This window comes from Gymnoscopelus microlampas (genome assembly GCF_963454915.1).
Source record: "Gymnoscopelus microlampas genome assembly, chromosome: 7".
Taxonomy (NCBI): domain Eukaryota; kingdom Metazoa; phylum Chordata; class Actinopteri; order Myctophiformes; family Myctophidae; genus Gymnoscopelus; species Gymnoscopelus microlampas.
In genome coordinates this window covers 48,530,035-48,674,213 of record NC_139944.1, presented here as the reverse complement: position 1 = coordinate 48,674,213, position 144,179 = coordinate 48,530,035, and the positions used below count along the sequence as shown (strand labels likewise).

The following is a 144,179-nucleotide window of genomic DNA, read 5'->3' as shown; positions in this document are numbered from 1 at the left end:
GCTATTGGTGGATCGTGATGAGTACGTCATCGTCAGATGATGATGAGGATGGTAGATGATGAAGATGATGATGATGGTGTGAGTTTATCTTTGAACAAACAGCGTCGACATGTCTCGAACAACACGTTAGCCTCGGCTCTGACCTGTCTGGTCAGAGGTAACTTCGTGACACTGCGAGAAGGGTTATGCATTTGGAGCAGAACACCGAGATATGGTGTTCTTAAAACAATAGATAACCACAGAAAGGCCTGTAACTAATTTGACCTTGCATAGACAGAGACAGGAGAAATAGGGAGAATAGAGTACATGACAGAATTTAGGCCAAAATGACAGCATTATATTAATTTGACATTTAAAGCAGGTTTAAGACATTAGACAAATTATGATTAATCAAAATATATCTATCACACACACACACACACACACACACACACACACACACACACACACACACACACACACACACACACACACACCACACACAACAGCTAGTCGCAAGTCACATCACCTCTGTAATTTAATTCATGAATCCAGGACCATTATCCATTCTGTTTTGGACTGCTTCACATCTGACAGTAGCCTATGGCTATGCCAAACCTACAGACTGCAGTACTTAACACACACAATGGAGCATTGATATGCACGAGTGGGCAGCTTGTGTAGCTTGGTAAAAGGTGCGAAGGGGGCAGTCAATGTATCTATTGTTGTCGGAGGAGCAGATTTTCTTTTTCTCGCCTCCGTCTTTCAGCAGCTAGCCTGGGCAAGAGCTCCATTGACTGGGCCAAGGCCCGAGTGTTCCAACGGACACTACGCTTCTGCTGTCAGCACAATGACCCAGGCAATGGCGGGCAAGCTGATAACGTGGCACTTCGCTTGTACATAAGCCTCTGTGCACACAGATGTTAGTAGTAGCACTAGTAGTAGTAGTTTTGTTGAGACTCTAATGCTCATCACATTACCTTTATTTTGTTCTCAGGGAGGATGCTGCTAGGTAGGGATTCTCTGATCGTGACATAGCCCTGTCCATCGCTTTGCCAGTACGGCTGGTGACTAAAATCAATCCAAGTGGAGACATAAAATGAGGGAAGCAAGGCTAAGGCAATCACTTGTCATTGATTTTATTTATGTTACAAACCTACACAAATTCTATCAACGATGACCTTACCTTTCATAGCTTTCTGTAATAGGGTCATTGATGTAGATGTTGTTGACATTTCCCATTGGACCATTCACACAAATCACACACTTTGGCTGAAAAGAAAGAAAAGAGGAAAAAAAACTGAATAGTGTATGTCAGTCCACTCTCTCCACATCTGTGTCAAATAAGCACAAAACGGTCACGTCTGTATACACACACTGCGGTATTTCTGTCAGGAAACACATCATTAGTGTATTGCCTATTGTTATTGCAAATTAAGCTACTGGCCTAAAGAGAGGGCTATTATTATTGAGCCGTTCGCAGCTTTACTGTGTAGAAAGTGCAGAAAAGGGAGGTGACGCAGCAAATAACAGCTACAGGAGAGGAGATGGAGGGCAAACCAGAGCATACTGTAACAATGTTAAGAATGTATGGGAGGGAGGGGCTGAGGAAAAACAACTGGCCTCAAGAAGTGAAGCACTGTGGTGGAAGGCTCAAAGGAACGACTATTATAGATGAGTTGAACCTTTTCTTCAACAGGCTTGACTCACTGCCTCCAGCGGGCTTTCCATAAAACGGTTTATAAATAGAGATTGAACCCATCACTTACACTGACACCAATCTGAGTGGCAATTCGCAGAGCTATGTATCCCCCAAAGGAGAGACCGATGACTCCAATCCTGTCCCCACAGACCTGAGGATGATCTTGGAGTAGCTGGAACGCTGACTGTTGATGTAGAACAAATGGAGCTTTTGAGGACATGAAAACATGATGTTACAAGAAAGAAAAAGACGTATACTGCAAGACTGTTGATGTTGACTGGACACTTTTACCCTGAAGTAACTATCGCCCACACTGACACGGTTGAGTGGACCAGGACGTATTTCTTTGTGGTTGAAGTAGACCACGGCAAGACTAGCGAAGCCTCTGGATGCAAACAGGGCAGAACGATACTCATTCAGTCCTCCACCCATACCCCACAGGTCTAACATGGCTGGGAATGGCCCTGGGCCTAGAGGGAATCACTCGATTAGATGCCATTTACGAACAATTATTTCTCTCTCTAGCATGTTTCATTAAATTAATATTCGGCTGATAAAATGATGCCACATTTAAAGATTTCTTTTAAAATCATGTGCTCACCAGGTGGTAAGAACAATGTCCCCACAATGCCATCCTGGCGAATCTCTATTCTTCTTACACCCGGTGCCGTGTACCAGCGTTCAACAGTTACTGAAGCCAGCTGCTCTGAGCTCTGTCCCTCTTCACTCAAACTCTCACTAGGTGACACGTGGCCTTCAAATAAGGACAACTGTACCAAGAGTGGAGTCTCTACATTTATCTTTCTCAGCCTGTGGACAGAGCACAAAACAACACTTTGTGTAAAGTGTCAGGAGGACCACTGTGAAGGCTTCCTGTGATCAGTGGTGATCAGATGTTTTACTTAAGTAAAAGTATCAATACTGCAATGTAGAAGTACTCTGTTACAAGTGTAGCACTGGCCCTTTAAGGAAAGTGCATAAAGAGGGGTGGCCAGGTTTGTGGCCTCCTGTCTAGCCAGAAGCCTGGCTTGAGTGTTTGTGAGAGAGACCTGGAGGCATGAGGGGTACAGACTAATTCTCGGTAAGACAATCTGAAACAAATGACAAGGTTTTTATAACTCATTGTAGCAATAGTATATATATAAGAGTTTAGATAGGTTGACAATATTAGGCCTGTTGGTAATTATACTAATATATATCTGTTTCCAGAAGCCTCCAGGTCCTTTGAGTACCCTGTGGCTGTGCAGGCCTATATCAATGGGAGCCATGAGCATATATTGACTCATTGGGTATGTTTGTTATTTTACTGTATTTTGTCATCTTGCTATAGGGGCCTAATGTCTGGGATGAATTGTTGGAGGGTTGGTCTAATGCTTTATTTGATTTTTTGTAGGAGCTGGACTAACCATCACTGTTTTTCCCACCGTGCCATATGTACTATTTAGACGGGTTTTTGCTATTGGACTGTGTGCAATAGGGTTGACCTGAGGACAGAGCTATACTGGGCCATTAAGTAGCATTGCATGATTTTGATTTTGCGTATTTGTATTTTGTTTTTATTTGCTTATTTACTTTATTTGCTTTTGGTTTTGCATTATTTGGATTTGATTTGTTTAATCTCGGTATATTTACTTTAGAGGCCCCGAAGCCCTTACCCTTATTGCCCCTTTGTCTTTTGGGTTTAGTCCCTTTACAGAACTCCCAGTAATACTAACCGCTTTCTTCCTTTCTGTATTTTAACCGGACTACTTTTTAAACCAACTGTTTGAATAAACTTGAAACATTTGATACATCAGCCTCTGGTTCTGTTCATTCCGAACCCGTACCCTTCTGGGGAACCTTACCTTGTTCAGTCCTATATATCTATATATACAGTATATGGTTAATGTGTTTAAAGGATCCCTCACTCCTATATGTGTGGGTGGCGTAGTCATTGCTTTACATAGCCCTGCTACACAAGTATAAGTCTGGAATTAAAAATGGACCTTGAGTAAAGGTACAAAAGTATTGCTATCAAAATATACTTAAAGTACCAAAAGTAAAAGTACTAAAAAGTTGGAAAATAGCAGATCTCCAAGCTCACAACGCCTCGAGCTTGTAGATCGGCTATTTTCAAATAGCCTTTTTATAAAATAGGACTAAAGTGGTTAATGTATGTCTTATAATGACTGCACTTTGTTATTACAAAAAACTGAAGCGTCATCATCTCATGAGTTAAGCTTGAAGCCGTAAACGGAGCATTTAATTACCGCGTGGTGTTCTTTTCTGTAACAACCAGAATGAATCACTTACCGCACATACTGTCTTTCCCCGGGTGCAGGACGCAATCCCCAAAACAGACCCATCGGTTCATATCCTAGGTATGAGCCCCCAACTGAAGGGTGTCTGGTTACTGTTGTCAGGAGAGAGAATGAGTGGATTTACCGACAACACAAAAAACTGATTCCCTGATATGATCAACTATAGTGATCCATTTTGTGATCCATTTGTATGGGTGGGCTTGAAGGTAGGAGCTGCTTGATATGTTAGATGGGGGTGTGGGGGTGTGGGGTGTGTGAGCGTATATGTGGAGGGGAATGGGGCAGGGTGTGTGTGGGTGGGCTTGGGTATGGGGGGCTTTCAGGTAGGAATCGTTTGGTATGGGAGGGGGGTATGGAGTGGTAGGGTGTGTATATATGTGTGTGTGTGGGGCGGGGGTATTTGCCTGTCACTGCCTTCAAACATGTGAAGGCGGGAAGGCGGGGCCTATTTCTTAAAACATATCATGAACGCAATATCCAATCAAATATCTAAATTGTTATAGCATTTGAAGGTCCTCTATAGAGCACATCTCCAAAACCGATTTCACTTTTGTCCATAGAGGGCATCAAACATTAATAGTTGTATCGTCTGTCGTACAAAGTCTACCCACCTCCAATTGCTGCACCACACGGCTGACACAGCCCTGGGTAGGCAACCAGGCCTGGCCGGAGATCCACTTTTCTAGTTTTCAATCAAAATCCTAAACCATTACAAACCATTCATGGACCATTGGTTGATGTGTACTCACAGTTAACGGTGCCCTTCCCATCTGTGCTGTAGTGGGACAGTGCTTCCCACAGGTCACCATCCTCACTGTGCATTTGTGCGCGCACTGTGACAGGCCAGTGGGGGGGCAAGAAAGAACCTTCAATGATGATCGGTTCATCTATGAGAGCACGAGAAGGTGTGGCTTTTAAAAGCGGAGCTGGCTTCTTGCCGATAATACTCCATGGTACTGTCCCTAAGGTTAGATGGAAAAATAGACACGTTGGGCACTTAACAGAGCAGTCGGATTTAGATTTAAATGTCCAAAGGGTTGATATTAAAGTATCAGAATGCGGTAAATTACTGACATTACTGAGATGTAGGGTATTATTCCACACAAGATCATTTTCTATATGAAAAGCTCCAGGTGTTCCTTGCCATTGCTGACCAGGCTGTTTTTTGTCCATATTGGCATAAATTACATTAGCAGCAGAAGCTGCGTGGTGTAATTCTTCCTATGCAGTTAAGGAAATTGTTTTCCAATAGACAAGTTACAGATTGACAGATTGTGGTAATAAACATCACATTATAATGCTGTTGAGTGTGTACTGCCAGTAGGCTACTACAGACCTGAAAAATCAGAAGGCCCACCATTGTTACAATAACACATGGCAAGGCATTTCTGGTTCATGGAGGTAATTATGTACAGTAGAGGTGTTGCCATGCATTTGTGACTGGATGTGTCACCCTACAACATCCATGTTTTGGTTTGGGTCACTCACTGATAGGAGCATCAGACAGCAGGAAGGTTTATTTCCTGCTGTCGGTGTACTAGTGTACGTAGAGATGGTGTGCATAAGCCTATTCTAGAGCTCTTCTGAACTTGTATGAGTAATTACACTTACGGTAATTGGCCGAGTGGAGGCCTACTTGGAAAAACAAGATGGAAAATACAGTTCCATCCTTACCCAATTTACGGTGCAAACATGTCAACTTCCAGCCCCTCTGCATCACACTTATGTCTGTGAGCTGCCACAACGCTTTTACATGTCCTTTAAGCATTATATGGTCTTTCAGTCAACCCTAAAAAGGAAATTATAAATAAATCAGTTGTCAGCTCTATTTATAGGAATAATGCTGTTTTACCATCTGGAATTACTCACTGCAATGTTGATCAAGGGTGAAATGCACTCTGTTGTTACTGTCTGCAGAGAGCTCTCTGCTCTGCTACAGATTAACCTCTTCCACATGTACTGTATGACAAGTCAGCCACTGTAGTTTGAGCTCAGTTAGACATTAACCCTTGACGTCATATATCCTGCATGTGCACCAGATAGACTTCACAGTTGCCAGTTAGTTCAGGTTGGCATCCAGCCCTTTTGGTGCATTACTGCCACCTTCTGAGCTCCGATGTGTGGATCGGATAAAAGACTATCAAAGTCCCTCACTAGATGATATCCTATTTAACACTTGTGTATCCCTTAATACATCTAACAGTAATCTAACCTTTGTAATCTTTAGTAGCTCAGTAATATCTTCAGTGTACATTCCTGGAACCCTAATTCCCTCAAAAGATTCCTCATCGTCCAGAGAATGGACGGACAGACGTATGCCTTTAAGTTTGTATGGACGACCTGAAAACACAATGAGTTTTCTTCTCACAATAGCCTATCTAATGTTTGTGAGGAAAAAAAGCTGGAATTAGGACAGGAAAATAACTTCACAAGTCAGGAATTTTAAATTTTATTCATTTGGGGGAATGTGTTTCCATACACACCACCGCATCACCCTCTTAAATTGCATTCCATAAATTTCAGGGTTTTCTTCCATGAATCTTCCTGGGCAGCAGCATGGGACGCAGGGTGTCCTCCCCAGACCGTGAGAACTACAATTAAGACAATATTTTACATGCTATTTAGTATAAATGTAAATATTAAATATTATTCCGATATGAATTCAATACTCTGGTAAAAGGTTACAATTGTGAAGATGATAAATTCACAACAACATCAGACAAAGTACAAATACTGCTGTGTGAGGGGGGAAAAAAACATACTCTTTTTAGGTTTGTTGGCCCATGTGGATATCCTTGTGTTTGGGGTATAAGGAGGCTCAATGAGGTGACCAGCACCGGGGTATGACAAGCAGGTGAACAGGTGGGCTCTGCCAGCAGCCCTCAGGGTCTCCTCCATCTGAAGACAAACAAAACAAGCTATTAGTATAACAACTATACACTGTAACTCAGAGTAAAGTTGTGTAACAACCCTGTGCTTCAACTTTTAAGTGTCTCATCTCTTGCATAGTCAAGAATGTGCTTCCATGAATAGCCAAAGTGTATCTATAGTGCAGAATAAAAACAATTTACGGCATTACTCTGTAGGAGGCTACTAGTAAATAAGGGGGCCTATCTGTCTTTGTGTGTGTATCCAGAGCTTGTCAAACTGCCGGAAAGATCTGCACCACATTTCTTGTTCACTCTGCCAGTAAGCCAAAGTCCAACACTTTTGTTTACTTCATATGTTTTATATCTTTTGAAATATTTAACTTATTTTTCCCAAAAAAAAATTAGGCTGGTTGTGGCACTTAAGGTAAGACAGATGAGAAGAAAATGCTAATATACTGTACCTCAGTTGCATTCTCTTTACTTGCAGTGTTCTGGTCATCTTCACCCACGATGCAGAGTAAAGGGCAAGCCAAGTTTTCTAACTGCAAAGACACACACACACTTTGTCTCAGGTCAGAGTTTGCTTTAGTGATATAAAACACAATTATTAGGAAATGTTTTAATTAGCTGTGCACACAAATGAGTTATTCATATTAGCAGTATTGCTGTTGAGACTCTACATGTTGAGACTAATGCATTGCTCATCACATTACCTTTATTTTCTTCTCAGGGAAGACGGTACTAGGTGAGGAGGCTTTTCTGTAACTGACATAATCCTGTCCATCACTTTGCCAGTATGTCTCGGGACTGTAAATACAACACAGTTTAAACGGTTAAACAATGAAGAACTTAACTTGTTTCGCACCCCAATGAATCCCACGATTTGTTTTCACTTGTTATCATGCATAGCATTTTGAATTTACCAAATTGTTGTTTAGACGGACCACTTCACATGGCTAAAACTCCAATTGTTGTGTATTTATTATTGTATTATTGTAAAAAGTGGAAACAAACAACAACAAAAAGAGAGAGAAGCAGCATCCAGGCAATAATTCATCAGAGGTTTTATTTACCTACACAGAATTTCATACCGATCACCTTACTTTTCATAGCTTTCAGTGCTGCGGTCACAAATGTAAAAGTTGTTGACATTTCCCATTGGACCATTTACACCAATCAAACACTTCGGCTGAAAAGAAAAGAAAAAATCAATAGTGAATGTAGAAGTACAGGACTGTCACCAACAAGGCATTTCATACTGTACTACAGTATATGTAAGTCCTTCACGCCAGGCATACAGTGAATTTGTCGTATGTCTTCATTCTGCTTAAAACATTAATCATCTAGGACATGAAGTATGCAGTACACAAAGTGCTGCTTAGGCCTGCATGCATGGTGCTTGTGGGCCCATGAAATGGATCCAATGGATCTAGTAGAGATAAAGGAATAGAAGAGTTTGCACACTGTAGCTCCCTGACATTATTCTGGCATCCACCGAAGAGCAGTATGCTCGAAACGTCACTTATGTGGATGCCACAAAAAAGTAATTGAAGGGAGCTACAGTGTGCGAACACTTCCATTGAGTTGATCTGTGTCTCCTTTGAATTCAGCACCTGCACCTGCCTTTAAAGGGTGTATGGATGTGTGCGTGACCTCCTTTGTTTCTAGTAGATTGTTGTTTCTAGATTAAAAACAATCACTTACACTGCAATCAATCTGAGTGGCCATTCGCAGAGCTAGGTATACGCCAAAGGAGAAACCCATGACTCCAATCCTGTCCCCACAGACCTGAGGATGATCTTGGAGTAGCTGGAATGCTGACTGTTGATAATAGAACAAATGGAGCTTTTGAGGACATGAAAACCTGATTCAGTAAAATGTCACAATAAAGAGAAAGAAAAATGCAAGAATGTTGAATGGTCACTTTTACCCGAAAGTAGCTATCGCCCACCACGACACAGTTGGGTGGACCAGGCATTTCTTTGTGCTTGAAATAGACCAGGGCAAGACTAGCGAAGCCTCTGGACGCAAACAGGGCAGAACGATACTCATTCAGTCCTCCACCCATACCCCACATGTCTATCATGGCTGGGAATGGCCCTGGGCCTAGAGGGAATGACTTGATTAGATGCCATTTATGAACACTTATCTATCTCGCACGTTTCATCGTGAATATTCTTCCGATAAAATGAAAACAGTTTTGCCCTTCTCTGTCCTTTGTCCAGAGTTGACTGCAGGTGCGGTGGTCTCAAATCAAATTAAGTGAAAGTGCAGCACCTGCACTTCATGATTAGAGCACTTTATGAGCATATAAAAATGTAATAAAAATATGTTTTCTTACTTTCTGTCTAAGGAGTTTTCTTTACGGTTTTTGTGGAGCGCGAGTCTTTTTCTGATCAAATGATGCCACATTTAAAGATTTATTTTTGATCATATGCTCACCAGGTGGTAAGAACAATGTCCCCACAATGCCATCCTGGCGAATCTCTATTCTTCTTACGCCTGGTGCCATGTACCATCGTTCAACAGTTACAGAAGCCAGCTGCTCTGAATTCTGTCCCTCTTCACTCAAACTCTCACTGGGTGACACGTGGCCTTCAAATAAGGACAACTGTACCAAGTATGGAGTCTCTACATTTATCTTCCTCAACCTGGGGACAAAATACAAAGCAGTAATTTGCGTTGAAACAAGCTTGATGCCGTAAAATGATGATTTAATTACTTGTTGTGTTCGTTTCTATAACTATAACTGTATTACCTACCGCACATACTGTCTTCCCCCAGGCGCAGGGTGCAATCCCCAGAACAGACCCATCGGTTCACAGCCTAGATATGAGCCCCCAACTGAAGGGTCTCTGGCTACTGTTTAGAGGAGACAAAGAGAAATAAGTGGATTAACCAACAACACAAAAGGATGACTGCATTACCTGATTTAAACTATAATCAGTGAGCGATCCATGTTTTAGTCTGATGTCAATTAATTCCAATTTACAGACAGTAAGTTGAGTGCTATTATTGCCATCTGCAACCAAGTATAAAGAGTAAAACATATTTTCTCACTTGTAAATCATTTTGGCAACTGCAGATAAAATCATGAAATATGATAAAGTACACATGTGCATATGACTGCTCTATTTTTGAGATTCTCACACTGTTTCCTAGTGGTTCAAACTCTGAACTGTACTCTCACAGGAACATATGTTAAACTCCTTGACAACATGCAAACTATTACATGTCAAAAGAGGAGAAGAGGGTAGACAACACGAACGAAGCATTTTGCACAGGATATTTATATTTACAAAATTAATCTAATTAATGAATTGTTATTTTTGTAATCCAAAAACGAACCCCTATTTTTTTGCTCAGCATCTGTAATCTAATTACTGTATTTTCTTAACATTTTACAGCAATCAAATTCCTGAACCATAACAAACCATTCATGGACCATTGGTTGATATGTACTCACAGTTAACGGTGCCCTTCCCATCTGTGCTGTAGTGGGACAGTGCTTCCCACAGGTCACCATCCTCACTGTGCATTTGTGCGCGCACTGTGACAGGCCAGTGGGGGGGCAAGAAAGCACCTTCAATGATGATTGGTTCATCTATGAGCGCACGAGAAGGTGTGGCTTTCAAAAGAGGAGCTGGCTTGCCGGTGCTCCTCAATGGTACTGTCCCTAAGGTTAGATGAAAAAAATAAAATACATAAAGACAAGTTGGGCACTTAACAGAGACACATTTCACTCAAGAGTTCGTATTGGCACATAGTGCTGTGGATTTGTAGCCACAAACAACCAGTCCACAGTACTGAAGGAATCAGTGATTTGTGGTTCCCCTCTTGTGAATTTGTAAGTGCAATTTCGGGCAGGGGTCTTCAACGTTTTTCAGGCCAATGACCCCCTAGCTGAGAGAGAGAAGAAGGAGGGACCACCACTACATATTGTATAAAATTTGTGTTGCAGATTAAACTTTTCCATAGATTTCATAGATAGCTTCATACACTTGTTTGACAGCACTGTCATCAGTGTATGTTGGATTCATGTTAATGTGTATTTTCAGACCTTTAACCATGCACTTAAACCCTCAATACTTAGTAAACTTAACATTTAACTGTGTACTTGGTCTGCTCTTTTTTCCCCTCTACACCAAAGCTCTTTGCCGAAAATAGCCGATCGGCTATTTTTGGCTAAGAATATTTCTTCTCAGAATAGGGATGCTAGCGTTCAAGTGGTTAATGTAAAAAGAATATCCTATCACACAAATATTTGGTGGCCCCCCTCCTGTAGTAACTCTGAGGACCCCCTAGGGGTCCGGACCCCCTGTTGAAAACCCATGATTTAGGGCAATATAGGGTCATTTGGCTGTCATGGAGCGGCAGTGGCTCATGTAGAGCAGCCACCTTGGAATCTGAAGGTTCCCGGTTCCATCACTGGCTCCTTCTGGCTGCGTGTCGAAGTGTCCTTGAGCAAGACACTGAACCCTTAACCCTTCGGTTGTTGCGGGTGCCTTGCAAGGTTTGCTCTGCCATCAGAGTGTGACGTGTGAATGGGAGATTTGAGATGCATTGTAAAGTGCTTTGAAGAAAGACGCTGTATAATAAATGCAATGCAGTCCATCCATTTAGCATTTTCCTTGTAAGACTGTATACTTGAAAACACAATTTCCCTTACCCAATTTACGATGCAAACATGTCAACTTCCATCTTCTCCGTATCACACTCAATTCCGTGAGCTGCCACAACGCTGTCACAGTTGCATGTCCTTTAAGCATCATATGGTCTTTGAGTCAACCCTAAAGAGAAATTAAGTAAAAACAAAAATAAAAATAAATGTCATATGCATTATGCTGTGCAGCACCCAGCTGACAGACAGGGCAACACTCAAAACCGCCATAAAAGAGCACCTGTCTGCAAATGGTAACTGTCTGGTCCTATTAAAGTCTAAGCTTAACACCAGAAATGACCCCCCTCAACTGTTTACTGTACATATGCTTTTTCTTTTTATTACTACTAGTACAGATGATGTTTTGCATATTATTGTATATTATTGTTTGTCTTTAAAATAAAACAGGCTACTCACTACAAAGTTGATCAAGGGTGAAATGCACTCTGTTGTTACTGTCTGGTCAGGGCCCTCTGCTACAGATTAACCTTCGGCCACATACTGTATGACAAGTCAAGTCACAAGCAGACACTAATATGCATAGAGTTAGCCCTGATACATGACTGTCATATATTACATGACAGTCATGGATGATCTTCAAAATAGCGTTTGCATTGTCTCCCTTTTTAGCCCGTGCATCTACATAAACGTTCAAACTTCAAATATAAAGTGCATACCCCATGGCCACGGATGTTACAATTATGTACGGGCCCTCAGAAGTACCCGTATCTTCCGTATTGTTCAATTAAAAGCCTTTTAATCCGATCGGTGGCCATTTTCTAATAGACTTATCATGTATTAGAGTGCAATACGCCTCCCAACTATAGGAGGAAATACGGAGAAAATGGCCACCAATCGGATTAAAATGCTTTTTATTGAAGAATACGGAAGATACAGGTACTTCTGAGGGCCTGCACACAATTGTAACATCCGTGGCCATGGGGTAAGCACTTTATATTTGAAATCTGAACGTTTATGTAGATGTACAGGCCAAAAAGGGAGAAAGTACAAACACAACCTTCAAGTTCAACCATGACTGTAATGATATGACAGTCATGCCACGTCCCATCAATTTGACATGCATGTTCACTATGTTGTAGAAATAATTCCTACTACATACGCGACGTAACCCGGATACTTCATGTGTTTAATTTGATCTTTTTGGTCAAAAAGAATCGTTGTGATATTTGAAGTTCATTATAATAACACTTCTGCACCCCTGTTGTTTACACTAAGAAGTCCACACTGTTGGGGAAGTTCTCTATGAAATGGACACAGTCTCCAACGTGTGGACGTATATAAAATATGCAATAAAACATCATATATTTCGTCTCAGCAGCCGACAGTTAAACAGTAAAATTGTTACTCATAGAAACATAATAATGTAAAAAGTATGACTATAATCTCTGATACTAGCGACACGAGGAAGCTCACCAGAAACACCTTCAGAATAAGATAACTTTATATATTTTATGACATACATGTATATTAAAAAAACATTTATGAAATATTGTTTATGTTGAACCTTTTTATTTTGAATGGAAATTGCTACAATCACACACAAGTGCAATTCGTTAAAAGGAAAACACACAGAACAGTCAAACCCATGGAAACAAATAGACATTTTTAGCCTTAAATGTTTCTTTGAAAAAAAAAATGTTAAAATATGTTTTGTTTAAATATGTTTGTATCACATTATATAAAGTATTATAGTATTAATAATCAAACATTGTTATTGTATAATAATTATACACAATTATACATAATTATTATAGAAATTATATATATATTGTAGAACAGGGGTTTTCAACGATTTCAGGCCAAGGACCCCCTAGCCGAGAGAGAGATGAAGCAGGGACCCCCCTCATATTGTAGAAAATTGTGTTTCAGATTCAACTTTTTTTGTTTACTTGGTCTGCTCCTGTTTCCCTCTACACCATTGGCTAAAGTTTTCTTCAGAAAAGGGATGCTATCATGCTAGGGTTCAAGTGGTAAAGGTAAAAAAAAAAATCATATCACAAAGATTTGGCGGACCCCCTGTAGTAACTCTGAGGACCCCCTAGGGGTCCCGGACCCCCTGTTGAAGACCCCTGCGTATTTTATTTTGAAAACAGACACGGAGTGATCAGATCCGGGTCAAACGTTGACGTTGGGAAAGTAAACGCTGGCAGAGGGACAGTTTATTGAGCTAACAGAGCTAGCTCCGCACAACTTCTGCTTTATTTACATTTTAAATGTTTTTTAAGATTGTACGACAAACAGAGAAGAGGTGTATCAGTCTGTCATCGTTACGGTGAGATCATCATCTTGTTGTCCAGGAGGAACCCACAATAGATGTACTGACGTGACCTCCGTGTGAATGTAAACATCTGGTTAAATGTTTACCATGTCAATGTTGTTCCACGTTGTTTATAATGGGATTTAGCTTTTAGCTACCGTGGCTAAGCTAAGCTAATTTAAGCTATATAAGCACAGTGAAGTGGTTAAAGAGGTGACATTTAGGAGTCTGATGAATAATGTAATTTATAGACCACACAACTAGCGGTTAGCTCGTTAACGTGTGTCGGCCTGTGTTGGTTGTAATGATAGCTTGATTGCTTATAGCTTCATCCCCATGGATAACGGCAGTTATTTATTACTCATATCATACAGGGCTAATAATATGTTTCCCTGTGTACCGTTACACCCCTATAAACACTCACTTGCGCTTTAAGCTTGTTATTCTGTTCAGGTTCTTGTAATTCCCTTCTTATACTGTATGAGGGCAAATACACTGTATAGTTTAAATACAAAATGAACCCTGACATCCCTATTTTGGACTTGCCATTATAGATGAAGATCTTCAAAATGTTTAACATCTTTTCCCCAAAGAAATGGCAGAACAGATCATCATCTTCATTATTTGTCCTAATGTGCAAGCTCCATTACCTTAAAGCCAACAGACAGTACAAAATCTATCTTTTTCCATTACTCATTATGTTGCGAACGTTCAGGGCATACTTGCCAGCACTGGCCTATATATGGAGATCCCCATAAATGTATACTATCGACCTACAAAGTCGTCATAGAGACCCAAGACGTGTCATAGATACGTAGTCTGACATCAGTGAACCCTTCCCAGAAACTCCATATATGGAGATAACCGTCACGTCCAGGACTGACGTCCTGGTCCCATATTTGGGCATAACTGACATAGGCAGCTCCATATGAGGAGATGTCTGACACTATCTGACATCACCGCACCGCAGTGATGTCAGGGGCTACCCACAGCAGGATAAAACATGCTGGATGTCATGGTTGAAACCACTCTCCTCATCGTCACTAGACTCAGTCCTAACCCTTCCAGAGTAGCCAGCATCGATCCAAGCAGGATTAGCTCACCTGACAACCCAGTGTCCTCAGCGACGCTCAAAGATCATCTTAACTCTCTCTAGACTAGAGTACCAGGACGACTAGCTGGCCGTACAACCCAGCTAGGCCTCACAGTGGCTCTTGAGTCCGGTTCTAAACAAACAACCAGCCGATTATCAGTTTAACACATTACTAACTAACTAGTGCTGCTGTTTTGTGTTTCAGGCTCTGAAATCATACATACTCTACACTGCAGGGGCGCGACTTTCAAGCTATTAACATCTCTCTGGACTTGCACCCCCCCTGGGTGTAACCTAAACGTCTGCCACCATGATGGCCAGTCATTTCCGCAGCTACATCTGGGACCCCGTGCTCATCGTGTCCCAGATCGTGCTGATGCAGTGCATCTACTACAGTTTCCTGGGTCTGTGGTTGGCCGGCGTGGACAGCCTCGTGCAAACTCACCGCTCACTGGACCAGATCTTCAGCTATGAGGTCAGTTAACACCTGGGGCCGATTCTGATAAATCCCACCATTTTTTGAAAAACCTATGTTTCTGTGGGCCTGTCAGTGGTTCTCAAACTTTTCCATGGCAAGGACCCTCAAAACTATGTGTTTATGGCTGCCGACCCCCGTCTTAAAATAGTTTTTTTCCAGGTACCCCCAGAAGCAAAGATTTGAGTTAAAAATGTATATATTCAAAGCACAAATTTTCACGATTTTCAAAAATAGCAGATCTACAAGCTCACAGCGCGGCACAAAGTGACACGCTGTGAGCTTGTATATCTGCTATTTCTGAATAGCCAATGCTAAAATCTAAAATGACACGAATGTTTTAATGGGTTAAGACCTGATAATATGCCTATATTGATGATGTCTCAAGTTTGTATTATGCCTCTTAAAGATATTTAAAACCTCTTTCCTTGTCAGGTCCTTGGAATCGCTACAATGCACGGCCGACTCTCAATGATGGCATTCATCTTGAACTCGCTTACCTGGTAATTCGTTTTTTTTCCTAAGAATTATATATCCCTAAAGTAGCTTTACCTTTACCAAAAGAAATGAACCACTTTCAACCTGTTTTTTCAACCCTATTTTGGCCTTTTTTTTCCAAAAAGAAAAAATGTCATATATACAAGCTAACAATGTGTCGCACCCGTACTGCGTTGTGAGCTTATCGGTTGGCTATTTTCGCTATTTGTATTTGTCATACTAAAGTGATTAAAGGGATAGTTCACCCAAAATAAATCTCCCATGGAGACTTGAATTCATGGATATGTTTTAGTTTTTGTCGGTAGGCAGCGGTTTCGGTAGGAGATACAAAGACACTCTTTGTGTCTCCTATCGGAACCGCTGCCGGTCATCAAATTATTGGCTAGGAATGGGACCAAAACAAAGAAATAAATCCATACATACCTGTTCGATTAATGCACGGCATTGTTTAATACAATTCAAAATATTACACAGGTTGCATTACTCAAAAGTAAAATTACACAAAATATTCCCAGACATCTCCCCCCAGTGTGATAAGTGTAAATCAACAGATGCAACTCTACTGCTCAGTTATGCCCTGTGTCCCAACCTACAGAATTTTTGGATAGAGATATTCAGACTATTTTCCAATATACTAGAGGTAGAGATAGATCCAGACCCAGTGTTAGTCATCCTGGGAGTATCAGAAGGGATGAAGAAATTACAACTATCTCAACAGCGCCTTCTCTCATACGGCCTTATCGCTGCAAAAAAAATTGATACTCTTATTTTGGAAGAAGAAAGAGGCCCCCACAATCAAACTCTGGCTCAACGAGATGACAGAATCCTTACATTTAGAAAGAATCAGATTTATACTCAAAGACAAAGTGAAAGATTTGGAAGCCTTTAGTCTCCTTTCTTAAAGGTTGATAGGCTAATCCATGTGGATGACCCGTGTCGCACGTAATCTGGGGCAGCACTTCTGGGGAGGGGGAAGGGAGGCGGGAGGGTCCCTTTGTTTTTTGCTTAAGTTTGAGTGTATTCTTTTCATGTTACCCGTCTATTTTGTGTATATGTCTGTTGGTTTTTGTTTTTTTTTAAAAGGAAGCAATCCATATGTATGAACAGAAATGTATAATATTACCCTGTGCTTCACAATAAAAAAGATTTGAAACAAAACAAAGAAATATCCATGAATTCAAGTCTCAATGGGGTGACTAATCGATAGGAAAAAAGTCATTTTGGGGGTGAACTATCCCTTAAAAATGCTATTTCTCCGATATCAAAGACAGATTGTAGAAATATTATCTTTGTATCAATGTCTGTGTCGTCTCAGTGAAAGCACAGTCACTGACGTATCCACTTGTGCGTTTCTCTCGTCAGTGCCATTGGCCTGTGGCTCTTCATTCGTCGAGGGAAGCAGTGCCTGGACTTCACCGTCACCGTGCATTTCTTCCACATGATTGGCTGCTGGATATACAACTCCCATCTTCCAGCCTTGTCCTGGTGGCTGGTGAACGTGGCATGCATGGCCCTGATGGCCGTGACCGGAGAGTACCTGTGTATGCGGACTGAGCTCAGGGCTATCCCGGTCAACAGTGGACCCAAGTCTAATCTTTGACCCTCTCATTGACCCTATACTGACTATAATGCTCATGTGAAGATCTATATAAGGACACATAAAGGAGTTTACTCAGAGGAGTAAATTAACTGCTGAAAAAGGAAAGACAAATGCAAGCTGCATTAATGCAGATGCTGGAATGACAGAGACGCCCCCACCCCAGAGTTGAACTGTAACATTTCACCTCTTCAAGGGATACAACTACAACATGACCCATGTGATTTGATTTGCTCTAGGTCTGTTTATATAGTAATTTAATTAAGGAACTACCCATCTAACAGTGGGAAAAAACATTATAACTACATTGCTTACAGGACAGTGGTTACATGGTGTCCAGGGACCAGCAGGAGTCCTTGAGGGAGTTCCAGGGTTCCCCAACCACAACTAAATGATCGATAGTTGGGAACTAAATGGACCCTTACTGGTCTGTAACTCGGAGAGTGTACGCAAATGGAACCAAATGGACCCTTACAGATGGGCCCGTGGCTCCACTTTGTACACTCTCGAGTTACACAGGAATTTAGAGTGTAAATTGGTGTCCCAGAGATAAAGATCTTATCAAATGGGGGTCCGTGTAGGGTGACCAGACCGGCTAGTTTGGCCCGGGATTGTCCCGGTTTCAAGCTGCGTTTCCCGAGTCCCGACAAATATCTCTAAAATGTCCCGTTTTTCAACATTCACTACAAAATTGTCCCGGTTTTCGCCAGAATTAAAATAATAATAGTTGTTTTCAGTGGTTGCATTGACGTGTATATCAATCATATTCTGTTCATAAACACGCTGACCTAACAAATCAGAAAACATGAACAAATGCACTGCGTGTCTGAATTCAGCACTGATGTTTGTCAAATCAGTCGTTGCCTGTATGCAGCTCCTATGGTGCGTATACATGTGCGTGTGCATGAACGTTCGTGAATGGGCATGCACGGCGAACGTGCACATTGATTTAAGGGTCCCGGTTAGGGCTGTCACGATTACAAATGTAAGTTGGCAATTAATTGGCACTCCTATAATTGCGATTAACGATTTCATTGTGTGTTTGGCATTGGAACATATGAAGCCTTTTAGGCTTCGTAATCCCAAATTGCACAGGGCAGATATGACGAATAACTGAAATATACAAAGAAATTATTGACATTTAATAACTTCATACATGTAAAATGTTTCAACATGGAAACGATTATATTAAAAATAATTGCGATTATCTCAAATAATTACGATTAGATGATTATGTAATAATTGTGACAGCCTTAGGTTTGAGGAGCTGAGGTCACCGTAGGGTCCGTGGCCTAATGCAAATTGGGGGTCCTGAGAATCACTACTGTCGGACACAGTGATTTTGTTGGATTTGAAAGAAGATTTTTGCCCTACTCGGCTTAATTTTTCTTTCACGATGTTGCATCTGTGAGTTCAATGTTGAGCAACTAGTCACGGTGTACACATTGGCTAGTGAATCCATTGTGTGTAAATCTTGACCTTGGACAGGACACAGGAATCTGTACTCTCTACACGATAGGTCAGGATCTTAACAACCAAGAACAATTTTTACTTTGTGGATAGCATCGGAACATTGCAGCCTGACGTGCATTCTGACAGGCCAGGCGGCCCAGGCTGGCCGTAATCTGGTAGTTTTTTTTAATGCTGCTGCAGTGTGCTACTGTCTTTGTGTCCTTGTTACATCTCAATATATCATGCAGACATGCAGGTGGCTGCTCCGGGGGTGTGTTGTCAGCCACCAGCTGTGTCCTGACAAGAAACTGTCATCGCAGTTCTGAGAGTTGCTGTGCGGCTGTTCGTTGAGACGTGAGGCTACTTTTTAGAATCATGTCGAGCAGTAATGGCTTTTGGAATGATTTAACATATCCCATGTTTTATGGGATAAAGAACACGCCTGCCTCCCATTTTGTATTATATATTCTCATTATTCCACGTTTCATTCTGGTAATAATTGTGTGAAATCAGGAAATGGGTGGCGTTGCTTACAAAAGTATGTGGACTATGCAGTGTTATGTTTTGAAATCTGTTCTCTGAACCTTTCACAGTGCTCTTCATTTCATTGGGTGGGTTGGATATTTACAGGTTATGATGAACTCAACGTTTTTGAGCCAGTGTGACTGTCTCGCGTTTGCTTCTTGCAGATGCTTCTCCAACAGTTAAAACCAACAGCCGTTGTACTCTGTAATATAATTTGAAATCATAATACCTATATTTGGCATTTCTTTTTTAAATGATATATTTAATAAATACTGTGAACTCTAATGGAATGCATTGATTCCCCCCCCCCCCTACAAGCAATATGTAGAAACAAGTAAAAGTCATGTATGCAACATTTTAGTAAAGTATTGGCATCACAATATCCAGGGCCCCCACAAGGGTACTTGTAGTCAAGAGGCGAGTGCTCTACCGGCTGAGCTACCCGGACACTTCAATTGGTAATGCATTAATGTGTTCATCACTTTAATGTCACAGATGGTAAAGGCGTGGATTATTTTAATTACTTCATGTACTGCAGCGTAGCGTAACCTTATTTTGTTCTAGAGTCGGAGTAGAAGTATAAAGTATTGAGAATAAATGCTCAAGTAAAGTAAAAGTTCCTCAAAATTGTACTTATGGACAGTACTTAAATGAATGTACTTAGTTACTTTCCATCACTGGCTGTATATAAAGGCACTTAAACAAAACATCTGTGATAATTTACCATCAAATGGTAGATTAGCCATGGCTTTCTACCACATTTACCCACACCAACACCTGTGCTTGACATCTAAAGAGGGGAGAAATAGTTAGGAATATGCTCTGACCCATTTTAGTATACAGACGTTCAGGGCATGCAGATCTTACTTATGATGTGCAGCCTCAGTTTTGGTTTTTGTAAAGCCAAGTTTTAGAAGGTCAAGCCATTTGTGATAACATGAGTGGGTGTACCACGTGTCTCACGATGAAACACTTTCTCTTCATCTCCATGAATACAATCTCATGTTCGGGAAACTGGCTAATGAACAACTAGCTATCACGCTTAAGATGTCAAAGTCAAAGATAGCTATTGTACACACCGTAAATCTTTAGGGTTAATTCAACTCTGAGGATTGTACAAATGAACCCTTGTGGGACCATTTTGGTTCCAACACTGAGGATTTTACCGTGTAATGAAGTACACAAACGTTCTCACGGGGGTCATCCCCCTGGGCCCGGATCCATCATGTTCTCCTATCTCCTACATTCTCTGGGTGGAAGTGCCCAGGTGGAACAGAACAGATGGGCTTTGCACTAACGAGCTGCTGATATGCAGCTGGGTTGATAAATGCTAAATGTAGCACTCATTATTTAAGTTGTGTTTTTGTGCCTTATTTCAGATAGGCCTGTGTAGAGAGACAGGAAACCAAGGGCAGAGAGAGAGAGAGAGGGGACAGACAGACATGCGAGACAACACAGGGGTCGGATTTGAACCCGGTTGCTCACAAGGAGCATATGGTCTGTGCACTAACTGGCTGAGTCACCCACCAGGCATCCCTACAGGGAAAATTAAACAAGAAACCGCATGTTGTAAAGGTGCTGTGAGGACTTACTGGTATTATGTGAAACACTACTGACCTCTGTTTGAATAATCTAACGCGCTACGCTGCACAGTAATAAACTACTCTACTCTATGGAGACATATTTTTAAACCACTTAATAAGACATATTTCAGTTGCATTACAAATAGCAACAATATCTGATCTACAAGCTTGTAGATCTGCTAGTTTTAGTTTTTTTTTACTCAAAATAGGGGCACCAGAGTTAATGTAGTTTAGGTCTTTCCAATCAAACACAAACTGAGGGATGCATCAAGTACACAGTATACAGAACATTCATATTTATCTTGGTGTAGGTTTTGCATAGCTCTATAAATAAATGATATTTACACAGGATATTTATCATTTTATTGCTTTATTATTACAAACATAACTTTGCAATGCAATACAGACCTATGTAAATAGTGCACATTGTCCTTGGTTGTACAGACAGACAACGATGGTAATAATATATTCTATTTGTACATTCAGTAGTTTTCTCTGATTCTGCGCTAGTTCCTTCAAAAATCATAATGTCATTGGAACGGACTATAATAATGTGGTCAATGTTCATGCTTTTTTTTCAGTTGCATAAGGAAGGGAAAAGGTCCTCTTAGAATTAACCATACATATTGCTCATGCTTTGAGGACAGTACAAGTCATTTTATTCCATTACTTGCCACCAGACACACAAACTGGGTGACACGATTCTATCACTTATGAATCACAAAAAAAAAATTATTAACGACCAGTAGGAGCATGCCGATAGGGAGTAGAATGACTGCGGATAAGAAACTATACTACTGCTACTGTATGTCAAAAATCTAACCTAGCATGCGTACAACAATATTGTGGCAAAATGTACAAAACAACAAAACCTAATGTCCATCTGAAATATTGTTTCGGTGAAAATGATCATGCGTTTCTGCTGAATTCATTTAATGCCAATAACTAGGCTAGTCCACAGCATTCATCCACGTTTTAAGAGTGCCTCGTTAGACTATTGATAAAAAGAGAATAATACAATGTTCAATAACTTGGGTAACAATTTGGAATGTGTTTTTAGAATACCTAGTTAACGTAAAATGCTTATAAACATGTAATAATATAGCTGCAAAGCAGCCGTAAAACAGCCATTACATAGCTACATATAAAAAATAGCTGTTGTATAATTTTGACTTAATCAGATAACAGTTATGCATGTTGATATAAATTATATTATATTTGTCTGAGATAGTGTGTATGAGTATGCACAGGTAAAATCATTAGTGTTAATCCATTTATATCTCTGAGAGTGTATACAAAGGTAACCAAATGGACTCTTCAGAGTTAAATGTACTAAGAATTTTACTCTGTTAGTAGTACTGTATGTCTAACAGGTCATTGCTTTGTAATACTTTTGTTGCATACGCTGGATGCGGATGTGTCAGTGAAGCAGTGTCATCTACCCCTATGTACTGTACTGTAGTCTATCCACATAAGGAATACATTGTGCTATAGAGATATCTAATGTGCTTGGAGAGTTATAAATAGCAGGCAAACACTTTCACACAACACTTTCTCACTCCATGCAATGTGTTTGGGACGCCCATAACAAACCACCCGGCTGGTCATAGCATGGTGCTGATTATTGTGCTGATTATTGTGTGTGTGTGTGTGTGTGTGTGTGTGTGTGTGTGTGTGTGTGTGTGTGTGTGTGTGTGTGTGTGTGTGTGTGTGTGTGTGTGTGTGTGTGTGTGTGTGTGTGTGTGTGTGTGTGTGTGTGTGTGTGTGTGTGTGTGTGTGTGTGTGTGTGCTGTATGCCTTTTTGGTGTTTTCATAGCAGCCACATGGCGGCTGAGATATTAGGGATAGAATGTCAAGTTTCGCACAACTGTCTTGATTGTCACTTTAACACAAAATCCTAGAGCTTGAAGTAGCCTAAAAGAAAAAGCAAGTTGTTTGCCAACAATACCTCTGGAACACTTCTTAATCCTTACCTTAGGTGTAAACAACCCCAAATCAATATCGTTCTGCTTTATAAATAGGCAGAAATATGAGAGTAGCCTTTGCTTAGCTTTTAGAGAACAATTGGAGGAGGATCCCTCACTCACACTATGGGTCATAATATCATAATGCATCTATTATCATATATAATATATTATCTTATTCAGCTACTATGTAACTTATATGAGATGCATAATAAATATCGGTTCTCTTATCGCTTGTAAATAATGTGATAATTACTCAGATAATTGCTTGGGTTACTTTATATAAAACAATCTGTGCTTTACATCTATGGCTCTGCGTCTGGGCTAACAGACACTATATGCCTTGAATTATCATTGCCATACCATAATACACATGGTATGTTGCTAACTCAGAGACAGCTATCTGACTATAAACTTTGCACTGGTTAGATTAAGATTGTATTTGACATCCATAGAGTACGTGGGTTGTTTGGTCAAGCCTAGTCATGAGTATAGCCAGACGATCAGAGGTCGTCTCCTAGACAGAGATCATAGGTGCCTATGATGCGTCTGGTGACCTCTGACATCTGCAATGTAGGGGCAAGAACTGGGAGGAAACAACTTAGACATGTAAAAACAAACTGCAGCGTTTAGGGTGGTCCTTCGTATTTGGGATGGTACTGTACCGGGATTGATTTTCAGAGCAGTGGGCGTAGGTTTTATTAGTGGAGGTTTTCTCAGTAGTAGTAGAAGTAGTTTTATTTTGGTTACTAAAAGCAATTCAAGGCAATGGCTTCATTTGATATCAGTGAAACATAGACCAAAAAGGTGTAGGCTGAAGCCTAAGCTTATTGTGCCTACGCTTTTAACATTTGAAGAACTATCAGAGGTAAAAGAAAACACTACTCAGCTGTTCTAGCAGCTACATTGAATTTAGATTGCCCCAGATGATCGGTAGGCGGAGATCTCCGATCGTCTGGCGACATAATACTAGGTCAATCCTATCTGGACTGATAGTCTAAAGTAGGTAGAAGTTTAGTTTGGTCAACTACTACAGTGGTTCACGTACACACAAGGAAAGCTCGAGCTGAAGTATTGCAAAGGATTTCAAGCAACTATTCAGCCCAGTGAAAAAGTGAAAACGAACTTGGAGGTGCCAAAGACATCTATGGCTCTGTGTTAACCACTTAAGCCCTATTTTCAAAGGATGTTTTGAAAATGTTCGCCTATAATGATGACATGCCCCAAAATAGGGACGACAGGGTTAAAGTGGTTAACATTAATACCGATACAATAGGCCTACTCTGCCTACTGAAATCCTTGGCTATAGGAGGGCATCACCCCGAGGAATGTGCAAGTGCTCTGGGAACGTGGTGGAGGTGGTCTCTCCACGATCTATGTTGAAGACCAGACGGACCCGGTTATTACAAGCATGCTGAGCAAGGGTAGGGGAAGGGCAGCCAGGTGTGACCGTAGGCTGGGAGCAGAGCTTGGGCTGCACAGGTCAAACAGGCTTCCCTGGAAGCGGATCTTCCTGGAGTCCTCCCTCAAGGTCTCCCAGATGGGCCCCACTTCTTCTTGGCAGTCAGATAGCGCTGTAAGGGCACATGTGTGGAACGCCTCCCAGTGGCTGTGCGGCAAAGAAAAAGTCAAGGTATCAAGATGGGGCTCCACAATTTGAAATATCTCCATGTTCACAATGTAAACAACTACGCGATTTCCCCTCTAAAGTTATTCCTTGGGCTCTAAAACAGCTGTTCTTATAATTATTGAGGCATTTGCAAAAAGATTGCACATACAGTATACATCAAATTTGTCTTGTAAATGTACCCATCCTAAGGAGCAGTGAGCAGTTAGGCCAGCAGTGAGCAGTTAGGGGTTCATTGTCTTGCTCAGGGATGTGTCGTGCACACACTTTTTAGACAGGTGCCTAATAATGTACCCTCCCACCCTACCCACCCCCCAGCCAAATGCACATGCATTAAAAACAAACAAACACACACAATGTAACTTACAAACTTAACAGAATTTAAAAGAAGAGAATTGCACAGCCTATATTCATTACCAGATGAGAGCAAACGTAGGAACCAGAAAAGCTAAACAACCTCAACTGAAATATTCATGGTAATGATTAATTGACAACCCCTCAGACTTGTGAAATAAACCTGCTAAAATCTTAACAACTCAACCTAGCAAGTTCACACTTTTGGGGCGTGACGTACACTGATGAAAGCCAAGGGCTGTTTCCTTCTGCTGCTTATTAAAAGGGTTACTTACTAATTTGCGAGTGCTGACAACTTCATCTGCTATTTTTGTGCCTTTTGAGTTCTGAGGTTTGAGTTGAGCATGCCAGTTCCCTTGTTTCTTGTTAAAACCAGAAACATAACAGAGAGCTACTGTGGTTCCGCAAGAGAGATATAAATGGCAGAAATGATGTAGGAATAAAGAGGGCTCTTTCTCCTATAAAAAGGCAATCGGGTGCTCAGTGACTGGTCTATATGTGGGCATGTGCCTGCCTGCTGTAGACTGTCTGTACCACACATAGCCTGTCTTCGTCCTTGCTCGGTTTAGCTCCTTCTTAGCAGCTTTTGTTTTGCCATTGTCAGCCAAGGTGGGATAGAATAACTTTGTGAGTTGCCAACTCACAAACTTTCTCTGCTATTATGCTAAAATACAGGGCCGGATTTATAGGAGTTGAGGCCCCTGGGCTAGAGTAAATTTTGAGGCCCCCCCTCGCTTTTTAGCAGGTTTTTTCTCCTTTCTCCTGGGTTTTGGGGTTTTTGTTACTTTAATTCGGTTAATTCGGTAGGTTTACTTGACAATTTGATCATTATTTTTTTTAGGCCCCCCCAGTTGGGGTCCCTGGGCTGCAGCCCACCCTAGCCCAACGGTAAGGCCCTGCTAATATATCTCCTGTACGCTAGCTTCTGTGGGCTCTCCACTGTGGCGAAGATAGAGGTCTATCCACCTAGGCCCCATCTTGGTTATGCTGGTTAGTCCCTGTCACTGCTAACCCCAACAGTTGGCCATGTGGGAGGGTGTGTAGACAACCACGTGTCTCCTCATGAAGTTGCCAGCCGCTTCTTTTCACCTGACAGTGAGGAGCTGCACTGGCTGGACATAACGCATGAGGAGGAACACGCTATTCCTCTCAGTTCTGCACCCCCGCTAAACAGGCACTCTGTCCAACCTGTAGGAGTCGCTAGTGCAGTGACAGAGATCGCCCTCCCCACCCGGCTTCCAACCCACGAATAAAGCTACACGTGTTCGTTATGTAGCTCCACCCCCCCCCACCCCCGCCAAGCCGGATGCACCGCAGAGGATTCAAGTCTCCATGGTGACGGGCAAGAGCTTTACCCCTGTTGTGCGGTGCCACCCGTTTGCCGTTTCATTTTCAAAACAGCAGAAAGAACATGAATGTTTTAGCGCAGTTTATCGCAGGTTGGGTGCAAGGAAACACTGCAGCATTGTTGACAGGGATATATAGATTTATATCAACTTTAATATTCTGTACTGCGGGTGTAGAGTGCACACGCACTAACAATGACAAAAAATCTCTTCTGAATTTCATTACTGCTGCAGCAAGGTCATAAATTATTTAGAAGAGTGGCTCAGTGTTTCAGCCCCCATTCACTTGTGTTTTCTCCCTCAGAGATGATAGCATCTGTTCTCTCTCTCCTCCAGTGTTCTGTCACGTGATGAATACCTTTATGTCAACCTGTCATTTCAGTCAGTCACACATTAAACGACGGTATGTACGTACTGTGTGCACAATGTCATATCGCAAGGGCCGAGACAGCAACTTGGTGTCCATCCATTGAATACACAGAATGCTACATGTCAGTCTGTCTCTCACTTGCACTCATGTACTGTATGTGTTAACAGTGGTGGAAAGTAAGTCTATGTACTCAAGTACTGTACTTAAGTATAATCTTTAGGTAATTTTACTTTACTGGAGTATGTCCAATTTTCTATACTTTTACTTCTACTCCACTACATATCAGAGGCAAATATTGTACTTTTTACTCCACTACAATTATTTGAAAACTTTAGTTACTATCTAGTTACTTTGTAGATTTTGATTATTGTTACACATAACACATGAATTACCCACTTCAGCCCTATTTAAACTTTGGCTGTTTGAAAATAAACACAATACGTCGCATCGTGATGTGTTGTGAGCTTGTAGATCGGCTATTTTCAGAAGATTTGAATACATTTTAATAATATGATACCCTGCGAAACGGGACATAATAAGTACTTTTACTTTTGGTACTTTTAAGTTAAATGATGCCAATACCTTTGCACGTAAATCTTTTATACTTGACCTTTACACAGTGTTTCTACGTTGCCGTATTGATACTTTTACTTAAGTAGAAATATGAGTACTTCTTCTACCACTTCCAGTCTGTCTCTCACTTGCACTCATGTATTTGTTACAGTGTTTTACTGTACCTGCACACGGCTGCCACTCCTATCTGACTGGTGACATTCTCCTGGTAGTTGTCCATGCTGTCTCCCAGCTCCAGGACACAGTCAGAGAAGTCCTTGTAGATGCTCTCACACTTTACATTGGGCGAGTCTCCTGCATCCACAAGGATGGCCGGGAACACTGAAAATAACATACAGGTGACACACATTATTCTACCAGTCAGTGAGTAACCATGGAATGTTAGAGTTTTGTTAGCCACTTAACCCTAAGTACATTATTTATCAGATTTATCAGATCACAGCGTGCTGCATCATGATGTGTTGTGAGCTTGCAGATCTGATATTTTCACTATTTTTGAAAATGTTGAGAAAAGATAAGAATATTTTTGCAATTGTATTTCATCTATAATGATATAGGCCTATGTACCTGATGCCAACAAAATGTTTAAAGACTAATAAGCAGCATGTCCCAGGAAGAAGCCAACAATGAGGCCACCATATCCTTTGTTGTTGTTCCTGGGGATGAAACCGTGACAAAGGGGATCCAACCCCGTTTCTGGTGTCTGTCAGAATATTTCAGGATGTTTGGTACTTGTCTTAGCTAGTCATACCAAGGGATGGTTCTCAATTCATCCAAAAGCTGTGTAGTGGATTTCTGTGGCTTGGTCTTCTTTTCCGTACAATGACCTGTACATCTTAGACTTAAGTCCTAGTCTTAAGACATTATGCGAGCTAGCAGTTATTCAGTACGATCTGGAGAAGTCAGAACTCCCACATAACATCAAGAGGGAACTGGCAGCCATGACTGATGGAGAATTGGAGGACTCAGCATAAAATACATATTTTTTATGTATTTGTTTTATTCTATGGGAGAAGATCTCTTCAACAGGGGTCCTCAGAGTTACTACATTTACCTTCTTTTTTTTTTAAAGTTTGAAAATAGGCATTAACTCATTGACTGCCAGAGTTAAAACATCGTCTATCGTCCCCTTGCCAGCAAAAACAGCGATTTTACTGTACCTTTGAAAAATCATGTAATATTTTCCATGAGATCAGCTCATGAGATGCGTGTCATGAGATCAGCTCATGAGATGCGTGTCATGAGATCAGCTCATGAGATGCGTGTCATGAGATCAGCTCATGACACGCACAGTTTTATTTTTTTATTGATTGAATATTTTACTAGGCAGAAATGTAAAAACAGCACAAGTAGGCCTACAGTCAAACACTTTGTCTAAAAGGTACGTCCAAAAAAGTCCTTGCGGCCTTGTTTCCATTGGGGTCCTTGGTATTCCTAGACCATTACTGCCAGTAATAGTCTTTTTTCATTTAATTTCATTTTAGGTATTTAAAACTTAAATTCACTTTACTGTCATCTGAGGATTAAAAATCATGTGGGGAATCAATAATCATGTGGGGACTCCCCTGGGGGTCCCGACCCACCACAGGTTGAGAGAACCATATCGCTGGTGTGGGACTCCAAACTTTCTACCCCTCTTCCAAGACAGAAAGAAACCCTACTTGGCCTGGGGAGATACTGTGCATAATGATCTGCAGGCAGTACAGATTCTCTACCAGTAGGTGTCCTACCCGACACCAGGGTCTATATTTCTCAATAGAAGAGTATAGGGAAACCACCCACCACAACCACTGCAGATTGTATTAGCATACTGTAGCTTGCCTTGTACTACCATACAGATTGGTGCAAATAACGATTGATTGAATACTCTATTTAGAAGTTTGCAGAAAAAAAACACATGGAAGTACAGTTCAAATACAAGGTCAACTAAATACGATAAAAGAAAAACCCCAAGAAAGCCACTGGATTTACTTGGGCAGACAGTGAAGTAGCCTAGTTTTTGTAAAATATCACCATAATAACTTCACTTGTTGTTATTCCACCCTATTTGATATATATGCTGTTTATCACACTGCATGTAGATGTTTATCCTGTTTGTTAATAATTATGATTATGATGGTGGTGATGATGATGCTGATGATGATTATTATTATTATTATTTAATGTCAATCTGTAAATTAGAATATTTGTTTCAGTTTTTATTCTATTCAAGGATCTGCTACTAAATATTGTAGGATATTACTTATAGGCTTTTAATTGGGCTATTTGATGCTAGTAAAGAGCACCTACATTCTGGGGGATTCATTCAGAATAATCTTTTGACAGAATGTCTGCCTTCATTTTAATGTTGTGCTCTCCTAAAAGGAAAATCTACACCCAAACCTACACAGTACACCATCCTGAAAGTGTACTTGCAGGATGGTGTACTGTACTGTGCAGCTTTATAGGAAAACACAATATTCAAATGAAGACCAGCAGCACCTACTATATAGTAGGTAGGTACTATTTTTAGACATGCAATATCTAACACTGAGGGGTGTGTTGCTGCTGCTGGCGATGGATGGCAATGCCTGACATAACATGCAAAATGTCATCACTATATGCATTAAACAAAACATGATATAGGATACATATATAGTAGTATATATACATGAGATTGCATGCTGTCATCCTGGTAAGAATGTTATTCTTAACAGCCGGATAAAATGTAGGCTATATAGCATACGTATCCGAAATAAATAAATAGCCTACACACACCCTCCTCCTCTACACTATAGACAAAGAACCAGCCTACAATAAACGAGCATTTTGTAAATATGAAAATGCTTTAAATGTCTTACCTATGATGGCAAACGCAAAAACTCTTAGTATTTTCGTCGACATAAATCCCATTATATCCCATTTCAAGCCAAGCGTGGGGTCCTGGTGCCACGAGCCATCTATCTACGTATGGGATTCAATAAAGTCCTTCATGAATCTATACATCAGCGCTCAGGAATAAATAATAATAATAATATCTACTACTAGGCTACTAATAATAATAAAGCCAAAAGCAGGTCAACGTTAGAACATTGGCCACAATGTGTCAGTCTTTAAACCCACGAATTAAACACTTCTTCTTGTTCTTGAATGTAACGGTTTTTCTTGAATGTAACGGCTTGCTGTTGGTTGGACTGGTACCTGCCGCCAGCGTTGCCAGGTTCTGCGAGAGAGACAAGCAGCCAGGTCTATGAAAACAAGCCCAAAAGAAACGACTTACATGAGCACTTTAAACCTATACAGCAGTGGGCAGTGGCTATTTGAAAATAGCCGATCTACAAGTTCACAGCGCGTCGCGAATTGTGAGCTTGTAGATCGGCTATTTTTTAGCAATAAAATGTGGAATATTTGGAATATTTTTTGAAACATTCCAACAACACAAATGCTTCCTGGCACAGAACATATTCATGAAAATATTTGAGAACCACTGGTTTAAACATATTTTTTGGGGGAAAAAGCCTAAATAAGCAAGTACACTTGCTTATTAAGCAAGTAGACTTGCAAGTACACTTGCTTATTTAGTGGCCAAAAATATCATGCCCAAAAAAAACGCAACCCGCAACTTTACAGAAAAAGAAGCCCAAAGGTCGCTTATAATAAGCCGACATGGCAACACTATCCCCAGTGCGTCTGTGTTCCCGTCCCCTCCCTTCAGACCGGACGGTTCTCACCTCCCTGCTGCTGCGGTGCCATCCTATAACTCTATCTATGGTGCCATCCTATAACTCTATCTATGGTGCCATCCTATAACTCTATCTATGGTGCCATCCCATGTTTATTATAGGACATTGTAATAGGCCAGTACATGGTTCTCAAGCTTTTTCCATGTCATGGACCCCCAAAATTGATATGCATTTGGCCGCGGACAACCATCTGAAGTGGTTTTGTGCCAAGGACCCCCAGAAGTGAAGATTTATTTATTTATTATTTTAAATGCGAGATTATTTGAAATTATCGATATTTTTTCGAAAATCTTCAAAAATAGCAGATGTACAAGCTCGCAGCGCGGCACGAAGTGGCGCGCTGTGAGCTTGTAGATCTGCTATTTTTTAATAGCCAACGTATACATGGATAAAGTGATTAAAATGAGTGTGTTGCTGTATTAACTACTTTTGCTGGGGACCCTCTGGAACCCCCTCAAGGACCCCTGGGGGTCCCCGGGACCCCACTTTGAGAACCACTGTTATAAAGCTACCATACTCCTTGCCATCCCTGCTCGTTGGAGGATGACGAAATAATATCAGCCTCTCTCATCATGACTAACTGAAAAAATGAGTCACAATTAAGAAACCTTATATAGTGGTAACATTTAGACTCTAATCAACGCTATTTTTTATTATTTTTAGTTTTGGTGTTTATTGTCGTCAAAGACAACTAATTAAGTCTAATTTAAAAATGTGTCACTATTGCTTGAGTTTTTTTCTAAAGCCCTTTTTTAAGCCCGGCCACTGTGTGCAGTCATATGTAACTGTTATATTCACAAAGGCTTTTCATGCCAGGCTGTAACAACGCTTCAAAACCCAAGACAGATTGTAAGGTCAAAATGTGCATGTCTAACATAGCTCCTAATGACCAGACAGCTGTCAAGATGCCACGGATCAGGGTCTCCAAGGCACAACTAATTGGACATGTCTCCCTTTCTGCAGCCTTTTATTCTTTTTGAAAAAAAAGAGAAAAAAAAAACATTTTTCTATCAAGATTATGGCATGTGATTTGACAGTATATGTGGCATTTAGCCATACTTTAATAATCTTGCACCATGTGTACAAAACAGTTTAAAAAGGCACCACCAATGGCCAGGGGAACTAAAGTATAGTTGGTCATTAGCATCCTGCAGAAACCCGGCATTCTCCATGTCTTTTTGTTGTTGTTGTGATGAGCTGCCGACATCATTCTCTTCATGTAGAAGGTGCTACATGATGACACTAGAAATGGGTCAAGCTGGAAAATACTTTGAATGTTGGAAATGTATGAGCAAGCATCAGTGCAAAGAAAATACTACCCCCTATCCCTCTAACGTTCCGAATGGTTTACTCTTTATGGGTACGCATTTTTTTCACAGGACACTGATGACATAAGCCTACATAGTTGTGCGCCATGTCGCGCACCGGAAAATAGCCGATCTACAAGTTCACAATGCTTGGCAATTGGCTATTTTGGGGTGTGAGATACTGGCACACAGCCGATTTTAAGTCAGGCAATTACTGATGACGAGGCACAAAGGTGTCTATACACAAAGACAAAAGAGAGGCGATCCACATCAGTTGAGAAGATGAGCTTTACCATGTTTTTTAAGTCAGAATTCCTTTCGGTCCATTTGTTGTCACACAGTAAGGCACATAGAACAGAACCAAATAAAAAAACAAGAAAGAAAAAACTCAATAAAAGCTATGATTCAACATTATTGCATTCACAGCACTCCTACGGGCAAAAAAGGAGTCGTGGCTGAACAACTGTTCCAGCTTTTCTTTGGAGGTCTAATATTTCCCATGTTTCGCCCCACGTTGGTTCACGGAGGCAATAAAGTAAAATACTCAAGTCTTCTGTGAAGTTTCACACTTGGCACAAGCACTTAAAAAATGCATGAAAAGTCTAATAATCCTGTCAAGTGTCCAGCTAGAATAGTGTCCGAAAGGCCAACGTTCTGACCATAACCATCAGTGTCCCCCAGGACCACAATGTAAACCCATGGGACCACAATGGAAACGAGCCCCTAGGGCTTTTTTTTGTGTTATCCTTTTAACAATCATTGTAAAAATCGTACCACTGTACTGTTTACAAAATGTTAAAGTACCCTATTCAATCAATCAATCAAAAAATGTCCTGAGACTCAATGGTTTTACAGACCAACAACTGCATGAGGCGTAGGAGGCCAGAGTATTGCCTCAAAGCGAATACTGGACATGAAGCCCGGAGCTGGAATGGGTTCCAGGCCTGTTGGTAATGGGGGTCCGATTACTTGCTGTAGTGGATGAAGATGTAAGACTTTAAAAGTCCTGACAGACAGACAGTATGATGATGGCTTTGTACAGACTAATTTATTGATCCGTTCCAGCCGCCCTGTTGGTGCTTCTTTTCCGTGGGGATGTTTTAGGCGATGCCTTGCCTGTAAAGACAGGAAGCACAATGCGTAATGTTACTTTTTAATGGAGAACAAATGAAAAAGTCACATCTCACAAAAAGAACACTCAAGCAACTTGAGCGGAACAAGGACTTTGAAGAGAACACAGAATCTTTAACCCATTCAATCCGGGAACGCATCTGTGTCATTTTAAGATTTCTTTGGCTATTCAAAAATAGCAGATCTACAAGCTCATAGCGCGGCACCGAGTGCCGCGCTATGAGCTTGTTCCAGGGACCCCCAGAAGAAACACAGTCGGAGTTAAAAATGTTCGCAAAAACATATATTCAAAGATTTGCACACATTTTCCATGATTTTTCAAAAAATAGCAGATCTACAAGCTCATAGTGCGGCACTCGGTGTGCTGTGCTATGAGCTTGTAGATCTGCTATTTTTGAATAGCCAATGAAATCTTAAAATGACACAGATGCGTTCCCGGTCTTAATGGGTTAAGCAGCGAGAAACAGCTGAGAAGGAGGTTAATTCTACTGCGTTTTGGTTGCAACTGCATGGGAAAAGACAAACGTACTCAGATTCATCACATTGAGGGTCTCCTGGGGGATCCAGCTGATATCCACATCGCTCATTCCACCACCGGTGCCCTTCTCAACCACCACTGTGAGTCTCTTTCTCTGAAAAGATTTGAAATGAAATGAAAGTCAGCAATAATCACAATTTTGAATCCACCCCCCAACTTTCAACTTGCACATCCCTATTTTGTGCATGTCATAACAGGCGAACATTTCACAAAAATAGGCGAAATGTGCAGAAATAGGCTAACATTCTGCAAAAAATAGCAGTTCTAAAAGCCCACAACGTGACCCACTGTGGGTTTTTATGTCGTCTATTTTTGCTATTTGACACACAGGGAAGTCTAAGAGTGCTAAAGTGGTTAGGATTATTATCTTGATTCAATGGCCTCTCAGTCTGGTCTTGATCCCCTCTACCACCCCACCCGTTTTTGCTGTAGAATGTATTAATCACAATTGAGGGGTGCAAAGCCTTTACCTCCACTGCCAAGACCCACTGTCCACTCGCAACTATATGCATAGTAACATTTTATGTCAGGACAAAATGTGTGGAGATATTTATGTCAAACAAGAGCAGATTAATCAAAGACAATACATACCGTCCTCGTTTCCACAACCTGGTATACGCCGAAGAGGAACAGGGTCACCAGTCCAGTCATGAAGATGTACAAGAACATTCTGTAGGGTGTAGGCATTACAACATGAATCATTTGACTATGGAAGGAAGGCAAGGGTGGCAGATGTCAGAAATGTTTCTATAAATCTATCTATGCTTCTATAAATGTGATGCCTATTACATGTCTGCTCCCTCACGTATAATACAGATTCCCAAAGTTTGTTAGCCTCTATTGTTCTTTTGATGCTCTAAATAATTGAATTAAATTCCAGAACAAGATTTTCAGAAATGTAAAAAAAATAAAAAATAGCAGATCTACAAGCTCACAAAGCGTCGTAATGCAATGTGTTGAACCCTACTCTTCCATGACCTTTCCTCTAATACCTCCTTCAGTGACTTATATATGGCCCCCATTCTGTCACTGATGATCATAATTTAAAATGTTCCATTTATCTTTCCAATTTAGCCCCACTAGTGAGAGTGAGTGAGGGCTCTAAGGTTGGCGATGTCAGTTGGTTTCAAACGATGGTACAGCACAAAAATGGTAAATGGTGCATTTATAGAGTGCCTTTATCCAAAGCACTCTCTGGGGGCCGCTATCAGGGCTTTTAGAGTTAGCCTTGCTTCCCTGAATAGCCAAACATGATGTAAGACTCGTGACCAGCTGAAACAAATCTACGTTCCGTTCCCTCAGGTCCAGTGATCCCGGGGGACCTCCAGGAGGTCCCCAAGACCAGGGTCCGAACCTGGGGCTGTCCCCTCGCTCTGGAATGCACTCCCCAAACATTATCAGAGATGCCCCCTCCATCACTACCTTGCACTAAACTGCCCTGAAAATCCACCTGTTCAGAGTTGCCTTTCCGAGTTGATTTCAACTCTTGTTTTTAGTGTTTTATTGCTTTTAATTCTAATCGTATTTGCTGATTAGTATTTTTTTTCCTAATAACGTTTTTTTTCCCCCCTCTCCCCCTGGCCCCCACACACACACACATGCAAAATAAAGTCTTACGTTTCTCCATCCAGTCCCTCTTCTAGTTCAACGATGGTGACAGTCTGGTTGTAAATGGCAGTCTGGAATGTGTTGCCCTGGGGAACATTCAACCCGGTTAGAAAAAGCCTTAAATCAACACATTCTCCACAGTTTGAGTCAGTACATGTAGACTTGACTAGAAAAAGAATCACATTATCAACCACTCCATCCAGTGTTTTTTTTGTTTTACCACAGAATTATTTTTTTATTATAGACAATCGTGGACACCGGTCTTACCTCGCTGTCGAGATAGTTGAGAAGGATGACGAGGCCAAAAGGACGACCAGCCATTTGCAGAGCTGGGATGAAGGAGTACTCGAAGGAGGCCTGTTTCTGGGGCGGCACCAGCGTGTTCAGGGGCAACGCTGTGAACTGCACAACACATAAAAGTCATTTAGACCTGGAAAGCCTGTACGCTGTTTTCAACCTTTCAATCCGGGAAAGCATCTGCGTCATTTTAGTTATTACTATATATCGTCACTGTTGGGCAGAAACCTTGTATCTCCAAGTTTCAAATGTGTATGTTGAGTGTCGCACAAAAGTAGTGAAAATAGCCGATCTACAAGCGCACAACGCCTCACGTTGCGAGGCGTTGTGTGCTTGTAGATCGGCTATCTTCATTATTTTAAATCGCTTAAGTAAATCGCTTTCAGAAAACTTAGGTTAGGATTTAGGCAGTATTTTTAGTCAGCCTCAGGTCTTAATGGGTTAAGACCTGAGTCATTCCACATGCTTGGTCTTACATGAAGAAAACATACAAACGAGTTGCTCAGCTACATAAAATGATGTTTATGAGACTGTATTGGTAATATTGCTGTACATCTTTCTAGATGACAGAAGACAACAGAAACAAATATTTTAAAATGCAGTTGTTCTGGACAATGTACTTATTTTAATCAAAGTGATTTATTTTATTCAGGTGAGAGTATAAAATATAAAAGTGTACAACCCTTGTTTCATTTGGGCTAGCTAAATGATAATAGCAAAAATAACAGCACATTCCTTCAGCAGTTTGTATGACGGTTACGGTTGTGCAGACTAAACAGAATAGATTATTTTTGGTCATGTTGTCTGCATAACAGCATGATCAATTATAATGTTACACAACACAACAATGTGCAATGAAACTCCATGGGAATGCGTAAATAGCTTTGGCAGGAGTGTTCTGAAGCCCACTTACATTCTGGATGTAGAACTGGAAGTCTTGCGGGTAACGGAAGGAGGCCTCCAGGGACTGCACAGCGAAATCCTGGCTTCCCTTATTGGTGAAACCCACCAGGAACTTCACAATCTCATTGGCAGGAAACTCTGAAATAAATGTGAAGACATAACTCATTATTTCTGAATATAGTATCAGCTCAATACTGGACACAGTCAGAAAGGCTCGTCATATGTCATTATTTGAAAACAACAACATAATATGTTGTCTGTTCATATTATGAGCAAAAGAGCAGTTTTACTGTGTATGCACAGCCCCACAATCACAATCTGATCTACCATACAGATACTGTAGTTAAAAAACAGAATAACGCTTTATTCATTAAAATAAGTCCTGGGTTTCAGCTCTGAGATCAAGTACTTGTTATAACTATATTAATAAACATGGTATAAGGGCACCACCACCAGTGGTGGCGGCCAGCCAGTGACTATAAAAGAGGAGGTAACCAACCTTCACCGGTTACAAAGAGGATAGTCGTGTCGGCTTCAGGGTGAGAGGTCACATCCACAGCTAGGGCATCCTCGTCTACATCAGCATCCGTGTCCTGAGCAGCATGATGAACACATCATTACATTGTAAACACCAGAATCCGCATGGTCACAAAATCTGAAGATGGAACAACTCTCTGATCCTGCTGCTAAATGCAAGAACGCTCGCCCCAAAACACGCTCGCCCCGGGTGAGCTAATCCAGGTATTCCTAAAGGTAACCTCAGTAAAACTATGCCTAAACCTAACCTTATTCCTAAACGTAACCTCAGTAAAACTATGCCTAAACCTAGCCTTATTCCTAAACGTAACCTCAGTAAAACTATGCCTAAACCTAACCTTTATTCCTAAACGTAACCTCAGTAAAACTATGCCTAAACCTAACCTTTATTCCTAAAACGTAAACTCAGTAAAACTATGCCTAAACCTAGCCTTATTCCTAAACGTAACCTCAGTAAAACTATGCCTAAACCTAACCTTTATTCCTAAACGTAACCTCAGTAAAACTATGTCTAAACCTAATCTTATTCCTAAACATAACCTCAGTAAAATGCCTAAACCTAATCTTATTCCTAAACATAACCTCAGTAAAACTATGCCTAAACCTAACCTTATTCCTAAATGTACAGTAACCTCAGTAAAACTATGCCTAAACCTAACCTTATTCCTAAACGTACAGTAACCTCAGTAAAACTATGCCTAAACCTAACCTTATTCCTAAACGTAACCTCAGTAAAACTATGCCTAAACCTAACCTTATTCCTAAATGTAACCTCAGTAAAACTATGCCTAAACCTAACCTTATTCCTAAATGTAACCTCAGTAAAACTATGCATAAACCTAACCTTATTCCTAAACGTAACCTCAGTAAAACTATGCCCTGCTGCACACTGCTCTTTGTAAGTCACTCACCGAGCCTGGCACCGGGTCTTCGTCAACAAGGACCTCCTCTTCATCGTCCTCTTCCTCCTCATCAATGGCAGCATCTGGAGCAGTGTCCTCCGCTTCTTCAGACTCTGAATCTGCAGAAACGTGGCCTGGGGGATCAACAAAAACAGATTGATCAGTTGAAACCTTTCTCAACAAAAAAAGAAAGAAAAAAGGATTGCTTATGGAGAGAGAAACTTCAAGCACAAATTCTGCAGGACATTAAAACTGTCCCAGACCACAAGATGTGACATTCATTTCTGTGACACAATTCTTGTAGTCCATGTGAAGTGTTAAACTAGACGATTCAATACTTTATTAGAAACAAAATTGCATTCGTTTTTAACTGGTGTTTCAGCCTTGACTTGCAGTTTAAATGAGTATAGAACTTTTATAATGACCAGGACCTGCAACTAGCCTTATACAGTAACTACAGTAGAATGGCTTATTTGTGATAGTAATGACCATAATCATAAAATGAGGTTTCATTCGTTTTAGCTGAAGTTACACGTTATATTACAACCTGGCCACAGTGGCCAGATGTTTGGGGTGTTTGGAAGTGTTACACTGACTGAGGGAAAGTGTGCCTTTGTTTTTGAAGAAATAGCCTTAATACTTCATCTTCTTTTCAATGAGTCACACTGGAAAGTGGAAAAACATAACTTTTTTAACAAAATAGTTATAGTTAGATGTATTTAGTCAAAGAACCAAGGAAAGAATTGATCATTATTATCATTTTAGTTTTTCTTCAGTCTAGGCCAGATCCAGGTTTTTAAATGCAACATTCTTTACCTAAATGTTCAACAGGTTGAGAGAGTGAATGAATGGCCTATTCAATTCAATGAATCTATGAAATCTATGAAAACGTTTAATCTACAACATCTGAAAAACTGAAAAAGACCCCTGGCCTAATCTTTGGGCTTCTAACGTGAGGCTCTGTTATGGTGACGTGTCCCAGCCGAGGAGTCCCGTTAACTCGCATCCTATGTTGGCTCAATGAAGCCCCACGGAAACAGCTGGACCTCTGTATTACTACTGCTAATTACTAATTACTTACTGCTAATGTAATTTCATTACATTTGTATTGTGGAATTAGTGACATCAAATGGGTCAACTTTTCTTTTCTCCCCCCCTCCCTTTTTTTCTTTTACCATTTTGCACGACACGTTCAAAGACGACAACAACATAACATTCATTGTTTTCAAACGTTCTTCTGCTGTAAATGTAATATAAACTCACATCCACGGAGAATCGATCACACTAAATGAACGCACGCAGGTCGTTGATAGAATAAACAACAGTGTTGGGATAGTTTTAATGCCACGTCAATGTTATGTGGGCTGATAACGTTTAGGTCATTCCAGGCTAAAACAAAGTTGAAAGGAAACTTTATGTTACTGCCTAAAAAGGTTGTACACAGTATAGACAAAGTACTTACCGATGGATATTAATCCACATGGAAAGGCCAGGAGGAAAACCAGGAGTAATTTAGACCCAAAAGTGAACATTTTTGCAGAGTCTTCAAGACTGACGTTTGTAACACATCAGCAGTCGGGAGAGAAAAGGTAGTTTCAGCGAGAGAGGGGCGGGATCAGAAAAATATAGTCACGCCTAGTAGGTGCAGTTGGCTAGGCACTAGCCCTGATACATGACTATCAGTCATGGATGAACTTCAACATAGTGTTTGCACTTTTTGTCTTTTTAGCCCGTACATCTACATAAAGGTTTATATTTCAAATATAAAGTACTTAACCCATGGCAACAAATGTAAAAAGTAAGTTCGGGCTCTCAAAAATACCCGTATGTTCTGTATTGCTCAATAAAATGCATTTTAATCCAATCGGCGGCCATTTTCTCATAGAGTTATAATGTATCAGAGTGCAATACACCTCCTAACCAATAGGGTCATGTGGAGAAAATTTGGAGAAAATGGCCACCAATCGGATTAAAATACTTTTTATTGAACAATACGGAATATACGGGTACTTATAAACACCCGTACATAATTGTAACATCTGTGGTCATAAGGTAAGCACTTTATATTTGAAATTTGAACGTTTATGTAGATATACGGGCCAAAAGGGGATATAAGTGTAAATACTATGTTGAAGTTAATCCATTACGGTCTTGTGATCCATGGCTAGCTATGCACTAGATAGACTGGGATCCATTTTCTTAGCAAGTTAAAGATCCGGCCTTGAACGGATACGGAAACGATACGTGTAAGTGGATGAATGTGTGAGTGTAGATTACCGTATAAAGTAGGCGGCCTTTAGACCGGATTAGTGCACTGAGCAGTACATAGAAACCGGGCTTTCCACAGGTACTGGCGATGCGAGGTTTAGGCACTAGATGGCCACCGTAGAAATGACGGAAGTCCTACTGACGTCAAAGCCACGCCCCCTGGGTCACAAAGAAATGTTCCCATTTAAAAAAGGGAGAAAAAATCAAAGCCCTTCACTTTTTAACTTTGAATTATTATTATTGGACTTTGGGAGTATAGGCCTAAATTCTAAGTAAGTTTCGTACAACACATCATTAGTTTTCAGGAAAGGGGAGAGGAATAGAGATGTATTTAGAGTATAATTGCACAATATACACAACAATATCATATTTGCGTTCTATGCTATACATATTATTCATCTATTTATTGCTGTTGTTGTTGTTGTTGTTGTTGTTGTTGTTGTTGTTGTTGTTATTGTTATTATACTGTTATTATTGCACTACTTATGCTACTATATTATTATACTATTCAGTACTCACTATTTTGTTTACTATTTTATATTATTTGCTATATTATACTACTATTTATACTACATACTATTATTAATATATTATTATTATTATTATTATTATTATTACTACTACTAGTACTAGTAGTAGTAGTAGTAGTAGTATAATAGTACAATAATAATAATATTATAATTTAATTATTAATATTAGATGCTCATACTAATTGTACCCTAAGGCCTGAGACTCACTGTCAGTGGCAGTGTCACTGGGGTTCCCTGCTGGTTCCAAGGCAGACTATAAGCGATTAAAGAGAATACATCGCATCACGATTACTGACCTCGACTGCTCCTCGTACACGGCAAAGAAAGGAAGGTAATCACTATTGGCAGTAGAGATGGAGTGCAGGAAGGTCGGCTTCAAGTTCAATGCCAAGAAAAGAAAAGTAATAGTATTTAACAGAGAAGACAAAATCATTGCTTTACTGCCAACAGCCAGGATGGTGGATCAAGATATATCGAGGATTTCAAATATTTTGGGGCCTGGGCTGCCTCAACAGAACAGGATCTGAAGGTCCGGAGGGAGCTTAACTGGAATGCCTTGTATGGGATGAGGAGATGTGGAAATGTGAGATCATGGGAGATGACCTCAAGATAAGTGGCTGCTGCTACGGTCAGTACTTCTGGACGAGGTTGAGACATGGACGCTCACATCACAGCAGGAAAAGGCCCTGGATGGATGGCGTCTACACCAGGATGCTACGAATGGCACTTGATGTCACATGGGTGAACCACATCAGAGACGTGAACCACCACAGAGGCCTCTCATCAGTGTCAGGCACCCGGAACCGGTGGTGAGCGTACTCACACGGTGGGAGCCAACCCAAGGCACAGCTAGGAGGGGAAAGAGGCGCACCACCTACGTGTGAACAGGGCCGAAATTGTATCACATTTGACTTGCAATTTGTTTGTACTATTGCACTCTTCTCCTTTAATAAATAATCCAGAATAAAACTCACAACAATAAAATATAAATGCACAATAAAGTGCTGGGTGCGTAATTACTGTGAGTCCTATCTGAACTAATTGTTTGTCGACTACGCCACTTTTGTTATAGAGGGAAGTCCCCTTTGAATACACTTTAACTTCTTCTTCAGGCTTTCACAGGTTCGAGGTTAACTGGTAAGTTTCAATACTTTTGGTTTTGAGAATACAACACTGGCATGAGAATATCCCTTTAAGAAACTGGACACGAATACAGTGTATCAAAAAAAGGTAAGTCATATTTATTGGGTCCCTAATACATTGGCTTCTGTGCCTTAAAAACAATCAAATAAACACTATACTAATAAAACCTATATAAACATACAAAACACAATTAATCTACACAACAACTATAAAATAAATTATAAAGTTGTGCAAATTACGCGGGGCTTAATCACAAGGGTTCCTTAGCATGGGGGGTTTCTGTGCAACAAATACTTTTCAAGTAAAGTGCTGTGCCAATAAAGTGCTTCAAGATACTCAACACGGTTTGTTCAGGGGTAATGCTGCATGTCCATATATGGGGGTAAGATGGGAAAGGGTTTGAGGCCAGTCGTCTTCGTCTTCTCTCTTCTTTCTCTCCGCCTGCAATTATAGAGATCTAGACCAGTTCACTGTGCATTTACACGATACATTTGCGTTGTCTCAGGCAGTGGTTATACAGGGATTCAACGTTGCTTGTTCGAATACTCACTCGCCAGCCAGGTTTTTACACCTGGCGCTGAGTTGGTTGCGTATGCAACGTTATCGCCACTTTCCAGTCTCAGCGCTCCTTATATGGTCTGGTCTCACTCGTCTCTCATATGGTCTGGTCTCACTCGCCTCTTCCTCCCCTTCGGTTCGATCGCTTTCTCCTCTTGGTTTCTCCTTTGAATGTAGGCACACCTCGGCTTCCAAACTCCTAGGTGGCTGGTATGTCTACTTCATCTATGCACTCCTCTACTCCGTGTCTCGGCACAACCTTCCCCTCTGCTGTCCTTCTCCTCACTGACGCCTCTGTCACTTGGGTGCTCTGTTCTCTCTTTCAAACGGTCCCGCCTCCGCTTTTGTACCTGCCAAACCACACCTCCCTCTTCTTTCATTTGTCCGTGGTGACAGTCTGTCTGGGGACATTGGCCATGACCGTGGCCTTGGGCGTGACCGCGTGACTGCCGCTCTGCCACTCAATGTCTCTCAATACATGTGACCAGGGGATCATGGGGAAAACAATTATAAACAATACAGTGCGTAATAATAATTGGTACAAAAATAATAAGATGGTGGGGTTAAATGAGGCAATTATACACATTAAGCACCAATAAAAACAAATTACAAAAGTTTTAAGAACCCCTCATTTCACCCTTGTCACATACGTACGTGGACACACTGCAGGGCAATGATCCAGAAATCCCTTAGTTGGTGTTGGCTACTCCACATACTGTATACTCACAACGCATTACATTGCATTATTGATAATAATATGCTATACTGCTACTATACTACAACTACATCTAACTTTATACTATATTATACATATTATCTATACTAGACACACACACACACACACACACACACACACACACACACACACACACACACACACACACACACACACACACACACACACACACACACACACACACACACACACACACACACACACACACACACACACACACACACACACATGTCATGTCAATAATTTGTTATATTGCTGTAGTACCTTCCTTTTGCCTCTGGGGGTCAATAAAGGCATATCCTATTTTATTGTCACTGCTATCACATTTAAATCAGACTGACTGCCAGTGTCTCACTCTTTGATTTGAATTTGTCAATTAATTTCCAATGATGGCCAATTATTCAGTTAAAGATGCACTATTTTCTAAATGTTATTTACTATGTCTATACCTAAACCTCAGGTTTTGGTATAGACATAGGTTTAGGTATAGTCAAGTTAATAAATCAAGCCCATGCCTAAACGTAGCTAAATTGTATGTCATGCCTAAACACAACATGCCTTTGTAGGGCGGCCATCTAGTTACAATTGTTACAGGAGACAGGTAAAGTCTGATTCTTGTAGTAGATCTTGTCTCCACCTGCAGAAACCATGGTAGAAGCCCACTCAGCCTCTGTTCTTCACAAGTTCAGTTCCTATCAGGAAGGATACGAAGTCGCTTTACCTTTTGGCCTTTAACTCTTGAACCGTAGGTCGTACAATAAAAACATTTGGATCATGACACAACTCCCCATATAGGCCCGCCAATTTGTGCCAGACTGGATTTTTTGCCATTTAGCCTTTTCTACAAAACACATATTTTGCTACTACTACAGACTTTGTCTTTTACCTCACACAAATCGGTACATGTTATCTCTGGGGTCATGTGATCAAGATGAATCATTCAGATTTTATATTCCATTCCGATTGGCTATGATTGATCACATTTTGTGGGCCCAGGGTAACAAACCTGGGCCTGGCGGAGATCTGCGCTCCATGGAAAGTGCACTATTCTAGTTCAAATTCATTGTGGTCCTCTCTGCCATCCTCATTATGGATGGTCATGGGAGACAGAGGAAGAAGAAACATTTGGGTAGAAGAAGTTGTGGCTCATTCGGACCACTCTCAGACTCTCATGAGGAACCAGGATTTCCCCCCAGGTCTCTCTTCCCGATATGTGTGACTTGCAGCATAGGAATGGAGCACCTGTTAGTACCGTGATATAGGACACTAATGACTTTCCAACAACTACAGCCACATAAAATGTGTAACAGAAACATAAAAGTCACACAGTCTTTTGATTGCTCATCATGAATATCAAACAAGTGAAAACATCTGTTACACAGAAAACTGATACCTATACAGAGCTATATTGTAAGGTGGAATTCATTGCCAGGTTATATTATTCAAGCCAATACAAAAGAAGGATTCCAAATTATGGTAAAACAGTATCTTCCAATATTTCATGAACTTGACTGATTTGTGTTTAACCATAATTATATAATTTCATTGACTTTTTATTTTGATTTGAGTTAATTTGATATTGGTAGGTTGACGGAGGAAAAAAGAAAGACATGATTTGTTGTAAAACTGTAAGATGTATGGGTAACCCTTTTCTCATTGTATCATAAATGTACAATGTTGTAAAATTGAAAATGTCTGAAAAGTATTTCTTAACTTTTGTAGGTTTTGTAGTTTCTTATTGTCAGAAAATGTATACCTATTTTATTTCCACCTTCTGCTATACTCTCTCAGCCCAGGTGATATCACAAGCATCTCGCAGAAGTGGGACAGAGATCATTGGCAGTAGGCCATTAGATTCTGCCTTTACATAGAGTGAGAAAGTAATTAATGCCAAACTTATGATCACTTCCTCTGCCACAAAGGGTAATAGTTTACAGAAGTGTGGTTTCCTCTGCTTTCATACGCACGCACGCACGCACGCACGCACGCACGCACACACGCACACACTACCAGTTAAATCCAGAACATGATTTAGAACCCAGAAAAGCTTTGAGTGTGGTTCCCTCAATCCTATTTTTAGTAAAATAGACTTTTTCTTCTTTGGACAGTTTTTATGTAATGTTGATATGAGAGTCTCGTACAGACAGGCTGAGAGTAGAGGAGGAATGACATGCGACACAGGTCTCTGTCTGGAATCGAACCTGACATGGTTGCAGCTACAGTAGCCTACATTGTGGTTGATGATGGAATCCAATCTGAGATGTTGCAGCTATGTGGTTGATGCACTAGTATCCGGTGTTCTACTAGTACACCCCTGTTTGATATATATTTGATGTGTATTCTGCATATAAAATTTGATCAGTAGCGTGCATGTTGTTGTTGTTGTTGTTGTTGTTGTTGTTGTTGTTGTAGTTGTAGTATGTTACTGTGTTTATCTTTGTACTAACTGCTAAAAAATATATATATATATATTATATAGACCCCACTCCTTGGGGTGTTTTATTTGCACATACGTGAAATTTGTCCTCTACATCTACCCATCCTATGACTAGGAGCAGTGAGTGAGCAGTCATTGTGCAGCGTTCAGGGAGCATTTTAGGAGTTAAGAGTCTTGCACAGGGACACATCGATTTTTTTCTGGCCTGGCCTGGAATCGAACTTGCGACAACCAGGGTCTCTGGTTGCCCAGGCAGGCTTACTAATCACTCAGCCTCTAGTCGGATTTAAAAGGTTTGAAGGTTTGTGAAGCGGAGCAAAAAGTATTTTCAAAAGTCTGATTGATCAAAAACACATCTAATAGTCAAGGTCACTCTGCTTGTGCTCATAGGCTGTAATTAATATATATAGAGTCAAAATAATCAAGTCAAAATAAAAGTCAGTTTACTGTCAGTTCGTACAAGGAATCATTCATCAATGCAAGACTATCGCTGGGTAATAATACACTCACCTGTGTTCAACATTGCAGTGCATACAGTACACATCTTATATCATTCATCATTCTACAGTAAGTTTCACAAAGACATTGAGGCCGTGTGGTAAAATGAGATTATAGGTTGATGTACAGTAAATAAGACGCCGGCATCATGTACTATTAGTAGATAAGAGTGCAAATGAACAAGTGTGCAGATGTGTGGATTAAAACATAATAATTAAAAAATAGTATATTTTAATAATAAACATGTCTTGGTATCCTTCAAACAAAATTTGACAAATCCTAAATCACTTCTTCTGAATTTGTTCTTATTCATCCTTGCATAGATCATAGTGGATTGATTGATCTAATATGGATTTACTCCATATGCTACAGTATTCAATTAATCACAGGCTCTTTGCTAATTTAATTTTCTGTTTCTACAGAGTAAATATATCCCCAAAACACATTTTTGGCTATTTCTAATTTAGCTGAATCTTAATCTAACCCTGTTTTAGAGAGGTATAAATCAACACAGAACACACAACACACACACACACACACACACACACACACACACACACACACACACACACACACACACACACACACACACACACACACACACACACACACACACACACACACACACACACACACACACACACACACACACACATTTATAGTTATTATTAGGCTATTTTAAATTTTACATTTATTTTGATACGAAAGGAATGGAATTAAGGGCAGATATGCCTAGTCTTTATTTTGTTTTATTTTATTCTTTCCTGGGAAATGGGGAGGAGGATCCATAGCATATGATGACAAAAAAGGAACATATTGTTTGAAGGAAAACATATTGACTTTTATTGAAATTTAATGTCAATGTTTTGTAATGTCTTAATGTCATATTTGTTATGTTATTTGTGGACCCCAGGAAGATTAGCTGTTGTTATGCATCATATCCTAATGAACTCAATAAACAAAACAAAACAAAACTGACTTTCTTTTTGAATATTTGAATTGTTAGTCCTCATCTAAGGCCCTGCATTAACCGTCTATTAACTGTCTCCACATTTCCTCTATGCATTTGAAAGAGGTTTACATGATTATTACCTGCATGTCTTGATGCTATTCTGCAGTTTAAAAGGAGTTGCATTCCTGTCAGGGTTTGTGGTTTTGTGCAAAAAGCAAACTTCCTGTATGTTATGACTCCCCCGTGAAAAGCATTTCTCTGGTAAAATGGCACCGTGCCTTAGGAGCGTGCATCATTACAAAAGACCACACCCTCTCTTTTAAGGGTATGAGGAGGACAGAGGTTAATCAATAGAGCTCTGTTTTGTTTCAAACTCATCACCATGGTGGCAAGCTGCTGTAATGGAACGACGGGTAAGTTCTTTCATTAACTGAAGCCGATTCTACAAATGCTTTCTAAATCCTGAAAAAACGTATCTTGCTATGCTATGTCAGTGGTGCTCAAACCTTTTCATGTCAAGGACCCCCAATTATATGTATATATATTTGGCCGCCGACCCCATCTCAAAATATTTTGTTCCAGGGACCTCCAGAAGCAAAGATTTGAGTTCAAAAATGTTCGCAAAGATTTCCTCAAATTTCTTCATCCTCAAGATTTTTCAAAAATAGTAGATCTACAAGCTCGTAGCGTGGCACGAAGTGATGCGCTATGAGCTTGTATATCTGCTATTTTTGAATAGTATTTTTGAAGTATAAAATAATGCTTTTTTAGCTAAAATCTCAAATGACACAGATGCTATCCCGGTTTGAATGGGTTAAAAACACTTACAATGTCATTCTAGATCACTGGTTCTTAAAGTGGGGCCCTTCTCTTATGTGGGTCCCTGGCACAAATGTTTTTCTTAGGACTTGTCCACAGCCAAATGCATATCAATGTTGGGGTCGCTTGAGAATCACCAATCTGGGAACCCATTGGCAAAACAAAATGCTTTTTTTCTCCTTCTGAATCTGTTCTTGAGAGATTAGAGAACCACCGATCTAGATATGAGGCACTATACGTGTTATAAAGATTCTCTCAATTTCAGCCACTAAATATCTTTGTTCCTTCATCCAAAGTGTTGTACTAGTCAGGGTAAAATGGATGGTGAAGTATTACTAGTTAATTGTTGTTTGTTTGTTTTGTGTGGTTGTTGCTGTTGTTTTATTTTCTCGTCTCTGGGTAGTGATCAAACTGGGTTGTTTCTGTGGATCACTGGAGCTGTGGATGTTACTAATGGTTGTCAGTGTCATCCTGGTCGTCTCACTCGGCTGGAATATTATTTGTTGTATAACAAAACAATGCTCAGGTGAAGCTTTTCAAAACCACTCATACAAACAGATAGACTATATGTATTTGATGGTGACTGACTATACCATTACTTTCTTTCTTTTTTAAACAGAAAAAGGTCAGATGTTTCCTCCAAGTTGCAACAGAAGGTACTGTATAGGCATATGGCCATTGATCAAATAAAATGCAAATAATTTAGTCATTTCTTGCCTGCTACATAATTTGCCACTTAAAACACGTATCTCCTCTACCAATTTAAGTCAGGGGCAAATAGACATGGAAGACAACCCTATTTATGGAAACATAAACTTCATACAAACAAGTAAGTACATTTCACATGATGGAGACAGCAAGAATGTGTGATTTTCCTATTATTCCAAAAGGCCTGTGTGTCTGCATTGTATGATTTGCTCTCTACCGGGTCTCTACTTTATTTACTTACAGGAGCTGACCCTCCATCTTCTTCACTTTTGAGAGATGACCAAAGACACAAACAGGTACAATATTTGAGACACTTTGTATCAATTCTCATGAATACAAGAACGCTCGCCCCAAATCATGCTCGTCCCGGGTCAAATCTGACGACCTCGGAACGGTCGTCAGATTTGCCACCATGGTATTCCGTAACCTCAGTAAAACTGTGCCTAAACCTAACCTTATTCCTAATCTTAACCTCAGTAAAACTATGCCTAAACTTAACCTTATTCCTAAACGTAACCTCAGTAAAACTATGCGTAAACTTAACCTTATTCCTAAACGTAACCTCAGTAAAACTATGCCTAAACCTAACCTTATTCCTAATCTTAACCTCAGTAAAAATATGCCTAACCCTAACCTTATTCCTAACCTTAACCTAAGTGAAAATAAAATACAAGAAAGAATACAAGAACCACTGGGGGCGACCGGTCCACGAAAAAAATGGGGGTCGAGTGTGTTTGGGGCGAGCCTTCCGGTTACCATTCTTATCAACCACTTAAAGGAACACTTATCCTTCTCTTCATATAATTGGTCTTCACTAGGTCTTTTACGCATAGGGACAAATAAACAAACAGAAAATGTGTCAGTGAACACTGCATCAAACTATTCATATAGTTGATGCCTCATTCACACAGATTGACACGTGCGTGCTGTAATATCGACCTTGCTTCGGGAAAAGAATTATGTCACGAAATATTTGCATTCTGTGTGCAGCTATAGTCATGACACAATAGTTCAAATAACGCTCCTGTTGAGCAAGATCTTAATGTTCATTATAAGATAGTGCCGTTTTTGCCAACTCACTCTGTAAGTCTCAGAGGTGGGTGGTGGTGGACAGTTCAGAAACTTGCAATGACATTATCATCGGTGCCATTGGAAACTACAGTCGCTCTCTTCCTGGAAAGTTAGCATGCTGAAATAGAAGACGTACGTGCCAATCATAAAATGTTTAAGTTTTAAATCTTGTTTGAAAGTGTCCACGGTCCACCTATGAATCTGAGACATAGACTGTTGAAAGAAATGGTTCTATTAGTGAGAGTGAGTATTAGCGAGGTGGAGCTCAGTGCTCTATACCAGGCAGCGACTTTTGTGCTTTCGCCCTACATTAAATTACTAATTTACTGGGTTGAAAATAGCAGATTGACAAGCTCACGATGCGATGCATTGTTGTGAGTTTGTCCATCTGCTATTTTCTGTGAACGTTTTCACATAATAGGATGCTGGGGTTTAAGTGGTTAAATGTTCCTTTAAGCTCTATAATAGCTAATTTCCAACCACTAACTTCCTCAAAACCCCCAAGACCAACCTACGTACCATGGGCGACCGGGCCTTCTGCTCGGCCGCCCCCGAACTGTGGAACGTACGCCCTCCCTGCCCACCTGAGAGCACCACAGTGGGTTGCCTCTTTAACTTCTTTAAACAAAGAATTGTTTTAGCTACTCTGGTCTTACCTCTAGGCTTTATTCCCTCATGTTTGAAATGTTTTGTTCAGTATCTTCGATGCTTTTAGTGGTTTGATGTGTTGTTTATGGTGGTATTTATGTGTTGCAATACGAATAGCAAAAATATCCGATCTACAAGCTCACAACTTTTTACTATTTTTTTTACTATTACATTTTTTTTTTTTTGATAGTCTTTAGTCTTTTTTGAAAATGTTCGCCAACAATGACATTTGCATGTACAATGACAAGAGTTATGTCAGTACCATTAATTGGTTATGATTGCTATGCTATATCTTTATGGACATATGCCATATATGGTTCTCAAATGCTTTCATGTCAAGGACCCCTAAATGAATATGTTTTTGGCCGCGGACCCCCATCTGAAAATATTTTGTGCCAGGGCCCCATTCAAGATTTGTGTTAGCAGATCTACAAGCTCACACCGTGAGGCATCGCAACACGGTGTGAGCTTTTAGATCGGCTGTTTTTAAACAGTTGATGTATAAAATAGGGTTAAAGTAGCTACACTGATTTTGATATCAGTAGCCTAGCTATTAACCAATTTTGCTGGACACCCCAGCTGGGACCCCCGCAAGGACCCCTGGCATTAGGACCCCTGGCAAGGACCTAATGGGTCTAAAAACTGCCTTTTTACATCTTTTTCGGCTCATTCATATGACTGAACACTCAGGATGGACTGAGGAACAGTGCATGTGTAAAAAAAAAAAGAAGAAAAAAAGAAGAAAATATGTCAATTTTATGGTTATTCTTTTTTCCCTAGCCACGTACGAATGGTCAGGACTGCTATGCCAACCTGACCCTGAAGCCTCCCAAATCGATGACTGCAGGCCGTTCCTCCCCAAAGATCCAGTACTCTGATGTAGTCACACTGCAGCTACAGGAGCCACTGAACACACAGGATGAGACCTCAGGGAACATTGATGACACAGTCTCCACAGTCTCTGATCTGTATGCTTCAGTGCAGACTGAGCGCAGTAAAGTGCTGCACAATGCGGACGGTGCTGGGAATGGCTATGCCAACCATATCTGAGCAGTGGTGGACAGTAACTAAGTACATTTACTCAATTACTGTACTTAAGTACAATTGTGAGGTATTTTTTTTTTACTTTACTGGAGTACTTCCAATTTTAAAAAAATGTACTTGGACTTCACTTAATCTCAAAGAAAAATATATGTTTTAATGATTTGGAAACTTTAGTTACAAGTTACTTTGTAGATTTTGATTATTATTGTAAAACATACATTAGCCACTTCCTATATATATTTCTGCCAATGTAGAAAGAGTTTTATACATCTGAAGATTTGTGAAATGCATGGGGCATTCTGCATAATGAGTACTTTCTACTTTTGGTACTTTATGTACATTTTTATACCAATGCTTTTGTACTTTTACTCAAGTAAATGTTTAATTCCGGACTTTTACTTGTAACAGAGTATTTCTAAATTGCAGTATTGACTTTTACTTTTTACACCACTGTATCTGAGAGATGCTTCTGCTATGCTGTTTACCTTTCTGCAGCTTGACTTGTTACCACAGGGAGGCACTGTTTGTCAACGTGTGGAAAGTGGCTGCCTTTAAAGCAGCAATTCAATAAATCTCCACACATTGGGCTCTGCTCTTCTTCCACAGTCATTTTTCAAACCCACGAAATGAAATATGGTACCTTATCATTTCATGAAAACTATCTCACTGATTTATGGCCGTGCCTTTTCTTTTTCTTTCTTTCTTTTTTGGGTTTTTTTGTGAAGGAAGTTTGCCTTTTAGGTAGGGTCTACAGGCTATTGCAAACAAAGGAACAATTTTGAGGTACTTTTACTTCTACTCCACCACTATCATCTCAGAGTCAAATATTGTACTTTTTATTCCACCGCAATTATTAGAAAACTACTAGTTAATTTGTAGATTTGGATTATTATTACAAAACATACATTAACTACTTCAGCCCTATTTAAACTTTGGCTATTTGAAAACACACACGCACGCACGCACGCACGCACGCACACACACTGGGGGCCATGACAATGTGTCAATTGTGACGTCACGAACTCTATTGACGTCACCATCAGCAAGGAAATCCCAGCCGAGACTCCAGAGTGTGTTCCCGCTGCCAGTAGGGTTCTCCCTCCCCAACGACGTGCTGGACACAGCTGCAGTGGACCGTGTCCGTGACTTCTATGGACGTCACCAGCAAAGAGATCCCAGCCGAAACTCCAGTCACAGTGAGTGACTCTGCTGCCACCAATGCCACCGTTGCCAATAATATGAAGGGCAATCCCCTCTGGTCCAAAGTTTGGACCTGTCCTTGCATCCTCCCTTAGTTAAATAGAGAGTTTGGGCTCCAAACTCTCTATTTATAAGGGAGGATGCAAGGACATGTCTCCAGAGATTGTTATTATTGGGGATTCTATTATAGAGGGTATGCGTGTGACATCATCATTAAACCCGGAAGTTATGCAGGAATGCCGAGTGTCAAAAAAATACTTTCTGGCCTTGACAGCCCATGCATCCAAACAGAAAAGTCATATCTGATTGTAAACAACATTAAACAATGTTAAACTCACTTTGCATGTTGCTTTGCCACTCGCTTTGCCACTCGATGTGCCATTCACTTTAAGCATGCGCATACCCTCTATTAGAGCAGTTGTGATCCCATGGTGCCATCAGCTATTGTCTCCCTGGTGGCAAAGTCAATAATCTTATTGAATTGGTCCCCTATCATCATCCCACAGCACATAGGCTACACTGTTTTTTCATGTTGGCTCGAATAATATTTTGAACAGACTTTCTGTTAAACTCAGGGAAGCTCTTGAATCAATTGCCACCACTGTACAGAGCCTGGGCAAAACATGGTTCTGGTCCCATCCAAGCCCCCTCAAAGAGTCCTGAACATTTTGCTCGCATGAATGGCAACAAGCCTTCTGTATTATCTATCCACACACCTGCCAAAATTGGCGCTTTTACCACAAAATAAATGATTTTGCTAATTACTCATGGCTTCTTGTATGTGTAAAACATTAGTAAAACTGCACAAACTATACTGTCTTGAAAGCACTTTTGTAAAATGAACTATAATGATCTTGCTTTTCGGAAATGTCATAAAAACATAATATGCATTCTACATACATGTGATTATATTTTTAATTGGTTATAGAAAATGGAGGGGGGTCCTCCTCCACATTTATGAAGAAGTTACTGTATGGCCATTCACACTCTTTAGAAGTTGCTTAAATTGACCACTTCCACAACATTCACACAGAGAGTATATACTGTATATTCCTGAAAACCTTTGGGAGTAGGCCTATGTTTTGAGAAGTAGGTCATTTTATGTCATTCTAAACTGACATAAAAACAGTTATGCATTCTATTTCAATTTGGTGAGGATTATCATTTTGTCATGGGGGTGGGGGTCTTCCACATTCATGAAGACGTACAGTAGCACTACTGTATATGGTCATTCACAATGTTTTATTTACTGTATATTCATGAACACCATTTTATTATAGTAGGTCATTCTGACTTTATATTGAAACACCACAATATACATCATTGCCCCTCAAAGGAGTAGTTCACCCCAAAAATTACTTATTTTCAATCAATTACACACCCCATGAAGCCTTGAATTCATGGAGATTTTTTTGTTTTTGTCGCATTCCTGAGACAATAATTTGATGACCGGCGGAGTCTCCGGTAGGACTCGGAGACTGAAAGACAACTGACCCGGTCATCAAATTATTGGCTTAGGAATGCGGGGTGAAAAAATCTCCATGAATTCAAGGCCTCATGGGGTGTGTAATTGATTGAAAATAACTCATTATTTGGGAGAACTACTCCTTTAAGCTCTATTTGGCATTTTTCGAAAATAGCCAATCTACAAGCTCACAATGTGTCGCATTGCGAAATGTTGTGAGCTTGCAGTTCCGCAGAATCAGTTTTAACACTTTTTCCTATAATGGCATGCCCAAAATAAGGACACACAGGTTGGAATTGGTTCACCACTTGAACCCCACCATCCATGTTCTACAGGGAACATTAGCCAAAAATAGCCGATCTACAAACTTGGTTGTACAGAATGACCATTTTTAATGTTTTTCATAACCGTTAAATCGAAACTTGTTAATGGTTAAGCAACCATTAACCGATAAGAATAAAATGTAGGCTACTGTTTAGAATGGAGGAATGTTTGTGACTCACTCAGGGTCTGGGGTAACTAGATTAGGCAGTGGGACACTCTTATAAAATGACTTCAAGTTTGTGACCACAAGACTGTGACAAAAAAGAACAAAATGTTCATACAGTAGTGAACCATTTAACCAGAAACCGTTTTTAACCAGAATTAGCTAGTTTTGAGTGGCATCCACTACATAGGTTCACTAGATTTTATACAGTATGTTTCATCCATCATCAATAGCGTCCTGGCTGAATAATGGTCTAACTCTCAACTCGGTTCTTGAAACACATCATAACCCTAACCCATGTGCCCTTATCGGCCAGATGCTCAAAAACATAAAAATAAGAAAAGAAAAGAAAAAACCTTTCCTTCATACGAACATGTAAACACTTTCACCTTGCCAGCCTGAGCTGAATAATGATCTAACACTCAACTCATGGTTCCTGAAACACATGATAAGACCTTGTGCTCTTATCAGCCGGATGCTCAAAAACCTTTCCTTCATACAAACATGTCAACACTTTCACCTTGCCAGCCTTCCTCCACTAGCCTAACCCCCCCCCCCCCCCCCTTCCGGAAATCTCATTTGCATTTGATTTCAGGAAATTAAAATGCAAATGAGATTTCCGGAGGGAGGGTTTACCAGGCTATGTCTCCACTACTCTTCTCTCAAGGACGCTTCCATGCCAGGGACCTGTGCATGCACAGAACACACTGAAATATCTAATCAGAGCCTGTGCATTACAAAGGACTGGCACAGAAATTATCCTTTCAAACATCAATAGGCATAAATGCAGTATATGAAGCAGGCCCTAATACGTTACCATAATCAACATATGTCCACTGTTGTCAAACGGTTAACCACGAACACGGTCTTGTGGCCCCCGACTTCAAGTCATTTGACAATTGTGGCCCATAATCTAGTTGAATACCCCTGGCATAGAGACAGTGTAGTGCCTCAGTAATCTAGGATCATATACAGTAGGTAACCATGAAGAAGCAGAAATCAGTCTAAACATTATCATATCAAAATATAATATGTACATTGAAACCATACAAACTATAGGATGCCAGGTCAACAAATGAACCTGGCTTCTGTCTAAATAACATGCTGTCTAAATTACATTTTAACCTTTGCATAAGACTGCATGGTCGTCAAGGCTGGGGAAAATTGTGAAGAGATTTGTTGTAGATGGAAAAGAACGGTCCGGGTACAGTTGCAACTTACAGTAGGTCTGTTTTACTAAGACTAGAGGGTTTAAAAGGTTAAATGGCTACATGGTCAGTGAGCAGTTTTATGAACATTATAACATTCCTTTCCACTCACAGCAGTGCACTATAGGGTCTGACATCTCAGGCTTGCACGTTGCACTGTACTTTGTATTGTCCAGCATCTTATCTTGTTGGGAAGTGGAGATAACCTTTTATATTCTTTAATGGATGATTATTCAGTTCATAATGGTTACCCTTTAACACATGATAAGAAGGCACTGTCCTTCGTGTGGAAGGCATTGTGACTAAAATAAGTAAATCACAAAATCAATGATGTGGCATTATGGTTTGGCACCTTGACAATGGAGTCCTATGCTCTGTTTTTGGTCTCTGCCCCAGTAAAGTCCTGAGTGTTCATTTAAAAATGAGAGCATAAAATGGACCATTTAATGGTCCATTTTTACATTTTCATAGTTAAATTAACACTCAGGTAATTTTCCAAAGGCTTTGAACACTCCTTTTAAAAAGTGTGGACTTCTCTAAATCTACCACTAGCACTAAGTAAAGTAAGTGAACAAGTTGTCTTCCAACAACCATGAAACTTTTTAATCTTTAAAAAAAGGATAACTTTGATAACTTCTGATTTGGATTTCATCCCATCACATCACTGAGACTGTTCTTATTAAGGCTCATCTAACTGATTCAGAAAAAATGCTCATGCACTCAACACTGTAGACAGTACAACACTGCTAGACAAACTTGGAAAACTGGGTTGAATTTGGGCCTGAATTGGTACAAATCTTACCTTCAAGACAGGGACAACTGTACGCATCCAAGTGACAACATTTCACATGGAGTTCCCCAAGGTTAAATCCTTGGGCCTTGATTGAACGTGTTTGCGTCAAGTTCATAAAGTCAAAACTGAGAGTATTTAGTGCCGAAGGAAAAAAGGGTCAAAGTAGTATTTCAAGTCAATAACCCTACTACATTATCATAATATTATATACAGTGTGTGTGTGTGTATATATATGCATATACTGTATATACTTTAGTCAGATCTGGCTCGGGAATTCAACCTGCGACTTGCTGTCAGGCTGCAGTAGAGCCTATACACGTGGTATTCGCCTTAACCGCTAGGCCATCGGTGCCCCACCTTTGACCCTTTTGACCCAAAAGTAATCATCTCTTCGGGGCAGCCAAAGAGGTGTGTGTGTGTGTGTGTGTGTGTGTGTGTGTGTGTGTGTGTGTGTGTGTGTGTGTGTGTGTCACACGTGCATGCACATACGTGCATGTTAGAGTGTCTTTTTATGCCTGAGGTACGAGGCATGTAGATCTGCAATTTATTTTTGAAAAATCGTGAACATTTGTGCAAATCTTTGAATATATATTTTTTTAAAGCGAACATTTGTAACTCAAATTTTTGCTCCTGATTCAGAAAACAGTTTTAGAATCGGCCTCAGGTCTTAATGGGTTGAAAGAGTAGCTCACCCAGAAAAGGGGGAATTCAAGGCTTCATGTGATATGTAATTGATAGAAAATAAGTCATTTTTTGGGGTGAACTACTCCTTTAAGGGATTTCCAAAGCCTTTATAAAATGATCGTGTTAATTTGACTATGATGAGAATGTAAAAAATGATTTCAGGGTTCATTTTTTACTAAAATGTTAAAACAAACAACACATGGATTTTACTGTTTGGGAGCAGAGAGCAACAGCATACCGTTGTCCGAACCACAATGTCCACATCATTGATTTTTTTCTGCAATTTAGGCACAATGCCTTCCACTTGAAGAACAGTCCAACTCCTTATCATATCTTAAAGAGTGACCATGAATTGAGCGTGTAGGTCGGCAACATACCACACATACTGTACGGCACTGGTTTAGGAAAAACAAGAAACATTGAACATTGAACTAATGACTTGATATAACATGTAAACAGGATTGTGAAAATCCATCCATACCTACAGTACGTGATATTTCTGAGAATTTAATATCTGCTCTCAATCATAATACATTGATAATGCATGATAATAAACAGTGGAAAAAAGTTAACACCCTTTGATCTTCAAAATCGCACTGCTGGCGTTATTGCACTATTATATTGATGCTGTAATGTATTACACAATTTATGAAGTGTTGTCAAGACAATAAACTTGGTACCAATCGATATTAGCGATAACTGGTCATAAATATCTACTGTACCTCCTCACAGCGCACGTCCGTAGAAAACACACTGTTTCTGTATGCTGTAGGGAATATTTAAATCCAAAAACTGTGGACTTTATGAATGTGGGCAAGTTTTCTAATTCAATACACAATGTAAATTAAATTATTAAGGTTATCATTGGTGCATAACTAATAATTGTTGCCATTGATTCATTCTTAAAGGGGTCCTTGACTACAATAAATGAAGGCAAGAGAGAGAATACACAAGAGAGAATATACATAAATAGACAGAGCACGGAGAGATCATTTTTATCATTTAGCTCTGGAAATTTCACTCGGAAAGAGCAACCAGGTTCTTGAATTCCAAACCTTTAAGCAGGTTATTCAACGAAAGCGATGTTGAAGTTTGGTAGACATCTGGGTTGTTGAGCAAGTCAAAACATTGGACATTTTCAATGTTTAATATTGTCAATCACCTTTATCCATTGTTTCTGTGATCACTTAACCAGAAGTAGTGTTTCTATTCACTCTTATTGGTGAACAGGCCTTATCAGGCGCAATTTTCACACATAAATCAATGCAAACAAAGCAGATTCTGCCAATACAGTATAAACCAAACCAGTCCTGGTACATCATTTGGGGGAAATGAAATGGCTGTGTTCATGTTACACCCTTGACAGAAGTTCTCTAACACAACAAAAATCAATAGTTCACCCAATAGGCTATAATAATAATAATAAGATGAAAACAACGACCTACTGATATTGCTTTTATATGATATCAGACTTATGAGTTTCCGAACAGGAAAGTCAAGGCAATCGGGATCCTGGATGCAACACAAAGTGACATAAGCACAACTCAGCCAATCACAATTGCTTTCAGAGATGGCGACGTTTAATAATGATCAATTGATCATATATGTCTCCTGTCATCTTCATGTAGACAGGTACTGTATACTGAATAGAGATGAGCAGCCACACGTATGGCAGAAGATAATCAATCACCTCCATCTTTCTTTCAATTTTCCGACCATATTTTTTCTGTCATAAAATGCTGTTCACCAGTAATATTAGAGGCCAAATGTCATGGTGGCAAAGATGCCTCAGTGGTGTGTCGTTGCTGAAGATAACAATGTACTGTACTGATGGATTGATTCCGCCCATGTTTTTTACATCATAAAATGCTCTTCACCAGTAATATTAGAGGCCAAATGTCATGTTGGCAAAGATGCCTCAGTGGTGTGAAGTTGCTGAAGATAACATTGTACTGTACCTTACCTATGCAAAGATAGCCACAACAATAATGAAATCAACTGGAATCTGATTAGAAATGTTATCAGATGTTCTATCTGACTATATAGACTTTGGCTGGTACAGTTATGACAGACTAAATGTAATAAGAAAAGATAACCTCATCTATCACTTTATTGTCCAGCCTTTCATAGAAATAGCTAACCTTGATCAGTCCATTCATGACCCATCTCAAAACACCCTTCACTGTCAAAAGTCCTTGAGAAAGTGATTTAGAATCAAAATGTTACATTTCATGACCTCTAATTATCTATTTTCGGGCCGGGACACAGAAACTGCTTTATTCCATGTGTATGTTGCTGATGCTGTCTCGCTAGACTGCAGTGCTGTATTTTACTTCATACTTCATTTACATGTCGATATAAATGGTTTAGATGTTATCTTTTTGACATGTATTCCTCTATTGGAATTGCTACTATTCTTTCATACTCTGTCAACTACATAGATGAGGTGCACCACATTGCTAAATTCTGAGTCCCATTCTATTTTCAGCATACATCCCAATCAGTACATCATCTGCAGTTGGTTCAAAATGCAGCTCTTAAGTGGAACTAAGAGAAGGGACCACATTACCCCCCGTTTTAACATCCTTCCAATCTAATTTATAATTTAGAATGTATTGATCTCATACAAGGCATTAAGTGGACTAGCTAGCCCCAGGCTATATTTCTGAACTTTTAATATCAGGGTGTAATCTATAGTCATCAGATAAAGCAAACTGGACAGTTTATGACCAACGTAAACGTCTTTTAATGACCTACCATTCATCTACGTGATCGATTGAATACTTTATTAGCAGTTTGCAAAATAAAGCACAGGACAGTACAGTTCAATGCATGGTTTGCTAAGAGGATTTTAAACCCAAGAAAGCCTATGGCATTGGGGTACTCAATTCATCGAAACATTTAATGACAGACAAAATATACACTACAATGCAAAAACATCATATAAACAGTTTGAAATGTACAGTATGTATCTTCTTTTCATACTTCAGCTGTATCTTCTTTTAAATATCAGCAGATAAAATATATTTGGAAACTTGCATTTAATTGTTTAAAAAATAAGGGCATTGCAGTCACAAGTATGATTTATTATGACATTATTTTTATATTATATATTAACATTTCAGATATAATAATTTTACATCACAATAGCACAGCATCATGAACATACCGGTACACATATTTCAATCACTGCATTTAGAAGTGCATATTCCCCACGAAACAATATTTTTACAAAACAGTGTACACAGTTCTTAGCCACAAAAAATGTCTAAATTATTTCGAAAATAGACGATTTACTCACAACGCTTCACACCGCGATGCAAACAAAAGTTTCATTTGAGTTTTTCTCCTACAATGACATGCCCCAAATTGGGACACCAGGGTTAAGGTGGATTAATTCATTACCAGCCCAAGCCTCTGACTCTGGAACCTACAGTAGGTATAACCAGGTATAATGAAGTATATGGCAAACACCAATAAGCCTGTAACTCATTTCTTGACCAATAATTTAAGAGCTCAGACCTCAATGTCCTATTATGCCCAGTCTTAGACTTTGGTTATGTCATTGTCATTGGGGAAGCTCTTTTCCCCATTGCTGCTGGGAGGTATCAACATTGCAATGCTTTCAAAGTCAGACGGCGTGTCAAAGAAAAGTTCATCATCGAAACACATCTCGTCAGAGGGAGAAGCCAGGTTGGGCAACTTCATAACAAAACCAGTCAGAACCCCGCCAACAAACGACGCCGCAATAGTGGTGAAGATAGCCGCCACCTGGTAGAGGGCTTGCTCCTTGGCGGAACGGCCCAGGCCAGCCTTCAGTCCGGGAATAAGCAGCCGTAGCTCTTCCAGTCTGGGGTCTCCTTCAACTGGGGCGCGGTGGGTGAAGATCTCCCACATACTGGGCCCATAGGTTTCTTCAGTAGCTAGGAGGATGGCACAGATGCCTGCCGTGGACGATATGAGGCCAGTAAGCCCATGGAGATTGTGAATTCCGCACTGGTCCTGGATTCTGAGACGGCGGGCCAGGAACGGGGTCAGGTATCTGTAGCCGAAGAAGCAGGCGGTGCAGCCCATGACACCCAGGGCGTACGCAGCTGCAGGGGAAATCATCATGTCCACGGAGGCGCCGACAGTCACGCCACCGGCCAGAGTCACGTTCTGAATGTCAGCCATGGTGAGCTTGCCTCTCTTGTTGAACACCGCTGAGAGTGCAAAGGCAGTCATGGTGGAAGAACTCAGGCCTATGAACGTGTGGAGTATAGCTCTGTGCTGGTCGTCGCCTTTGATGGTCAGAGCAGAGTTGAACGAGGGCCAGAACACCCAGAGGAACAGAGTTCCCATCACAGAGAGGATGTCCGAGCTATAACCTGTGATCTCTTTTGGGTGCCCCTTGTTCAAACTCGGCCGGTACAGCATGAATGTTGCCCCCAGACCAAAGTAGCAGGCAAACAGGTGAATAAGAATAGACCCTCCAGCGTCATTGATCCTTAGGTACTTCAACACCGCCCACTCTGTTACACAAAAGATAGGGACCTCCAGAAGAGCCATGACCAAAAGTTGCACAGGGCTGGTCTTTCCTATCACTGCCCCGAAAGAGATGAGCACCACGGCGCACGCAAACTCTGCATAGATCAGGTTGACCACCCCGAGATGGATTTTGCCATCATCGTGGTAAAACTGGAAGTAGCCTTGCACCACAATCGCCCACTGGACTGCAAAGGTGGCAGTGAGGAAATTGAAGACCATTCCACTGAAGCCGTACATACGCATGAAGGCCAGAAGGCAGCCGAATCCGATGAAGATCATCACCTGCACGTCAGCAAAGAAGGGATAGTCACGATACACAGAGTTGTCCATGGGTTTGGTCTCATTGTTCTGCATCTTGGCATTGGCATCGTCATCGTAGGTGACAAAGCCCGCGTACAGACCCAGGAGAATGACCTCTAGCACCAGCACCAGCACTGGGAGACGCACCCTCAGACTGGTGTTCCTTTTCATCATTATACAGTAGTGTGCAGCCGATTGTTTGGAATGATTAGCTACTCCAACAGGCAACAGCACTACTCTCTTTTATACTGCCTCTCTGTTAGATAAGAGAAGCTACCAGCAGATTCAGTACATGACAGGACAGTCAGGACAGTGGTGATGTACTTTGGCCGGTCAATTTACTTCACTCACAGTTGCTTTTTGGCAAGATATCTCCGCTTAAGGATTTCGTAACCTCTAGTCTCCACAGACACAGCTGCCAAAACATTTATTTTATTTTATTTTATTTTACTCTTCTGTACATTCTGTTCATTTTGAAAGAAAATAAAAAAAATACCTCATGATCTCTAAAATAGGAAGTATTAACTTAAGTTACCTGTAGTGCAAAACACTGACAGTGTTTCATTTTGGAACAAATGTTACTCAAATAAACACAGTAGTGAGTGTGTGAGTGTGAGTGTGAGTGTGAGTATGAGTGTCAGTATGAATATGTGTGTGTGTGTGTGTGTGTGTGTGTGTGTGTGTGTGTGTGTGTGTGTGTGTGTGTGTGTGTGTGTGTGTGTGTGTGTGTGTGTGTGTGTGTGTGTGTGTGTGTGTGTGTGTGTGTGTGTGTGTGTGTGTGTGTGTGTGTGTGTGTGTGTGTGTGTGCATTTGCACATCATGTGCATATGAGTCTGTGTGTTTGTGCGTGTGTTTGTGTTTTTGAATGTGTTTTAAATGTGCATTGCTGAGACTTCTGAGAATTCTGTTACTCTTTTGAGAGAATTTTCTTCAATCTTTGTATCACTTCAGTTTAAACTGACTGCACTAATAAACAGAACAATATTTATTAAGCGAAAAGCAATATCAATCCTTGTATAAAGCTACTGCTGACATACCCCCCCCCCCCTGCTATTTTAGAAGATTTTTGAAAATGCTGAAAACATGCCCACATTATGGGATGTCAGGTTGCTTTTCATATAGCTTAAAAGGGAGAATCTTTAGTAATGTGTGAAGCAGTCATCTACAATCATCATTTGGTCACTGTGCACAGGTCTGTAGGGGTACAACAGTTAATAAATACAAAATAATACATTAGAATTTGCGTTGATTTGTTCATTCATACACTATCAAAGGTTGTGGGGTAGCCTCACTCAATCTACACCTCTATGCCAAACTTGACCATGGATGGATGGGCAGCTTATTGAACACATCTAGTTCTCTAAAGTAAAGACATACTGGCTATATTAACAAACAGGTTAACAAACAGGTTAATAACTGATTTATAAACTAATCAGGTCGGTTATTACAGTGTATCATTTCCTTTTCAAGTAACTAGGAATATGAGTCATCATGACATAATGTTTCCCCATGCCAATAAAGCCCCCTTTGAGTTGAACATTGAGAGTTGAAATGCAGTGATGTACTCAGATATTTTACTTATTAGTAAAAGTAACAATACCACCAATATAAAAAACACTGTAGTAAAAGGCCTGTGTTCAAAATGTTACTTGAGTAAAAGGACAAAAGTATTGGCATCAAAATATATTTAAAGTACCAAAAGTAAAAGTGATAAAATAAAAGTGCTAAAATGTTTGAAAATACTATATCTTTAGATTGGCTATTTTCAAATAGCCTATGTATAAAATAGGACTAAAGTGGTTAATGTATGTTTTATATCTGCAAAGAAACTAGTAACTGAAGTTGTCAAATAAGTTTCGTGGAGTAAAAGTACAATATTTACCTCAAAGATGTAGTGAAGTTGAAGGAAATTGGAAATACTCCAGTAAAGAAGAAGTACCTAAAAATTGTACTTGTAAGTACAGTAGGCCTACTTGAGTAAATGAAATGTACTCAGTTACTTTTCCAGCAATGCCCCAGAATGCATTGCTGTGCCAACGTAGGCAAACAGAAACATGGCCGCCGGTGTTTAATATCAGCAACAACTATTCATTTATATATCTGTCTTCTGTCACTTCACTGGAGTTTTATTTATAGGATTTTAACAACCGCCGTCCATTCCACGGACTGTAAGGACATCTTATCTCTGTGACTAGAGAGATTAGATCTCCAAACACCCTGCGTTGTCCGGCAAAGAGGCAAGAAAAGGTAAATAGCCTGTTAGCTTTCCTCGGCTAACACTGAGCTAACTGACTGTACATGTTGTCCAGTTATTTACTGTGTATAGTGGATATAATAATGTGACGCAAAAAGGCTGCTATCCTTTTAAATCTGATTTGTTTTCATGCCATTAACCATAATTCATTCATGATCAACAATAACAGGTAAGCATGTTGTTGCCCAGGCTACTACTAGTGGCGAAAATAGCCGATCTACAAGCTCACACAGTGCTTTTGTTTGAATTGCTGCCTTTTTAGGTTAATTTTTGAAACACTATTAAATGGTATCAGAACCAGCTCTGTTGTGATCCACACACTCAGGGAGAGGGTTGTGGTCTTGGAGGTTGGTTATGTGCTATCATCATCAGGGTGATGATGACTCAAAGGGCATTTTTTTTGGACTGCCAGCATGGCACTACCTACCATTGAATTGAAGGTTTGGAATGATAGTTTCAGCAGTGGTTCTCAACCTTTTCAGGCCGTGAGTGACCCCCCAAAATGATGATATTTGAACTGGGGACCCCTCCAAAATAATCATATTTTGAACAGGGGACCCCCCCACCCTGACAAGCACTTAGAATTGTATGAGTTGAGCCATTACATTATTTTAGTTTGACTCAGTTCCCACAGATAAATATTGTGAAAATAGCTGATCTGCAAGCTCACACAACGCCTCGCAAGCTTGTAGATCGGCTGTTTTCACAATGGTTGCCTCTCTTATATTATTTGACAATTTGGCCAATGTTTGACCATTTTTTATAGTATAGTTTGTTGATGACTTTTGATGCGGTAGTGGTCTATCTTTTTTATTTTTATTTTTATTTTTTGAATTAAATTGTCACTTCACTGTCATTTGGGTGGGAACCCCCAAATGTGGGGACCCCCCTGGGGGTTCTGACCCACAGGTTGAGAACCACTGAGTTACAGAACACAAACAACAAATGACATGGCACTTTTTGTAATATACTCATTTCTGTAATAATCACACGGCTTACTAAACAATTGTTGTAATCTCTAATGTGATTACAAAAATAAAAAAAAGAAAATGCTCTGCATTTATAGTTGGTCAAATCAAATGACCTAAAACATTCTGGCATAAATGTTTACAGATGTACTGTATTCATCTATCTTGTTCAAGTCTTTGTTCAAGTCTTTGTTGCTGATGTTTTTAATCAAAGGCCGCAGTGCAGGGAGAGATTCGCTATTGTAGTCTGCGATTGTATCTCTTGGAGGTGAAGAGATGTTGCCAACATGACTGTAGACTTGTTCAACAGGTGCCCTCAAGGTTACGATGGTGTTGGATTTAAGGAAGCCTTTTCACCCTTGGAAAGTCATCAAGGCACTGGCAGACAGTACAGACTCTTACTTGTCCCCTCTAGATGCTTCTGACTACTTCGTCAGCAACACTACCTTTTTGTAATAGGAGTTTCTAGGTCCAAAACTGAAGTGATTAGGGAGAGAGCTGCAACACACGTAAACTCTGATGTCATTGGCACCATTATGGCAATAATAGACATTAGACCAGGGGTCTTCAACAGGGGGTCCGGGACCTCTAGGGGGTCCTCAGAGTTACTACAGGGGGTCCGCCAAATCTTTGTGTGATATGTTTTTTTGTACAATAACCACTTGAACCCTAACATCCCTTTTCTGAGGAGAACTTTAGCCAAAAATAGCATATCTACAAGCTCACAACGAGGCGTTGTGAGCTTGTAGATCGGCTATTTTTGGCAACGGGGTATAGGTGTAGAGGGAAAAAAGAACAGACCAAGTAAACAAAAGTTGAATCTGAGACACAATATAGTGGGGGTCCCTGCTTCATCTCTCTCTCAGCTAGGGGGCCCTTGGCCTGAAAACGTTGAAGACCCCTGCTCTAGATACTTCTGACTACTTCGTCAGCAACACTACCTTTTGTCATTGGAGTTTCTAGGTCCAAAACTTAAGTGATTAGGGAGAGAGCTGCAACACACGTAAACTCTGATGTCATTGGCACCATTCTGGCAATAATAGACATTAGACACACCCATTGCACAGTTTGTCAACATTCAGGATCCAAATATTGCAACAGCATCATTCTTGACAGTTCCGTTTCTGTGCTGGCTGGTAGCCTGGTGTACGCCGAAAGAGAGGAAATGTGTGTAATCTTGCGTGTCAGAGGCCAGCCGCCTGGATAATCAGCTGATGATGCTGTGTCCAATCAATGTCAGCAGCATGTCAAAAGATGGATTCTTCAGTGAATAACAGGCTACCAGTACCAGCCACCACAGAAACGGAACTGTCACAGAGATGCTGTTGCAATATTTGCATCCCGAATGTTGACAAACTGTGCAAAGCTTGTGTCTTATGTTGTTATTGTCAGAATGGTGCCAATGACATCAGATAATATGTGTGTTGCACAAATTTCTTCAGAGTAAATGGTGTGGGGATCAGTTATTCCAATCCAAAGAAGCATCTATTTTTCTCCTTGCAGAAGGTGAAGAGAGTGATGGCAAGTGGCATCAAGAGCTCACAAACTTCCCCCAGTTTTGCGTCACTTAAAGACATTTAGAGACATTTTGCACTGTATGGTATTCTGAGTTCCAGCGAGTGACACATGGAACAATGAGCCTCATATGTTCCCTGTCTTCCACAGTGTGTGAAGCCCTCTCCTCTAAATTGTTATTAGAATGAGCTATTTCTTCCTGTCTGATGAATAGCCTCACAAATCACAATACAAAGTGGGGTGGGAGAGCCTGACCTGCCATTTGTCTGACCATAGAAGGCAGGTTGAGTTTGTGTTTTTTGCCCCTGTCCGTTTGTGTGTCCGTGTAAAGCTAATCTCAGTGGGCCCTCAGTGGCCCCTGCATTCTACCAAATGAGGTGATCACCCTATCACCTTTTTAGGTGATAAGGTTATCACCCTCTAATTAACTATGAGCGCCTAGTATCAAAATCACCGTTCAGGTGATCAGCCTATCACCTTTGGAGATAGGGTGATCTCCCCTCATTTGGTAGCATGCAGGGGCCTTTAGGGCCCACTCAGGTCAATCGGTGACACCAGGTAAGGTAATTGCCCTCGACCGATTCCTTTCACCTTTACCCCCTTCTCTATTGCTCTTTATTATACACCTCTTTACATTCTTCATTGTCTCCGCCAGGCCGAAAGGCATGGCCGAGACTTATGTTTTGCACCCTGTCTGTCCGTCCGTCCGTCCGTCATTCTGTCTGTGAATAGCTAATCTCCCGCACCGTTGGCTTGATGGCAGCGAAACTGTGCACACACACTGCCTGGATGCCAGAGCAGAGCCTCTGTCCCAAACCTTTCACATGGGCCTGTTATAGCACCACCAGAAGGGCGATTTATTTCTAAACAATTTTTTTGACCATACTCCTACAGATGTTGTCCAAAAATCACGCAAATCGGTACACAGTATCTCTATAGTCATTAAACGAAACAGGTCCTTCAGATTTTTCATATTCCATCCTGATTGGCTTGGAGATTGGCTTCCAAAGTTTGCAGGAGTGCTCCAGTCTGCCCGTCTGTCCGTCATTCTGTTTGTGGACAGTTAATCTCCAGCAACGTTGGCTTGATGCCAGCGAAATTGTGCACACACACACTCCCTGGATGCCAGAGCAGAACCTCTGCCTCAATTATTTTGGGTTTCATGTCAGGTGTTGTCATATAGATAAGAGTTGTCTTTTTGAGGCCCCCTTTGTTAACCTCGAGACCCCCCTCTGTTAACTTTTGAGTCCAGGTTTAGAGGTGAGGGTCCGGTCTACACAGGGATGGTCCTGGGTCATTCAACTCCTTCTTGATGCTACCCGTCTTTCATGTTAGTTTGATGTTGGCCAGGCCTCCTGGGCAGCTAGGATCGGCTTGAATTCTCCTGTTAATCCCTGCCCAAAAGGGTGCGCCACAAATTTAAACAGTTCCACCATATGTCGTACATACTCTAATTTCCCCCCGTAAGCTTCCTCGTGTCCTGACAGCTGCATTCCACGATTGGCACAGCCCTGGGTAGGCAACGTAGCCTGTTGGAGATCGCACTTTCCTAGTTTTCCTATGCAGTTTGTTTCTTCTTCTGAAAGGTCTTGTTAATGTTTATGTAATGCTTTTACAGTGTTAGAAGAATCCCCATTCAATCTTCTAGTGTGTATATTGTGAAGACTACTGAGTAGTGAGTACATACAAAACCAGTAATATTTGATTGGTGATTATGTCTTTCAGTTTGGGACAAAATGGCAAGTCCAAGGACCAGAAGAGTTCTGAAGGAAGTGAGAACAAATGACGAAAACAATGTAAGCTACTACACTGAGAGAAACCTTGGAGTGGCCAGGTTTTTTCACATGGCTTTTCAAGTATTGGCTGTATTGATAATTGTTAAATGCAGAATCATACTGCTTCTGGATCTACTGTACCGAAGCAATCAGGAAAAAAGTAACAAAACAACAAAAATCCCGCACACTGTTCTTGCTCAGCAGCATCAGCTTTTATTCAAATTGACAGACGTTTCAATCCCTCTGGACCTTGTCACCAAGAGTGTCTTAGTGTAAGACACTCTCGATGAAGGTCCAGAGGGACCGAAACGCTGAACAAAGTGGATGTGCGAGTATTTCCTTTGCATAGGATATACTGTACCAAAAGAAAATATAGCCCGTTTTTAAAATCTACTGTAACTAATCATTTGGAATGACACATTATTTTTTTCAGCTTTGCTTTGAGTGTGGAGCCTTCAACCCTCAGTGGGTCAGTGTGACATATGGCATCTGGATCTGTCTGGAGTGCTCTGGCAGACATAGGGGCTTGGGAGTACATCTCAGGTACGTATTCTAATCCATTCAAACCGGGAAGTCAACGCATCTGTGTAACCACTTTATCCATATTTTATACTTTGGCTATTCAAAAATAGCAGATATACAAGCTCATAGCGCAGCGAGCTTGTAAATCTGCAATGTTTTTAAAATATTTACCAAATTTTGAATATATATATAGATGGGGGTCAGCGGCCAAATACAAATAATTTTGGGAGGTCCTTGACATGAAAAAGAGAACCATTGATATTATAGCAAAATATGTTTTTCAGAAAACTGTTAGGATTTAGAAGACATTTGTAGAATCCCCAGAAGCAAAGATTTGAGTTACAAATGTTTGCCTTAACAACAATATATATATATTCAAAGATTTGCACACATTTTCACGATTTTTCACAAATAGCAGATCTACAAGCTGAAAAGAAAATACACTAGTATTGAGCCCTAAGGGACTCCGGTTACCCATATAAGGTTTAAGTGGTTAAGTTAGGCTAGAGATGACTACATTTATGTCAATTAAGTTATAATATGGAGAATACATTCTTGACCTCATATCTTCTCACATTTTAGTTTTGTTCGCTCTGTTACCATGGACAAGTGGAAGGACCTGGAGCTAGAGAAGATGAAAGCCGGGGGGAACGGAAAGTTCCGCCTGTTCCTTGAACTCCAAGACGACTACGATCCCACATGGAGCCTACAGGAGAAATACAACAGCAAACCCGCTGCGCTGTTCCGGGACAAGGTGAGAAACGGCAGAAACTTTCCTTACATTTCTATTTCCTTGTGATTCAAGACTGCAGAGCAAACGACTCATACCGTTTTAATCTAAATAATGAATCTACTTTCTCTGTTCTTCACGACAGGTTGCAACAGAGGCTGAGGGTAACGAGTGGTCCATCGAGACGTCTTCTGCCCAAAACTGGACATCCCCGCAGCCCAGGACTAGCTTGTCGTCCTCCCATCGGTAAAGCTGCAGGCACATTTTTAACAAACTAACTCATTGTACAATAAGCCTTTGCATTATCTAGTTAAGTAAGCCTTGCCGAGCCATGTGGCTCACAGGGCAGGAGCCTATGTCCTGTTTCTGTGAGGCAGATTGATTTTACAAGTACGTCCCCCTGGACATGACGCTAGTATGTCGCAGGGACTTACCCCCCCATCCAACCCTTGATGCGTAACCCATTAACAGGGGTGCACATAACTGGTGCGCAGGTGCGCATGCGCACCCAAAATAAATAATGTGCACCACATCAGACGACAAAAGGCGTTTTTGCGTACCAACAGCTGGGACAGGAATTTCCAAGCTTTTATTTTTTAGCAAAAATAAAAAATAAAAGCCTGGAGATCGAGGCTAGGAATTTACTTCCTGAAGCCACACTCACACAATCACTCTAAAGCATGCGTCTGCCCCATGTACAGCCATTAGGCGCAGGGCGAGGAGACGCATGCTGCACGTGATTGTGTGAGTCTCGCTTCGCATCGCCTCGCATTGCCTCGCTGCGTGCACGCAGCCAGCAGCGGCTGGTAGAGGCACTGATGAACACATCCTAGTGGTGCCAAATATGCCGTGAACGTCCAAATCTGGCGGATAAAAGCAGCGCAGCACAGGGCACCAACCGTGGGGGGCTTTTGAGGAAAAAAAACGGCGAAAATCGGCGGAATTTGGAAGAAGACCGTCCTTTTCTTCTCGCGCAACAAGCTCGTAGTGCCGCGCTACGAGCTTGTAGATCTGCTATTTTTGAAAAATCGTGAAAATGTGTGCAAATCTTTGAATATATATTTTTTAAAAGCGAACATTTTTAACTCAAATCTTTGCTTCTGGGGGTCCCTGGAACAAAATATTTTGATGGGGGTCCGTGGCCAAATACATATAATTTTGGGGGTCCTTGACATGAAAAAGATTGAGCACCACTGATATAGAAACATATGTTTTTTGAGAATACTGTTGAGATGAGATTTAGGAGACATGTAGAATCGGCTTCAGGTCTCAATGGGTTAATGCCAAGCAGGGAGGCATTGGTCCCATTTTAGAGTCTTTGGTTTGACCCAGCCAGGGTGGACACAAGCCGGCCACTGAGCTGGTTGCATTATCTAGTAGTGTTCAATATCAAACACAGAAGAACAGTGAATGAAGCAAATTGATTTCTCTTTTAGCTCCGGAGGTTCTGGTCAGAACTCCTCCAAACCTACAGATAAGGCCTTTGAAGACTGGCTGAGTGATGACGTGAACTCTTATCAGAGGTGAGAGCCTTGTGTACACTTTTCTTCACACGCTATATAGGACGTAGCAGTGGCGGACATTTTTGTGGTGCCACACTTAGAAAACCAATTCATTTCCCCCATAGAGATTTCCGAAAATATTTATATAAATGATTTTAAGCCTGGAACCAAGCCATCCAGGGTCCTGGTTAATCATGACCATAAAACATTTGATTCTGTGTCAAGAAATATTTTAATATTTAATTATAGTATATACTATATTTAATAAATACCCCTTTTTTTTGTGGTTTTCAAGTATTCTTTGACACAGAATCAAATGTATGTCAGGCTGAAGCATGTTTAAATTGTCCTCAATTGTCCTCACTGCGTTATTTTGTTTGTACATCTCTGCAGTGGCGGGGGTTACAGTGGGAATCAGGACAACCGGTATGTTGGTTTTGGCAACACGGTGACGCCAGAGAAGAAAGAGGATGATTTCCTGAACAATGCCATGACCTCCATTTATTCAGTATGTCACACTCTCACTGTCACACATCTGTGATCCCAGGTCAATTTGGGGTCAGTCTGCGGAACATCATGCATCGTTTTGTTTGCTTTTACAGGGTTGGAGCAGTTTCACAGTCGGTGCCAGCAAGTTTGCTAATGTCGCAAAAGACAATGTAAGTGTTTTTCATAGAATAAACGTTTAAAATAGTAAAAAAAAAAAAAAAGTTAAAAATAGTTAGTTATTCCATTCAATGTCTGAAATGTTTACATTATTCTCACTTTTTTCTAATTTAAGAAAATTAAAAAAAAAATCATATTGCTAATTGCACAGAGCAGCAGCCAGATTTATGTTGTTCAGTATATCTGACTGCTTGTATAGACTGATGAAAAAGTTGGCATGTTGTGCAAAGTGTGATGCATCACGATGCATCGTCGAATCGAATCGAATTATTACAAGGGTAATCTGGTAACTGGTGAATCGTAATCGAATTGCATCGTGAGGGCAGTGCCAATGCACACCTTGTGCACACCTAATTGTTTTACAACATCAAATCCATTCCAGAGGTCTTTGTTAGTGATGACATTAATTGCTTCCATATCCCTTATTAATTAAATAAATGTATAATTTTGTTCCCCTTTAAAACAGACTGCTAAACTGGCAAACCAAGCGACCTTGAAGGTATGAACCACTTTTATTAAAAGTTTAAACCGTTCTCTTTCAGTTTTGTGCCTGATATGAAGTGGCTTACCTTACCTACAGTATATATTACTTTACTATGTTAAAGTGTTTTTACATGATTTCCTATTTTGCCTTTTAAATCTCTGTAATTGTATGTTAAACTTGACATTTTAAGACTTAAAGGAATAGTTCACGCAAAAATGACAACTACTCATCCTCATGCTAGTTGAAACAGGGTGAAGTTTCAACATTGTCTCCAAAACGGTTCAAATCCAAAGGTGACCAGTTATTTAGAAGGTAAATGTTTGTGCAGCATAATCCAAGTCTTCTAAAGCCAAATCTGTTCCACTGTGAGTGGAAAAGACCTATATGTATGTACACCATTATTCAGCGCAAATGTTCACTACATCTTGTTTTGTAGTGTGATATAAATAATGGACACAGAGTGCTTATATATAAAGGCATAAAAAGGTAACATTTTAGATTAAAGAAAGAATAGTAGTGTAAAGATAGGTATTTTCCTCTCACAGTGTGATTGTTTGACTTCTGAATACTTCAACCCTGTGTGTTATGTGCACAAAGAAACTTCACCCAGGTTTCAACGGGAACTATTCCTTTATATGTGCACAGCTTTCTGTGAATTTTGCAGTGGAATGAACTCTGTTACTTTTCTAACTTCTCTCTGCCTTCACTGGATCTAGTTAAAGGGGTATAAAGCACCCCCAGAACCGGTAAAGCAAATACAAGCTTGCATGGCCCATGTTCAGCATAATTCTTTATTTACTTATTTATTTTGTTCATGCCCTTTTTTTTTGTTTAACATAATGAATACTCATTCTAACATTGTTCACTAGTTGTCCGGTTTTTGCTTGTATTACAGTAACACAGGACTTTGCTTAAAGGGGAAATCCACCCATTTTCAATATTTAACTATGTCATTAATATAGTATAAAGGAGTTGTGTGGAAATAAGAAAAAAGTTCCCCCCTTTCTGTGTTGCCTTGAAATGGAGGATTGATTGTGGGTTTAACATTGCAAATTACAACATGATGAGTCATCATGTTGTAATTTGCAATGTTAAACCCACAATCAATCCTCCATTTCAAGGCAACACAGAAAGGGGGGAACTTTTTTCTTATTTCCACACAACTTCTTTATGCTATATTAATGACATAGTTAAATATTGAAAATGGGTGGATTTCCCCTTTAATCTGGCACCTGCACCTTAGGTTGATGGATAATCTCTTAAGACAATGGTGTTGAATCCCATTTCCCTATGTAGAAATGAATGAAGTGAGAATAGATGGACAGGGGAGTTTCCTAGGCTGGACAAGAACTACAGTTGTAGTTGTCTAACCGAAAGTACAGGGCTACAGGAAGTTCCAGTTGGCTGGGCAACATCTACTTCCTTTTCTTCCAGTTGTTAGACACTTCCGGCTGTCTTTATTTTCCAGACTTTTATCTCTGTGTAAAATGGAGATAAAACTGGGAATGAGGTTAGGATTCCCCTAATCAGCCTTTAGGAACAAAGAAGCAGATCTCACACTGTGACGAGCTCGCAGTATCTTAAAAAAAGTTCTAGTTTATTCCTAAACCGGTTCTTTCTGACACACCAGCTCCTTTTTCTATAGTCTGTAGAAGTATTCTATTGTACTAGAATGACATTTTAGGCTGATAATAAATAGTGACCATCACTCATATCCATTTGTCATGGATTATCCATTCACGCATGACCATTCTTTGTTCTGTATGTTTGCTTCTGACGGCGCTTTATTGAGGTGTAATGGTACATGACGAGAGAAATAATTCCACCACGGTCTAATATGTACCTATTCTAAACTAACTTACTGGGCAGAATTTAAGTTGTACATTCTTTTCCACTACTAGATAACTGGGTTATTACTCCACATTTAAGGGGGTACATTTCAAAGTATAGACTATCTTTTGAACATCCTAAATGACAAACACATTTACAATGTCCCTATTGTTATGAACGTTTCCATAACCCATTTAATAGCCCAAAGAAATCTAAAAATGACACAGATTCTTTCCCGGTCTAAATGGGTTAGTACTTTTATCAAATAAATAAAAACATGTGTGCAGAACAACACCGTGACCCACAAAAACGGAACACATGATCGATGAACCATTACACCCCTAGCATTTTGTTCAGTCTATCGTTGTGAATAGAATGATCACATGCACGCCTCATGCGGCCCTAACCGGAGTGGCTCAGCACCATTGCATTGTTGTGAATGTTAAATGCCTGTTTTTTTTTATTCAAGCATATTCTCCCCTCACTCTCTCATCTCCAACTATAGGCCACAGAGTTAGGACAGACTTTAAATGAGAATGTTATCAAACCCACCCATGAGAAGGTAACATTGATGTTTGAAGTTGTTGTTTTGGTGGTGGTGGTGGTGGGTTGGCAGTGCTTTGTAGAAACGGCTTCAGATGTGAATGTGCATTTTCAACATCCATCCATTGTCTGTCGGACACACTGCCTGCTTTTATGTTGGTCCTACACTAAATGACAAAAGCTGTGTTTTATTTTTTACGGTGTTTGTCTCAAAACATACAGCTATGACTGCTGTTTGTAATATCTATTGCTAAAGGGGAAGTGGTGGAAATTTAACCACTTTCAGCCAAGTGTCTCTATTTTGAGCATGTCAAAAATGTTAAAGGTAGGGTAAGTGATTTGCTTTGGTTAAAATAAGTGTTAAATATCTCTATATTCTGATAGTACTCATTGCTATAGAGTGTTTGTTTAGTAACAGGAGTCTCCTTGTCTCTCCACAGCTTTATTAAACAGGAAATGCATTTTCGTTTCAGTTTCATTTCCAATTTTATCCAACCAGGACAGAGAACTCAATCAGGATACAGATTAAACAAGTGAAATTGGAAGTGATGACACTAAGAAATGAGCAGACAAAATTGGAACTGGAACACTATACAAATGAAGCTTAAAAATGGGTACTTTCTCCTGATTGGCTGAGATTTTGACACCTACCGGAAAATGTATTTTCTGTTTATTAAAGAGCTGGAGAGACAGGGAGACTCCTGTTACTGAACAAACACTCTATAGCAATGATTACTATCAGAATATAGTGTTTTAACCTTTTAACAAAATACTTTTTGTTTTAAACAAAACATATCACTTACCCTACCTTTAACTTAAAAAAAATATATATAATATTTTTTTGAAAATAGCCAATCTACTTATTTGATCTTTTTTCGCTATTTCCACATGGCACTGTCGTACGGCGATGTCTAAAATAGGGCATAAGTGGTTAAAAGTCCATTCCACTCATTAATCAATATATAGTATAGTTGCTTTTGTCCCTTTAGTGTACAGTTGGCATTAGCGAATGAAAGTATGTGCTGTATGTGTCTTATGTGGCTTAGAATCCACAGACTCTTAGATGCATTAATCAATGTAGCAAATCAATCAGTGATTGATTCATCTCACATTAATAATTCATGATTCATTCCTTGTGGAAAAATATCTTTTTTTCCACATTTTTCTCACAATCAAAGAAAGTAGCTGAATTTGACTGATAATTTATCGCAACAGTATTGAATCAAAAATAGTTTCAGTTATTAATGGTGCTTTGACTGATCCAGGTGAAGGATGGAAAGTTGCTAGATGAGATGGCAATCGGCATCAGTGGGCTGGCATATAAGGTAGGCTGTTTTGAGGCAGGCCTCTGCCTTACTGAACGCACCAAAAACCAGTCTTCATGAGGAACCCATGTGAGCCATTAGACCTTACTGGAGCTCTGAGCTCACACGAGACCCATTCTTTAAAGGAACACTTGACCAATTTCCAACCATATTTTCATATAATTAGCCAGCTCTGAGAGTTTAAAAATTAATCTGTAAGAGTTCAAATGCAGATATGTGAAGAAGTGGAAGTTGTTGCCCTTGAGAAAAGGAAAAAGGTTCCTAAAACAAGACTGGTTTTGGTGTGTTGATGTTCATTTGAAGAAAATTAATGTCATGTATTCTCCCTCCTTTCTTGCTGCCATTTGTACTCTGGTGGTGAGTATTGTGTAGACTTCTCACATGGATTAGAAATATATTAGTTTGTTATGCGTTATATATTCTGTCTATATACTGTCATTTGTTATATTTAATTATATTTTCCACACCGGTTGGCAAATCTACACAAAACCCAACATACTTTGGGGTTTTTGTGTAGCAAATCATGATTTTATGAAGAAGAAAAAAAGAGATTGGTTACTCTGTATATGCAAATTTAGATACAAAATGTGTCGGAAAAGAAGCAAACAGATTGAACAGAAAGAAAATCCAGGGGAAAAAAATTAATGAGGAAATAACTAAAAAGCCTTTATTCTAATGGCCAAATGAGGAAAAAAAGGGCCAACATGTTTTGATCTCTGTTGGTCTTCGTCGGGGCTTTTATAAAAACAGAACTCAAGACATAATTACTTTTCCCACAAGCCCCAAAATATACAAGCATAATTAGGAGAAAAGCAGGAACCCCAATCTTTTGCAGACAGTACATTTCAATTGAGAATTGGCAGGGCATTGAGTTCACTCTGTCTGGATGGTAGTTGACTCAAGCAAACAGCCCCGCCTGGTGGTCATGTGCATACATTACAAACTTTCTACATCCACAGTGACATGGAAATGAGACCTGATATCAATACATGTGTTGATCCTATTCAAAACATCAGCGGTGTCCTCAATAAAGCATGGATGTTTTCTTACCAAAGGTTTAATAAAGGAATCTATATATTTGGATGCTGGTTCTGTAAACGTACCTGATGTAATGGGACAACCAGGAGAATCAGAATCAGGGTCTTAAGCATGACTTATGCTTACATGACTTAGACTTATACTTCATCATACGGTGGTGTCAGGCACTGAAAATGGCAGATCAACAAGCTCACAACATGGCATCTGACTGCGACACATGAGCTTGTAGTTCAGCTATTTTCGGCACGCAACACCATCATATGACAGAATAAATTAGGCATTTAGGCTTAAAACAATGCTATTCAAAAGGGTCTTTAACCACATGAACGCCAGCATCCCTATTCTGGGGGCGAATATTCGACAAAAATAGATCTACAAGCTCACAATGCTGTGAGCTTGTGGATCGGCTATGTTTGGCTAAGAGATTTGGGGGGAAACCAAATTCATTATATATACATCCCTTCAGTAGAGTGTCAAGCATTCTTTTCCCCTCCAAGTCCAGTTAAGGATCGCTGTAAAGTCTTTCATAAAGTTGGCAATGAGCCTCTTTGATATATTGTCCTTGTATAACACAGCTCCATCCTTGTTTGCTGCATAAATAATGATATCCTGATTATTAGAAAGTTCATTCAAGGCTAAGCGCTCTTTGTTAGACAGATTGGACTATTTAATAACATATTAACCTCAAAGTCCACTTTCATATTAAACAAAATGAGCAGTGGGTTGGATACTTTTAACTGGGATTTAGGTTTAAAATTGGCAGACAAATCAGTATTGTCAGGGATGACCACATAAGAATACTTTTGTGTGGTCAGCATTGTGGACACTTTTTGAGGTGGAGGTTGTGGCAAAAACTGAATTTATCCACTCTAGAATTGAAAGCACTGGTGAAAGTGGCAAAAGACTCAACATCAGATAGATTAATTACAATTTATTTTTGTTTAAACCAGTTGACCGTAGATATCATTTATACTTTTGTCAGCCCAAAATGGAATTCAAATCCATCCATTTAATTAAGACAGAAAAAAGCTAGAGATTTAATTAGAACCTTAACTGACATGCATACGTATTAACATTTTATATTTGATGTTCATTGTTCAATATTAAACTCTTATGGAGCATTAATGTGGGCCAGCAAACTGAAACCAGTCAAATCTTCTTTCCACCCTTAATCAGAGCCGAGACCCATGGAGTGTGGGGAGTCAGTCCGCCGCGGTTAAACAGCAGATGCATGCTTCATGTAATACAACACTTATGCACAAATATTACTCAATATTCTGGCTACAACAAGAGCTGCTTTCCATACGGTTACTGTACTTGCACGATGCACAGTTAATATGAAACTAATTCGTACCCAATACTTATGTAAATGACTTCCGTATGTGCTGCAACGCCAAAATCGTCACAACTTCTTGGACAACAGATCTACAAGCGCGCAGACGCGTTGTTCCCTTAAAGATCTGCTATTTTATCACACAACTGCACGACAGAGAGGGAGGGAGGGAGGGAGAGAAATAGAGAGACAGACACACACACGCAAACCCCCCCCCCCCCCCCTTAATTACAGCAGCAGCAGCAACAACAGGTAATTCTTTAATTTCGCCACCTTGTTTCCTTTACTTCCTAAGATTACTTCAACCTGTCGCGCCTGTGTGTGTGTGTGTGTGTGTGTGTGTGTGTATTTGAGTTCGCGCGACGGCCATTTCTCCACCTTATTTCCTTTACTTCCTAACACATTACTTCAACCACGCCCCCGTGTGTGTGTGTGTGTGTGTGCTGGTGACGGGGGACGCCTCTTGGAACTGTTTATGCGCAGGTATTTGTGTGTGTACTCTGTGGCTCCACGACGCGGTGACGGGATGCCCGCGTGTGTGTGTGTTCTAGTTTTTTTTGGGTGATCTCCGATTAAGTTATTTCTATGATAAGATATCTTTTTTATCTTTTCACTGTTATTGAATGGAATACAGTGAGGGTAAAAAAATATTTTTCAAGTCACTGTCTAATTAAAAGAACAGTGTAAAAGTGCAAGAAAATGTGATACTTTGTGTAACAACTAAACTATTTAGTTTTGTTAACTCAAGTCTTCCTTTTGTTAGGTTCAGGGAGCTGGTGCGAAGTTGACTAATCTCTTCACTGGAAAGCCTGAAGACGGGTAAGAGTAACAGCCTTATTCATTTAGGCCATGTATTGTTCAGACTGGCAGCCCAAATCAGATTTTTCACCTATCCAGATTGAAATCAGGTCTGAACAGCAAAGAAAAAAAACACATGGAAATTGATCCATATTCTTAGATGGCTTTAAATGCCATTCGAATCTGATTTCTAAAGATACGGCTCAGTCAGGACACTGAAGCTTGATTTACTATACTTTGTTATATGACGCTGTCCCGATGCATTGTGTGCTTATAGATCAGCTATTTTCAGCGATGTCGGAATACGCAAATCTTGTCTGATCACTTGAAAATAACAGCGTGGACAGGCAGTCCTAAAGATCGTACTGTATTCAAGAAACAAATCGGATTTGTCTACAGTCTGAACAAAAAATATCACGTCTATACTCTGATCGAATGTCATTCAGTGTGATCAATATGAGATATTTCTTAAATAATCTGATTTGTGTGTTGTTCAGATCTGGTGGAGACAGCTACCAGAACATGGACGCCACTGAGGGCTACCAGGGCGGCTCCGGCCAAGCGCCGGCCAAGGACTTCTGGGAAACCTTTGGCAGCAGCACCTCCTTAGCGAAGGAGAAACAACCCCCCAAGAAATCTCCCAGTAGCGACGACTGGACCGTCGCGGACGGACCAGACAATTCCGCCAAGAAGAGCTCCGACAGCTGGGACATTTGGGGCTCGGAGACGGCGTCCGACAAAGACAAAAACAAACACAGCACGGGAGACAGCTGGGAGGCGTGGGACAACAACTGGGAGAACGCGGAAGACGGGAAGGGGAAGAAGAGCCCCTCCTCCAAACCCGCTGAGGAGACCTGGGATAATGCTGACTGGTAGAGTGGCCTCACACTCATGCACCTTCTCGCCCCGCCCTCCCCTACCTGGGCTGTTCTCTCTCTCTCCTCCCCCCCTCTCACTGTCACTTTCAGGGAAAGCGCTGCTCCAGCTCACTTCCTGTCAAGCCATTCAGTATATATTTATTCTAGCCCTGGATACAAATGAAATAAAGCTAAAGTTAGACTTTTAACCCAAAAAAAAGGTTATTCCTGAATATATATATACACAACATGTGTCGGGTTGCGATTTTGTTTATAAAGTGAAAATTATTCTCATCAAGGAGCCAGGAACTGAATAGTGTAAATATTGACATTATTTCCATACTATATTAACTCTTGAGCTATGGTGGAAATAGGTTTTAGTCCTATACATCCTACAGTTTGCAGCAGTTGCCTTTTCTATTATGGGTGAGATACATGATGTCTACTATGAAATGAATATCATCTAAAGGGATTTGGACATTGGAAACCTAAATACTACAGTGAATGCACCGTTGCCAGGCAAAACCAATCAGATTCAATAATGAATGCATGTGCTTGATATTGGTAAAAGTCTCACCTCTTGAGTTTTTAAAAATGAGATATAAATGGCTTCTTACCGACAGTTGCTTAAGATTATTTACTCCAGCCCCGACTGATGTATAAATTCAAAATACTAACTAAAACGAAACACTTTGTTGTATAATACAGCATACCTTAAAGTTGAGACAAAATCATTGTAAGTGGAATGCGACAGTGACACCAGGTTGAACGTGTTAAAGGAGTTCATATTCTTCTGAACAACTGGAGGTTTTGCCACATTGTATAATTGGTCCCTACACAGACAGACGGGTGCAATTCTGCCAGCGCCAGGTACCAAGATAATTTAAATGTTAATTATTTTGGAAACCTATCCAATCATTTATGTGATACTCTTGGAACAGTTCACACTGATTGAGCCAGTTGCTGGAATTTCAGCAATAAATGGTTTGGTGGCCGTTTCTAGTATTTTAAATGATGCTAAAGTGGTCTGATCATAGAGAGGAGAATAATGTTGAGGAGGAGTCATGAACATCCGTCCTCTGTACAGTAATTTTTAATTTCATTCGGTTGTAAAACTTGTTGCAGGTTTATAGTGTGTAAATGTGCGCATGCATCCTCTTAAACTGTAAATTATGGTTTTGATAACTGGACACAATTAGGGACTGTAGACTGGATTATGGTTCATTGCATGTTAAAACTGCCAACGCTGTGGGACTTCCACAGTAAACCTATTGTGGCCTCAGTCGAACTCATAGTGTACTGTAATTTTAATGGTTGTAAGTGAAGTAACAATTTCTTTGTGAACCGATCTCCATATCTGTGTCAGCTGTTGCATCTGGGTTATAAGAAATTTAAGAGCATCTAGTAGCAAGGATTTGTTGAATCCTACACATTCAAAAGGGTGTGCATTGATATCTGAATGATGCTAACAAGGCTCACTACAGTATAGGCTGGGTGGGAACAAAGCATCCTAGGTCTATTTGGACACTGTTTGGAATTAATTGATTGATTGGCTTTAAAAAATCCACTATTCATCACACTAATCTGACTGTGACTGTTTGTTTCTAGAGGATACTTTTGTCAAAGCAATCCATTAAAGCTCTTTCATTCATTTGAAGAAACAATGTCAGCTCCACTTCAAGCATTTCTCCATTGAAGCAAATACAAATTCAACAGTTAAAAGTTAGTTCATGACTAAAACATTAGTTAATTTGGGTCAGCTATTTAGTGCTATAACAGTAATGTAAAAGTATAAAAATGTCATATGGCCAGTTATAGAAGACACAAACTATTCTAATTGAATTATGCATAATGTAAATTTAGTTAGCTGTTCAGTTAATTGACCGGATGAGCATAAAGAGAACCTGTGGTCTGTAAGCCTGGACTAACAGTGGTAATTATGAATGTATAATATAGCTAATGGAAAGTAGAATGGCAGAAATAAAAATGACTATGAATAAGTCTTTTATAAAGTCGTAAGTGGTTTCAAAATGAATAGTTGTGAGTTGCCTTAAACTTTAAGAAACACAAAACTTTTAAGAAAAACGTCATAAATCTGCTGCAGAATTGATAGGTTGAATAGCTTTTGTAGTTTAAATTATGTTAGCACATTTTTATTTTAGCTGTGCGATGTGCGTATGCATGATTGCGAACGCGGAAGGAGGCGCGGCGAAGCCCATGCCCATGTGGAGCATACTATGAAACTCTGCTCGGCTTGTGTGTGTGTGTCTCTGTGTGCAATACTGTGCGTGCACTGCCTGTGTGCAGCCACAGAGTGCGCCAGAGTGCAGCTACAGTCAAAACACACACACGTCCTTAAATACACAATATTTTGGAGCTGCGTTCGCTTCCAGCATTCGCGCGTCTTACTTGTTAAAATAGTTCCCTTTGAAATTTGCACGCCAATCCATCTCAGAGCAAACCCTCTCACGCAAGGTGGAAGTGCTTGGTGTTCTCAAATGAAGTGAGCTATACAAATAAATCCTTCTCGAAATCCATTCCAAACAACATTAGCATCAGATTCTTTGAGGTAGTGCACCTATAATGTGTGGTAAGGCCAGTCATTATGTATTGATTGCTCGTGGAATAGCTGGCCCATATCTTAATAGCCCGTACATTTCCCTTGTTGATTAGAACATGGCATAATACCTGTACATTTTAGTCACTCCAGCTTTTTTCTATGTCCCTTTCCTACCTCATGTGCAAGTGATAAAAAAGTTCACTGCAGCTCATTGATTGACACAGTGAAAATGTATTATTTGACCCTTTCTGCATTATTTTTGGATTATCGCTGCAGAGCCGACATGGCGAGGCATGCAATATCCTGTTGAAAGATGTGTTTCTGTAAACATGAGAAATCAAGAACACGTGTGTTCTACACCATCTGATCATGTATAATATACATTATTGCTAATTATTATTAGCAAGAAGAATTGAGAGCTACTCATGGAACATGTTTGTGTAGATCATCCTCCAAAGTTGTTTTCTTCTGTACTTTGATATCGTACAACACGCCTTAAAAAAAAAGCTGTGTTTGTCTTTCTGTTGAACCCCTTATGTATACTTAGTTGACTGGGGTCCCCCGTGGTTCTATACTAGGCCCCCCCCCCCCTAGTATTTCCCTCTACACCAAATCTCATGACCCTAGAGGGTTTAAGTGGTTATGGTCGTTTGCTTGTGAGTGTACTAACAATGAATTGTGCGCACAAGTGTTGTTACAAGGCAATGATGTACTGTCGCTCTCAACTTTCCCCTGTTTCAAATGTTCCACGATAAAAATGTATTTGTTTATTAATTTGTACATTTTTACATGTCATTTTATGCTGGTGAAATAAATTAAAAGCAAAATGAAAGTGCTGTCAAATCACATTGACGTTGGAATTAAGATTTGAGACCGTTACTTGTTTGTCTTCTGTGAATGAGCTGCAGTTATGATGGAGTTATCTCATTTTTGGTGAATGTTACCAAGTCTATTATGCTTGATTCATGGATGACTTGCAAGATTTGGTGTTGCCTAAGTACGTAGATATTTTTTTATATAATGTAAACAGGTTATTTTTGTTTCAAATATTAATATTATTTTTTGTTTTAGCCATTTATCCATAACTTTACATTTCCAGGACTCCTGGATCAAAGTCTATACCTGACAAATTTGAGTAGTTTTGTCGACTATAGACTATACCTGTCATTGTCAGAAACACTATTTTTGATGTTGAGCATGAATTGTACTTAAAAGATATAGCCCATTTAATTCAGAGATTTCTAATTTTCAAAAATGATTTATTCAGTAAATTTCAGTACAGCCGTGAATTTATTTTCCTCTGAGTTCCAGCAACCATTCCATGAGATGCATATGTGTTTCTCATTTTGGGTTTTGTGCATATTTTTTCTGTACACTCGTCTGTTGAATAAAGGTTCTATTGTGCAGTGTACTGTAGGTGGCGTTTGGGTTATTGTATGTGCTTGTTTGCCTTGAGCATTCAACCATTAAAGGTGACAATATCTTTTGGATAAAACAAAACTTTTTTTTGTTTGTTTTGTTACAATGTTAAAGCTCTATCTGTATGCTGATATTAATCATTGGTAGAGCGCTTGTTCAGTAACAGCTGGGGTCTCCCTGTCTCTCCCAGCTCCTTTAACATACGTTTTGCAGGTGGGTCATCACCCAATATCATCCAGGAGAATGAACCCATTTATCAGCTCCAATTTTGTCTGCCCACTTCCAATTTCACTTGTTTATCCTGTGTGTTTATCCTGTCCTCTCTCCTGATTGCATGAAATTGGCCTGAACATCTAGGCCAGGGGTCTTCAACAGGGGGTCCGGGACCCCTAGGGCGTCCTCAGAGTTACTACAGGGGGTCCGCCAAATCTTTGTGTTAAGATTTTTTTTGTTTACCTTAACCACTTGAACCCTAATATCCCTTTTCTGAGGAGAACTTGAGCCAAAAATAGCAGATCTACAAGCTCAGCGCGAGGCGTTGTGAGCTTGTAGATCGGCTATTTTTGGCAAAGAGGCGTAGAGGGAAAAAAGAGCAGACCAAGTGAACAAAAAAAGTTTAATCTGAAACACAATTTTATGCAATATAGAGGGGGGTCCCTGCTTCATCTCTCTCTCAGCTAGGGGGTCCTTGGCCTGAAAACGTTGAAGACCCCTGAGCCTATTTTCTGTCTTAAGAGCTGGAGAGATGGGGAGGGAGACCCTGTAACTGAACAAACTATAACAATGATTACTATGGGAGCAATTTAACAATTATGTTAACAAACACACATCTGCTATTTAAAATTAAAACAATAGAAAAATGTAGAAAATCTGTATCAGGGCCAGGCCCCTTCCTCACTGATATAGTAAAGTGAGTGTGGGCATGAATTAAAAGTGTAATAACAGTGTAATTATTGATGGACGGTAAACATAAAATGAGTGGGCATGAATGAATTAAAAGTGACGGTTATTGCAACATTATCAGACGGTGACATGTACCTCAAGTCTCCGCCTACAAGGCGTGGTATTGTGTCCAGTGTTGCCATGTCTGCTGATTATAAGCGACTTTAGGCTTGTTTTTCTGTAAAGTTGCTTGTAAATATTGATTGTGGGTTGTGTTTTTTGGGGGGGCTTGTTTCTAAAGTGTATTGCTTATTTGGGCTTGCTTCCTATTGTTGTTTAAACCAGTGGTTCTTAAACATTTTCATGTCATGGACCCCCAAATTAATATGTATTCATCTGCAGACCCCCATCTGAAAACATTCTATGCCAGGGAGCAGGGGGGGGGGACCCCCCCCCCCCCCCCCCCACAGGATTTGTGTTGTTAAAATGTTAAAACATTTACCATTTTCTACTCTTTTTTGTTGTTGTTGAAAATTGCCGATCTACAAGCTCACAACGCGAGATTCGCGAGGCGTTGTGAGCTTTCAAATAGCCGTGGCCAGGCTCTGGCCGTAGTATAGTCACTTTTTTGGGGCTTGTTCTCATAGACCTGTTTGCTTATTTCTCTCTCAGAACCTGGCAACACTGATTGTATCCCATTTCTACAAAACTATTTCATTGGAAGGAAGGAATACTTAGAGAGCAGCATCGAATGATCGATGGCCCCTCCGCCACAGGGTAAGAGATCCAGGAATTATTATTATTGACTATCCATAATATCGATCAGCTATTAAACTGTTCCAATTGAGATTTTATTTAGGCGAGGCAATATGGATTTCAATGTGCGTCGGTATGGGCTAATAACGTTGTAATGGCATTAAATCTGGAGTGATCCACTGAAGAAATACAGTAGATCAATGCTGCGGCTCAGATTTGAATAATCGCTGCAGGCATCTGTTGTGTGTGACACGCTTCTGTGATTTTATGAAGGGATCCGATGTTAGAACAAAATATGTGATGCTTTACATATGCTATTAACGTGTGTATATATACATTATATACACGACTGGAGTCTGTCTCGATGAATTGAATACACAGACAGGAGGACCTTAATGGAAACAAGCCCTGATGGCTTATCTGGGTTATTGTCCGGCTTTTAGCATTTCTTTCCTATAAATCTGTGCCACCGTACCCCTTTTTTTGGGGGGCAAACTGTTTAAGTATTCAATCAATCAAAAAAAGAGACTGTGTTCCCTGGCTGGAATAATCACAAAGACATGTTGTTAGCGTTGGTTAGCCAGTGATGCTACCAAGCAGTTATATTAACCTGACGAGCTGTTATTTAATTGACGAAAAATGCAGATGCCGTTCAGCTGCAGCGAGGTATTCTAGTCCAAAATGTAACGGATCTCATCCCACAATGTGTCCTATTATTTACTTGGAAGTGAATACAATGTGTCTTGGTGATGGCAACAAGCAGAATGGCGCGGACAGTCTCACACCAAGACATCCTTTTTTTTTACACTATAGAGGTCTGTCTGGTGTCATCATCACATCAAAGACATCCTTTTCTTATAGAATAGAATATACTTTATTTTCCATTTGCACGAATGCATGGGACATCTTGGAGCTCAGCTCCCACGGGCTCAGCATTTTCTTTTTAAAGACAGAAAATACAGACATGACAGGAAAAAAAACATACATCCTACTATCCTACCATACTCTCTTATGTATAGATTTTAAGCACAATCAATCACACTTTGATGTATAGATTTATATTGCTGTTGCCTTATGTCTGCACCAGTCAGTCAGTCACTTTCACCTCCCATCAGGTCAGGTCCTACTGCCTGCATGGTGCATGCATGATGGTTGCTGGCTGCTTGGTTGTTGTGGTGGTGTGTGTGGGTGAAGTAAGTGGCCTCAACCATGGTAATTCACTGGGGCACACTGGGGCCACTTCAAACCTCGTCAAGCATGATTTATGCTTATGGTTGCGCGCTGGCTGGCATTGCATTGCATTGCCGTAAATAGATCTACAAGCTCACAACGCGTCACGAATGTGACGCGTTGTGAGCTTGTAGATCTGCTATTTACTAAGCACAACACACCAGCACGCAACTATGAGTATAAATCATCAGGCTTCAGTGGGAAAGTTTGGGAATAATAAGCATGAGGGGGATGGAGCTAAGGTCTGGTCCAGGGGTCATCACCATGGCAGCTCGTGATGGACATTTTCATTAATATTTAATGTTTGCCACGGACATGGAAAATAATAATTTTACCAAAAACACATTGGCCTAGCCCTCAATGTGTCCCAATGTGCTGCACATTTAAAACAATAGTATGTCTGCATTAACTACTGAGCCACTGACTTTACCACCCTAAAAAGATCCTAATGATTTTGCATAATAATAAATCAAATAATAATTGAGTCTAGTCAGTACAGACTGTGGCCACTTAGCTGCAATGCAAAGGAGAGTGGGTGCGTATATATGGCTATTATAGAGATTGCTGGCTTTTCAAAAGACAGTGTTACTTGAGGACAGAAAGAGATCAAATCAAGTTTTACCAGCTAAACCATTGGTTTGGTTTGGAAAGGTACGGTAGCTAGTTGTGGATTCCATTTAGGTGATCAGGTATTCTGCTGCTTGATGAGAAAGTCCAAGGCATGCAAATGTAACAGTGGAAAGAAGACACATACACTAAAAGCTACACTTGATTTGATTTATTAGACGCAATAATTACATGTTAAATGTTTCGCACGGAAACGTCAATGATGAAATGCCAATGGAACACTGGAACAAGGAAACTTGAGAGACAAAAAAGAGATGTAGGCCAACACGATAAGTGATTAACGAAGGGCATGCCAGGATTTTAATTGAATGCAGTGTCACAATAGTTTAATGTGAAGGCACCTGACTTTGATCAGAGGTGAGATAACTTTTAGGTTGGAGAAGGACCCAGGCTGTGTATGGATGGTTTCCATAGATTATGATTGTTGAGTGTTATTATAGTTCTTATTGTCATTAGTGGACACTTTGAAACACTGTCTCTCAACTAACGACAACCAGCTTTCAGGTAAAATGGTGTCAGAACCATAGAACCAAGAATGATTTTATCTGTGTGTGGGATTTGGGCAGACTGTCACTACTTGGCAATTGTTGCTATGCTACCATTGAAACACCAAAGAGTCGAGAGGCACTGGCAGGCGCATTGAATTTCAAAACACCACACGTTTTGTCACCGCAAGGCTTTGGTGTGTGTGTCTGTGTGTGTGTGTGTGTGTGCGCGCGTGTGTGTGTCTTCATCCAGCTGCAACCAACCATGGAGCTTTGCTTTGGTTTGTCACTTCAATCTAGTTGAGCAGTCTTTCATTCATCCCCCAATGTAGGCTATACTGAATGCACAACACATACACACAGTAGCAGTGTGTGTGTCTGTCTGTCTTCTTGTTTGTGTGGAAACTCTGCCACCACCACCGATGTGGTCTTTGTCACAAACAGCTGCACACAGTTGACTGTTCAGAGGCAGCCAGGGGATCCTTTCAAGTGCAAGAATGTGTCATGATGTGTTCCTCATCTTGTTTCTATAATGTCAGGAGAATTGTCGTTGATAAAGGACATTAGTGAATAGGCTAAGCAACTGGTACAGTTCTTTGTGACTCACAATTGTCACATTGAAAATATGAACATGATGGGATTTGTTGACTCAACGTAAATTCTGTGAGTTAAATTTGGTGAGGGACGGGTCAAGACTGTCATTTCAGCAAAAGCACTACAAAAAAGCACAACGCAGCTACTGAAAAATGGAATTTAATTCAATTAATTTATAATAATAATAAATCAAAGTCTAACTAGAAAAAGTGCTCCTCGGAGCACAGGTCTCCGCCAGGTCAGCTACGTTATTCTGGCCTCCTGGTGGCGCTATAATAGGCCAATGTGAAAAGGGTGGCATTTCTTCCTCGGCCTAGTGGGAATGTGCGTTTGAAATTTCACGGAAATCGCAAGCTGCGTGCATAGTTTGAGGCTTTTTGTTCAAAACGGAGCAATCCTGCAAACTTTGGAAGCCAACCATAGGCAATGAGGATGGAATATGGGAAATCGGACAGATCAGTGTTGATCACATGACTATAGAGATACTGTATACTGATTTGCATGACGTTTGGATAAAATCTGTAGGAGTAATGTAAAAAAATGTGTTTTGCACAAATCGGCCACCTGGTGGCCCATGTGAAAAAATTAGGGCAGAGGTTCTGAATTGGCATCCAGGGAGTGTGTGTGCACAGTTTCGGAGCGAACGGGCCAACGGTGTCAGAGATTAGCTGGTAACACACAGACAGGAGGGACACACACGGACGGACGGACACACGGACGGACGGAGGGTAAAACATACTCTCTCGCCATGCCTTCGGCCTGGCGGAGACAATTACTGAGCAATCTGAGTAGGCTGGTGGGTGGCTAGAACTACCCATGATGCATAATATTGGCAGGGCTTTTTTAATGTCATATGTTGTTTATTTTCATCAATCTCTTTGCTGACAGATTAGTTCGCGAAAGAAAAAGGCAGAAGAGGAGAGAACACACACAAGACTGAAGAAAGAAGGGGAATGAAGAATGTTCACCACCATTCGTCTAAACATCATTGCGTAAGTCTAAAGATGCTGCAGTTTAAATGAAGGGATAGTGATTTAACTTTACATTTATTAGCTTTAGAAGTCACTTCATAGATATTTTCTTTAGAGGTATTTTTTAAATTAAAGTATGACATTGTCATGCAAGTTTGAACTAAGACATGTACTGTATGATGTGCTATGATTAAAGTTCTCAGTCACCGGAACTGATTTCAGTCATTTAGATTCCAATGAAGTCAGCATGTCCTCTATGGAAGCATGTCATGCACCGGAAATAGGCTCTACTATAAGCTCACAACGCGTCACAAGCCTATTTCCAGTTATTTGTTCTGTTAAGATTAAAGAGCAGTTGAAGTGGTCAAACTAGCAATAGATATGTACATGTTCAATCTTCCCGAAGATCGTAATGATCTCAGGTCTTTCATGAAAGCAAAGGTTTGAGCCTCAATCTGCAATTTCTTTAACTGGCGACTGGCGAGGCATATCACATCTTCTACATCACTGGTTTTCAACCTTTTTCATGCCAAGGACCCATAAATCAATATACATTTGGCCACGGACCCCCATCTGAAAATGTTTTGTGCCAGGGACCCCCAGAAGCAAAGATATGAGTTACATGTTTTTGCGTTAAAATATATATATATTCAAAGATATGCACACATTTAAAAAAATAGCAGATCTACAGCACCGAGTGCCGCGCTATGAGCTTGTAGATCTGCTATTTTTGAATAGCCAAAGCTAAGTGGTTAAAATGATTGTGATGCTATGTTAATTATTTTAGCTGGGGATCCCCTGGTGGTCCCCGGACCACTGGTTGAGAACCACTGTTCTACATGTTGCACATTGTAGGAGAAGGGGAAACAGGAAAGAAAAGATTACAGAGACAGGGCAGGACAGTCACACCAAGACACTGGACAGTGATTCAGTTGGACATTTTGAACAGGCACACTATTGACAGTGCAACCATTCAAATGTACTTGTACGGCCTAGCCTCTTAATAAATGTATGTCCATAATAAAATCTAAACGGCCATTAAAAAAAACGGAGTGTACCCTGGTTTCAGCTTTCCATCTAAATAGTGAGTCAGTGCCAATGTAAATCAGTACTTGAAGGCATAATTACTTTAGTGGTTTAACATTTTACCAGTGACTAGGCTTAGATGTTTTTTACAGGGGCCAGTTCCGAATTGCAGCCACCTGTAACTGTAAGTGCTCTTTTAGAGCGGTTTTGAAGGAGAGTAAGGATTCACATGTTTTTATGACTGTTGGTATACCAGGGCAGTCCACATTTTTGTGGCATAGCAGTAGAACACATTTAAGCTCCCTCTGGTGTTGTGATTGTGGACGTTATTGACGTTTTTGAAGTATTTTGACAGGTACATACATGGGTGTCTTTGTGGTGTAGTGTGTCTTGTAGACCAGGCCCATTACATACACAAGTTGCTGTACTCTGTCCTCTACCCTGAGCCATCCGACCATAGGAAAGTGAGCATAGTCAAAGGGACATTGGACGAGTGCTCCTGTTAGAATCCTCAATGTATTCTTACTGACCAGAGAGGAGATCCTGTACAAAAATCTTGTTCTTTGGTTGACTTTTTTGTATTACTCTGACTGATAGTGTAGGCTACAAATGTAACCAAATGGACCCGGACCATTAAATTAATTCAATTAACGGAGGATTTTACTGTGTATTATATGGAATGCTCACTGACACTGAGTCTATGTATTGCTATATGTTTCCTGCAATTGGCCCATATGGCTTGTGTGTTGCGTGCTTGATAGATAAAGAAGAGCAATATTGTAACAGATGGTAGTCACATGGCCGTTGGCATGCACTTTGCGTCCAGCAGCACACTACGCTCACTTGGACTACGCTATCACACTAATTGAATATGCACTCTGTCATATTCTGCCATCGGGAACGGGTCCAATTCAAGTGTCCAGCAGGCATATTATTTCAATTGAGTTACATCAAGGTGGGATACTAGAGCATGTGAAACCAAACAGCTTTCACATTCAGAACACTGTGGTCAAATGGATCTAAGCCTGCTTTCTCCATATGGCACATGTACATTTGTACGCTTGCGCACATTTTGTTCCAGGGAGCAAATATTTGAGTTACAAATGTTAGCTTAAACATTTTTTTAATAAAGAATTGTAGATCTACAAGCTCGTAGTGTGGCACACGGTGCTGCGCTATGAGCTTGTATATCTGCTATTTTTGAAATAATAAAATACCTTTTTTTCTATAACTGTATACTGTAAAAAAAAAAAAAAGTGTTGAAATTAGAATGGATTCTATTCTGCCACCTTGTGTCAGGTTGCAACAACCGTCTGTGATTCCCACCCACGGACTGTCCACCATTCACCCACAAGGCAATCTTTTTTTCTTCTTCTTGCAGCTACTTTACCACTGCGCCACCCGAGAGCCTTCCCACAAGGCAATTTTAACATAAGATAAAACTTATTTTTTTGTTGTACAAAATATCGCTCAGAACATCGGTAAACGGTGGTCCAGGGCTTTCGCAAATCGGCATCGGCAAACAACCTTTACAGGTTTTGCACTGATGGTGTGTGTGTGTGTGTGTGTGTGTGTGTTCACAGGGGAGCTGACACGGTGGTTTCTACGGCAACGCTGTGAGAGTGATTGACCGCACTCAGCACTTTTCCACCAGGTGGTAGATTTCATTCACCTGTGTGATGCCCATAGCTGCACGTTCCTCCAAACACGCCTGATTGTAATTACAGGGCCACTCCATACCACTTACACTACCTTTAATGCATAAAGGATAAAGTACCCATTCATCAGTTTACATTTTATAGTGTTCCAGTTCCAATTTTGTCTTGTATGAGTTCTCTCTCTTGATTGGATACAATTGGTATCCTGACCTGAAAATACATTTCCTGTTTACTAAAGAGCTGGAAAGATGGGGAGACTCCTGTTACTAAACAAACACACTATAGCGACAATGACTACTATCAGACTGTAGAGCTATTTAAACACGCATTTTAACGTAAAAAACAGTTTTCTAAAAAATGTATGTTTATATATCAGTGGTGCTCAATCTTTTTCATGTCAAGGACCCCCAAAATTTGGCCGCGGAACCCCATCAAAATATTTTGTTCCAAAATATTTTGTTAGTTAAAAATGTTCGCTTTAAAATATATATATATTCAGAAGATTTGCACACATTTTCACGATTTTTGAATAGCCAAAGTGTAAAATAATGCTTTTTAGCTCAAATCAAAAAATGACGCAGTTCCAGGTCTTAATGCATTAAGAATTTAAAACGGTATATTCAGGGCTTGGCTTTCAAATAGCTTATTACTGAAGTAATGTAGTAACAGATTTACCTGTTAGACAAGTGCTGCTGTGGCATTTTACTCCAAATCTAGGTCAGAGTAAGTAGTGGACAATGTGTGTGCTTGCTTATTTTGGATACAATATGCTTGATGCTAATGTTTTTTTCCCCCTCTTCCATAGGGTGTTACAATAGAACATCAGTCATGCCACCGCCTTCTGACATTGTGAAGGTAGCTATCGAATGGCCCGGTGCCAACGCTCAGCTCATTGAGATTGACCAGGTCAGTATACTCTTATACAAACATCGTCAGTCGTTGCTGTCGGAGCAGAAACCTTGTATCTCCATATTTTTTTTGTTTTGTTCTTTATTTACCCTAGTAGCTGAGCACACATGCTCACATGCGCACACGCCCTGCACATAGACACACACAGACAGACACACACACCTTAAAACCTTGGAGCTGACCAATACAACCACAGTCTTAAGTCACTTTCAGACATGCACTGTATTATGGAAGTTTTCCAGAGTTCAAGGGCTGTATGTATGAACGCAACATACACACTCAGTATGATCGGACATGCAACAGATTTTATGTGGACAGGACTCTTGGCTTAAGTCCGGGTAATTGCCGATTTGGCTGAAATCGGTCTGAGTGTGAATGGACGCGGTGACTGTCCGCTGAATTCACATTCAGCTTGTGGACGTGTTGATGACGCTCCTAGCGAAAGTGAAATTGAAAGTGGTTAAGCGTGTCTGTGTTTTTTTTTTATATAGATATTCAACCAATGAAAAGTATGAACAAGAGCTTGTGACTAAATCATAACTACGTTGGATTAATTGGAACACTGGTTCTTTTTTTTCTCTTTTTTTTAATTCCTGAAAAGTTATTTTGGATATATGAGGTCTAATAATCGCTCTAATAACCACATTCATGTTTTTCCAATTTGTAGAAATCCTTGTTTACCAGGTTACGGTTTGGAGACTGTATTCAATAACTCACCTTTTAGCTGTTGAAATTCTTAACAAAAAATATAGTATATGGTACTGATTTTATTTTGTAATTTTCCTGTACACGTGTCATGCTTCGTTAAACATCCTTGAAATAAACAGGGATAACATCGAATGACATTGAAGAACAACCAGCTATTAACCCATTAAGACCTGAAGCTGATTCTACATGTCTCCTAAATCCCAACAATATTCTGAAAAACCTATGTTTCTATATAAGTGGTGCTCCATCTTTTTCATGACAAGGACCTCCAAAATTATATGTATTTGGCCGCGGACCCCCATCTGAAAATATTTTGTTCCAGGGACCCCCAGAAGCAAAGATTTGAGTTTAAAATGTTCGCTTTAGAAATATATATATTCAAAGATTTGCACACATTTTCACGATTTTTCAAAAATAGCAGATCTACAAGCTCGTAGCGCGGCACTCGGTGCCGCGCTATGAGCTTGTATATCTGCTATTTTTGAATAGCCCAAAGTGTAAAATAATGCTTTTTAGCTCAAATCTAAAAATGACACAGTTCCAGGTCTTAATTGGTTAAACATCCTTGAAATAAACAGGGATAACATCGAATGACATTGAAGAACAACCAGCTATTAAAATAATCTGGCATAACAACTTGCTTGAAAAGTTCAAGAAATGTTGTATTATTGTTTAAGAACACAAACCCCCAATAACCCTATTCTGGGGGCAGAAAAGGTTGGGAACCCTATGACCCTGTGGTTTTTATAACAGCGTCATTAACTGTTTTATTTTATTTTTTTATTTCCTGTTTGCAGAAAAAGCCTTTGTCATCCATAATACGAGAAGTATGTGACGGGTAAGCATCGTCTCACATATAGAAAACAAATCATTTCCCGTTTCCTGTGTAATGTCTGTGTTTATCTTTCTCATATCCATACAGTTATGTCCGTCCATTTATCTAGTTAACTCACGGGAATTCATCAGATCCAGATGTAGAGAGTGGGTGTAGTAAGATCACATTTGATGATCAGGGATTTGCATGAATCATCAACATAACAAACAAAAGTAGAACTGTAGTTTCATCATAGGAGTATTATAGCGGCATGCTGATTCTGTGCTGAAACAAAAATGGAAACAGCCCAGTTACTTTATTATGTAAAATGTTATGCACTCCAGTGATTTGATTCTGTTTGGTGCATATTTCTTTGCATAATGCATAACGACATGCCTTCATTTCTGTAGTAGAACATGTTAATGTGAAATGTTAATGAAAATGTTCATTAACGTCTTAATGTTTCATGGTTAATTTGCAGTTTGTTTGGAGGTGTGGTGTGCTCTATTCGCACCAAATGTCATCATGCTACAGCTAGCGATATGGTGTTTTATTCTAGGATGACATGCAGAGTAGAGAGTTGATCTTGAAAATCCCATAGCGCTCTCCAGCCCTTTGGGTCTCATGGCTCGGCAAGGCACGGCTTGCTTACTTTACTTTACTTTACATACATACAATAGTTATAGAAAAAAATCAACAATGGTCAAGAGCTGTCATATAAGACTCTGGGAATATCCACAGTTGCTGCGGCTGTGGTCATATGTGTTTGGCAAACACTGCTTCCCCTTACTTTGGGAAACACAACACTTGTTGAACACACTCCTGGTATAGACAGAAGTTATGGCATTAAAGGCCCTATTCTGGGCGCCGTCTTACCCATTATCCCTAAACTTCTTTGCCATTTTTTACTATTTTGAAAAACATTTTCAAATAGTTGAAATAGCAAATCTACAAGCTCACAATGTGTCGATGTAGATTGACTATTTCAACTATTTGAAAATGTTTTTCAAAATATTAAAAAAGGCAAAGAAATGTAGGGATAATGGGTAAGACGGCGCCCAGAATAGGGCCGTTAGTTTCCCTCTGCCTGTATCTGGCTCTACTGTTTTGTCTCCTTTTTAGTTTTTTTTTGGCTTATATAACTTGTTGTTATTACCCTTTCTATCACTGTATCACTTGTTTAATTTCCCCCGATAATTATGCTCTGTCCATGAAGAGCACTTCTACTTTTTGTTTTTTTCTCTGCACCGTTTATCTCTTTTTGCCCTTTCCTCCCACTGCCTTCCACACTCATTTGAAACTGTTAGATTAATTTGGTTGCACTTCGGTCCTAACGCCCACTGAATATTCCCACCCCTCCACCATTTCTCCATCTGTTACTCTGGCAAATGGAGCTTCTGCAAGGCGGCAGGCTGACTTTTTCAACCTTTTGGTACAGTATGCACATAGCAGATTATGCTGCTGCTGCTGGGCGAAGAATATTGATCATGCATTATTATTAAGAACGCAGTTAGTTTTAGTTTAGTTTTGCCCTTTTGTACTTTTTTTTGCACTTTAATACTATTTTAATATTAATACTTTGTTCAGATTCCCTTATGATTACTCAGTCAAACAACACACACACACACACACACACACACACGCACACGCACACGCACGCTGACGCACACCAAACCGTCCCTAACAAACTTTGCACATAATGTGCACATACCTCTGTTTTATACTTGTTAATCATTGGTGGAAAGCAACTAAGTACATGTACTCAAGTACTGTACTTAAGTACAATTATGAGGTATTTTTTACTTTACTGGAGTACTTCCAATTTTCTATAAATGTACTTCTACTCTACATCTCAAAGGCAAATATTGTACTTTTACTCCACTATAATCATTTGAAAAATGTAGTTACTAGTTACTTTGTATATTTTGATTATCATTACAAAACCACTTCAGACCTAGATATACTTTGGCAATTTGAAAATAGCCTATTTTCAAAGGATTTTTATACATTTGAATACTTGTGAAATGGGACCTTCTGCATAATGAGTACCTTTTAATTTCGGTACTTTAAGTACATTTTGATGCCAATACTTTGGTAAATTTCACTCAAGTACATTTTTGCATTGTCGAACTTGTACTTGTAACAGAGCTATTTCTATAATAGAGGGTATTGATACTTTTACTTAGTACAGTAAAAAATGTGAGTACTTCTTCAATCGCTGTTGTTAATCATCACATGTGCATCCTCCTCTCTCTTCCTTGTCTCTAGCTGGTCTCTCTCCGGCTCGGAGCAGTTTGCCCTGCGCTACGCTGACGGTCCTCAGCTTTACATCACTGAGCAGGTATGTCTCGGGTCGGGCGGGGTGTTTTTATGTCATTGCGGATGAGCAGTGAACTTGTACTTAACGTTCCTGCTGTTCTCTCTCTCAGAGCCGTGGCGAAATCAAGAACGGGACCATCCTTCGATTAGCCATTTCCCCGGTGAGAGCCCTTCTCTTTTCTCTTCTCGGTTCACTAAGTGTCCTTCACTCTTTTCATCGGGATTTAGAATTATGTAATCGGGTGGGAATTTTGTGTGTCTTGAAATGCCTTAACCCATTAAGACCTGAGGCCGATTCTACAAAATGTCTTCTAAATCCTAACAGTTTTCTGAAAAACTTAATGTTGCTATATCAGTGGTGCTCCAACTTTTTCATGTCAAGGACCCCCAAAATGATATGTATCTGCACTATTATGAGCTTGTATATTAGCAGATCTACAAGCTCATAGCGCGGCACTCGGTGCCGCGCTATGAGCTTGTATATCTGCTATTTTTGAATAGCCCAAAGTGTAAAATAATGCTTTTTTAGCTCAAATCAAAAAGTGACACAGATGCGTTCCAGGTCTTAATGGGTTGAAGCTGCAATCTTGGTTTCCCATGCAAGAGAACCCGTGTTTGAATCCCCGGGTAGGATATAAAGCTTACAGATTGCAGCTTTAAAGTTAAAACGGTCTGCAAAAAGAACAGACCAAAGGCTTAAGGCCTCACAGTACTCTTTAGTGAATGTTTTTCTACCCGTGGCGGGCATTCAATTTACAAAGCAATCCAGCATATGAGCTGCACTAAACTATTGCCTGTGAACCACTCCCTGAATTCAGCTGCATGTTTATGTTAGGACCGCCGTTAACCCTTTCAATCCGGGAAAGCATCGGTGTCATTTTAGATTTCTTTGGCTATTAAAAAATAGCAAATATACAAGCTCATAGTGCGACACCAAGTACCTATCTTTGAATAGCCAAAGAAATCTTAAAATGACACAGATGCGTTCCCGGTCTTAATGGGTTAGGTTAACCCATTAAGACCTGGAACTGTGTCATTTTTAGATTTGAGCTAAAAAGCATTATTTTACACTTTGGGCTATTCAAAAATAGCAGATATATCTGCTATTTTGGAAAATTTGTGAAAATGTGTGCAAATCTTTGAATATATATATTTTTAAAGCGAACATTTTTAACTCAAATCTTTGCTTCTGGGGGTCCCTGGAACAAAATATTTTGATGGGGGTCCGCGGCCAAATACATATAATTTGGGGGGTTCTTGACATGAAAAAGATTGAGCACCACTGATATAGAAACATACCTTTTTCAGAATACTGTTGAGATTTAGGAGACATGTAGAATCGGCTTCAGGTCTCAATGGGTTAACATGACTCATGAATTGAGTGTCGTTACAACCCCACAGGCCCGCGCTGCACGTCAGCTCCTGGAGAGGATCCAGTCCCATGGCATCGACGCGCGTCTGGAGGCTCTGAAGGAGCTCGCCAAGCTGTCGGCGGACCCCACCTTCGCAACAGAGTTCATCAACATGGAGGGCATCGGGACCCTGGCCCGTCTTGTTGAGAGTGGCACCCAGTGAGTTTCAGTGGTGGACAGTAACGGAGTAAATGTACTTGAGTACTGTACTTGAGTACAGATTCTGAGGATCTATACTTTACTTAAGTATTAGATTTTTTTGATACGTATTACTCTTACTTGAGTGCATTTCCAAGACAAATATTTTACTTTTACTCAAGTATATTTCTAGGAAGGCTATAAAGTACTGAGTACTTTTAAGCCCACTCCACATCCACAACAATGTTTCGCCATGCAACTCCTTGCAACATGCACCTACTTGCAACTACTTGCAACCATTAACCCCAATGGTAGTTGCAAGGAGTTGCATCGGTGTGGTTGACCTTAAAACAGTTTTGTTGCAAGGAGTTGCGACTAGTTGCAGCCTTTAGGTTGGCTGTTTTTTTTCTTCCCTAAAATGCAATTGGCCAAACTTCTGCTCTCACACTAGCCGTGTTTCTGGCTTCCCCCTCCGCTCGCCTCTTTGTTACATCTTGTATGGGTGTATAGGAGTAAAAGTATTTAGTTCTGGTTCCTCAGTCATTTCTATGTTTTTATAGGTGTTTCTGAAGGCTTTTTATAACGTCTACAAGCAAGCACATCAGTGCATGAAGTGCAGGTGGTTTCAGAGAGTTACAGTACTTCTCTGAAACAAGAGTTACAAGGTCCTATAAATTCATTGTGAAAACATTACAGCAATTCATTGATATCAAAATTAAGAAATGTACTTCTACTTTTACTTTTACTTGTACTTTAAGTATTTTTCAAAGCATGTACTTTGGAATACTTAAGTATATTTAAAAGCAATTACTTTTTTACTCTTACTTGAGTAACATTCTGACTGAGCTACTTTTACTTATAGTGGAGTAAATTTGACCAAGGAGTATCTGTACTCTCACTCAAGCACTAGGGTCGAGTACTTCGTCCACGTCTGTGGAAAGTTAGCATGCTGAAATAGAAGCCATAGAGTACAGAAGTCCTGACGTCACTCATTCATCCCCTGGGTCACAGAAGTCATTTCTCTATGGAAAATAACATTGGGTCGTCTCATGTAAGAATTGTGGTCCAAAAATAAACAAACTGTCCCAGGGATATTATCAGGGAGGTGGCTCTGTATCGTTTACCATAGTCAGTCGCTCATATTTGATACGGTCTGTTTCTGGCGAAAAGTAATTTAATTCTGCGGCGGTGTAGCGTTAGCGTTTTCTTGCCATCATTTTATGCTTCATATCTATATGAGTCACATTTGTTTGCTCATTTGTTTATTTTTGGAACGCAGTTCTTATACTGTATGCACGATATTAAACACGTCTATGGGAATTCAGAATGGGGGGGGAAAAAACCTGACCCAGATAGGATGCATAAATTATGTCAGACTTCGGTCCTCTAGTGTTTTTGCATTAATAAAAAAACTTTTAAAAGTTTCCTACCGATGATGTCACTGGTAGGCATGTTTCTGAACTGTCCACTGCCCACCTCTGAGACACAGAGTGATGCCATCTTATAATGAGCATTAGTGAGGACAGATTTTATGAAGATAGATAGTTTGAAGTGAAGTGGTCCTTTAAGAATATGCATTATTCTGGTTTACCTTAGCTGCACAAAACATTATTCAAACAACTGTTTATGTTTGTTTCCTCTAGTTTTGGTGAGATGCTGGCCTTCACACTCACTGCCTTCCTGGAGCTGATGGACCATGGAATAGTGTCCTGGGACCTTCTCTCCCTGTCCTTCATTAAACAGGTACAGAACCAATCCACACTCAGACTTTACCCTTTTACGGAGACCTATTTTGAACCAATTAAGACATGAGGTCGATGTATGTATAAAGTTTTCTGAAATGTAAAGTATGTTGCCTTATCAGTGGTTCTCAAACCTTTTCATGTCAAGAACCCCCAAAATGCAAAGATTCGCTTTAGAAATATATATTCAAAGATTTGTGCAAATTTTCAATTTTTTTTTAGCCAAAGTATAAAATAATGGTTAAAGTGGTCAAAATATAGCTAGAATCTAAAATGACACAGATGCTTTCCCGGTTTTAATTAGTGTGTCCTGTATTTTTATGTGACTCATTATAAAGGATTATCTTGTTTTCCAAAGAAAGTTTTGAGGTCTTTCTTTGTCACTCTTTTCTCCTCGGGCTGCATTCATGCTCTTATAATTACTCAACCTTCAGCCCTCCTTGGCTACCGGAACTGAGTGGGCTGCTGTTGTTGCCTAGCAACTCCATGTCTTATCTGGAGCGGCTTCAGTTTTCATGGTCTGTGACTAGTTCTGTACTTATCACTTCTCTCACTGGGTGCTACTGTAAAACGTCAAGAATAATGGCTGGCTGGCTTAATACCTCTGCAATTATAGCTGCTTTTTCCAAGACAATGTCCATAGTGTATAAGTCGTCTGTTTCAACAGGGTTATATCTATTTCTTTACTAATGTTCAAGTTCAAGGTGTTTATTGTCACATGCATGTACAATACAGCTGGTAGTATCATTGCCGGGAAGTGACATTCTTGTACTTCAAACTTCCGTGTAGATAAAAATAAGATAAGGTACAAATAGTCATAATAAGGTCAGAACAAATAAATACAAAAATAATAAAAATAGCACCAATAGAAGATAAAATGGTATCTGTAGGCTACAATGAATCTGTAAAGTCTAATGATATACATCGGAACCGAAATGTGAAGTGACGCACACGCACACACGCGCACGTGCTTTGTGTGTGGGTTCTGTTGGCAGATTGCAAGCTGCATTTCAGTTGCTTAAACAAAATGGATTTTAAGCAACCAGTCTTGTCAGCATTAATTTTCAAATGTATAATTTGTTTTAGAACTTTAGGACAAGTGTAGTTTTGTTTTTTGTGTTTGTTCAAGCTTTGTGTGTGCGTGTACGTGCGCATCTGACTGCATGGATGTTAGGTCAGGTAGGTACGATGCAGAATTATTGGAGATGATATCTTTTCCACAGTGTTTCATTGTTTCTGTCCACCTGCCCAGGGACTACAGATGGAAATTAGATTGTATAATTGTTTCCATGTTGAAAAAATGTCATAGAAAAATACAAAAAATGTAGATTTCTTCCATTATAGTATATTTCAGTTGTTTTTCATGTGCGCCTTGCAGAATTTTCGTTCATGAAGCCTACAAGCCCAAACAGAAACGTATTTTTTATTCAAGTATTCCAATGTTCAATGCCAAAAAAACACAATTAAAACGTTAATCGCGATGATTTTCATGACAAATTAATCATCAAATCGTCAAATGCCATTGTCATGACAGCCCTAGTGGCTAATGCTGCTGTTTGTTTTCTGTCGTCGCCGTCAGATCGCAGGCTACGTGAACCAGCCCATGGTGGACGTGTCCATCCTGCAGCGCTCCCTGGCCATCCTGGAGAGCATGGTCCTCAACAGCCACAGCCTCTACCACCGGGTGGCGCAGGAGATCACCGTGGGACAGCTCATCGGGCACCTGCAAGTGTGAGCACACACACACGCACAGGGATGGCTGCATCCTGCATCCTCTGATGTTCGGGGGGGGGGGCGGTGGTGGAGGGAGGGAGGAGGAGTTGTTGTCGTCGTAGCATTGTTGTGATGTTAGCTCGATAACGTTGCGCGGTAGTGTGAAGGGTGTAGTGCAGGGGTCTTCAACAGGGGGTCCGGGGGACCCCTGGGGGGGGGGGGGTCCTCAGAGTTACTACAGGGGGTCGGCCAAATCTTTGTATGATATGATTTTATTTGTTTTACCATAACCGCTTCAACCCTAGCATCCCTTTTCTGAGGAGAACTTTAGCCAAAAATAGCAGATCTACAAGCTCACAACGCCTCGCTCAGCTTGTAGATCTGCTATTTTTGGCAAAGAGGTATAGGTGTAAAGGTCCTTACATACCGGCGAATATAGCGAATATACGCAAAATTCGGACTCGTTCCGAATAATTAAAAGACGCTTTTTCGCTCCATGTACGGAGCCATTGACTTTATAAGGTTTAAAAAAAAAACGCATTATTCGCACGAAAAAATCGCCCCGGTGTGTAAGGACCTTAAGAGGGGAAAAAAGAGCAGACGACATAAACAAAAAAAGTTTAATCTGAAACACAATTTTATACAATATGTTGTGGGGGGTCCCTGCTTCATCTCTCTCTCAGCTAGGGGGTCCTTGGGCTGAAAACGTTGAAGACGTTTAGTGGGCGTATAGGATGTTTACACACCTCTATTGCAGGGGTCTTCAACGTTTTTTGAGGCCAAGGACCCCCCTAGCTGAGAGAGATATGAAGCAGGGACCCCCTCTATATTGTATAAAATTGTGTTGCAGGGTAAACTACAGAGTAAATAGCCAATCTACAAGCTTGTAGATCTGCTATTTTTGGCTAAAGTTCTTCTCAGAAAAGGGATGCTAGGGTTCAAGTGGTTAATGTAAAAATAAATATCATATCACACAAAGATTTGCCCTGTTGAAGGCCCCTGCTCTATTGTATTGACTTTATTCGCACTGGAGGCCATTTATGCCTCTTACTTCATTCATATTCCATAGAAAGACTACTTTCTCAAGTCAATAATAGCATAGGAATTAAATATTCAACTTTTAGTTTTTTATCAGTGTGATACTGTCGGCTTCTAAAACTCTGTAACTCTACCCTGAGTAGTTGTAGTATTGATGTAAATGAACAACCCTATCGCCAGAGGAAAAGTATGCTTTTTCAAAGGAACACCACTTTTTTTTCCCCCCAACTACAGTATATCTACTGTATATTATGGGTCCTCACTAACGCTCACTAAAGAATGGTACATTTCTGCCTACACAAACTCTCTCTCAGAGGCAGGCTGTTGATAGTTAAAAAAGTACCTGCCAATGACATCATTGCCGCCGGGGATTTCCAACTAGATTTCACACATTTTGTTTTTCCTCCTTCAAATCGGTGCAACAGCCGGTGCTGCTATTGTTTCTGCATGCCGATCTTCCAGGAAGAGAATGGCTGTACTGTAAGTTTCCATTTAGCTGGAAACACGTTGCCGACGATTATGTCATCGACAGGTGGATTTTCAAGCTATATCCTCGTCCCACCTCTGAGACACAGAGCGAGTAGACAGCAATGTGACTATAGCGACTGTGAGCATTAACCCATTTAATCTGGGAACGCATACTGTGTCATTTTAAGATTTCTTTGCCAATCAAAAATAGCAGATACACAAGCTATGTATGTATGTATGTATGTATGTATGTATGTATGTATGTATGTATGTATGTATGTATGTATGTATGTATGTATGTATGTATGTATGTATGTATGTATTGTTATAAAGCGAACATTTTTAACTCCGATCTGTGCTTCTGGGGGTCCCTGGAACAACATATTTTGAGATGGGGGTCCGCGGCCAAATACTTTTGGGGGTATTTGGCTGCAGACCCCCACCTCAAAATATTTTGTTTCAGGGACCCCCATGAAGCAAAGATTTGATTTACAAATGTTTGCTTAAAAAATATATATATTCAAAGATATTTGCAATTTCTTTTTAAATAGCCAAAGAAATCTTAAAATGACACAGATGCGTTCCCCGATTGAATGGGTTAATAATGTCCATATACAGTATGGAGATAAGGTTTTAAAAAAAAGGTGACGTGTTTAACACCACTATAACCTGCACTCGTAGATTGAAAACGTTATGCCTAGATTTGTGGAGCACGATGCTTCTAACCCTCTGCTCGTCATCATGTGCCTTCAGGTCTAACCAGGAGATTCAGACGTACGCCATTGCCCTCATCAACGCCCTCTTCCTAAAGGCGCCGGAGGACAGACGGCAGGTCAGTGTCCACTTCTAAAAACACACTATGACATGGCAAAGAAAAGATCGTAGAATCGAATGAGATGGAATAGTGACAATGTCCTATACTTAATCCATGAAGACCAGGAAAGAATGTGTAATTTTAAGATTTTTTGGGGGCTATTTAAAAAATAGCAGATATACAAGCTCATAGCGCAGCACCGAGTGCCGCGCTATGAGCTTGTAGATCTGCTATTTTTTGGGGGGGGGGGGGGGGGGAATCTTGAAAATGTGTGCAAATCTTTGAATATACAGACATAGAATCTTCAGAAGCAAAGATTTGAGTTAAAAATGTCTTTAAAAAACATATATTCAAAGATTTGCACAAATTTTCACGATTTCCCCCCAAAAAATAGCAGATATACAAGATCGTAGCGCGACACTCGTTGCCACATTATGAGCTTGTATATCTTCTTTATAGCCCAAAGTATAAAATAATGGTTATAGCAAAAAAATATCTAAAATGACACAGTATGCGTTCCTGGATTTGAATGGGTTAAAACACCCTGTAAAGATTGTACACATACTGTACCGGTCATAACTTACTAACGTTACGTTTTTAGCAATTTATAAGCACTGCATCACCCTATAGTTGCATTTGGAGATGGCATTACGTTGGACTGTAAAATCCCTCTTACTCTTTCAGACCTTTGTCTGCCTGCTGTCACGGTTGTGTTCCACATTCACTGTACTAATGGTTTAGTCCCACGGTTCTCAAAGTGGGGTCCCGGGGTCGGGGCCCGGGAGTCCGCGACGCATAGCCAGGGGGTCCGCGAAATAATTCAAGTTATATATATATTTTTTTTTTATTAAAAAAAAATGTTTTTACTTTTTTTAAATGTTTGATATGAAAAAAGCTTAGCATAATCACAGTAATCCTTAATCATATTCCATCATATTCAAGGGCTTTTGCAGAGAAATGTAATACAAATAGTTCCAATGGCATCTAAATGTACACATGTGGTATGCGGTAGTAGGTACTAGTGATGAGCGGGTCAACCCGCGGCGCGGGTGGGTCGAGTCAGGATTTCAGAGGAAATTATGCGGGCTGCGGGTGAGCGGGTCAGCCGCTCTCACACGCAAAAAAAAATAAAAGTCACATGCTCTTGTTTTCTCTTTATTCCTAATAAGAATAAGAATAATAACAATTAAACAGTTTGAATACACTTGGGGTGTATACTTGAAGATTATTTTCCTTCATGATTTTAGCGTTTTTTTTGTTTTTTACCGCGGGTCGCGGGGCGGGTTGAGCCATAGATTTATAAATGGGTTCGCGGGGCGCGTTGAGGCGGGTTGGGTTCCGTGGCGGGTTGAGGCGGGGCGGGTCATGAAAAAACCCGACCCGCACATCACTAGTAGGTACACAAGTATATGCTTATCGGCGTTGCGAGGATGAGGGGGTACCTGGAAAAAAATCTCCCCTCCAAGGGGTACCTGGGCCAAAAAAGTTTGAGAACCCCTGATTTAGTCATTTAAAATAGTGCTTAACCCCCTCCTACGGAACCCCATTTTTATTTCGCATTTTTCCTTAATGGCAAAGCTACAAATTTCAAAATGTGTTCATGATTTTTATACATTTTCTTTCCTGAATTAGGTGCAAAAATATCAACATTTATGAAAAGGAGATTTGTGCAAACTAAAAGCTAAAATTAACTGATTATGTAAAAGTATTTCCATCATACACATTTTTTAATATATATTTTTTGCTTTATAGGACCATATATCGTACATGAAAACACCAGCGATATGGTCTGTGCACTCACACTGTCAGAGCCACCAGCGGCACCCCTTTGGCATCGTTAACAGTGATTTATATTGACAATAGTTGCGTGCTGGTGTCGCGCACACAAATATAGTCAATGAATCTACAAGCTGTTTTGGGCTTATAATCGATCTGTTTTTTTTTGTGTGTGACACTGGTGTGCAACAGTGTTGATTTTAACAACACATTTTGATTTAGTTTTAGTCATAGTCTTTTGAATAAATAAAATAAATATTTTAGTCATCTGAAATGTTTTAGTTTTTATCTAGTTTTAGTCGACTAAATATCATAAAGTTATAGTCGACTAAATCTACAGTTCATTTAGTCGACTAAAATGTATTTTGGTTGGCCTTGATGGCGTCGCAATGGCTGATTTTACACTTGGTTGCATGCTGAAAATAGCCGATCTACAAGCTCAGTTGTGAGCTTGTAGATCTGCTATTTTCAGAGCGCAACACCCGAGCGCAGCTAAACATAAAATTACTTGTCTTTTACTCCTACTGGATCTCTTCTCCACTAGTCCCTCACTAACATTTTTGTCTAGTTTTTATTTGTTGAGGAAATTGTCAATATATTTAGTTATATTTTAATCTTCATAGCTTAGTTTTTATTTAGTTTCGTCAGTGAAGAAAGGTAGTCGACGAACATTTTTCATCATAGTTTTAGTCGACGAAATCAACACTGGTGTGCAACCTATTAAAAAGATCACAAGACCAACCATGCCAGTCATCTACTTTGATCCTATATGTATCTGTCAGAGGGAGGAGAGAAGGGAGGGAGGGAGGGAGGGAGAGCTGGTACGAATGTTGTCATGTCCTCCCTCCGCATGCTGTGCCCTGTGATGTGATGTAAGCCGTATTTCTATCTCATGGTCCATGTATAAGTGTTGTGCACTCTTTTTTTGTTTCCATTTACTGTTCCACCCACACCCCTTCCTCCCTATACCCTGACCCCCGACCTGACCCCACCTGACCCCCTGACCCCCTAGGAGGAGTGTACTAACCCCCTGGACCGGCAGCTCACTGTGAGTACACATCTCACCACACCATGCCATCATCCCCCTCTTCAGTCCACAAGTCTTCCCCCCCACCCCTTTATGTTTTCTCCTCTCCTTATTTCTGTGTCATATACTGTAGATGAACGATGTGTTATTATTATCCACAGTAAACCCATGTTACATGCAGCAGAAAAACATGGCTGCCCTGCCTGTGTTGACAAACCTCAGATACAGTAATAAAAAAAACTTTTGGTGTTATGTACTTGCTGTAGAGAGGGGAAGGCCAAAGCAGCGGTGAGGTGAAATAAAATGTAGCTTTGTTAGGAGCTACATTTTTGTTATAAGGCCCCCCTGTAGTAACTCTGAGGACCCCCTACGGCATTGGTTCTCAAAGTGGGGTCCGGGGACCCCCAGGGGTACTTGAGGGGGTTCCAGGGGGTCCCCAGCTAAATGATGGATAGGAACCAAATGGACCCTTATGGGTCTGTAACTCTGAGAGTGTACAAATGGAACCAAATGGACCCTAACGGGTCCATTTGGTTCCATTTGTACACTCTCAGAGTTAGATTAACATTGATTTTACAATATGAATTGGAGTCCCAGAGATATAAATGCCATTTAAATGGGGGTCCGTAGCCTAATGCATGTCAAACTGGGGGTCCTTGAAATTAAAGTGGTTGAGAATCGCTGCTAGAGACGTAAAAATCTTCTCTTATGGGGGTCCCTGGCTTATCTTTTCAAATGGGGGTCCGCGGGCTGATAAGTGTCAATTTGGGGGTCCTTGACATGAAAGAGTTTGAGAACCACTGCCCTAGGGGTCCCGGACCCCTGTTGAAAAGACCCCCTAAAGCTGCTTGCTGCTTTAAAAATTCCCATGGAATCAAGAGTTGGGCAGATGTGCCGCTATGCGCTAGTATTGACATGGTAGTGAAGCATAATTCACGCAGGGCTGTCTGTTAGATCTATGTGCTTGTTTTTCCCGCAGGAGATGGCGAGCACCTTGGCTCAGAAACACCTGCGATCCATCATCCTTAATGTGAGTGTCACGTCTGCATGTCGGGGGTTGTTATTATACAGCCATCAAACGTCCAACTAAACAGGGTTTATATGCAGCTACAAATCCAAGGCAATGTCCTCCGTCCGTGTCATACTGTATGTGTGGCAATGAAAGGTTTTTCCTTTGGTCTACTTTGTTTTATTTCTCTTGTAGCCGCAAGTATTTTGCATGATGTGTTTTAACCCATTAAAACCTGAGGCGATTCTTTAAAATGTTTTCTAAATCCTAACAAACAAAAAACAAATGTTTTCAAGATTTTTCAAAAATATCAGATCTACAAGCTCATAGCCAAAGAAAGATGACAGATGACAGTGAAGTGACAATTTAAGGACTTTTAGTACTTGTTTAATACCTCAACAAAAAAAAAAGAAAGAAAAGAAAAAAGACCATTACGGTGTCAAAAGTAACCAACAAACTATACTATAAAAACGTGTGATAATAAAGTGAAATAATGAAAGGCAAAAAAATAAAAAATAAACCGATCTTGCGAGGTGTTGTGAGCTTGTAGATCGGCTATTTTCACAATATTTATCTGTGGAACCGAGTCAAACTAAATTGAAAGCATCAACTCCTACATTCGAAGTGCTTGTCAGGGTGGGGGGGGGGGGGGGGGGGGTCCCCAGTTCAAATATGATCATTTTTGGGGGTCCCCAGTTCAAATATGATCATTTTGGGGGGTGACGGTCTGAAAAGGTTGAGAACCACTGCACTAATTCATTAGACAGTATTGTGAATGCGGTACAATTGTAAGGCTGTTCATTATTGCTGCAATGCAAATGGCAAACTGCAGTACTCTGCTTATCTCCAGCTATTTGCAGAATTTATCAGTGGCCTAGCTGTCTAGACTAGGGCTGTATGTAAATGCTACTGTACAAGCCATCTAGTTTTATTACAGGATGTCTATGTACTTGCGTCACTGTCACTTACGTGCAGGGTTGCATCGCTCATGGGACGGCCTTGCACGCCGTGCAAGAACCTATTTGAACTAGGGCTGGTGAATTAATATTAGAATATTGAATAATGGGGAAAATATGTATATTCAAATGTGAAAAGTAATATTCGAATATTAAAAAATAAAATTAAATATTATATATATATCTTTTAATGTTTATTTGACAGGGACAATACAAAAAACAATGTCTCAAGTTATAAAAACAAACAAAATATGTTTTATTGGATCCGAGCACTCGATACAATGTTTTTTGTATTGTTTCTGTTATAAAAAAATATATTTTTTTTATAATAATATTCTAATATCTGCCAATTTTTAAGACCAATATTCGAATATCATTTCTGAGGAAAGTTGACAGCCCTAATTTGAACAGGAGCATGTGCAGCCAGGCACAGGCATAGATTTAAAACAACTTTAAATTCACACCTCAACAAAGTTTACAAAGGCTCCCGACTCACACCAGGTGAATTAACATAGGGTTAGATGCATATCAATTGTCCATTAAACGACGTGCGCGTCACGTCATTAAAATAGAGTGCAACCACGTTCCAATTCAGCAGTGAAACACTGCTTACGTGTAGTGAAAATAGCCGATCTATCAGGGGTGACGCGTTGTGATCTTGTAGATTAGTTATTTTTGCTGTTGCCCAAAATAGGCACACCATTTTTTTTTTTATATTTAAAAAGTGGTGTAAGTTCTATATAATTTGTTTTTATATCTCGCACTGTACTGTAACATGTTGTTGGCACATCAATAAGTGGTGCACGCACCATGCTCTGCTTATCTTTTCCAGCACATTATCAGAGGCAATCGGCCAATCAAAGCCGAGATGGCACATCAGCTGTACGTGCTGCAGGTGTTGACCTTTAACCTCTTGGAGGAACGTATGATGACCAAAATGGATCCCAATGACCAGGTAAAAAAAACATTTCATTTGTTTTTCTATATATGGCTGCTGATGGTATGTTTTCTTAACCCATTAAGACTTGGAACTGTGTCATTTTTAGATTTGAGCTAAAAAGCATTATTTTACACTTTGGGCTATTTTTGAAAAATCGTGAAAAAGTGTGCAAATCTTTGAATATATATATTATTAAAGCGAACATTTTTAACTCAAATCTTTGCTTCTGGGGGTCCCTGGAACAACATATTTTGATGGGGGTCCGCGGTCAAATACATATAATTCTGGGGGTCCTTGACATGAAAAAGATTGAGCACCACTGATATAGAAACATACGTTTTTCAGAATACTGTTGAGATTTAGGAGACATGTAGAATCGGCTTCAGGTCTCAATGGGTTGTGTTTGGTATGTTATTCAGTGCCAAATAAATGAGTGCAAGTTAGGTGAAGAAGGAAGTGAGCGTTCAAATAATGATATGCTTCTACCAGTAGTAATATAATATTTGAATACAGACAACTTTGTTTCAGCAAGACAAACACAAAACTATTATGATCAGAGACAGGCTTTAATTGCTCTCCCTTAGACTTTCTATCGAGAAATGTTTTTTACTCGAGATGTTTTCTATTGCCTGTCATGATGCCATGAGCTCAGGCAAGTAAATTCAGTGTTCTCTTATAAAACACACTTTTATAGAGTTGCTTTTATCTACCTAGTACCTACCTTCCTTATCTACCTGATTGCAGACTGTTTTTGTTGTTCTTATCTTTTTATGGCCTTTTACTGTGTTTCTCGCACTCTTTTTGATCCTTTTATGCTCTTTCATTGTTCCTCTCACAATCTTCCTTTAGATATTATCTTCAGTGGTGTTGCGAAGCGCTTTGTAACTCTGTTTTAAAAAGTGCTACAAGATAACCTGATGAAGGTCTAATAGACCGAAAGGTTGTTATATTCCCGTTAAACTTTCGTTCTTGCTTTTGAAGACAGTGTGGAGTGTGTGTTTTCTTTTAGTACGTTGGAGCCCTCGCCTGGTCTTCTCCTATGCACCTTGTAGGTGTGCAAAAGACTTGATTTAAATAAATAAATAAAAGTGCTACACAAAAAGTTGATTACTATGGACAATGCTGTGACTTTAATAATATGCAAATACTTTATGAACACATCAAACCTGTCACATGCAAGTCTATTCTGCATTTGAACAATATCATAAACCTTAGAGCAGGGGTTCTCAATTTTTTTTATGCCACGACCCAATTTTATGGTGGAAATGTTTTGGCCACCCCACACTTTATTTATAGTGCCATTTCAAAGTGGAAATAAAGAGTATCTTAACTCTCTCAGTGCCAAAAGCGAGTTATACGTTTTTTCTGAATGCCCTCAGTGCCAAGAACGAGTTATCCCAAGTTTTAAAAAAAAAGTTTTGGAAAATACATTTCAGAACCCAAGATATCGTGATCCGAAGATTTGCTGCTCCATACACTTAATTACAATTAATTAACTTATTATTATAATTATTTTTTACTTTAAAAAAAATTCTGGCACAGTATTAACATATTTTTTTATTTCATTGGCACTGAGAGAGTTAAAATAAAAGCATACATTGTTGGCCTTAAACATGAATATTTATTAGATGATGAAATTAAAGCAGCGATTCCTGCACATTTGTAAGCCTATCTTATCAATGAAATTAATAAATAATATTGTAGCGCAGCCCCAACACGCTACTGCCACGAGTTAGGGTATGCCTGTAAGGGGATATTTTAAAATGTATTTCACGTACTGAATCTAAGATTTTGTAGACTGTTAAGCTCAAAGATAATAATTCAACTCTGACTCACATGAGTGGTTTTCTTTCAACAATGCTGCCGTCATGTCAATTCACTATTTTGAAATGAGACAGGATGATTACCTGTCACCTTATACGCAACAGTTGTGAGCTTGCTATTTCCGTTGTGCGACTCACCACCTGTGCAGAACCCAGTAAAACTCAGGCTACATATTCCATTCTATACCTTCTTTATATTCCATACCACCCAGGCCCAAAGGGACATCATCTTTGAACTGCGTAGGATTGCCTTCGATGGAGAGAATGACCCCAGCGGTACTGAGAAGAGGAAGGCGCTGTACACCAAGGACTACAAGATGCTGGGATTCACTGTGAGTGCTTCGCACAAATGCATGTCTTCTAGGGATAATAATAAAAAATATTACCTGGAATTTATATATCGCTTTTCTAAGTACTCAAAGTCGCTTGAGTGATGAAAATAAACCACTAGTGGTTTGTTAGTGGTGTTCGGTCCATTGTAGGTAGGGGCTGCTCATTTAAAGGGTTTGTGCTTTCTGTTGCGGGTGCAGAACCATGTGAACCCGGCCATGGACTTCACCCAGACCCCTCCAGGGATGTTGGCACTGGACAACATGCTCTACCTGGCCAAGCTACACCAGGACACCTACATCAGGGTCAGTCTGGGCCTCAGGGCCGCACGGCACACCGCACAGCTCAGCTCAGCTCACATGAGCTCACAGACGCTTAACAGTCAGGAGTCAGCTTGGGCGCAGCGTGTTAACATTGTGTAATACTTTCACACCACAGATTGTGCTGGAGAACAGTAGCCGCGAGGACAAGCATGAGTGTCCTTTTGGCCGCTGTGCCATCGAGCTCACCCGAATGCTGTGTGAGATACTCCAAGTCGGAGAGTTGCGTAAGTATTGTATTTCTCAGACAAACGAGGCTAGTACAAAACCATGCTTCTGGAACTGTCAGGGTGGAGCCAGCAGCACTCGTGGCAAAATGACGTAGGCACTGGAAATGTACCGGACGTGTATTTATTTATGTATTTTACAGTTCATAAGTACCGTTTCTGACAACAAGTTGTTGCTTTTCACAATATCCCCAGGCGCTATAGGACCCCACAGCATGAATTTTTCAGCCTTCCTTCCGTATAGACAAACGCGTCGCTAAAACAGACTATTAAAATGAGCGTTACACAATATGACTTTAATGTACAGAAACAGCAGCAACACAGGGACTCCACATTATTTTAGAAGATGTAGTGGAAGATGCAGTAGAAGATCAGTAAGGAGGAGTGATAGAAAGTGTGTTCCGAGGTCATTGTTTTAGTACGTTAAGCTGTTAAGCTTATAATGAATTATACTTTTTACGGTTTCATTCTTTTGGCAGTACATGGTGTTTCTGAGTAGTAAGGTGCAAGCGAAAGTGTTTTACAATGCCCTGATTAAATAACACTGCTGCAGGTTACGTACAGACAACGAGGTACAAGTGCAGCATCGGAGGAGCAGACAGCATTGTGAAATGAGGATGCATCAAAGATACTGCCAGAACTTGGCAAACACCACACAATTAAGCAGTGCCAGGAGAAACTACAGAACATTATTATAAGAGAATCAAAGACCTCTATAGGACCTCTGTTAACCCTATTTTATACTTTGTATATTCTCGAAAAAAGACTTCCGCACACCCAGTTCCTTTACAAGCAGGTGTTTAGCCAACAAAAAAACAGTAGGTGAGGTGAATGGGGAAAGATTATACCTGCACACTGCCACTTGCAAGTTCAAGAGAAGTTCATTACAGAAACAACGTTTCGGTCATGTAGACCTTCCTCAGGTTATACAAATTTCTCTTATGTGGGTCCCTGGCACAAAATCTTTTCAAATGGGGGTCCACGGACAAATGTGTCCTTGACACATCAGTGTAATTTGGGTGTCGTCATTTCACTCCTAAAATGAATTGTGTCGCAGCGCGTGTAACCCTATACATCATGAACCTTGTGTTTCCCTTGTATTGCACTGTGGTTTAAAGAACATGTCAAGTCAAAGACATATTACATTCATGCCATACAAATAAATGGATGTCATGTCAGGTGATGTCACTATACAGTAGGGGATGCACCATATAGTATAGAATTCGAGGGAGCATTATACAGTATATTTATGTTCTGGGGCACTGCCTGCTGTCAAGTTGCACACGCTGCAGACCAGTCCTGGATGTGTGCATGTGTGTGTTTATATAAATAAAAACAAAATACTTTATTTTTCTAAATACAGTATATTCGCAATTTGACTTGTTTAGGTTTACTTGGTGCATTATAGTGACCAGCAGCAAATGTTAACTATAGAAGAAATATAAACCTTATTAATCCCGTGGGGGGGAATTAAGTTTCAGCTTCACCCAGCTGTTACTGCTCAGGGGGCCATATTGAGCACTCGGGGGGGGGGGGGTGAGGGGTGGTCTATGGCCTAATAATGCATATATCAAACAGGGGTCCTTGAAATTATAACGGCTGAGAGCCACTGTTCTAGAGCATGGTACAGTAGATTAATCTTCACTTCAAATCTCTCTTCTTTTGTCAAGCTAATGAAGGCTGTAATGACTACCACCCCATGTTCTTCACCCACGACCGAGCCTGGGAGGAGTTCTTCTGTGTGTGCATCCAGCTGCTCAATAAGACCTGGAAGGAGATGAGGGCAACGGCAGAGGACTTCAACAAGGTCAGACATCACCAGCCGATATTATTAGTTGATCAGATTAATTAATACAACAATGGACTCTATCTAAACACTGAATACTGTTGAATGGTTGAAGTTAATCCCTTTTAGATGTCCTTATGGCTCTGGATATTGCAGTTCAGTGGTAAGATCACAGCCCCCCCCCAGTTATGGTTTTTATGTAGTCCAAAAATGTTAAACTTGTTGCGGCAATTTCTTTGGTTATTAGGTCTCAAACATAGTCAATATTTTTCATAAAGTTTCAATAATAGTGAAACTTGCCAATCCACAAGCCTATCTCACAATATGTTTTAACAAAACACTTAAACTTTAACAAAAAATAAACACTTAAAAAAATTAAAATAAACATCACTTAACTCCCTTTAATGAGTTTTTCGTAGAAGTATACAGGGCATACACTAAGTAGTTAACATGTTTGAAAAACAGAGTGCATATGTGTGTGTTCGCGTGGTTGAGCTTGTAGATCTGCAAACATTTTTGTGTTTTTGTGTTTATTTGTTGTTTATTTGTTGTTTATTTTTTTGCTTATAAGTCAACTGTTCTCAAATATTCAAATATTATGTATTTCAAATTGATTAGAAAATGTTGGACATAATATTGGTCACAACATCAGTAATCGGTGGTCTAGGACAGTGGTTCTGTTAAGTGGAGTCCGGGGACCCCCAGGGTTCCAAATGGACCCTTGCAGGTCTGTAACTCTGAGAGTGTACACATGGGACCAAATGGTCCCATTTGTACACCCTGAGAGTTATGGGGGTTCTTGAAACTTTGAGAACCACTGGTCTAGGACTCTCTAAATTGGGATCAGCGCCGGACCCAAATATCCGGCGTCGGTCGGGCTCTTCATCACAGTGACCAATCATCCCTTTGAAGGTCATTATCTAACGTATTGATCTGTCTGTGTGTCTATAAACTCTGGTGCAGGTCATGCAGGTGGTCCGGGAGCAGATAACGAGGGCTCTGGCCATGAAGCCGTCGTCTTTGGACCAGCTGAAGAGCAAACTGCGTGGCCTCAGCTACTCCGAGATCCTCCGTCTGCGTCAGTCGGAGAGAATGAGTCAGGATGACTTCCAGTCCCCGCCTATTATGTCAGTTTGTGACTAAACTCGTTGTAATTCAGCTTTCTTATCTGTATGTACTTATGAGCTGCAGTCCTCAAGCTTTGATGTAGTACAAATATAGTTGTTTTCCCAGAATATAATACTTGAGCCAGACCGCTTTATCGGCTTGGCTGATATATATCGATCGTTATTTGACTGTCTCGTCAAAATGGGTATCGGCAGTTATGCAGCTGATGTGTCCCAATTTTCAACCTGGCGGCCCTAATCTGGGCATGTCATTATCTGACAAAAAAAAGTTTAAAAAATAGCAGATCTATAAGTGCTTGTATATCTGCAATTTTTCAAATTTCTTGTTTTTAAAAACTTTAATGAAATGTATGACGTTTTTCAAATTGGTTAGAATTGAAAATGCACTTTCTGACAAAAATATCGATCAAAAGATTGGTAATCAGTGGCCTACAGTAGGAGGACTCTCAGGGCATTGGCGCTTTTATAATATACCTTACCTAAGTGGTTCTCAACCTGTGGGTTGGGACCACCAGGGGGGTCCCCGCATGATGTTGGGGGGTCCCTAGATGACAGTGAAGTGACAATTTAAGGACTTTTAAGACCTTTTTAATAACTAAATAAACAGAAAGAAAGAAAAGAAAAAAGGCCATTGCTGCATCAAAAGTAACCATAAAAATATACTATAAAAACTGGTCAAACATTGGCCAAATTGTCAAATAATATAAGAAAGAGGCAAACATTGTGAAAATAGCCGATCTAAAAGTGTAGCTCTGCTATTTTCACAATTTTTATCAGTAGAACCAAGTCAAACTAAATGTAATGCCTCAACTCCTACATTCCAAGTGCTTTACTGGACGGGGGGGTCCCCAGTTCAAGTATGATTATTTTGGGGGGTCGTGGCCTGAAAAGGTTGAGAACCACTACCTTACCTAACCTCAATCCCTTTTATACTTCCCTTGTGTTTGTGACACCGTCACTGTGACAGTTTGACGCAGAACAGCATAATAACTAGTGTGGATGTTCTTCTTCTCTCTGCCCCTTTGGTGACTCACATTGCCGTGGGTTTACTGGGTTTGTGCTGCAGTGAGCTGCGGGAGAGGATCCAGCCAGAGATCCTGGAGCTCATCAAACAACAACGCCTCAATCGGCTGTGCGAGGGAAGCTGCTTCCGCAAGCTTGGCAACCGCCGGAGGCAAGGTATTATAACCGTCAACTTACAGACACAAACACGTGCACACCCACGCACGCAGCCACGCACACACACACTAATTGTGCTTTTCTAAACCTTTTCTTTGTATTTCTTTGGGAAAGATCTTTCAAAATGTTTTTTCCTAACACATAACTTCTCTTCTGGGTCGGGGGGGGGCAACAGGCCAAATATATATCAAATCAATTCAATTGGCATGAATGTAACAATTACAATATTGACAAAGCATCAAGTGCAGTAAAAAAACTGAAGTACAGCAGAAAACAATATCGAGCATGAAATTATATAAAATACTGTCATAATGGTCCAAATGTACAGTATCAAACTGTGTGTGTGTGTGTGTGTGTGTGTGTGTGTGTGTGTGTGTGTGTGTGTGTGTGTGTGTGTGTGTGTGTGTGTGTGTGTGTGTGTGTGTGTGTGTGTGTGTGTGTGTGTGTGTGTGTGTGCGTGCGTGCGTGCGTGCGTGCGTGCGTGCGTGCGCGCGCGCGTGCGTGCGCGTGCGTGTATATGTGCGTGCGTCAAGATATAGTCCGTGTCAAGATAATAGTCACATTGAGTGTCGTTTGCTTACGTTTCCCTGAGTTTGTGACATGCATGCAGTCACATATTGTGCAGCTAAGTATGCTGTAGGTCCCTATCTTAATAGAATGTGTTGTTTTCATTGTCATCTACAGTAGCTCTGTAAAGTTTGGAATTAACAACTCAACACTCTCTCTCTCTCTCTCTCTCTCTCTCTCCCCTCTTTCTGCAGAGAAGTTCTGGTTCTGTCGACTGTCTCTGAACCACAAGGTGCTTCACTACGGGGACCTGGATGAGTCTCCACAGGGGGAAGTGCCTTTTGAGCTGCTCAGTGACAAGAGTGAGTCACCCCTTATACGCCTGTGTTGAGCTCCTCTGTGTGTGTATGTGTTTGTTTGTTTGATTGATCGGTTGACATCTTTATTGAACAACGCACATCGTTACTGTCGGGTAGAAACCTCATTATATCCATATTTTTCAACTTTTAATGTTTTTGTTTGTGTTTTCTTTTGACATAAAAGGTTTCTGCCCGACAGCGACGATGTAACAAGATACAGATGTACATTTGTGTCTAACAGATAAGACACAAAACCCCCGAAGGCTTATTTACATTGTGGTCATTTGGTGTGTGTGTGTGTGTGTGTGTGTGTGTGTGTGTGTGTGCGTGCATGTGTGCATGTGTGCGTGCGTGTGCTCACAGGCATAAATTAATTATATAAATTCTATTTGAGAACAGTTAACTATTAAAAGATAATTAAAAATGAACAACATGAGTGAGTCAGTGCATTGAGCTCCTCAGTGACAAGAGACGTGACAAGTTTAGTCCATCGACTATGACTCATAGTATTCTTGACATTACTGAGAGGACCATTTCCCAAAGTGTAAACCGGTGGTTTGATGCCCTACTTTGCTGTACAAGAGTGTCCCGTGTGCCCGTGGTTTGTAACATTCTTGAGAAAACCCATTCATTTCAATTTACGGTATGAACATCAGCTTGCAGAGGCTATACACTTGCTGGAGATAAAGTAGGCAATTAAAGTAGCTAAGCTAATCCAACACAGTTAATATCACTGTGCAGGTATTTTCTTTTCAAAGTTATGAATGACTTGAAAAGTCTGGCTGAAAATAGCCCCTGGAAAAGAGATCGATTAGGAACAAAATGTAAAAATCCATGACTAACCACAATGATGGTGAGTCAACATTGACTCAATTATTCAGGTAAGCTCTGTAACATTTTAATGACTTTGGAGAAAATGTGAAGAAATGCAAAATCAAAAACATGAAGCTATTAACGGGGAAATTGTTTACTTTACATTATGGCCATGCTGTGAATAGACAAACATGTCACCTAGCTTGAGCTGGGGGGTGGGGGGGTGGCTCTCCTGCTGGTTTCCCACAGCACCATCAGACTGACACTGTCTCTTAACCACATGTCAATAGCTGATCTACCAGCTCACAAGATGTCACAACGAGACACGTTGTAAGCTCGGCGATCGGCTATTTTTTACAAAGAGAATTGGTGTTAAGGGGGGGAAAAAGGAGCGGACCTAGTAGTCCTGGGGGTCCCCAGTCACCAAAGAGTTCATGTCAATAAGATTGCTAACACTGACCAAAATAATTGACTGTTTAAAAGGTGTTTTTGTTGGTTTCTCGTCTTGTCCCTCCAGTTCCCGTGTCAGATATCAAGTCTGTGGTGACGGGGAAAGACTGCCCTCATATGAAGGAGAAAAGTGCACTGAAACAAAACAAGGTACACAGTAGTGTCGTCTTGACGTTATTGGCACACACACATTAATAGCACTCGTTCTTTCTCTGTCATTCAGTGCAGTGAGACAATGCAGTATAGGCATGAGATGTTGTGTGTGAACTCATTTCGGGTTTTTCTAAGGAGGTGCTGGAGCTAGCCTTTTCCGTCCTCTACGATCCCGACGAGACGCTCAATTTTGTTGCTCCCAACAAATATGAGGTAAGCTACCCCATTCGACCCATCTGAAAGCACCTATTTAATTCATTCATGAAGTATATTTACTGGTGCTGTAAGTGATATGATTTGGTTTAAAAAAAAGTGAAAAAAGAAAGAAAAATAAATTGCATATACTGTATTAGAGTTACGGTAAATGTTTACTTTTTAAAGATGGCATTCATAAAAAAAATGCCATCGTAAAATGTTGATGTAGTAATACAAACCTGTGTGTGTGTGTGTGTGTGTGTGTGTGTGTGTGTGTGTGCGACACAGTACTGCGTCTGGACCGACGGGCTGTGTGCCCTGCTGGGCAGAGAGATGGGCAGTGACCTGACCCGCAGCGACCTGGACACTCTGATCAGCATGGAGATGAAGCTCCGCCTCCTAGACCTGGAGAACATCACCATTCCGGAGGCCCCGCCCCCCGTGCCGAAGGAGCCGAGCTCGTACAACTTCACCTATAACTACAGCTGAGGTGTGGACATTAATAATAGGCTTAATATCAGTGTTAGGGATGGGCAAACCCAAGCTTTTAAACAATCAAAATGAAGTTAGCTTTAGGTTTGACCACCGCAAAGTATGTTTTATTATCGTCATTGTTATCATGATTTTTATTTTTATTATTTTTTTGAGGGGGGGGGGTACTATATTCGACTTATATCCGAACAGTTAGCAGGTACATAATAAATACGTCAAGTAGTGATGGGTCGTTCATGAATCGATTCGTTCAAAAGAACTAGTTCATTGCCGTGAAAGTGAACGAACTCGTTCACTTCCTCAAACTATTACGTTCACGCTATCGTTCTTGCCCCCCCATCCCTTGCCCCCGTACACAGGACGGGAGGGGAGCTGTACGCGCGACGTAATAATAACGCAACCGCGATAGTGTTTTTCACCAAAAAAACAGCGCTACTGAACGAGAACGTGAACGAATCATTTGAACGAATCATTGCCGTGAACGAAATCGTTCGTTCGCTGAAATTAACGTTTTTTTCCCACCTCTAACGTCAAGATGGAAGGTTAGCCAATTTTCTAACTTCAACCTACAAATCTGTTACGTTCAGCTTGGCTATTCTGCTGCAATGATCATTTAGGTTATTCAGTGTACTGTAGTAGTACAGTAGATGCATTCTGTAATTTTTCCAGCTCTTAACATCCTCTTCACTTAATATTCATCTAGCTGCAAATTGTGTTTCACTTACTTTCGTCCATATGTTTACAATATTTCATCCGGTGGGTCTGTGGGTGGTGGTGGTGGCCTTATTTTGAAGTAAGGAGATAATTCCATTGGATTTATTGAATCCATGTTGATTATCATCAGATTTGTGGAAATGATTGAAAGGGCCCACGCATATCGTTAGAGTGTGTGTGTGTGTGTGTGTGTGTGTGTGTGTGTGTGTGTGTGTGTGTGTGTGTGTGTGTGTGTGTGTGTGTGTGTGTGTGTGTGTGTGTGTGTGTGTGTGTGTGTGTGTGTGTGTGTGTGTGTGTGTGTGTATGAACAGTGTGTGGATAAACGGTTGTGCTTGTACTGTATGAGTGTTTAAGGTAATGGATGCAAAGAATCCATCCTGGCATTAATATTCTCTCAATATTTCAAATGCCAGGTAGACCAAGGTACTTATAACTATTGTACTGTACCAGTTTATATTAAAAAAAGAAAAGAAAAAGTGAATATATATACTTGATATGAACCTCTGAACCATATATATTTTGTTTTTGATTCATAGTCACTTCATTGCCTTATATAAACCATAATGGTCTCTGTGGAAAGATTATGGAGATTATATTAGATTGATATTTCTTTTTTTTGGTATGCTACTTAAATCACCTCGATGTGACTGTGAATAGTCAACATCAGATGTTAGCTGTCACTGCTAGGGTTGCTTCTGACTTTCTCTTTTCGATAACTGCCTCTATACAAAAAAACAATGAAGATAATAGACACCACAGAAACACATAATTTCCCTTCCTTACAGTTCAGATGTTAGAAGCATACTGTACATTGAGACCACTAGAAGCAAAATGAAAACCAGTGGTGTCACTTACTGTATCATTACAGTTAACAGGGACGGCTAATATTTGATCACTGACTGTTCAGGTACCCACAGTACACGTGTTGCTAAAACTATGAAGTTTTATAGTATAATATTGATCACGTTGACTCTCAACTGTGTTGCAAACGTTTTTGGTTGTTCACGTCACTCTGTGCTAGCTAATAATCTAATCCTATGTTAATCAGTATTTTATTTCCTTTGTTAAGCAGGATAGATTTATATTTTTGTAAATGTGTGGAGTCATACCAGCTGTGAAGATAATGGATGTTGATTTAACATAGTAACTCTATTGGCTAATGTTTTTGCAACTCTGTACAGAAAAACAATATTTAGCATTCAACAAAACCAGCTTTTTGCAGCCATACCACTTTGTTTTGTTTTTTTAATCTTTATACTGCAAGTACTTGGTAATGAGCTTGGTTAAGGAATGACTCTTAAAACTCAATGATGTCAATGCTCTCGTCTACGTTATCATACTAATTAACAGAACAAGTTGATGCCATTACTAGTAATGCTCTCATACATACAGTATATGAATATAAATGACATTATAGAACATTGTTTTATATGAATATGTGTTTCTGTTCAATTACCTGTTCACGTTTGTTACAGAATGCCTTGTCTTGTTTATTTTTTTATTTCTTAGGCATTGCTAGCATTTTGTAGCTGCTTTCAGAACACTACAGTTAGAGATAATACTATAGTGATGATCACACTATGCCTCGTGGAGCAAAGGATTGTTGCATTGGATGTTGGATGTACTAACACTATGGAGACTTGAAGTATTAGCACTGGTACTCTTTTACATGACTTGCTAAAAACTATTTATACTTGCTAGTGCTAGTAAGGAATGACATGTTGTTTAGTCAAAGAAATAACAACATTAAATCTAAATATAGTATTATTATATAGATTGTTGTATGTATATATTGTGTTGCCTTACTGGAGAAAATGTATCACGTTTTGTGTGAATAAATACAAAGTCTAACTAGCCTTTTCACTTTTCTTTGTCTTCTCTCAATGGACTTATGGATCGTATTTACAGATTAGTCAGTTACATCTTAGAAAACTATTCAGTCAAATGTCTAAATGAGATCAGATTCAGTTGCACTGTAATGTTAACAGCCCATCCACACTTGGTTCACCTGTTGACATTGACCATGTCCTGTTTCTGCGAATACCCCTAGAACTCAATTGCACTCCTCATCCAGCAGGGGGCAGACGTTGCCTTGTGACTCCATGACTAAGTATCTTCAGGCAGCTTGTACTTATATCTCACAGACAATGTGTCAGACATTCATAATGAGAACCACCCACACAGCAAGCTACATTAAAATGGCAACGTGTTTGAGCTGTACTGGAGCACTAGTGCAAGCTATTAGTCATTGCCTGTGCTGCTGTGCCTTTGTGTATGACTTTAATTCCTATGGTTTAATCACTGTTGCTCTACCACCTGTAGGTCTATTCATTCAAATTCACTTAACAGATGACATGGAAGGGGGAGAAGGGGGTACAAAAAAATACTGAAAATGGTTAAATTAAAAAGAGTTACATTTTTAATAGCTCAAAATAGAATTTCACACAGTTTGTCTAGATAATTTCTCTCTCTGGAAGGTGGTAGGTACATTAGGCAGGTAGATCTGGATGAGTGCGTGTACTGCAGGTTATTATTGAACCTATAGACCACTGGGCACTGAAAGCTAAGCAAAAGGGATGTTTACATCAATCACTTTGATTTACAGAACTCAAAGCAGGAGTTTCATTTAACAGCACAATGGAGATACTATACAGTCTCTTCTGTTTGCATTAGGTATGATTGATTGCGGTGGAGTAGTAGAGACAAGACAATGGTCTGGCTCTGGACTTGGAAAAATGACAAAATGCCCCAGCTGGTCCAAACCAGCCTCCTCTATACATTACATAGCCTACTGTGAATGAATGTGACCATGGATTGAGTCTTGGGCGAACTTTTCACAGTTCCATTTCAGCAGTCACCACCAGTGACTCAAAACTCTCTTACTGTTGTTGGACGTCTCTCCATTTTCAGTCACATACTGGGATGAAGTTGGTTGATTGTCCAGTCTCATTTCCCTGGTTTTGTAGCATGGTTAGGATATTCTTTTTTTTAAACAGCTTAACACACAAAACAATACTGTACACTTTATATAAAATAAATACAAATCTCTTCACCACATTACTAATGACTTTTCATACTGATTGTGAGCCACCAATTCCTGCGTGTGTGTGTGTGTGTGTGTGTGTGTGTGTGTGTGTGTGTGTGTGTGTGTGTGTGTGTGTTGTAACCAGTGTCAGTGTGATGCCTGATTTATTTTATACTTAGTTGTGCCCGGGTGTCGCAAAAATAGGCTACAAGCTCACTGCAACACTTATATATCGGCTATTTTCCGTGCTTGAAACCCATGCACAACTAGAGTAAGTATAACTCGGGCTTAAAGGGGAATTTTGGACCACAGTTTTCTTACCTTTTCTATGATGTTATGATATCTTAGGATGAATGGTACAGTAGACAAATGTCATAACTCCATCCCAGGTCCGCCACAGCTTAAAACGTGCGCCAATAGGCCTTGCGCTAGATCGCGTATTTTAATGGCTTTTTTTCTTCTTTTTTTTGGTGAGTCCTGACACTATGCAACCGAGAAAAAAAAGAAAGAAAAAACGGAAGTCTCGCTAGACAAGATTTCAATCTCGTCAGATCTCACCAAAAAAAAAAAAAGCTATTAAAATACGCGATCTAACGCAAGGCACACGTTTTAAGCTGTGGCGGACCCGGGATGGAGTTATGAACATTTTCTACTGCACCATTCATCCTAAGATATCATAACATCATAGAAAAGGTAAGAAAACCGTGGTCCAAAATTCCCCTTTAAGTGTGTATGCATGTGATTATCTCAGCACTCCTGGTGCAATGACACTTTCTCACTCTGCTGCGGCTGATCTTGACCACAGCAGTCCAAGGAAATGCATGCACATCCACACAGAGTCTCACCGCTCCCTGCATCTTGGTGGGCCCTTATGATTGCTTCGCGAGCCTCGAACTCCTGCTGAAGGGCTTCGAGGTATTTCCGGTCGGCTTCCCTATCCTCCTCCGTTTCCGGTTTGAAGTCGCTCACCACCACCATAAAGATACACAGCATTATGGTAATGTGAGGTATGTAAAGATAGAATGTTATTTGTAGTAGCGTGAGTACCGAGGAGATGAAGCTTGGACTCAGTGGTGTGGGGTCCGGCGCAGGGCAGGGGGCCACCTTTGTCCTGATTGTCACACACTGAGACTGCGTGCTTTCCCTGGCTCTCCTCTGGGCATGTTTGAAGTCTCTGCCCGTTCCTAAATGCAGACACACGCGGTAGAATGTCTCTGCACGCAGGTGGGTCAGGTTGAAGCTCTGTGTGCCGGCCAGAATGCGTGTGGTGTACGTAGGTCTGTGTGCGTCGGAGGATATGGCTTGCCAGGACAGACGTGTTGAGGGGAGTCTGTGTCCATTTTGCCAGGACAGGACGGCATAGTGTTCTCCGACCTCCCGCACTTCCAAAACAGCCTCGGTTCTGTAGCTTGGATACGTCCGCAGCCGATCGGCCAGCTCCCCTTTCCTTTTCCTGTCTTTGGCACGCAGCCCCACAGTAACGCTGCGAGTGTCTGCCCCCAGGGCATTCTCTGCTATGCACGTATACAGCCCTGTCTCGCTGGCGGTCACCGCAGAGATCTCCAGAGTTCCTTCGGGTAGAAGCCGGTAGTTGCCAGAAGAGTTGGGAGCTTGTGGGATGTGGTCTTCGGGCTCACCGGACGAGGGGCTCGAGGAGTTTGTGAGGTTGGATGCTTGGGAGGCTGCATGGCCGAGGCGGGGAACGGGGTCTGTTTTGTTTTCAGCCGCATAGCTGATCGCGGGTCCCAATCTCTTCCCAGAGGGGGTCACCCAGTAGAGTTCAGGTTGCGGCTCTGCCAAGGCTCGGCAGTGTAGGGCCAGGCTGCCTCCTTCTCTCACCCCCACGTAGGACGGAAGGGGACTGGGTGTGATCACGGGAAGACAGGAGGCGGACATCTCATTGGTGGACACGTCTCTCACTCTACGAGCTTTCAGTTCTGGAGGTTCGGAGCACAGAGTCGCCCGGGGCTGGATAAAACGCACCACTCGAGGCCACGGCGTGTTTGTCTGTCTGTCTGGCGGCGCAACCTCGTCAGTGTGCGGACGAGAGGATTCCTCGGCCGCCCAGCGGAACAGGCAGTCACAGCGGAGCGGGTTAGAGTGCAAGCTGACCTCCTGTAGACTGGGCAGGGACAGCAGCGTGTGTTGATGCAGCGCACTGAGGGAGTTAGAGTTCAACATGAGACTCTCCAGCCTGCTCAGCTGAGAGAAGGCGTGGGGGTGAATGTAGGACAACCGGGGGTTGTTGGTGATCTCTAGCTTGGTGAGTTCCGGCAAGTTCTCCAGTGCCGCCTTCTCTATTGACACCAGTGCCTCCATGTTGTTCAGGCCCAGCTCCTTCAGGTGGACCATGTCCCGAAAGTCTCCTGTCTCGACCAGCCTGATTTGGTTCTTGTTGAGGTCCAGGAACTTCAGACCCGGCACTCGCCTCAGGGCCTGTGTGGGGACTCTGGTCAGCAGGTTGTCGTAGAAAGAGAGGCTCTCCAGGCGGTCCAAGCCATCCAGGGCATTTTCGGCCAGGCCCCTCAGGCCCATACCTCCGAGCACGAGACTGCGGAGGGAACTCAGGGCCAGGAATCCCTGCTCAGGGAGGACCTCCACAGGGTTCCCCCCCAGCATCAGGACCTCCAAGCTTGGAAGCGCACTGAACCACTGAGGATCGATGGAGTTCAGCCTGTTGTTGTTGATGTGAAGTCGTAGGAGTGAGTCCAGGCCGACGAATGCCCCAGGTGCCAGTGAGCGTAAGCGGTTGTGACTGAGGAACAGCTCCTGCAGGGCCGGTAGAAAGCAGAAGGAGCCGTGCGGGAGATGAGTGAGCCGGTTCTCCTCGAGGTGCAGAGACTGCAGCGAAGGCAGGGAGAGATTCTGGGTCACTGTCCTGACCCTGCTGAGGCGGTTCTGGGAGAGGTCCAGCTCGGTGAGGTTGGGCAGTGTGTGCAGCGCTGAACTCTCCAGGCCAAAGAGCAGGTTACTCTGCAGACGCAGGGTGTGCGTGTCCTGGGGTAAGGGGAACGGGAGCTGGGTGAGGAGGAGGTCATTGCAGTCCACGGTGGGAGCTTCGTGGTACACTGACTCGGGGGAGAACCATGGCTTGATCTGACACACACAACGTGCAGGGCAGGAGACGTGCCATGGTAGTGATTGGATCACCACAACGCCGGACACGCTCGCACTGAAGACCACACAAAGGAATAACTTTGTGTGTAGAATTGCTGACGTCGACCTCATAGTCTTCACAGCTGTTCAAGCGTTGGTTCAGATCAAGAAATTTAGGATCCAACTTTGAGAAAGTATTATGAGGATTCGAGATGAATCGGCTGGTGTGTGTTTACTACAACAGACCTTATTGAAGGTAGAACAGATTGTTTAACAGTGCAAGAAGTTAAGCCGTATCTGAGAAGGTAAACAGAATAGATTCTGGTTCTGAATGGATATGGAAATTAGATCTGTAAATTCCCTTGACAAATCAAGGTGGGCTTTGTTTTGCCCGGCAGGTGTATGCGGTTAACGTTGCCGGCAGTGGTAGAACTGTAGGTGGGAATTTGCAGTTGATGGTCTCTGTTGTCACACAGTTCTTGGTCTTACATCCTGGCAACAGATGGAGGATGTGTGGCTTATGGTGTGGTTCGCTGAGTTGTCAGGAGCAATACTAGACAAAGACACAGAGAGAGAGAGAGAGAGAGACTGTGTGAATAAGAGGAAAGAGAGGAGAGTAAGAGCAAGCCATTACAATAACTAGGCATTTCAACCAGTCATAGCATTTTCACAGTGTTGTGTTCTAGTTTTTTTCGGAAGGTATACGCTACGATACGATGCGCGTGGTCGTGGGTATACGCTCTCGCGTTTTCAATGGATGAAACAGTTTTTGAAGGTATACGGTAGCGACGGAAAAAAATCTCAAGGTATACGCCGTACACAGCATCTGACGGTAGAACACATCACTGCATTTTCAGCTGATAACATTCTCAAACTTTAAAACAAAAGAGAGTGAAGTAGCCTGTACGTGATCTAACATACCTCATACATTCCCACTGAGCTGAGGTGTACTATTAATGTATTTAAGAGGTCGTGTGGAGAAATGTAAATGGATGCAGTTCAGGAGATATGAAGAATGAGGGAAGAGAAAGTAGACTGAGGAATTTGGATAAAGGAGAAGAGGATCTATGATGTATTTTCAAAGCAAACCCTGATCATAGCAACAGCACATTTCGGCACCATTAATATTCCAATCTCCTATGGGCTTCTTCTTCAGGTCTTCAGAGAAATAGGGTGATTATTTGGGGCTGAACAGCATATCAATATTTCACTTTCCATTCTCAGTGAAGGCATCAAGTTGCACACTTGTAATGATCTACTCCTCAACTATTCTAGTGTCAACCAAAAGCACTCTGGAGATTTTATATTAGAATGGTCTGTTTTCAGCCTTTGCTGCGCTTTAGGTAGGTTTGTGTGCTGCATTCCCTCTAGCAGCGACAAATCTACAAAACGACCAATAATGAATTGCATTTTTATAGCGCTTTTCCAAGTGCTCAGAGCGCTTTACAATGGTTCATTCATTCATACGGGGGGGGGGGGGACATTGGGAGGTGGAGCGGCGAACAGTCGACGCCACAAAAACACCATAACACCATGAAAAGAAAGTTGAGGGCGTCTCAACTTTGATATGTGGCGCGTCATGTCGTCATGCAGTAATACGGTAACATGTGGCAGTAGCCTGTCACTTTGTTTTTGCGGCTAGTGTGAACACCACTAAACGCAACACACATGTTTTTTGCGTGCTGACAAAAGGGCAGGAGAGGGTGTGTCATTGGAACACAATTTCACAGGCTGCGCCAGTAAAACAAGGCCTAAACATTCATGACCAAACACAGCCGAGGCCGACAGTCTCAAATACTCAATGTTGACTGGGCTCTTAAGAAAGATATACTACAAGGACATGCTTTGAGGTCGAGGTCGAGCTGCTGTAGTTCACTGAACAATACGTATGAAATCACTTTTAATCTCGATGATCTACAGCGTTGGTTCTCAAAGTGGGGTCCGGGGACCCCCAGGGGTACTTGAGGGGTTTCCAGGGGGTACCCAGCTAAATGATGGACAGGAACCAAATGGACCTTTATGGGTCTGTAACTCTGAGAGTGTACAAATGGAACCAAATGGACCCTAACGGGTCCATTTGGTTCCATTTGTACTCTCTCAGAGTTAGATTAACATTGATTTTACAATATGAATTGGGGTCCCAGAGATAGAAATGTCATTAAATGGGGGTCCGTAGCCTAATGCATGTCAAACTGGGGGTCCTTGAAATTAAAATGGTTGAGAATCACTGCTATAGAGCCGTAAAAATCTTCTCTTATGGGGGTCCCTGGCATATCTATTCAAATGGGGGTCCGCGGGCTAATAAGTGTCAATTTGGGGGTCCTTGACATGAAAAAGTTTGAGAACCACTGATCTACAGTGACTCATGATGTGGGCTGATCAGGTCGAGCTCAGTCTGCCGGATAGCTGAGGGGCCGCTTGTCCCAAGAAGTTCTCTAGGGCTTTTGACTTCATCCACCCTGCCTCTTATCTATAATTTCCTCACTAACACTTAGCGAGTTGCCTAGACGAGCAACAAAAGGCCATCAGACCTTTCCATCTCACAAAAGGTCAGGGTGATGTCCTTACCAGAAGGCCTGTAGAGCTTAATCGTTATTGGCCAGTGCTAGTGACATTATTGGCAGATGGAATCAGTGTGAATTCCATCTGCCCGTGTGTGTGTGTGTGTGTGTGTGTGTGTGTGTGTGTGTGTGTGTGTGTGTGTGTGTGTGTGTGTGTGTGTGTGTGTGTGTGTGTGTGTGTGTGTGTGTGTGTGTGTGTGTGTGTGTGTGTGTGTGTGTGTGTGTCAGTACTATTTCACCCTGGCTAGGATGGACTTCAATCCCAATATTTCTTGGTTTGTGTCTTGGTGTTGAATGAATGTTACAGATGCCTATTGATGTAGAAAGTGCTTTTTTTTAAAATAGAAAGTACAATAAAACAAATCAAGCCTACTCATAACCTCTTAAAATCTGTTGTTGTAACAATCGCATGAAATAATAAGGACGTTTGTCTGGGTGCACTAGTCATAGCACAGCCATAGCTAATCAGAAGGTCACTGGTTCGCCGATATTTGTCGAAGTGTCCCTATAAGCCATACACCTAACCCGCAATCTGGGAACCCATTCGGTTAAAAAAGAAGAAAATTGTTAGCAGAATCAGTCTTGAGAGATTACCTAACCCCTAATTGCTTCCGTTCCAAGCGCTCATCATAACCATCTGACAACCATCAAGCTGAGTGAAGCTTAGGACTAATGAGGTAATCAAATTAAAATGTGCAAAATTTTACTTTTCAGGAAATGGAAAAAAATAATCTGCGTTCCATTTATTTTGGGCATGCCATTTTTGAGAAAATAGAACCTCTACAACCTCTTGATCTTGTAGATCTGCTTCATTAGCTACTTTTGTGAGACAGTGTCATATGATGAAAGTATATGATGGCTACTACCTGAGATTTTGCAGCATTCCTCTATTGTCTGTTTTTACTTTTTTTAGTGTTATATGTACGTATTGTAAATAATGTCAATGTCTTGGTGTATCCTGTCTGTCTCAGTAGACACCTGTGTCTAAGGCTGTAGTTATTAGGTCTAGGATACAATTCCCTTGATCTTGAGTATGGCCTCTGTAGAACACTACATTTGGGACTACAATTCCCTTGATGTTGAGTATGGCCTCTGTAGTACACTACATTTGGGACTACAATTCCCCTGATGCCTATCTAGTCACTGGAATGTTAGACACAGGTGTCTTGGATTGCCTATCAAGTGATTACACTGCTGGAACCCTGATGTGCTGCTGCATTCACTTGCCCTTGTTTGCCTGAAGAAGGGCACACGACAGGGCTTGCATAAAAAATCAGATATGTTTTGAGTGTGCGGCTGCTGTATTGTTTCTGTTTCATATGATGAAAGTATAAAATAGGGCATTGATTCATATTAAAACATAATAATAATAATAACAGAGAGCAGTCAGCAGCATAGCTCTCTCAATGCATGTACATTTCATAATTTCAAAAATTACTTTTCATCTATTGCCTGCACTAGATGAGTCCACCCTATCACCCACTGTTACAGTGTGCCTTCACAACCTGCCTCATCATTGACTGAGATGTTATGAAGGTGCCCAGCCTGGATGATGAAGAGACCCAACAACACAACCCCCGCAATGGATTCTGACATGGCTTTTCAGCCATGCTGTTTCCTCTTGACCACCCGTACTGTGACCCCTGCAGCTGCTCTTGAGCCAACCCAGGGCATAGCCAGGAAAGGAAAGAGGCGCACCACCTACACTCAGCGGCGCGACAGCGGAGCTAACAACACTGCGGAGCTCAAATCCCTGATGCATCACATGGCTTTGCTTGCTGCTCTGCTCCAGAAGACCTGGCCCAGGTGGTCAGCAGTCAGTGGTCAAGACCCTGTCTCATTGCAGGACATGGCTACAGTACTTTCATCTCGGGTGAGTTGAGACAAATCTTTTGATCTTCAGAGGTAAGCAAGACCCAACACAGTCAGGGCCGCAAGCAACAGATGCTATAATGCTATCTGGCTTCTAAGTTGCAATACCAACCCTTGACAGCCCATTCATTGAAACCGAAAAGTGTATCTGTCAAGTTTAAAATAATCCACCGTAGACGTGTTATGAGCTGCTTTCTGTCAATAAATTCCGCGCAGGTGATTATTTTTCTAAGTGTTTGAATTTCGAAGCGCTCGTTGTCAACGCGGTCCTGCGTAGTACACCTGTTTCGAAATTGCACATAATACAGGAGGCAGCAGGACGTTGCGTTATTGAAAGTGATTTCTTCCAAACTCCGACACATTGAAAAAGAAACACCTCCACAGAATGTATTGATAGAAAGCAGTTCATAACATGTCTACGGTGGATTTTCCCTGCAGCTGCAATCTTATGTGTTTAACGTTGTTTAATACAATCAGATACAACTTTTGGATGAATTGGATGCCAGATAGTATTATAGCATCTAAGTTGCTTGCGGCTAGAGGCAAGAAAGACACAGTTAGGGAGTCAGGTGGCTTTTCTGCAGACCAGTGTCTGCCCCAAACATATAAAAGGCAAGGTCTTTTGACTACAAAAGTGTTTTATTTGTGTGCGTTTACTTTGCTTTTTACATGACTTTATGCATTACTTTATGCTTTATTCCAGTTGGACACAGAGTGAACAGAGAGACAGGAATAGTGGAAGAGAGAGTGGGGATGGATCATATGCACCAAAGCGCCTCGGGTCGGATTTGAACTGGGGTCAGCTGCAAGAATAACTATAGCCGTGTAATTTCTTTAATGCGGTGTGAGCTCTTAGTTGGTTATCCACCTGGGGCACCCTGCATTCAAGTGCTTTTTGATTCAACTTTTGTGTTCGGCCCATCAGATTCTTGTTTAGCTGTGGTATTGTGAGATGGTATATCTTTTCACTCAACTGAAGAACACACACACACACACGCACACGCACGCACGCGCGTCATGCACTTGCTACTCAGTTGCTATGGATACAGGTCTCTGTCTCATCCCAACACTCTCTGTTGTTCTGTGATGTTCTTTTAGAATCTGTGGAATTGTGTTGCTATGGGAACAGCTTGGGTCCAAGTCTATTTCCTGTCAGGCAGCTACTGATATTCACAAACACTGCCAACAGGAAATACACTTGGAGCCAATTAGAATGTTTATGTTGTCAATAGAAAAGGAAATCAACAAAATTGACAAAATGACAAGAGAAGGCTAGAGAAGAGATGTTTCAGAAAACTGCGCTTCTTCAGTTTTTCTCAAAGTGAGGTCTGTTTTAATTATCCACTTACACTCCATCATTCTAGCCTACATTAACCCAGACCTGAAGCCGATTCTACATGTCTCCTAAATCTCAACAGTATTCTGAAAAACGTATGTTTCTATGTCAGTGGTTCTCAAACTTTTTCAAGTCAAGGACCCCCAAAATTATATGTATTTGGCCGCGGACCCCCATCAAAATATTTTGTTCCAGGAACCCCCCAGAAGCAAAGTTAAAAATGTTCGCTTTAAAAATATATATATATTCAAAGATTTGCATACATTTTCACGATTTTTCAAAAATAGCAGATCTACAAGCTCGTAGCGCGGCACTTGGTGCCGCGCTATGAGCTTGTAGATCTGCTATTTTTGAATAGCCCAAAGTGTAAAATAATGCTTTTTAGCTCAAATCTAAAAATGACACTTAATGGGTTAAGTAGCCACTTTATTGGGTACACTTTTCTAGTAGTGTACCAAATAAAATGTTAGCCTGGCATTGGCCAGACTGATAACGTGGATTCTCTCTCATGTTCCTCCCCGGTATCAGTCTGGACTTCGGCGCATAGGGTGCGAGTATGAGAAATCAGAAAATGATTTTGCTGCTTTTCACTGTTGTACGGACAGCAGTTGAAACGCAGTCACTGATTGCCCCGATCATTTTCTGAATTTCTGATTTCTCATACTCGCTCCCTATGGGCCGAAGTCCAGACTGATACCGGGGAGGAATGTGAGAGTGAATCCACGTTATCAGTCTGGCCAAAGCCAGGATAAAAAAATGCACCCCCTCTCTAACCCCATCATCTGCCAAAAAGTTAGACGAATTGCGCGTTCAGCAATGCCCTAATATGCATCACTGTCATACAGAACTGTTTGTGCACTGGTGGCCTTCCCCTGACCTCTCTCATCAACGATTTTGTTTTCGGCCACAGAACTGACAAGGTGTTTTTTCGTTTATCGCACTATACTACTCTATAAACTCACAAGCTAGAGTAGCTTGTGAAATCCCCGGGAGGGCATGCTGTTCTGCTCACCATATTCTGTTGAAACTATAGTGTCCCAATTCAAATAGTGTTGGGTCTGTTGTCATTCCGGGTCTGCTGCCGCCAGGGACTGTCTGGAACAATTTGAAAAAAAAACACCTTGACAATTGTATCCCCAATTCAGCTTTTAAACACTCTATCCTGGACATTAATACAGATACAAGCTGCTGTGCTGTCTGTCAGATGCTTAATGTTGTCCCATGTTTGTTTTTTTGTTTCTCATGCCACTGCTGTGCTTTGCCTGTTTGTCAAACTGCTTGTGCTGCTCTTGTTTTGTTGTTGTTGTATTGCCTGATGCTGTCTGATAGCTAGTAATACTAGTCGTTACTGCATGTACTGTAAATAATGGCTTCGTAGGAACTCTGTCTTTTAACTTTCTTGTCTTTGAAAATGTATTTATTATAGTCCCCACCCCTCCCCCGCAAGAAGCTTTGCCTTTTGCCAGGCTGCCAACGTAATTAAGAATTTGTTTTTAATGACATGCTTGCTTGCATCAAGGTTAATTGTGTGTGTGTGTGTGTGTGTGTGTGTGTGTGTGTGTGTGTGTGTGTGTGTGTGTGTGTGTGTGTGTGTGTGTGTGTGTGTGTGTGTGTGTGTGTGTGTGTGTGTGTGTGTGGGGGGGGGGGGGCGCTTTCTGACAGGTGTGAATTCCTAGCCTCCTTCACTTCCCATCCTGTTGCTTGTTGTGACAGAATTAATGTATGTGCAGTATGTATGGGATTGAGTAGGAGTGCAAGTTTGTTTGTGAGTGTGCGCACATGCGTGCAGTTATGGATGTCTGTGCACCGCATTACATGACAGATGTTGCACCTGTGTTTAGTGTATATGTCTGTTCTTTGCTGTCTGGAGAGAGACCGCTCTCCTGGGATTTAATTACATGAGCTAGCAGCGAGAGAAAAACTCTTGTGTTACCGTGTGTGTGTGAAGAGATAACCAATCACTAAGCCAGCTATAATGGGAAACGAGAGGAAGAGACAGAGGGAGTGAGGAAGAAGACAAGTAACATGAGCGTGTATCTACGGCCCGCGGCTCTTTACTCCCCTATTCTCTTTCATCTGTTCTCCCCCTCGTATGCATCAGTAACAGATCCCATCTCATTTATTTATAAGGGGGACTGACGTCCCTCTCAAGAGCCGACGGTGTGTTTTCATCAGATCCACAAATGCATTGAGATGTGTGCTAATGTGCCTAGACAAGAGACTTGAAAAGCCTTTTATAAGTTAAGTATACAGTAAGAGAGCTGAACACAAAGTACAACCTGTTACCCGCCTCTCCCTTTTCCCCTCTACAGTGGGAAAACGGAGGATGATCTAACCCTTCCTTTGGTAGGCTGACTCCACTGGGGTGACTGTGACTGACACACAAAAAAGCCACAACGGTCAGACAAGTAAGAAATGGAGGTAGAGACAAACTTTTCTGAGTCTAAGATGTAATCTCATTTATAGTGAAATCCTCAGTGTTTATTTACTGTAGCGTAGTGTACAATTTTAAATTAAATGAACACCACTGTGAACATTTATTAATAAATCAGGACAGATGGGAGCAACAGGAAGGGAAATTAAAATAGAGAACATATTCATATGAATATGTGATTATAATATTCATGAATATAATATTCACATGAATATGAATATTCTGAGGAACATTAAAGTCCCTCGTCTCATACAAGTTTCAGTATGACTCACGTTGATTGACTTAAACCCAGAGGTGGAACAAGTACGTTGTTTTTTTTTACTTACCGTAAGTAAAAGTATCAATACTGCAATATAAACACTTTGTTAAAAGTAAAAGTCCGGTAATCAAAATTTTGTATAAGTACAAAAGTATTGGCATCAAAATATACTTAAAGTACCAAAAGTAAAAGTACTCATTATGCAGAATGTCCCGTTTAACAAGTTATCATGAATTAGTAGAAGCGACACGTTGTGAGCTTGTAGATCAGCTATATTCAAATAGCCTAAGTATACATAGGACTGAAGTGGTTAATGTATGTTTTGTAATAATAGTCAAAATCTACTTCAGTAACTAGTAACTAAAGTTTTCAAAAAATTGTACTGGAGTAAAAAAGTACAATATTTGCCTCTGAGATGTAGTGGGGTATAAGTATAGAAAATTGGAAATACTCCAAAAAGTAAAAAATCCTCCAAAGTGCACTTAAGTACAGTACTTGAGTAAATGTACTTAGTTACTTTACACCACTGTTGACATCACGTCACATAGCCTCTGGCTGTGATAACGTTGCCTTTCCTAACCTGGAAAGGCTTTTCAAACAGAATCTCATGCATTGCATCTCATTGCATCTGTTCCCTGTCACTACAACTATTACATGGATACTGTTGTGTGCAAAAAACTGCAGAGAATGTCAACTATACTGATGCAATATATTGTAACGTGACATTTTGAACATACTGCGATCAAAGCATGCTGAGGCTCATGTGTAATAACCTACTATTGGCTAGGTACAGTCTAATCTTTGTCCCTGTTTGTGTAATTAGTTCATAGTGCATCTGTTTTCTCAGTCAAACTCAGTTCACAGCATTACTTCATGACACCTCCAGTATACAGTACATGCATATCCATGTACGTCCATGCTTTATTTTCTATACCTGCCTACATTTATCTTGAGATTTGAAGGCCTTCATTGAATTAAAAACTCATTAAAATTAAAATATATGAAGATGTCATTATTGTATCAACTAATTAAACATTTCTTGACTTTTTGTTGGCTCATAGATATGTTTGACAATTCAGATTTAGATCAGATTTAGCTATTTTTAATTATATTTTTTTAATTATATATTTTTTTATGATACATTTCTGTATCAGAGTGTTTTGCCTTTGAAGCAAGACCATCTGGCGTTGGTGATTTTAATAATGTAATACTTGATAGGCATTGCTGCAGGCATTGATTTGAAACGACACTCAAGGATACTAAATGATAGAAAACAAGAGTAAAGCAAGCTGTGTGTGCGTGCGTGCACTCCAGTTGTTAGTGGATTATTTTCCTCATAGGAACGGATCCAAGCAAAGTGCTATACTTTCACTTTTTGTAAAAAAAAAATTGTTATCTTAGCTCAGTTAGACAATACAATATTGGCATTCTCTCTTGCCTTCCTATTATCCAATAGGAATCACATGGCATTTTCTTCAATAATTAACCAAATTAGATTTTTGAAAAGGGGATATGATTGTGTTATACAAAAATCCAGCAGCTATAGTGCACGCAGGCAAGAATTGCTCTCTTCCTTTGATCGTCTTGAGAGGGCCATGGCTGGGTTGTAGCTCTCTACAGTGCAGCGGGAGATTGGTTGTCCCAACTCTATTATTAGGCCTTTACGCTTGGACCTTACTGACCTGGTTTCAGCCCGAGGCATCAGTGTCATGAATCATGATGGGCTCTGGAAGAACGTTTAGTACAGTATGTCCTCACTCTCTTCAATATCTTCTGTATTCTAACCTATTCTAACCTACTCTGCCCATTGCTCAATGTTGTTGATAGTTCAGCTCCATTTTTTCTCAAATACCGGAGGGCAGCAGAGAAACTGTGCGGTTGCTCCTTTGCTTGGAACCCATGCTCTCCAATATTTAATAGTGCCAGACCGTTTATTAGTGTCCACCCAATTCAATTCATAATGTTACTTTTTATCTGCATTATTAATTGTGGAATCCGGATCTACTGTACTGTCACAATGTTAACTTTGCTATTTTCTGTGCCCCCTCATGGCCCCTACTAATGTTGGTGACCCATTGACCCTTCCTCTAGTGCCACCATTTGGCCAAAATTCTACTGAGTGGATTGCCATGAAAATTGCTGAGCTCATTCATACCACCTGAAAGATGAACTCCAACTATTTTAGTGACCCTGTGACCTATCCACTCTCAAGCCAAAATGTTCACAAAATACATGTCATAATAGCATAATTATTCAAATCTAAGATTCCAGGATGAACCTTACACCCTATGCTATAATAGGAGAGAGCAGGAGGGTCAGGGAAGGCAGGAGGTATAGGGGTAATGGGCAGGTCTGGGGTGAATGGGCAGAAGGGTCAGGGGGAAAGTGATAGAATAAAAAAGTTTGACAATCCGCCACCGTATATAGGGAGCAGGGGGGGGGGGGGGGGGGGAGTACAGTGATGAGTATTGCTGCACATAAGAGGTATTTAAGACCAGTAACGAGAGAGAGACTCAGACTTTTTCATGCCAAGGACCCCCATATTGATGTATTTGGCCACGGACCCCCATCCGAAAATGTTTTTTTTGCCAGGGACCCCCAAAAGAGAAGATTTGTGTTAACAAAATGCTAAATTATTCAAAATTCTTCAGGCACTTTCAAGATTTTTCGGAAAAAAACATGGATAAAGGGGTTAAAATGTATTAACACATTTGGCTGGGGACCCCCTGGAACCCCCTCAAGGACCCCTAGGGGTCCTTGGACCCCACTCCGAGAACCAATGCTCTAAATGTCTTTAATGGATTGAGATAATGAAAGAGGGAAAATAAACAGGAGTATATTGCAGGCGTCACTTGCAGTGCTGCTCGGCTGCAGGAGGTTTAGTGCACGCTGTGACTACGGCAGACAGGGACACTGCAACAGGAATATGGAGAGGGAGAGAGGGAGAGGGAGAGAGAAAGAGAGAGAGCGGAGGGATGCGAGGAGCGACGCGTTTATCCTAATGGAAACACAGATGCAATAACCTGCATCTGTGACCGCTCCTCCAGAAGGATGCACATGCTGCATACAGTACATGCACGGCCACACATGTACACAAACTTGTCATTTACAGTATATCTCCCTTGGTATCAGAGACAGCTGAGATTCTGTTACAGCATGCATGCGCGCATGCACACACACACTCTCTCACACACACACACACACACACACACACACACACACACACACACACACACACACACACACACACACACACACACACACACACACACACACAGACAGAGACACAAATCAATACAGTTCTAACTCTTCAGTGTATGTGTGTGTGTGTGTTAGGTGCCTGCTACAATGAGCTGTGGCTGCTTAACGTCAGTAGTATATCAATATGTTTTAGGCTTCCTACCGTGCGGGGAAGGCTGACTACATGTCATTTCTGGAGCCGTCGTCTCGTCAGGCGTTCTTCTCACGTGCTGCTCGGTGCCTCTCTCTCTGCCACGGTGGTTCGTTCCTCTTTCTCTCCGTGACACATTCGTTGATCTCTGATTCCTTTTCCTCTGAAGTACCACTACCCTCCCTCTCTCTCTCTCATCTGTGGAGCTATGGAGAAACTGGCATAGATTGTGTCTCTCCCTCTCTCTCTCTCTCTCTCTCACTCTCTCCCTCCCTCCCTCTAGCTAAAGAGGATATATTCAGCAGAGCTTCTATCCTTCTCATTTCAAGCTCATCTCACCCTCTCTCTTTCTATGCCATTCTCTTTTTCTTTCTCTCTCTTCCTCTCTCACACCTTTTTCATGCAACAGGGTAAAATTGGTTGTTTTACAGAATGGCTTGCGAGTTGGTTTTCTTTTGAGAATATGAACATGTTAAATCCTGTCTCAATGCCTCAGTGTGAGATGAAGTGGTATTGAAGTGGTATTATTGGGGAGTTGACCAGGTCATTAAAAGGCAGTTGCTTAAATCCTGCCTAGCCACAATGAAGATAATTCTAAAGATCATGTCTTAACATTCTGTTTTTGTTCTATGTATGGTAGCACCATATCAACATCACATTTAGTCTGAACTTCTGCATAAACCAGCATGGTCAGGAAAAGAATTACATTAAACAAATGCAATCGATAATAATAATAAATATTACATTTAAGGCATTCCATAATCCAGCACAAAATACAGTACAGAAATGTTGAAGACATTACAAAAACATATTATATGATTAGCAGAACCTTTGTACTAGCATTGACCTTGGATATTGTAAAAGGTTTGTGTAAAGTTTATTATGTAAGATTGAGAGGATGTGGCTAATTTGATCAATTATAATTGAAAGCCTTGTGGGTACAATTGATACACGGTTATTCTTTTGGATAAAGAATACACGGAAACCAACACCAGACCCAGTATTGAGTATCATTTAGTGATTAGTAAATCATACTAATGAGTGCCACCATTATAGGATATCTCCGGTTAAATTATCCACATGGATTTGAAAGGACAATTTTATTATTGATTCAGAGTCCCAGAAATGTATAATCTGATACTTGCTTTGTTTGAATTACAAATGGGTGACTTACGGTGTACATCGCTGTTCTTGGATCTAGGAAAACCACAAACTGAGGTTGTCCTCCTTTTAGGAAGCATTTTGCTTCAGCTTAGAATTCTCGCTTAAGATGATACATATAGTCATGTAGGTTGCTGTGTGTTAAAAGTAGTGCTAGATGTTTGACTTGGCAATAGCCAATAGGTTATGAAAAATGCTAGGAAATGGGCAGTGGTGGAAAGTAACTAACCTACATTTACTTAAGTACCGTACAATTTCGAGGTACAGTATTTGTACTGTACTTTACTTGACTATTTCAAAATTTCAATACTTTTATTTCTACTCCACTACATCTCAGAGGCAAATATTGTAATTTTTACTCCACTACAATTATTTGAAAACTTTAGTTACTTTGTAGATTTGGATTATTATTACAAAACATACATTAACCACTAAACCCTATACATTTCGTCCATTTTAAAATAGCCGATCTACAAGCTCACAATGCGTCGCGATGCGACACATTGTGAGCTTGTAAATCGGCTATTTTTATACATTTTAAACGTTTGAAAACTTGTGAAATGGGACATTCAGCACAATGAGTACTTTCTACTTCTGGTACTTTAAGTACATTTTTATACCAATAATTTTGTACTTTTACTCAAGTGCATATTCTGGACTTTTACTTGTAACAGAATATTTCTATATTGCAGTAAATTTGAGTACTTTTTCCACCACTGGAAATGGGAAATGTGTAAGCCGCCTATATACTATAACTTGTGAGGTTATAAATACATTTACCATGGTAAACCAGTCAGGCAAATGTACGCATGTCCAGGATTCAGGGAAAAGAACAGAAATGAATAGGTGAGCCAACTGCTCTGATTTTCATTAGCTGTCAAACGATATAACCCCAAAACCACCAGGTCATGTTACTTTCAACCCAGTCTTTTCATTCCAACTGCCTCTAGCAAGGATTTCAAATAGGAAAAAATAACTGACTCCATGATTTAATTTATTGCTTTTGAAGATTGGTGTATGGAAATGCACCCGATTTGAAGTTAACTGTACCAGCACCATGGTATTCAAACAGAGAGAAGCTTGGCCGTTTTTTGGGCATCCAAAAGTGTCCAGACATTGTCAAATATAAAAAAAAGAAAATCCTAAATGGCAAGAATAGCATATATACAAGCTTGTAGATCTGCTATTTTCAGTATTCGTCATAATGACAAAGTAGGGCTTAAGTGGTTACATTTCAATGCTTTTATACAACCAGAGAGAAGAATAGGAACTGTAGGTGGTTACAATCATCATATAACACATGGTGTGTGTGTGTGTGTGTGTGTGTGTGTGTGTGTGTGTGTGTGTGTGTGTGTGTGTGTGTGTGTGTGTGTGTGTGTGTGTGTGTGTGTGTGTGTGTGTGTGTGTGTGTGTGTGTGTGTGTGTGTGTGTGTGTGTGTGTGTGTGTGTGTGAAAATAAGATCAATATTACAATTGATCAATATTACAACAAGCCCTATTCTGTACTTACACAGTAATATCCAGAGACATCGTCGATTCACAGCTTCATCCATATACAGTATGGTCCATAAACATAGACACTCATTCTGTTAATTGCTATTATTTAGGTTTCGTGTTTCTTTACATTTCGTCCATAGTCACATTAAATCATCAAACATTCAGTTTATACATACCCCTGACTGAGTAGCTGCAGATCAGTGATAGGTTCTTTGAATGCTTTTTTCATAAAGCCTGTATCTGCAACAGCTTAAAAAAAAATAAAAAAAATAAAAAAAGTCACCAAAACGTTACCAAACTGAGTCACTGTTTGAAAAATAAATAATAATAATTTGTATTAGTTTTTATAAGACATGACACAAACAAGACATAATAAGACAAACAAACACCAGACTATAATGCATGTTAACCTATCATAATGAGGTACTGTATAGGCAAACAGAATACAACAGTTGGACACATTAGCAATTGGGCTTGTATACAAAACAGAGCAGTCACACAGCACAGTCGAGATGTCCCGTGATAGGACCCCAGATGTATTCAAATGTTGCTAAACTGTCCTGTTTGTTGCAACGCAGACTCTCCAGATGTAACAGTGATACAAACTCATTAAGCCATCCAGTAAAACAAGGAGGAATGGTCTTCCACTCTATTGAAATAATTCTCTTTGCCATAGCTGAGTGGTTAGTGAGCCCGCCTAGGGAGCCAGAGGCCCTGGTTGCCCCAGGTACGATGCCAGGCCAGGCCAGCAAATGTGTCGATGAAATGAAATTTGTCCCTGAGCAAGACTCTTAACCCCTAATTGCTCACAGGCCCTCATTGGAAACAAGGCCGCAAGGACTTTCATGAACGGACCTGTTAAAGGAATGATCCTTATCCTACAAGTGTACCAAGCATAAGAGTCTGTTGGACAGAGTACGGCAGAGCAAGAGAAGCTTCGGAGCAACCAAATAAGGCAGTTAGTGCATCAGGTTCAATATGAAAACCGTATGCACTGCTATACCAAGCAAACATGTTTTGCCAGAATAAAACAATCCTTGGGCAGGACTAGAAAGTGTGACCCAATCGCTGACCTTGGAGATGTTGCATCTGTCACAAGTATTGGAAACAGTTGGATACATTTTATTAATTTTAACCTTTGAGTAATGTAATCTGTGCATAACTTTGAACTGGACTGGCTGCAGTCTGGCATTGACTGAGCCCGAGTGAATCCTCTTGAAATTGAGTCACTGTTGGCTAAATATCATTGCTTGATTAATAAGTCATGCAAGGACATTTGAATCTTGTTCATAAATCAACATTTTCTCCAGGGAATAATTATGTTTGACTATACTTTTCAAATCAATCCTTCAAAATGTATTAAAAAAAACACATTTTGACCCAGAGAAATTACACCGTAATGATATTCCGTTGATTAGCTTACTTATCTCAAGCAAGTTCTCTGCAAGTAGATTTTATACTTTTATAGAAAACATACTTTAGAAAATGGTTGGCAGAAATGTCAAATACACCGTGAGTCATAATATAATCAGTGGGCATGGAACTGCGAGAACACCTGTAGCTTTGAGAATGTAAAAATACAGTAATCAGGACTTGGCTTTTGAAGGCTTGCTCTCCTTGTAGTGTGCATGCAGTGACTTTGTTGATCTCTCTCGCTCACTCTGTGTGTGCGTGTGTGCGTGTGCACGTGCACGTGTGTGTGTCGTCGCCAGCCTTACCTCCACTTCTGTCCAATGTCAGAAGTATTTTTCCACTCTTTTGATTGATTGAATACTATTCATTCATCATCAACACTAGTAGCAATAAAACATATATGTACAGTAAACAGTTGGGGGTGGGGGGGGGTCACTCTGCAGTCACTGATGTCACATGCAGCTGCAGACCTGCAACACAACTGCTGCAGCCTCTTCCAGTCAATTGTCCTGTGTTTCAAATGTAGCGCTGCAACTATCCATTATTTTCTTAGCGAGTATGCGTTCTTTTTTTGCTCTTGTTAATACTTGAATTAATAGGTTAAATATTGATAAAACCCACAGACAGACAACCTGGTGTCTCCTATTTTAGGCATGTCCAAATATTTCAAAGTTATTAAAAAAAAATATCCAAAAGAGCCACGCCTATCTATAACACAATTTGTTCTACTTTTGCATAGGGCATTCATTTCCCAAATTAATGTACCAAACAAAAAACAACCAAAGGGAAAAAGAACAAAAAAACATAAAATGTTGAGATACAAAGTTTCTGCATTTGTCTAGAACCCAGCATATTGTAAATCACCACTTTGCACCATTTACACTCCCACTCCCATTTATACTGATGAGACTATTGTGTGCAAGCTGTCTTACTGTGAGGGCTGCAGGTATTCCTTATTGTCTTTTTTTCAAAACACAGAAATACTCTAAACATAACCTCATGCTCACCATCATCGTGTGTGTGTGTGTGTGTGTGTGTGTGTGTGTGTGTGTGTGTGCAACTAAGAAGCAACTGGATTGGTTGAGATGGAGGAAAGGTTGAAAGATTTTTGAGAGCCAGTGGTTTATAGCGGATATGAATGAGACAGAAGAAGAGGGGACGATGAGAGAAAAGAGGAGAAGCACTCAGAACAGGAAGCAGGAAGAAAGGAGAGTAACAACCTGAAAACATAAAGCACTCCATCTGCTTGGGGGCTCAAATT

General features: G+C 40.6%; 9 protein-coding genes across 13 annotated transcripts; 4 read left to right on the top strand and 5 right to left on the bottom strand.

Annotated features, from left to right (window-relative positions):
- Positions 1-4,917: 4,917 nt before the first annotated feature.
- Positions 4,918-11,975, bottom strand: LOC311049286 (bile acid-CoA:amino acid N-acyltransferase-like). The gene is made up of 13 exons (XM_084062823.1): positions 11,929-11,975; positions 11,521-11,641; positions 10,318-10,527; positions 9,614-9,713; positions 9,294-9,502; positions 8,782-8,957; positions 8,556-8,672; positions 7,955-8,040; positions 7,565-7,658; positions 7,313-7,393; positions 6,744-6,879; positions 6,465-6,572; positions 4,918-4,943 (listed from the first exon to the last, which is right to left on the bottom strand). The coding sequence occupies exons 2-12, from the start codon at positions 11,621-11,623 to the stop codon at positions 6,472-6,474; spliced, it is 1,413 nt and encodes a 470-aa protein (XP_083918949.1). The 5' UTR covers positions 11,624-11,641; positions 11,929-11,975; the 3' UTR covers positions 4,918-4,943; positions 6,465-6,471.
- Positions 11,976-13,673: 1,698 nt separating this feature from the next.
- sys1 (SYS1 golgi trafficking protein) lies at positions 13,674-19,962 on the top strand. Of its 3 annotated transcripts, XR_014601182.1 has the most exons (5): positions 13,675-13,872; positions 15,088-15,357; positions 15,793-15,860; positions 17,218-18,407; positions 18,710-19,962. XR_014601182.1 is itself a non-coding variant. In XM_084062840.1 (4 exons), the coding sequence occupies exons 2-4, from the start codon at positions 15,193-15,195 to the stop codon at positions 17,453-17,455; spliced, it is 471 nt and encodes a 156-aa protein (XP_083918966.1). In that variant the 5' UTR covers positions 13,674-13,804; positions 15,088-15,192; the 3' UTR covers positions 17,456-19,962. The 3 variants fall into 3 exon arrangements, 2 of the variants coding, with proteins under 2 accessions (XP_083918966.1, XP_083918965.1); XM_084062840.1 differs by having other exon boundaries at positions 13,674-13,804; positions 17,218-19,962; XM_084062839.1 differs by having other exon boundaries at positions 17,218-19,962.
- Positions 19,963-22,720: 2,758 nt separating this feature from the next.
- On the bottom strand, positions 22,721-30,390 carry LOC311049299 (neuritin-like). The gene is made up of 3 exons (XM_084062841.1): positions 30,087-30,390; positions 27,411-27,567; positions 22,721-24,585 (listed from the first exon to the last, which is right to left on the bottom strand). The coding sequence occupies exons 1-3, from the start codon at positions 30,136-30,138 to the stop codon at positions 24,351-24,353; spliced, it is 444 nt and encodes a 147-aa protein (XP_083918967.1). The 5' UTR covers positions 30,139-30,390; the 3' UTR covers positions 22,721-24,350.
- Positions 30,391-31,994: 1,604 nt separating this feature from the next.
- On the bottom strand, positions 31,995-39,781 carry LOC311049290 (translocon-associated protein subunit alpha-like). Its single transcript, XM_084062828.1, has 9 exons — positions 39,654-39,781; positions 38,201-38,325; positions 37,252-37,345; positions 36,763-36,890; positions 35,820-35,954; positions 35,562-35,638; positions 34,536-34,614; positions 33,936-34,038; positions 31,995-33,391 (listed from the first exon to the last, which is right to left on the bottom strand). The coding sequence occupies exons 1-9, from the start codon at positions 39,721-39,723 to the stop codon at positions 33,324-33,326; spliced, it is 879 nt and encodes a 292-aa protein (XP_083918954.1). The 5' UTR covers positions 39,724-39,781; the 3' UTR covers positions 31,995-33,323.
- Positions 39,782-47,618: 7,837 nt separating this feature from the next.
- Positions 47,619-52,189, top strand: LOC311049295 (uncharacterized protein). The gene is made up of 6 exons (XM_084062835.1): positions 47,619-47,726; positions 48,536-48,658; positions 48,752-48,788; positions 48,900-48,961; positions 49,084-49,136; positions 51,340-52,189. The coding sequence occupies exons 1-6, from the start codon at positions 47,696-47,698 to the stop codon at positions 51,607-51,609; spliced, it is 576 nt and encodes a 191-aa protein (XP_083918961.1). The 5' UTR covers positions 47,619-47,695; the 3' UTR covers positions 51,610-52,189.
- An 8,797-nt stretch (positions 52,190-60,986) lies between these two features.
- LOC311049433 (ammonium transporter Rh type B-like) lies at positions 60,987-62,441 on the bottom strand (the record flags this gene model as incomplete). The annotated part of the gene is made up of 1 exon (XM_084063003.1): positions 60,987-62,441. One exon carries the CDS (start codon positions 62,439-62,441, stop codon positions 60,987-60,989), a length of 1,455 nt encoding a protein of 484 aa, XP_083919129.1.
- Positions 62,442-64,314: 1,873 nt separating this feature from the next.
- arfgap1 (ADP-ribosylation factor GTPase activating protein 1) lies at positions 64,315-84,378 on the top strand. Of its 2 annotated transcripts, XM_084062824.1 has the most exons (13): positions 64,315-64,514; positions 68,730-68,800; positions 69,213-69,322; positions 69,884-70,055; positions 70,177-70,277; positions 71,468-71,554; positions 71,927-72,041; positions 72,136-72,192; positions 72,666-72,698; positions 75,019-75,075; positions 76,322-76,381; positions 79,516-79,571; positions 80,048-84,378. In XM_084062824.1, exons 2-13 carry the CDS (start codon positions 68,741-68,743, stop codon positions 80,424-80,426), a joined length of 1,287 nt encoding a protein of 428 aa, XP_083918950.1. In that variant the 5' UTR covers positions 64,315-64,514; positions 68,730-68,740; the 3' UTR covers positions 80,427-84,378. The 2 variants fall into 2 exon arrangements, with proteins under 2 accessions (XP_083918950.1, XP_083918951.1); XM_084062825.1 differs by lacking the exon at positions 76,322-76,381.
- A 1,601-nt stretch (positions 84,379-85,979) lies between these two features.
- Positions 85,980-122,728, top strand: LOC311049280 (engulfment and cell motility protein 2). 2 transcript variants are annotated; one of them, XM_084062809.1, is made up of 24 exons: positions 85,980-86,045; positions 89,849-89,952; positions 92,541-92,611; positions 93,421-93,521; positions 95,030-95,070; positions 97,315-97,387; positions 97,476-97,526; positions 98,767-98,936; positions 100,559-100,658; positions 102,237-102,388; positions 104,630-104,708; positions 107,479-107,514; positions 108,473-108,523; positions 110,291-110,413; positions 112,434-112,553; positions 112,752-112,856; positions 112,990-113,098; positions 114,769-114,905; positions 115,848-116,011; positions 117,078-117,190; positions 117,952-118,059; positions 119,387-119,469; positions 119,608-119,685; positions 119,956-122,728. In XM_084062809.1, the coding sequence occupies exons 4-24, from the start codon at positions 93,444-93,446 to the stop codon at positions 120,154-120,156; spliced, it is 2,172 nt and encodes a 723-aa protein (XP_083918935.1). In that variant the 5' UTR covers positions 85,980-86,045; positions 89,849-89,952; positions 92,541-92,611; positions 93,421-93,443; the 3' UTR covers positions 120,157-122,728. The 2 variants fall into 2 exon arrangements, with proteins under 2 accessions (XP_083918935.1, XP_083918936.1); XM_084062810.1 differs by having other exon boundaries at positions 85,992-86,045; positions 89,854-89,952.
- Positions 122,729-124,645: 1,917 nt separating this feature from the next.
- On the bottom strand, positions 124,646-127,126 carry LOC311048610 (leucine-rich repeat neuronal protein 2-like; the record flags this gene model as incomplete). The annotated part of the gene is made up of 1 exon (XM_084061873.1): positions 124,646-127,126. One exon carries the CDS (start codon positions 127,124-127,126, stop codon positions 124,646-124,648), a length of 2,481 nt encoding a protein of 826 aa, XP_083917999.1.
- Positions 127,127-144,179: the final 17,053 nt, after the last annotated feature.

Excerpts from the sequence above, each read along its gene's own strand:
- LOC311049286 (XM_084062823.1), bottom strand. The coding sequence starts at position 11,623 with ATGATGCTTAAAGGACATGCAACTGTGACAGCGTTGTGGCAGCTCACG. Across the intron at positions 8,041-8,555 it reads CCACTCAGATTGATTGCAGT|CCGAAGTGTTTGATTGGTGT; the intron begins GTAAGTGATTGT and ends TTTTCTTTTCAG. Across the intron at positions 6,880-7,312 it reads GTAAAGAGAATGCAACTGAG|ATGGAGGAGACCCTGAGGGC; the intron begins GTACAGTATATT and ends GTTTGTCTTCAG.
- sys1 (XM_084062840.1), top strand. The coding sequence starts at position 15,193 with ATGATGGCCAGTCATTTCCGCAGCTACATCTGGGACCCCGTGCTCATC. Across the intron at positions 15,358-15,792 it reads ACCAGATCTTCAGCTATGAG|GTCCTTGGAATCGCTACAAT; the intron begins GTCAGTTAACAC and ends TTTCCTTGTCAG. Across the intron at positions 15,861-17,217 it reads ATCTTGAACTCGCTTACCTG|TGCCATTGGCCTGTGGCTCT; the intron begins GTAATTCGTTTT and ends TTCTCTCGTCAG.
- LOC311049299 (XM_084062841.1), bottom strand. The coding sequence starts at position 30,138 with ATGGGATTTATGTCGACGAAAATACTAAGAGTTTTTGCGTTTGCCATC. Across the intron at positions 27,568-30,086 it reads TTTTGCGTTTGCCATCATAG|TGTTCCCGGCCATCCTTGTG; the intron begins GTAAGACATTTA and ends TGTTATTTTCAG. Across the intron at positions 24,586-27,410 it reads GGAGTGGCAGCCGTGTGCAG|CCACTGGGAGGCGTTCCACA; the intron begins GTACAGTAAAAC and ends TTTGCCGCACAG.
- LOC311049290 (XM_084062828.1), bottom strand. The coding sequence starts at position 39,723 with ATGTTCACTTTTGGGTCTAAATTACTCCTGGTTTTCCTCCTGGCCTTT. Across the intron at positions 35,639-35,819 it reads TCAACTATCTCGACAGCGAG|GGCAACACATTCCAGACTGC; the intron begins GTAAGACCGGTG and ends AATGTTCCCCAG. Across the intron at positions 34,039-34,535 it reads AGGTTGTGGAAACGAGGACG|AGAAAGAGACTCACAGTGGT; the intron begins GTATGTATTGTC and ends AAATCTTTTCAG.
- LOC311049295 (XM_084062835.1), top strand. The coding sequence starts at position 47,696 with ATGGTGGCAAGCTGCTGTAATGGAACGACGG. Across the intron at positions 47,727-48,535 it reads CTGCTGTAATGGAACGACGG|TGATCAAACTGGGTTGTTTC; the intron begins GTAAGTTCTTTC and ends GTCTCTGGGTAG. Across the intron at positions 48,659-48,751 it reads TATAACAAAACAATGCTCAG|AAAAAGGTCAGATGTTTCCT; the intron begins GTGAAGCTTTTC and ends TTTTTTAAACAG.
- arfgap1 (XM_084062824.1), top strand. The coding sequence starts at position 68,741 with ATGGCAAGTCCAAGGACCAGAAGAGTTCTGAAGGAAGTGAGAACAAAT. Across the intron at positions 68,801-69,212 it reads GAACAAATGACGAAAACAAT|CTTTGCTTTGAGTGTGGAGC; the intron begins GTAAGCTACTAC and ends TATTTTTTTCAG. Across the intron at positions 75,076-76,321 it reads TCAAACCCACCCATGAGAAG|GTGAAGGATGGAAAGTTGCT; the intron begins GTAACATTGATG and ends TGACTGATCCAG.
- LOC311049280 (XM_084062809.1), top strand. The coding sequence starts at position 93,444 with ATGCCACCGCCTTCTGACATTGTGAAGGTAGCTATCGAATGGCCCGGT. Across the intron at positions 100,659-102,236 it reads CCCTGTCCTTCATTAAACAG|ATCGCAGGCTACGTGAACCA; the intron begins GTACAGAACCAA and ends CGTCGCCGTCAG. Across the intron at positions 119,686-119,955 it reads TTGCTCCCAACAAATATGAG|TACTGCGTCTGGACCGACGG; the intron begins GTAAGCTACCCC and ends TGTGCGACACAG.